The following is a 119327-nucleotide window of genomic DNA, read 5'->3' as shown; positions in this document are numbered from 1 at the left end:
AGGTGAAGGAATGAAATTCTAGAAGTGCCTTCCATGGGGAGCAGTGGGGGCAAAAATCCGAACTGGCTTCAAGACTGAGCTTGATAAGTTTATGGAGGGCATGGGATGGGATGATGGGACTGCCTGCAATGGCATGTGGCCCGTTGGTGACTGCCTGTAGCAAAAATCCCCAATGGCCAGAGACAGGACACCAGATGAGGAGGGTTCTGAATTACTACTGAGAATTCTCTCAGGTGTCTGCCTGGTGGGTTTTGCCCACATGCTCTGGGTCTAATTGAGGGGTCTCAAAGTCCCAGCCCGTGGGCCATCTGCTGCCCAAGAACCTCCCCGCTGTGGCCTGCAGAGGAGAGATGCAGGCAGCCATGCTGCCAGCTGCAGGTGCCGCCCCCCGCAGCTCCCATTGGCTGGGGGAGAGGGACAGCGATACCATCACTAGTTGCTAGGCAGAGTCAGCCATGGAGGCAGTGTCACTTGTTTATATTCATTGTGGGGAAAAAAGTCAAAATACTCAACACAACTATCTGATGCACACCTTGCTGCAATCCTGAAGGTTTCAACTGCTCAGTCACTGAGGCCAAACATCAACAAACTGACAGAACTGAAGCATTGCCAGATGTTTGGCAAACACTAAAAACTCTCTAGTAGATGAAGAATTGTATAAAGTTGTATGACCGTTATTTCTAATAAATTCAAAATAAAAATACAATATAAATGTTTTCTTTTCTGAACACTATCTTCAGTAACATTATTGGCCCGCTGGGAGGATTTGAGGACTGGGACTGGCCCTAAGATAAATTGAGTTTGAAACCCCTGGTCTAACTGATTGCCTTGATTAGGGTCTGGAAGGAATTTTCCCCTGGGTCAGATTGGCAGAGACCCTGGGGGTTTTTCACCTTCTTCTGCAGCATGGGGCATGGATCTTGCTGGTTTAAACTAGTGTAAATAGTGGATTCTCTGTAACCTGAACTCTTTAAATCAAGATTTGAGGACTTCAGTAGCTCAGCCAGAGATTAGGGCTCTATTTCAGGAGTGGGTGGGTGAAGTTCTGTGGCCCTTTCTGACCTTAAAGTCTGTGAGTAATGTGTGGCTTTTAGAGCACTTGAATAGTTGCGCTTTAAACAGAAAGTGACACTCAACGTTAAGTAAAGCAGAACAGCAACTCTGCATAACTAGCCATAGAAAAGTATTTCAGTCTCACCTACTGGACCATGCTGCACTTCCCAGAAAGGGCCTGCTGGGAAAAGGCCCTCATCCATGTCTAGAAAGGGGCGTACATCCATAGCGTAGCACAAAGCCAGCTTGCTCTCTTCCTTGCTGATTGTAACTAGAGTAGTTCTCTGTTCTTGTCCTACCATCTTTCCTTCACTCTTATTCCCACCAGTTTAGCCAATTTTTCATCTGGTCTTGAATTCCATTTCTTGGGAGGTCCCCGCTGTGCTCCAGCTACAGCGGCAGAAGACTGTTGTGGGAAACAGGGACGATACTGACCCAGGGCCAGTGGACACCAAGAGTAACCAAATACAGCAAGAGCCTGATACAGTTCAGCAGGAAGGAATGATTTTTGAAGCAGCCAGGTTGTGGTCAACCCCTATGTAACAGCAGGTGTCTCCATCTCGCTCTGTAGCAGGATTCAGAGATTCTAAGGTCAGAAGGGACCCACTGTGATCATCTAGTCTGACCTCCAGTACAACACAGGCCACAGAACAGCCCCAACGTAACTCCTCGAGCAGAGCTTTGAGAAAACCATCCAGCCTTGATTTAAAAATGGTCAGTGGTAAATTGTTCCAATGGTAATTACTCACTCTTAAATTACACCTTATTTCCAATCTCTGTCTAGCTTGAATTTCCAGCCATTGGCTTGTTATGCCTTTCTCTGCCAGATTGAAGAACTCATTATATAGTTGTTTCCCCTGTAGATACCTATAGACTGTAATCAAGGCAACCATCAACCTTCCCTTGGTTAGTCTCAAAGAACTTACTCTATTTAGCTTATCACCGTAAGGCAGGTTTTCTAATCCTTTAATCATCTCCAGTTTATCAGTCTTCTTGAATTGTAGACACCAGAACGGTGTACAAAATTCCAGCAGCAGTCACACCAGTGCCAAATACAGAGGTAAAATAACTTCTCTCCTTCTACTTAACGTTCCTATTTATACATCTGAGGATCGCATCAGCTCTTTGTTCACAGGAGCTCATGTTCAGCTGATTATCCATCCCCAAATCAGAGTCACTACTTCTCAGGAGAGAATCCCCCATCCTGGAGCCATATTAAAATGCATATTGTTTGCTTGCACTCAGCTTACCAAGCAATCCAGATCACGCTGTGTAAGTGACCTGTCCTCTTTGTTATTTACTGCTTCCTGCCCCTGTTTGTGTGTCATCTGCAAACTTTCAGTGATGATTTTATGTTTTCTTCAATAAAAGTATGACATAGCATGGGGCCAAAACCTGATCACTGCAGGAACCCACTCGAAACACACCTATTTGATTGTAATTGATCATTTACAATTCCATTTTGAGACCTATCAGCCATCTTTTAACTATTGAATGTATGCCATATTGATTTTATATCTTTTTTTTAAATCAAAATGTCATGTGATATCAAATCAAATACAACACATTGTGAGTGTATTACAACACTATTACCTGCAAAGGCATCTAGCCCAGGGGTTCTCTCAACAAATGTTTTGGTGGCTTCAGAGTGCAGCCACCAACTCTTGCTGGTGGCCGCTCTGACAATTTTTCCTAAAATAATTAACTTTAGGAAAAACCAACATATGCACGTAGACATGTCCAACTTAACTAAAACATCAACTCAATGATCACAACCCCAAGTGTACATACAAAACACCCAAGACAGTGAGCATCCCTTACCTGGCTTTACTGCAGTCTAGGTGTCTTATTTCTATTTTAGATAAGTTCTTCAGGGTAAGGACCTTGGCTCAGATCCTCAGGGGTATTTAAGCATCTAACTCCCATTGATTTCAGAGAGTTAAGTGCCTTTGAGGAGATGAGCCAGCTCTCACTGAAATCAATGGGAGTTAGATGCTTTTAAATACCTTTGAAGTTCTAGGCCCTTCTCTCATTTTGTCTCTCTACAGTACCACACATGCTTCTGGTTTTCTATCCTGCAACAACATTCATTGTCTGCCAAACAACAAGGTAGGCTGCTGATGCTGTTGAGCAGTCGGTTTGCAGGCACTGAGCAGCATAAGACACTTTGGGAAGAGACAACAAATAAGTAACATAGATGCCAGCATTGCCCTGCACAGGATGCATGTGTGAAGCCATTTTTTTTCCTGGTACCACTGCATGTAACTCATCACTTTATAAAGGTGCTATATGAAACCAAATTTGTATTTCATACCTAGGAACTGTGAACACTTTTTAATGAGCTTGTGGGATAATCAGTTTTTCCACTTTTGTCCTTTTGACCACAAGAATCACCATTTTTTTATTTTTATTTTGAAAGCAAGTTGGGAAACAGTTTACAAAACTGATCAAGAAAAAAAAATTATGAAAATATTTAACTAGATTCATCTTTGGTTACTTCTTATTGCAGTTCCAATAAAACATACACCATTTCCATAGTTCAAAAAACATCAAAGTCAGAAGATCAATCAACATAAAAACAAGATTTGCTTTCTTTACATATTCATAAATATCCACAATATTAGAAAAAACTTGTTTTGCAAAGATTTTTTTCTGGCAGTGTTAACTTACTATTGTACACAGGCTACAAACTTCTTCCTAAGCCTTTAATTACAAGTTTAGCTATTTACAGACTGCAAAATATTAAGACATAAAACTCCTTCATAAATATGAAAATAGATCATCTTGCAAAGATCTTTAAACTTATTTAATCAAATATCCACCTGCCCCAAAAGGTTATTTGTTTTTGCATAGAAATGTAGTGACATGCAGTATAACAATAGCATTAAGTGCAAACAGGAATTATTCAAGTGTCTTTAGTTGTACTGGCAAGAAACGTTCTGTACATGAACACCTTTCAACAAAGTAGAATAAACCTATTATAGCCCTTTGCCCTGCATCTGCTTCTTTTCAGGGGCAGCAATTTACCACATGTGCTCTCTTACTTGTATGTCACCGATCAGCAACAACAAAATAGCTTATAACAGACATTTAAATGAATCCAACATAGAAAGAACTGAAGTGAATTTAAGTTAGATTTCTTCAGATGTAGCAGTGTCTAGAAATAATTTAAAAAGCTAGAATTGCGTCCATTAGAAAGTCAAAAACATGATAAAATTCAATCGGAACAAAGCTTTTAATCGCATTACTGTAAAACGAGTGGTTTGCCTGAACTCATTTTTAGCAGTTTGTATTAATGGTCATCAATAGCTGGGAGAAGCTGCCTCACCGTATGGGCTACTAACTATATTGTGTAGGACGACAGCATCTGTGAAGCGCCCAAGCTCCATCTAACCAATCTAGTCTAGCCTGGCTCTGCGTGGCCAGATGGACAATTTATGGTTAGTGTTAACCACATCAGACCGCAGAAAGACTTGGTTTTCTGAGACTTACCAATTGAAAAAACAGACTTACATACATGTGCCACTCCCACCACATAGCATGACGTCTTTCCCAAGTACCAGGTTAACAGTCCATCACCATTCCTTGGCATTTCCATCTCTGACCCATCTCCAACTCGGCACCACGGGCTGGAAATGACAGGGCCGTGCCCTACACAACGCAGCTGCCTTTGTTTAAACAGTGGAATACTCTCCCCCTCCCCCAAACTAAAATTATTTTAGCCATTGTGTTCATAAAACGGCTGGGGAATACAGATTTTAAAACAATTCACCCAGGGGAGGAGAGGAGAGGTCAGTCGGACGAGCCATGGATGTGTCCCATGCCTGTCACCTCAAGAGCCTCACAGTCAAGTTTAACAGAAGAGGTGAAAGCAGAGCTTCCAGTGCAACAGGCCTCCCCAGTGAGATGCTGCTGCAGCATCATCATTGGTTTAAGACCTATGAACAAACAAGGAGGCGCAGTTCTTTACTCAGTCTTTGCAGTGGGACTGAAGGCAGAAGTAGGATGCGGGTTAGTTTCCCTGCAGCCCAGTGATGCTTCCAGATAGAAACACTTCTTGTTATTGCTCATTTGCCGGACGTCACAATCCTAACCCTGCCTTGTGACAAAACAGCAGCTGGTGAGGATGGTTTCCTTTGCGAAAGGCTACAATTGTAAAACAAGCATCAGCTGGATGATTGTTACTTTGATTAGCTTGATAGTTTCTCAGCCTTGAACAGAAACTGCATGTATGTGGGTAGCACCTGCCAGCCAAGAAGCTCCACACTCTGTAGCCTCCCAACTGCCCAGAGAGGATACACAAGACAGAAAAACTACCAAAGATGAAAAACAGGATTGCTCTAGAAATCAGCACCTTTGTGACGGAGCGGGAGTGCAGGAGCAAAGAAGGGTTAGAAGACCTTATTAGGGATACACATTTTTTCTTTCAAGCTACCAAGACCTGTCCCATTGGCAAGGCCTATGCTAAGGAATTCAAGGAGGCCCAGGGATTCCTATTTAATTCTTCACAGTCAATGGCAAGGGGCAATGCTGCTGGCCACTTTCACGTGAGCACTTGAGAGAGGAAATTTTAAGTAATCCATGGGCCAGAAGACAATAATTTACCACCCCACAAACCCAGGCTTTGTCTCTCGTTCTCAAACAACCTTCCTAGCTGGTCTCTAAAAACCCCTTCTTCCTCATCCTCTATTTCCGTGGGGTGAGACAAGCAGAGGAATAACCTCATTTCCATCAGGGGACACTGCTGCTTTACATTTCCTCTCCCACCATCAGTGCCAAGTCCTCCCAAGGCTTCAGCATTGAAACAGGAGTCTCCAAGTGAGTACTTGGGGAGAAATTCACTCCAGTACCGGGGGCCATTAAGTGGTACAGAGGGGCTGTTGTGAATGTCAGTCTTACAGATAAGCTGATATGCGGCCCGGTGAGAGCCAGGAATGATAATGCAGACAAAACCCCACACATTCTAATCTGGGGACGTGCAGTTGCAAGGACCATATAGGAAGCTGTGCAAATATAACCATAGGACAAGCTTTCTGTGTATTTCTACCATAGGGCTAGCACCTGACTCTGACACACACAAATGTGCCCAAAGTGGCTGGCTTTAAACACACTATTGTTTCTTTCAAATTTACATTCTGGTGGAAAAATAAAACTGCACTCAGATGGTTGCTGAAGGCAGAGGCAAATGGAGATAAATGCGCCTGTTACTCTCTTTTTACCAAAGCAATATATAACATGGAATTTATGGGGAAAAATTGATTTTCTTCAGTGTCCCTAACAAGCTGAAAGCCTTTGTGAGTCTGTCCTAATCCCCTTCTCAGTGAAAGGTTTCTTTAGATTTGCATGCACGTAGCTGAAAGCTTTGCTGTCAACTTCCATTGCACTGTAGGTTTTTATTCTTTGACAAATGTATTAAGCAAGCTGCTTGGTGTAAATAGGGACAGATTGTTATTGCAGTGGAAACGCCATCACATTAGGAGGAGGAGGTCTCACAGGACTGGAAAAGGGTAACAGGCCCCTTGTCTCTGGGTCACTGATTCAAGCTTGGCCAAGGTCAGTAGTGAGTGACGAGTTGTTCCCAGAATGCTGTTTGGTGGGTGTATGTGGAAAGAGTTAATGGTGTCAATTCACTTCCTCATGGACAAGTGTCCACAACAGAAAGCTTTTATTTGCAGTTTCACAAGAGGCCAGTGAGTGAATGTGCCTGAGCTACCCCTCTTTCAACCCAACAGTAATCTCCCTCTGTGGCAGGTTAGATACCCAGACGGCTGCGTGTATGGGGGAAATCCTAAAGTGTTGTGTCCTGTGCTGTATCTGTAGGGATGCACACGTGTCTGCAGTCTCCAAGGCTGTCGAGCCAGCCTGTTTCACTGGGAAACTGAATCCCAGGGAACAAGAAGCATGCAAGAGAATGGTTTCCTCCTGTTACTCAGCAGGTACTTGGCGTGCTGCTAAGTTTTCAGAACTGCTACCAGCAGAAGATGTGTGTTTTCCTTGCTTTTGAAATCAGTTTGTTCCAGAGTGTGGTGTGAGCCTACAGATCCTGTTAGAGCTCTGAGATCTGAAGGCATTTGTATCTGCCTGGCACTGTCCGAGAGAGAGCCTTTCTTCCAGTATCAGACAAGGCTCCCAACTGAATTCACATGCACCAGCTAGACAGAGCGCTAAAGTGAAAGATGCAGGGCTGGGGTTCAAATCACTGACACACTACCAAGCTCCTGCTGCATACAGCCCTGCAATGATTATGGGACCCCAGGTGGGCATCCTGCCCGATGCTGGTTGCAGTAGTTGCCTCTTGTAGTGAGCTAAGGGATGATGTACACGTTTAAAAATAAAATAAAAAAATACTGTCTCTTCAGATGCGCTTTGCAGTCCCTGTTTGATGGCCGGTTTCTATGATCCACTGAAATATCCAAGACTTAGCACTACAGGAAAAAGTTAAAAACTAAGTGAATGGGGACCGTGTGTTCCCACAAGAATGTATCTGGGTTTTAAGCCCTCTCCTTAAATGTCACATTTTGACTGTGTGCTGCCAGATGCTGACATATTAGGAGGTGCCAGTGAAAGTGGGGCAGAGCTGTCCATATCCAGCACTTCAAATGACAATGTGTCTCTGCCAAGCTCCACAGAGGGGTTAACACTGAATGGAGGCTTGGAAGCCTCTGGCAGTAAATTCTTCCGGATCTCATCTTCCACCTCCATGTCTTCAGAGGAGGCACAGCTCGCAAACAATCTCAAGGAGCTGCCTTCCTCAGAGTTGACTGAATTCTGGGCTGAGCGCCCCTTGTATCTTAGGGACTCTGGCTGAGCCTGCACTAGCAGCTGGTTATATCCTGGATCCTCTCTTGTGTTCTTAACAGGACAGAATCCATTTTCCTCCTGGGACTCTGGCCCATCAGAGTAGTCCATGTCCTCCTCTTGCTCTGGCACCAAAGGAGAGTCCTGCCTGTGAGATCTGACCTGAAAGGGAGGGATTTCTGATACTCCATACTTACTGCTGCTCAGGAGTTTTTGCCGCATCTCAGCCCCTAGCTGGGTCGAGTCGCACCTACTGACGGTTGAAGACAGACCCCCAAAAGGGACATAATCTTTATGCAGAAGTTCAGGAGAGACTGGGAGAGATCTGCACCGCCTCCCAGGGGGGGAAGAGAATTCCTGCCAGTCCGTGCTATAAACCTGCCTTGACAAGAGCTGGCTAGCCTTCAGGCAGTCCTCTGCCTCTGGGGAGTGCAAGTCAAACACAAGGGAGATCACAGACTTGCTTGGCATGTCAAAAAATTTGATCTTTCCCCCCTTCAGATCTTCCCTGGCATTGAAGGGGTTGACTTTCCGTGCTGCCCCCTTGCTTGGTGTGTAGTAGGGGTCCTGTACATTGATCTTCCGGGAAGGCTTGCGGGAGAAGATATCCGACTGACTGCGTGACAGCAGGATATTGCGGCGTGGGCGGGGTGACTTGGGCGGGATCTTGTCATCCAGTGAACTCAATCGCTTTATTCCTAGTCCTTTTTCAATCAGCCCTGAATAGGAGAAGAGAAACACCTTTAGCTTTGTGGCCAGACATGCTGCTGGCCTGGCTCACTCCATCTGGGTCACAACCTTACAAGGAAGGGGGAGATTCCTTACTTATAAATGATGCTGTCTTACAAGGAGCATCCTCCACAAGCACACACTCTTGGGTTACCTGTGAGTTCCTGTATGGCAGGGGTTCTCAAACTGGGGGTCGGGACCCCTCAGGGGGTCACAAGGTTATTACACGGGGGGTCGCAAGCTGTCAACCTCCACCCCAAACCCCGCTGTGCCTCCAGCATTTATAAAGCTGTTAAATATATAAAAAAGTATTTTTAATTTATAAGGGGGGTTGGACTCAGAGGCTTGCGGTGTGAAAGGGGTCACCAGTAAAAAAAGTTTGAGAGCCACTGCTATATGGGATCCCTGCGTGCAAGGAAGGTTGGGAAGTTTTGTTCCCCTCATTCCCAAGTGTAGGCGCATGCTCTTAATGCGAAACGATATGCATCTAGCATCCTAAAATGAAGCCATATCCTTTTACGGCTTTTTTTTAATTTAAAACCGACAACTGAAATGATGATTTAAAAGTATTGCCTCCCTGTGCTACTAACCTCTTAAATGATTCAAACTGAAGTAATTCTGAAGTTTGAATTTGCTTTTCACCATTGGTGCAGTTTTACTTTCTTCATTTCACTCAGACTGGTCAGTTTACCTATTATTTATGGTCAAATCTGTCCACACTAGGGCAGTGCTAGTTTTGGTTTTACAATACAGCAGGGAAGTGAAAACCCAAAGGAGATGGTCATTTTACAAACTTTGATGTGCATGAAAATTTGTTCATCTGTTTTAAAATTTTTATACAAACCCTACTTTTTGAGTGGCCCTTCAAATCCCATGTCAGTAAATTCACAGGCCAATGAACAGGTCTTTTGAAGGGGACAGTTAGTAGCTGTTCTCTTTTTCTAGCCTCTTTTGGGTCCCATGTACTAGCAGAACTAACTCAAGTGCAGGATCTGTTGCGATAACTTACCATTAAAAAAGCTAGAGCACAAAATACTAACACAAAAACGCTGTGAGTGAGGTTTTCACAAAAGCTTAAGACACCTCCGTGTTGTGAAAGGTGAAGGCAAAAAAAAAAAAAAAATCAATACTTCCCTCTGGAAGTGGAGAGATTAAATTCCATATGAGCCTTCACACAGTACATTATCCAGTGCAGAAACTAGGGAGACAGTAGTTTGACTTTGTCACAAGAGGTTATAAACACTGTTTAAATCCATGTAATAAAAGCTGCATCATTAGAACAGGGTGGAAAAAGATGTTCATAATTATTCAGGAGGAATTTTTTTAAAAGGCTCTCCTGAGAGTTAGCACCTAACTATTACTGATTTTCAATTGGAGTTGGGAGCCTCTCTGTGCTTGGTGCCTCTGGAAATCCCCCTAAGCTACCACAGGGCAATGCTGACTGATTAGGTGGGAAGTCGAAGATTTTCTTCTCAGGATTTTTGTTTGTGGGACAGATGCATAGAGATACCTACTTTTCCTTCAGACCCTGTTACAGTTTAGCCTGTGCTCTGAAGGACATCACTGGTCCAGAGTGGAAGAGGTCAGTTAAAGAATACTGTGCAAGATCTCCCTATCACTATGGGAACCTGAGAGCTGCTGGGGAAGGAGGGAGGAAGAAAAAGAGAACTTTTTGATTTTTAAAAGAGGACTGTTGGATTTCAACCCCAAAAGCCAACTCTATAAAAGCTCACTATCCTGCAACAATAGCTCCTTTCCCTCTGCACACTAGGTGGCACTGAGGCGCTGCACAGGAAGGGACTCCAGGCCACCAAACATTCCCCACTGGGTTTCGGTTTTAGTCTTTTCTCCAGAGCTCACAGCATTTCTGGACAAGAGATAAAAATCTTGTATCGACTGTGCCCTTTATCCTGAAGGATTCCAAAGCACTGCACAAATGCTACATGCACATACACCAGAGACCTGTATTTATACCAGGGTGTGGTGGAGATAAACACTGACAAGACATGAAAAATTGCATTTATCATGCACCACTGTCTACCTCCAAATCCAATTCTGCCATCCCAAACCCCTCAGCAACTTGTGAGGCCCTGGAACCCCCTCATTGCTTTACAAGGGGAGGCAACACTTATTTATAGCTCTGGCTACTTGCAAGATTTGAGAGCTTAAAACTGCAATAGTAGGAGTTACAGCTTTTTGACTGGTTATAGAGGTCTCTAAAAAATGTCCTTTCCCTCAGAGGGCTGTGTACAGTATGACCCGTGGTACTAAGGCATCCGGCTTTACAGAAGGAAGGAAATGTACAAGAACAGCCAATAACTTTGGTCTGAAGTCGTTCTCTATAAAACAGGGCCTGAAGGAATGTGTGGTACGGTGGCAGGAGAGAGAGAGGTCATTGTGATTAAGAGTGTCTGTCAGGGTAGCATCTTCCTCTCCACGGGCCATGTCCGCACTTCGTTGTCAGTAATACCTCAGCGACAGACAGACACTGTTGGTCTAGGTAGACTATCCGTCCGTCTCAGAGTGGGAGCGCCTGTATTCCCTTTATGATCAGATACTGAAGCAAGCACACTGCTCAAGATGGAGCTCGTTAAAGGAACTGGGAGAAAATAAAAAAAGTCTTAAATCTTACTTCTGTTTTTACATTTTTCGCAGGAAGTGGGTAGAAGGAACTGTCCCTTGTGATATGAAGCACTTTATCTTCACTACAGTCATCTCTAACAGCCATTGCAGAAATGCACCCCCCTCACTCACACCTTTGGAAATCGAGATAGGTTTTCTCTCTGGGCCATCCAGATTCAGCAACTTCCTCTCTCTTTCAGACTCCTCATTTCTCAGGCGGTTTAAAATCTCCTCCAGTGTTTTGACGATGTCGGCAAATGAAGGACGTAATTTTGGGTCCATCTGTGAATGTATGCAAAAGCCAAATAAATCAAGTAGTCTCCTCCAAGCCATTCTATCTACAGAGCTGTGTGGATGAAGGGACAATTTTCAAGAATTTAGTACATTCAGATTTGGAGGGGGCTGTTTTAGGAAGTGGAACATAATTTCATGCTCAGTGTAAACTTCGTGACTGTAAGTGGGGGAAAAACAGCAAGTACATATCACAGCCCATGTCCATTAGTAAATCTAAACCTAGCTGTATGGAAGACTTCACAATTAACTGTTAAGCCTCAGGCTTCTTATGTAGTGGACGTGGTCTGGAGCCTAAACAAACTCCTTAAGGGGGAGTGCAATGTTCCTATTTGTATTGGGGAGTTCATAGTGCCAGGATCTCATTTCTGGATCCCAGTAACTTCTGACGGCTTACATATACATCCAGTTTCAAAGGATGCCGGGATCAGTGCAAATTATACTCAGAGCTGTTTGTTCCTGTGTAAGCATGTCACTATTTTAAAAATTTTTAAATTTTTCCTTGAACTACTAGTGGCTGTTATGAAAAGCTGCCCAGACAGTCTAGCTGATTAGACAAGAATCTAACACCTTTAAATATTATTGCTTTCCACTTTGCCCTTGTTCGTTTCCACATAGTGCCCAGCGTGTTGGTCCTGGAACTCTACTACAGAATTCCTGCAGCAGACAAGAAGCCAGACTGTATATAGGTAGATAAAGCCAATACACTGTGAAAAGCATCTTACAGGACCACCACTGAGCCAGAGAACATCTGTTGCCTAGTAGAAATATTTCTCTAGGTAAAGGTTAAAACTAACTTTATGGGAAACCATGGTGACCCTTTCAAGGGGCTACTCAAGACAGGGGTTGCCTACTAGATACTGGGCCTTAGCACAGGTTGTGTGTTAAGTTGCTCTATGTAAAAAGGTTTAATTCTGTAGATAAAAATTAACTTAAATGCAAAGCTAGAAACACAAGGAAGACCATCAGCTATAGGCAAACAGAGAAGAAATTCTTGACTCCAAAATCAGAGTCCTTGCAGTACAGATAGCCTCAGACCAATCCCACCCGCAACACAATGCTCAGGAGGCAGCAATGCTTTGTAAAAGGCTTTCAAAGGCTTCCCTGAAACTGCCCTGCAGTTCCTAGGAGATGGAACTGACTGAGGAAAACTAAAATCACTGGCCAGGGATGCAACATTATGGCAGAGAATTCAGACATACAACAATAAAGAATACATGACCAAATCCTCAGCCCCATTCTGGTTGCTTTAAATGGCACAAAAGGGCAGCTGGGTATTTCTGACACTGGAGACTATCTGGGTGGCGTAAAGCCAGTACAGCCAGCTCTAATCTCTCCCCATGCCACAGAGAGTGGGAAGGGGTGGCGCCAGAGCACACTGCTTTGGCAATCCTTATCCATGTAATGGACCCCAGGGACCACGGCAAGAAATTAGAACAGCTCTTAGTCCATGATCTGTGGAGGGGCAGAGGCAGCAGAAAGGTAGCTTAGAGACACCTTTGCCTCTTCCCTCCTCAGCTACTCCAAATCTGCTCTGGTGCAGCTGAGGATTCAGTCCTTAAGACCATAGATCCCACAGCCCACCTTATACCCATGGGACTTTTTGAATGAACATACATGGTTTCATTTGTAAGTTTGCATGCAGTGTGACTTATAGCTGCAGTGGGGACTTCAATTTTGGATTTCCTGGCTTGGCCATGTTTAAATTCAACCATAATGGTGAATTACAGAAGTTTTTTTATGCACTGAACTTGTATTTCTGTTTTTACTGCTCTCCCTAGGCAGCCTTAAATGTTGTCACTTGCTGCAGGAAACACCGTGTCTCTGCATATTTATGGTGCAGCTAATTATGCTGAGCCACACAGTTTCCATTACTGTTTGCTGACTTGTCAAATAATAAGAACATGACATATGATTGCTTCCACCCTCAGCGCAGACCTTGAGGTATACTAGCAAGACTGCTTACTAGCAAAGCACAAAGAGTGTGTAAAGATTCAAGGAAACCTTATCTGGGTTCCTTTTCGCCATGTATATTTGTTGAATGAATTACAACATGTCCTACAGTGAAAGGAATTTTGTTAATAGTTAAATTTATTTCCTGGTGCTGCTTTTGGGCCCACAGTCACACTCACAGAAGGACCATTTAATTGGGAAGCGCATTTGGTGCTAGCTGATAAGTAACAATTCTCCTTCTGTAAATAAACTGAATTCTTACATGAGAATATAAAAGTCATTTCCCCTCTCAGAGAAAAGCATCTAGTGCTGGGAAGCCCCATGGTCTAACTGACTAAGCCTGGCCCTAGGAGCTGGGAACTCTCACATTTTAACCCTAGCTCCAATAAAGCAATTTAGCACTCACTATATAGAATACTTCAAATGTTCAAAGCACTTTATAAACATTAATCGATCCTCACAACACCCCCGCGTTCTCTTCACTGAATTAATGGAGAAATCAAGGCAGAGCAGTGCCGTGACTTCCCCACAGTCATAGGGAAAAGTCACTAGCAGCATCAAGAACAGAACCTGGGTGTTCCTGACTCCCTTCCCCCAATTCCTCTAGACCAGCAGGGCCGGCTCCAGGGTTTTTGCTGCCCCAAGTGGCAAGAAAAAAAGCCATGATCGGCGGCAGCTCCACCGCGCTGCTTTCTTCGTCATCGGCAATTCGGCAGCAGGTCCTTCCCTCCGAGAGAGGCTGAGGGACCTGCCGCTGAATTGCTGCTGAAGAGCCCGACGTGCCGCCCCTTCCCCGTGGCCGCCCCAAGCACCTGCTTGCTGAGCTGGTGCCTGGAGCCGGCTCTGTAGACCAGGCTGCTTTTGGCTCTGCCACTAACTTGCTCTTTGTCCTAAAATAGCTTGCTAAAGGCCAACATTTCCAGAAGCGGCCTCTGAGTTTGGGTGTGCAGCTTGACGCTGTTGGATCTGATTATCAAAGCAGCAGGGGGCCCACATCCAACTGAATTTATTGGGAGCACCCACATTTCCAACTCAGGTACCTCAAACTCATGCCTAAAAGAAACTGTAAGCTGGCTACCCAATAAGAGAGAGCCACAAGGAGAGGTTACTTACCTTGTACAGTAACTAGAGTTCGAGATGTGTCCCCCTAGGGGTGCTCCATGTCAAAATGTATGCATGCTTGGGCACAGTTGATCAGAGATATTCATCAGCAACGTCTGTGGGTCCGCGCCTGAGCCCTAGACACCCTTGTATGCCGGTACAGGGGTATGTACGGAAGGGCCAGACCTGCTGCCACTCTAGTTCCTTCTAAACCATGAAAATCCAGCGAAAGACTCCAAGGCAGAGGGTGGGTAGTGCAGCACCCATAGGGATGCACATCTCATAGCACTCCAGTTCCTGTACAAGGTAAGAAACCTCTACTTCTTCTCCTTTGAGTAGTGTCCCTATGGATGCTCCGCATCAGGAGATTCCTGAGCAGTACACCTCAGTTACAAAGGAGGGTGCCAAGGAGATGGATTCAGTAGGGACCGTAGAACAGTGTCCCCGAAAGCTGCGTCAGCTCTGGAAGAAGGCAGAAGAGCGTAGTGGTGGGGAAACATGTGTACCAAATACCAGGTGGCTGCCCTGCAGATGTCTGAGACATATTTTTCAGTAGGGCTACAGATGTAGATTGAGTCCTGGTGGAACAAGTATGAGGGTGGGGACACAACCCTCCCTCCCCCCACCCGGCTTCATAACTAAGATGCATCCTGCAACCCATTTGGACAGTCTTTGGGTGGAAATCATCTGTCCTTTCATTCCTTCTGGGACTGAGATGGAAGCCTAGGTGAACCTCTAAAGGGCCTAGTCCCATCTAGGTAAAAGGCAAGAGCTCTGTTTTCGTCCAGAGTATGGAGGCACACTTCTTAAAAATGCCAGTATGTGAATCTCCTGATTAACGTGGAATTCTGAAGAACTTTTAGGTAGGAAGTGAAGGTGTGGACGAAGTGTCACCTTACCACAAGAGAACACTAGCAGGTCAGCCATTAAGGCTCCAAGCTCCCCTCTCTCCTGGCTGAGATGATGGCTGCGAAGAACAAGATTTTAAGGGACAAGGGGTAGGGAAAGGGATGAAAAGTTGTGATGGCAGCTAGATGAACCTTAATGGAGCTTAGCAATAAGCCTTGGTTTTTAAATTCAGCAGGTAATCCAGAATGTGTGTCAGGACTCGAGCAGAGATATAGAGTGCTGGCTGCACCAAGTCTGGAAGTGTTTCCACTTCTGGAGGTAAGTTTGTCTTGTCAAGTGTTTTCTATCATTAAGCAACACTGTTTGTGGCTCTGGGGAGCAGACTTGTTCTATAGCACAGAGTCATCTAGTAGCCATGCCTTGAGGTGAAGCGCTGAGAGGCGGGGGTGAGTCCCGACTCCTGGACAAGGAGATTCGCTGTCAGGGGAAGGTGGAAAAGGGATTACAGACAGACATATGAGAATCAGCTCTGGGAACTACACCATCCTCTTAGCACTGTCATGGTGGAGACAGGTTACTCATTTTTCTGGTTTCATTTGTTTAGGACTTGAGCAGGAAAGGCATCAGGGGATAAGCATATAGCAATGTGCCAGGTCAAGGGATGACTAGAGCATCTCTAGTCAAGTTGTGGAAACACACTCTCCTTGTTGCATTGGATGGCATCACAAAAAGAGATTCTCTCTGAATGACCCTAGGTAAGACATCTCTCAGAATACTTTGTTGTTCAGCTCCCACTCATGGTCAATAAGGAAACCCGCCATTGTGTTCTGTGCTCCTGATAGATAAACTGCTGAGATCCATATATGGTGCGATAAGCACCAGTTCCATAGTTTTAGCAATTCAGTGAATAAAAGACCGGAACATTGCTCCTCATTGTCAATTGATATAATACATTGCTGCTCTATTGTCCAGCAATATTCTGATCAGGTGGCCCCAGATGTGGGGTGGGAGTGCTGGCACGTGTAACGAACAGCTCTGAACTCTAATATGTCGATATGAAGGATCTCCACCTGAGGCGATGTAATGCACACTCCCAATGAGGAGTCCATTTGCTCTGAGCTGTGATGTTTTGGGAGTGTGCACCCCAGTCTATCAGGGAGGAGTCTGTAGTGATGATCCTTGTGGGCAGAGGCTGAAAAATTGGAACTCCCACAAACACCTTTTTGGGGCCTTTCCACCAATTTAGGGAATCAAGGACCCTCTGACGTACGGGCACCCGCTTGGCTAGACTGTGCTTGTTGAGGGCACTGATGCTTCTCAGCCAGGCTTGAAGACACAGAGCGTAGTCTTACTAAGGGTATCCCAAACATACAGGCTGCTACGTGGCCCAGGCCTTGCAGGCTAGCCCTTGCTGTAGTTTGCAGGCTGTATGGTATCATTGAAACAAGGTTGGACATTGTGACAAATCTGTCTTTGGGCAAGTATGTTCTGGTAGTGGTGGAAAAGCAGAGTCTATTTGATGACTGGGTGTAAGGGTAGACTTTTCTGCATCGAGAAGAAAGCCCAGTAAGTGGAACAGAAATAGGGCCATAATGGCTGTTGTCTGTACCTTGAGAAATGAGAAACCTTTCAGGAGCCAGTCATCCAGATAGGGAAAGATTATTATTCCTATGTGGAGAAGATGGGCTGTGGCAGCCAAGAATAAAGATCCTTGGGGCAGTGCAAAGGCCAAAGAGTAGGATATTATACTGGTAGTGGTCCCTGCCAACCATGAAAAGTCACATGCATCTGGGCGAGGAGTGCATGACAATAAGTACGCTGAAGAGCAAGGGAAACAAACCAATCTCCTAGGTCCAGGGAGGGAATTATCACTGCTGGGGTGGTAACATTCTGAATCACTGAAAACGAACAAAGGTGTTCAAAGTCCTGGGGGCCCAGAGTTGGTTTCCACCCTCCATTTTACCTTGGAACCAGGAAGTACCAAGAATAGAACTCTTTTCTGACAAAGCCTAGTGCAACAGGTTTGATTGCCCTTAGCATTAGGAGGGATTGTACCTCCTGCCTCAAGAGACCCTCATGAAAAGAGTCCCTGAAGAGGGATGGGGGATGAGGAGGGAGGACAGAAAGAAGGTGAACTGGATGAAGTAACCTGTAGAACTCATCTCCAGGATCCATCTGTCTAAGGTGATGAGCTCCCAAAAAGGTAGAAAATGGGTAAGGGTGAAGGGGGGATAGGTGCAGCATAGGATCTGCAGTGGGAGAGTTTGTGACCCTTGACCAGTGATCAAAGCAGTTGTTTTCAGGGTTTTGCTGACTGTGAGGTTGCTGCAAAAGACAGCCCTTTCTTAGTGAAACTGGGCTTCTTCCGGGGGGTTCAGCTGGTTCTATGGGCTGGTATTGGATTTGGTGAGACCGTTGAGCTGTCTGCAATCCATGGTATTTTCTGCTTGTCACAGGGGCTCAGGTGCCCAAAAAACTCTCAGTATTGCCTGGGAGTCTTCAAGAGAACAAAGGGACCAATCTGTGATGTCACTAAATAACCTGAGGCCCTCGAAGAGAAGGTCCTCAATGGTGTTTTGTACCTCCTGGGGAGGCTAGACGACTGCAGCCAAAAAGCTCGGCATTTGATTAGTGCCATAGCTACAGAACATGCAGCTGTGTCAGCAACATTGAGTGAGGCCTGGAGAGATGCCTTGACAACAAGGGAGCTGAGCATGGAGTGAGAAAAAAAAATACTCCACACTTCTGGGTGGAACGTAGTACTTTTTGTCAGTCCATTTACACACAGGAGATAAAGAAGCTGGAGTTTGCCAAACCGTATGGACTGACACCACCAGAGCATCGTTGATGGGAAGGCGTTTTGCCCTGAGGATATATGAAGGCTGTCCATTAGGAAATGTTGGGGTTCCCGCATCTCCTCCAACAGAATTTGTAAGGCCTTGAAGTCATCAGCACAGGCTAGTTGGGCAGGAATGACAGCTCATCTGGAGAGGAGGAGAATTTGTAGGAAGGTCGTGTTTCTTCTTCCTCAACTGGCTTTTGCTCCTCTTTAAGACCCTCCGGTGGAGCAGGACCCAAGAGCGTTGGTGGTTGTTCCTGGTGTGTCCTCTTGCAAGATGGAACCCTATAGAAACAGTCACCACAAGGGGCCCAGGGGTTCCAATAAATCCATTGTAGTGGGACTTAAGGGAAGGTTGCAGGATCTTAACGCTGTCATTCTTATCATTGCTGGGAGTTTCCTGCCGCAGGGTTTACCTCAACGGAGGGAGGCTAGAAATGGAGGAACCTTGAAAAGACCCCTCTGAATCAGATGAGGTGTCATCCCCCATATCTATCAGAAGGGCAAGTGGTGCCAGTACTGGTGGTCGAGTTGGTACTGGGGCCCAGAGAGGGTCCTGTAACTGCATCGGTACTGGAGGTCAGTAGTTGGTTGGCTAATGAGATGGTACCGGAGAATTTTGTGCGATACCCCATGGTCTCCGAGTGCTCCATCAAAGGAGTTTTAGTCTGCCCTCTCCCTATTTCTTAGGTCTGCTTTAAAACCTGAGCGGGACTTGAGTCTGTCCCAGGAAGCAGAGGCAGCTTGAATGTCTGTCGCTGAGGGGGAAAGACCTATGGCAGGTCTGGCAGGGTTTGAAGCTTGGGGTCTTTGTGTAACCCGTACTCAAGGCCACAGATCAAGGCCCAGGGGGGAAAAAAAAAAAAACAGGCCCAGATCAGGCAAGTGAAATGGGGAAAGGGAACACCCCCCTGTCATAAAAGCACAAACTGTGTTAAATAACTAGAAACAAAGAAAATACCAAAGGTTAACAGAGAGTGGTAGCAATCTGCATAGCTAGATAAGGACACTGCAATGCTGTCTCAAGCTGCAGGTGGTTGAGAAGGAAATGGAGTGGCAGCAGGTCCAGCCCCTTCCTATACACCTTCAGACCGGATCACAAGGGTCTCTAGGGTGCAGGCATGGACCTGCAGACATTGCTGACAAAATCTCCAATTAAGAGTGCGTGGGCGTGCACGTCCTGACACGGAACACTCAGAGGGACATTACAGAAGTAATGAACAGTCACTTTTGAAAATTTGGCCCTTCCTCTCTGTGCTTTAGTTCTGCTAGGTGTAAAAGCAGGAGAGTGGAACCTAAACATCAGTCAATGTCTCTTCAGTGCTTTCAAAATGTAAAGTGCTACCTCACAGCTAAGTATCGTTACAGTTTTACGCCAATGGCTGGCTGAAAGCTTCCTGTCTAATGCTCCACTCCACCCAGTCCTCCTAAATTCATTCATTTAGAGAATTGCTCTCATCGGGATTTTGTCATCTACTCTTTTCCCACAAGAGGCTACAAAGAAATATTAGGAGATTTCAGTGGTTCTTCACTGCTTCTTTCCTGCCTTCTTTATAGAAAGACATTAGAGAATTAATTTCTAATAAATCAGCGTGTCTATGCACTATGGTGGCTGAATTCTAAGGGGTTCGTTATGTAATGCTAGTAAAACAACTGGTTTTGACCACAGCACACATGGGCAGTCTGCTAGAGGTTGCTCCGCATGCCAGTCCCACTGGCTCAGGAAGCTGAATGAGCACTAGATTTTTTTTTTTTTTAAACAAACTTTAGTTCTGGATTTTGGAGGGCACTGGTTTTGGCTCTTCCCCTTTGAGCAGAGTACTCACATTACAGCAGTTGAAGGTCATCTGGAGGAAGTCAGGTGGACAATCTCCCACCATGTGCTGAAAGGCATCATAATCTAATCCAAAATTCTGCACAAACAGAAAGAACAAAGAATGTCCTGATGTACATTTCCCCTCTATTTCTCCAACCATCTTCATTTCACGGGTTACTACATACAGTTATCAGGAATAACCATTAACACCACCTCTGCAAGCTGCCACAGGAAAATGAGCATTTGTGAGAAAACTTCATGCACTGCAATGGGCAGACTGAATTTCCCATGGGGATTATCTGCTAGAATAGGCTTTCAGGAGAATGATTTGACTTCAAAGCCATCATTCTTCCTGAACTGGGTCATAATTCATTACCTTCTAGTTCCAGATTTCTGCACAATTCCAATGTGTATCTATTGTTTTAGTTTACAGCTATTCAAAGCAGGACAGAATTATGAAGGGACCCAGGTGTGACAGACTATGCACGTATGATCACCACTTTTACAAGACTGATAAATTTTGTACAAAGTATGCCTTGTGAGGTATCATTTGAAAACTCAACCTACTGAATAGTATTATTCTGATAAAATTAGTGTAGCAGCATTGTATGTAAAGTTATGAGATTTTATGGTATATCATTGCTGTGATATGTTCCAAAGATAGAAAAACAGCTCAAACCAGTTCCTCAGAGACAAAAGCCTAGTCAGCACCTCAGCCAGATGTCAGCATAATCAAAATAGACTATTACCTGGGAAAATGGCCACACTTTGGCAGGAAGAAGGGTATGAATGAGTTTTATTTGGGACTGGTTGAATGGTTTCAATCAATATTAAAATGAGACTTAACAGATCCCTCAAAATCCAATGAAAACTCGAGGGATCCAGAAGATTGCCCTTTGACGGTGATCTGAACACATGCTGCTGACTGATCAGTGTCTGTTACTGTCAGGAAAAATAAGACAGGAAGAAAGGGGGAGAGGGAGAATGAAAGTTGTGGGCAGAGGATGGAGACAGAGAGGAAATAAACAGAAAGGTAAGAAAGGATAGAGAAGGAGTAAAACAGCAGCAGCAAGGGCAATAAAGATAATAGGACATGGAAACCAGATATTAGAACGAAAAGGGAGGAAAGTGAACAGTAAAACATAACAGGCCATGAAACAAAGTGCAGAAAAAAGAAGAACTGGAAGCCTCTAGAAACAGGGAAAGTCTGGAGGGGGGACACCATGCAGGTAGAATGAATGAGACAGAAACAACTGCCAAAACCTGAACGCTGATCAGGGAAGGGAATTCACCATGTTTAAAATGTTTTGAATCATGTCTATAAATTTAAAAAGTTAAGGTTATTGGCTTGATCCAGTTCCAGTGAGACAATATATAAAATTAAAACCACTATTTTTCAGATTTGGTCCTACCTTTGAGAGCTTTGCAGTACATTTTATTATTCAAGGTGATTTTATGGCACATGCTGCTTTGCCACTGATCACATCAGTGGAGAGAACAGTGCACAGTTCGTAGACTAATACAAAGGAGATTTTCACATGCAATGTTGTTCATGTGTTCTGGGAGATCTATCTTGTATTATTACAATGTTTGCCCATCATTAGTTCAAACTGTGTAAATGAATTGCATAGTTAGTCTGTGATATACCCGGAAACTTTAGATTTTCATCACAGCCAACTGATGAAATGGTCAACTTTGCAAAATTTTGCACTGGGACTAGTTGCAAAATCATCAGGTCCCTCAAGGTGTCCCCTTCTGAAGGGAGACAGAAGAAAGGAAAACACTTGCTTCACAACATCTTAAATCCTGAGCGGTTGTAAATTTTTTGAACTGGAGAAGGGGGAGGGAATTTCACATCAGCCCAAAGACGACAACCAAAAACTACTCAACAGATGGGGCCTGACCTAAACCAACTGAAGTCAATGGGAGCATTTGCACTGACTTCAAAGGATTCTGGATCAGGTTCATGGTGCTTTAATACAGTATAAACTAAAATAGGGCTGGGTCAAAATGTGTACTATGGCCACTTACTTGTTTAATAAAGAGGAGTGGCCCACGGAGAATGCTGGTCCCAGCATGCAGCATTCCATATTGATCCATAATGGAGCGCTGCTTGCTGAAACTAGCAGACTCTTTAAGCTGCCCCTCTGTATTAAACAGGAAGGTGGCTGCAATCTGTTCCATGTTATGCCAGTTAGGTGCAGCTCTTGGGCTTCTGGCAAGTTTCCAATGCAATCTTCCATTGGAGGAAGGTTGAGTAACCCTGTGCTAAAAATGTGGTCTCAGTGTTATTCTCTGCAAGAAGCTCTGCCAAAGGACAGATGCTTTGTCAGAGGCCCCCTCAACGGTAACAGCCATTCATCATGCTTTTGGCAGCCGTGCTGCAATTATTAATGACCAAACATCACTCATGAACACTCCCCACCTCCCACAGCCCTTATACATGCTCACCACTTACCTCTGTGCGAGGGAGATAGTCAGGATCTGCCTGTGTCCTGGCTATAATCTCACAGAGAATTATACCGTAGGAGAACACATCCGCCTGAGAGGGGAAAAAATAACCACATAGCTTAATTATGAACACTCAGCCTTCTTATCTGCCACTAGGTTTCTCCTGACCACAGAGTGATTTTCAAAGGCTATCCAGAGCAGCCATCCACCCCCAGAGCCCCACGACGATTAACTGACAGTAACATTTCCTGCATTTTCATTTAGTGGAAACATGCTCACAGTGCAGTTAGAGTAAAATTCCTGCACTGGAGTGTTACATTTTACTTCAGACACTGCTGCGCTGGCAGTGTAAAGACAAATGAAATCCTGCTCCCCTTTCCCGATGCAGTGTTCAGTCACAAGACAGACTCATTTATCACTTGCTCTTGGGAGTCAGAGTTTCACAGATTCTTGCCATCTGGCATTTGCCCAAGTTATTAAACCTGAGCAAACATTAAAGCCAGGTCCACAGAGCAGTAGCAGGGCGTCCCCCTCAGGGATCAAGGCATACTTATGTGACACTTAGCCCTGCCCTGGTCTACAATACAAATGTATGTCGGTATAACTACATCGCTCAGGGGTGTGGAAATCCACATCGCTGAGTGACATAACTATGCCGACCTAACCCCCGGCTTCTGCTCTCGACATAGGTACTGCCTCTCAGGGAGGTGGAGTACCTCTGCTGATGGAGCAGGTCTCCTGTTTGAGTAGGGAGCGTCTTCACTAAATGCTCCGGTGGTGCAGCTGCATTGGTGGGAAAACTAACTTACAATTGCTTCTCCTTTAGACCTTTATGCCCCAAGGAAATCGAGTAAAGTGGCATTCTTAGGCTACATCGACACTACCGCTTGTCAGCAAAACTCACGTCACTCTGGGGTGTGAATATTCCACACCCCTCAGTGATGTAAGTTACAACGACATAAGCGCACGTGTGCACAAGTGCTATGTTGGTGGAAGAACTTCTCCCGCCAACAGAGCTTCGACCGCTCACTGAGGTGGTTTTTTTATGACAACGGGAGAGCTCTTTCCTGTTGGCATAGGGCATCTTCACCAGACGCGCTGCAGTGGTGCAGCTGCCGTGCGGTATGTGTAGACATGACCTAAATTAGAAATGGAGCACCAAAACACGAGTTAAATAGCTAGAACTTTGATGTGCTAATGTCTGTGCAGCTGCTTCAGTTCTGCAAACTAAGGGTGGAGGACACAAGACACACTGGTGTTGAATGCTGGCAGAGTGTGGGACTTTACCACAGAGAGTGGCACTCACGGGAGGGAAATCAGCTAACAGCTAGCAAGAGTCTCTGGGATGCCAAGTGGATAAAGCTACATTAAGCAGAGCTTGACTGAAAATATTGTTTTCTAGGTCCCAGTCACCTCTTCTCCACTGCTCTCCTTTCACAGAGCCATTTCCCAATGCCTCAAAAGAAGGGAACTTAAAAGCGTTTTCCCTAGCAGTTTTATCTGGGCATGTCAAATGTAGAAATTCTACCCTAAAATGTGGATCTTTTTTTTTTCAATTAAAAAATAATTGCAAAAGTCCACAAGGACCACTTAATTCTATCTAGGTTTCTACTGAGCTATAGTCAGAATTGGTACCCTCGCTTCAAGTGTAGAAAACATTCTTTCTTCAGAATCTTTTATGACAAACTCTGCTAAGGAAAGTGCAGTAAGTCACAGTGGCAGGACAACTTTCAAGCTCATGATATTCTCAAACCTCCAAGGCTGCACCGAAAAGAAACAGCCAATATCCACGCTCCATTTAAACATACCCACCTTTTCATTATAAGGCTCATCTCTGAGAACTTCAGGTGCCATCCAGAAGGGTGAGCCTACCACTGGAAGCTTCTCACTTTCCACATTCAAGAACGGTGAGGGAGGCAGAGAGAGAGAGAGAACTAGTCAGCAAATACAAGGTTAAAACATTTCATGAGCATCTTTCAGCATAGAAAAGACAGTGTGAGTAGTTTCCATATAATTCATTTTAGATTCTACTCTTTTGTACATGGAAAGGATCTGAGAGTCCAGGGATGGTACACCTCTACCCCGATATAATGCTGTCCTCGGGAGCCAAAAAATCACACTGTGTTATAGGTGAAACCGCATTATATCGAACTTGCTTTGATCCACCAGAGTGCGCAGCCCCGCCCAACCCCGAGCGCTGCTTTACCACGTTCTATCCGAATTCGTGTTATAACGGGTCATGTTATATTGAGGTAGAGGTGTAGATGAAGGAGCAGGCTGTTGCAATTTGCTGAAACAACTTTTATTTATTTCATTTTCTGTAAGCCTCCTCCATAGCTCTAGACTCCATAGCTATAAGTCTGTGGACACCCTCAGCATCCAAGCTGTTAGCAGAGTAGGTCCCTTGACCTATGCTGGCTCAAAGAGATCTTTATTTTCAAGTACATTTTCAAGGAGGGAAAGACTTTTTCCTTGTGTTGTTATGTGATTGGAGAGCTCTCTGTGAGCAGTTCTGAAAGGTATTCCACCCGGGAAGTCTTATCCCTGACAATGTGATGACAGGCTGTCGAGATTCAGAAAGATTCTGCTCACCAGTCAGAAAGAAGTCAGTCTGGTCTGAGGCCCACACAAATAGAAACAAAAACCTTGAAAGGTGACTTGCAAATTTTATTTAAAATTTTCAGAAATTCACTAAGTAGGGTTATCTGGTGAATCTCCCACTGAGCCAAACCTAACAGAAGCAGTCAATACAGAGATGATTTTAATTTGTATTAATCTGATCTACAATATCTCCATACATTTGGAAACTGCAGTCTTGTTCACGAACACATACAGCGGCAGTGCAAGCTTGCTGCAACGTTGATTTTCAAGGACCACCTCTAAAAACTGAGCCTCTGAGGTTAGTGGTACCTACATTCTGTGACACGGTCCCTTGAGTCCTAGAGCATATCGGTCAGCATACTGGACATTACATGGCTGCACTTTTCAAATTTGAAAACTGAAGTTTGAATTAAAAATGAATAATGCAGTCAGTACAGTAGCTCGTGTTATTTATTTTGATACTAAGTTGCATTTATTTTAGGCTATTCCTACATTCTTGGTTTCCAGTGTATCTCAAAAATGTGTGCTGAAAATGCATCACTGCACTACCAACTTTGTAAGAGAAAGGAAAGCTGGAAGTGTTGGTGACTTGGTAATAGACTGCTCAGGCTTTTGGCACCTGAAGGAATTGGAGGTAGTGAGGGATTGAGAAATAAATACAGGATGTTCCTGCTGAATTTATCAATAGTAGAAAAAGTTAACAGTGTTGACATTTAAACTGTTTCAGAGTCAGCATCCTATTGAGATGAATGGGGAGCTTCACAACTCCCTGAGCTATCATTTTAGATTGTTTGCAGTCTCAGTAAAACAATACTGTATTGTTCATGTTCCTGATGTTTTCCTTACAGTCATATAGGCTAGATGCTATTTTAATTAGAGCTTAGATTCTGAGGCATAATTTTTTGACAAATTCCATGACCCCAGAATCCCGAATACACAGGACTATATACAGATGGGGCAAATAGCTTAATCAAATCCCTGGCCTCTGTACTGGATGGGTAAAAAAAAAAACCAGCCAGGTGCCAATTGTGATGGTGTTTTGTGAGATTCAGTCACTTGTTCATTCCTCAAATGGACGGAGATCATCATCTCATTCCACAATAGGCCAAACCAGCCATCAGACAGCAATACCTCTTAGTTCCAACCCTGAATTTCAACTATTAGACCAGAGGTGAAAAAGGCCTATACTTTAATGTTTTTGAACACTGGCTGTGAATCCAAGAAGCAGCTAATTAAAAACATCTGGAATCACTGAAGCGAGGATTCAGTATAAATCACCCAGATTCAGAATAATAGAAAGTTCGTAACAAAACAAAACAAAAATCTAACTTGCTTTGGAGACCTATTGAAATGCCTGGTCGAGCTCTCGGATAATTGGAGCATTGAAAGAAAAAGTGCCACTATCAAAGTCTATAGTTCACAGTGATAATTAAGAGCTTAGAGTGGTTGCCCATCTCCATTTAGCTTGTAGCTCCAGACTGAAATCAGAGGCAAACCTCAGGCAATCAGCTCCATAGATCAGCACACTCTTACTTTTCATCTTGATTAGTACTGAAGAATCCACATACCTGCAATCAGGGATTTTCTCAGCTAAACCAAAGTCTCCCACCACTGCCGAGTAACCGTTCTCATCATGCTTTATTAAACAGTTCTGAATTTAAAGAGAAAGGAGGAAAGTTTAAAATATTGTCTAGGTTTGAAATTCCATACTGTTTTCAAATTTGGAGCAAGATTTTCAAAGCTTGTTTTAAAGATAGTCATTTATGAGAGACTTTTGTCTGTGCCCAACAACACACAAACATCGAAGTCAGGCACGTGCCCGTCAAAGATTCAGTTGATGCAACCAGTCTTATATTTTGTTCATAATCCACTCAAATTTGCTGAGGCAACAGACAACTCGAGGCAGTAAGTATCTAGGATTCAGCAAGAGCTAAAATGATTTCGTCCCTGTATTGGTAAAACCTGAAATAAACACTGCTCAACAAGACTGAGATTCTCTATGGGGTATGCCAGGCAGGACTAGAACACAGTACACCCATTAGTAGGATTTACAGTACACGAGGAAAAGCATGACCTTTAAATATTTTCCATACTGTAATTTTGCTACATTAACCATTTACAAAGCTGTATTTTAAAGGTACTTGTTGATTTACACTAACAGTTTCGGGTAGAAAACAAGCTACAGGAAACTGAATGTGCTGCTAAGTCTCAAATCAAGTCAAATACATAGTCCCACTGCACATTTAAAGGATGTAGTTGGTAGGAAATAGCTAATCAGAGACTTAGCATCTTTTCCTTTCTAAGGCCCCCATTCAGCAAAACATTTAAGCATGTGTTTAGCTGACTCAGGACCCGTAGCATTGGAGCACAGGCAGTGTTTTGGGGGCGAAAATGAATGAAAGGATCCGTGCAAGGTATCTTCCTCCTCACTGAAAGAGCTGGCAGCTGGTTTCTGGTTTTCCTGGGTTTCTTTGACCTCATTTTGCCCCACTCCCTGCAGAAGAATTCATTCCACTTCTGCATTCCTTGCTCCGTGCCACCCACAGAAAGATACACTGGGCACTGACAGTTAGCAATGCCTCTGCAGACTTCCCCAGGGTGGCACCCTGCATCAGGAAACTCCGTTTGCTAGCTTTATAGTGCTTGGATGCACAAAAACTCCTCACCAATCCCCACCGTGTTAGCTTGTCTGAGTGAAGCAACTGCTAAGGATAGTGATGCTCTTGTCTGAAAGATCAAGTCCAGGTCACCATTGATTACATCCAGAGCTGACATTAGTCCAGTCCATAAACTAAATACATTTTTCCTCCTTCTGATTAAAAGGTTAAGTATGCTGCTCTCATGAACATGGTGCCTTAGATTCCTAGTTCCAAAGTCCTATTTGTTTAATGTGACTAAACTATAATAAATAAAGTTCACTTTGGGATTCATACATTTTTACAAGGGTAAGTGAACCACACTGACCCGAAGTGCACGTCAGTGTCTCAGTTATGGCCTTTGTTATCTCCTATCAAAGAACACATTCATTCAGCTTGCCAATGTTTAAGGATTTGTTCATTGTAAAATGCATTTAAATCCTAGAGGGATAAACATCTCAACTCTTACTGTAAAGGTTCAAACTGAGGTGGCATTTCATTGTATTCTGTACAGAAATAAGCATGTGCCGACACTAGAAAGTTCATCAGTACAATTTTCTCCCATGGTAGATGCAGTGAAATGTAATGTTTTAATTTCATTAAATATTCAAAGATCAAATTTCAAAAAGAATGTCAGGTTTAAAAAAATCATATTCTATAAATTCCAACAAGTCTTCTAACTCCTTCAATTATTCATATTAATGGAATTTTTAAACTCTAGTTTTTACTTTTTGCCATTAATACTATTTTTTTTCCTTTTTGTATTTCACTCAGTTTTGTCAGTGAGAATGGATTCATTTGTTTCACCTTCTGGCTTTCATGTACTAGCACAATGCTCCAAAGTTTGGTTAACAAACACTGCAGGGGAACATATAATCCAAATAAAAAACTGTTTTTATTGGAATTAAAAATATATGGAAACATTTCTACTGGGTTTAGGTTTTGCAAAACCTTATTTTTACAAAAAGCAACAGTGGGCCTGTGCCAACATGACAGAGTGATCTTGTAACTCCTCAATGCCCTGGTCACAACCTGTCCCTATGCCAGCAATATGTACCAATTCTCAGTCTAAAGAAATTACTTAATGAAGATGTATGGCATTTTTATCCACCGCAACTCCCAAGTGCAACATTAAACTATTGCCAATAATGCACATGTGTAATACATAATCTGATACATGTAACACAGCATAGCTCCCAACTGATGTTTGCTTAAACTCCACCAGAGAGGTCCTTTGGGGCCATCTGCCTGTCCCAAGTCAGGGTAAAGGAGGAGGGTTCTCCACCCTGTAAAAATCAGCTTGCTACAGAAACGCCAACAATAGAGTTAACAGAGACTTTTAGCCTAGAAAAGAAGGGTCTTCAACTCAAGATGCATGACGCTGATCACCCTTCTTGCAGCCAGGAGGATTACCATCGGCACATGGAGGTTGCAGCAGAGATGAGGAGCAACAACCTGACCCTACTAGGCATTACCTTCAGGTTGATAGCAAAAAAATGGGCTATACCTGGAACCAGCTAGAGCGAATGGCCCAGGATAGAAGACTATGGAGATCTGTGGTTGGCGACCCATACCCCAGTTGGGGTGACGGGCATGAATGAATGAATGATGTTTGCTTACAGCTGTAAACTCAATGATATGTAGGAGAATCTGCAAAACTTGCAAACTGGGTTCTCTGAGGCAAAGGGTGGCTTGAGAGTGGGCCTTTTAAGAAGGCCACACTATGCCACACTAGCAGCACCTCTGAGCTCTAGGTTTGATAGTTTTGCCAGTGAGCTCTCACATAATCCCAGAAGACAGTGGGAACAGCCTGAGGCCTCAGATTTTACATACAAAGCATTTATCATCAACTGTGCTGCCACATTGTGCTGCTCAGGGTTAAGTCCAGGAAGACATCTGAACGCCTACGTTTCCTTGCTTTTGTTGATGGAAGTCTGAGACCTTGTCTAGCTGGGAAAGCTGCCCTGGTAGAACCTGAGGCGTGAATTTAAACAGAGAGAAGGTATAACTACACTGCACAAAGGTGTGTTCTTAACTTGGGATAAAATACCAGTGAAGGCGAGGCAACTCAACTTAACTTGGGTTAGCAGTCCAAGTTCAAGAATATAGGACTGCCAGGGTTGTACTCAAACTGCTTACCCAAGTTAAAAGCTGAGTTGCTGTGTCTTCAACTGGTATTTTAACCCAAGTTTTCTCAACTCGGGTTAGTCCACACTTTTTTTTTTGCAGTGTAGACATACTATAGTTAAACCCATAGGGACACACTTATTTCTGTACAAAAGTGGCTTTTTTGGTTTTGCTTAAATCAATTGGGAACAGGTGAAATATGACACTCAGCCCAAAATAAGGGTGTCCCTTCAGAGGTTTACATTAGTTTAATTGAAGTGATTAATTAAATCTGTGCAAGTTTGCATGTAAGCAAGCCTTGAGTCTTCAGACCCCACCTGTGATGAAAACCTGGACCCACTGAAGTCAATGGGAGTTTTGCTATTGATTTCAATGGGACCAGGATTTCACCCCTAGAGTTTCCTGGATTCATACCAAACAATAGAACAATTTTCTGAAAAAACAGCATTCCACACTGATGTGCTTCACTCTGTGATATGATACTTGGGTCCAGACCTCCAATAAGGTTTTAGGAATATTCTCAGCACCACTGAATTCATCTTCATCCTCCAAGCTTCACTGGAACTGGTATGCTGCAGTGTCAGTCCACAGCATGTGCAAGATAGTTAATGGACCTTTGATGCAATTATTGAAAAGTCTCCTGCCGGTCCCATAATAAAAAATAAGGATGATAGGAGCTGCATTCAGAATGCATATCACTATGCATGCACACTCAACTTCCAAATTAATGTAAAATAAACATAAAATATAGGTATCAAAAGGGAAAAGTCTGTATTATGGGCTAACAAGTGGAAAAGTGGCTAAATTAAAATAGAGAAACTATTTAGTAAAGAGAGTGCAACACACAGAGTACAGTTATTCCAACACCTGACCAAGCTGATATTGCTCAGGTTCCGGGGAAGGCAAAGAAAAGCAATTACATCAGTGAGAAGAAGTTTTAGGCCAAGTTCCACTAATAATATACAGAGTTCAAACCCCTGTCTGATAGAAAGGCTGACAGCAGGAATGGCCGATGAAATAAAATGCTAGGCTGCTTTACAATATGGCCTTTGAGAAAGCTCTTCCAACCTACCACTAGACTATTTGTGTAAGACGCAGTGCAATAAAACATGAATTCTCTATGCTTTCTTGTGAGACACCTCCATAAAGAGACTCATTGTTTCTTTTGGAGGTTTACACAACCCAACACCACCATATTTGACTTTTTTTTTTTAATGGAGAGACTTCAGTCCTTGCTGAGACAGTCACTTCAATAAAAGAAAGGAACTCTGTACAACAGCCCTAAAGGGTTAACATAGCTGTTTATGCAGAGACAGATGTGAGAGAACATAAAGGCCCCTTTGTATGTTATGGGAGCTTAATATCTGCTTTGCACAGCATAATCCTACTAGGGCAAATGCAACACTCTATTTTCCATAAACACGGATGAAAATAAATAGACTCTCAAACTTCAGAGTTAAAAATAAGTTGTTCAGACCAAGCATCTCCACCATTTTATCTTTCACTATGATATAGAGCGAGGCTATGACATACAGAAAAAATTCGGGAATGTTACTCATTCACAATCCTATGACGACTGCTACTTAGTTAAAATACTTAAAAGTCAACTGGGATGTGTCAGCTGGTTTTAAAGAGCCATCCTATCAGGATCAAAAGCAACGCTGACAATGAAGTGTAAACAGCAGCAACTTCATAGTCCCAGTAGGCAACGTTTACAATTACAGCATGTTTTCCAAAGGGCAATTTCATTTAAGCCAAAAATTACGTTTTGCATTTAAATAAGAGTGTACCAAAGCTGCATTAGAATTACTCACATTGAACGACAACTTTGTGCATGTGAACATTGCCCTGCAGTGTTGGGATCCAAATACCAGCATTGTGCTAGTACAAGAAAGCCAAACAGTAATGAGGACAAAAAAATGACTATAAAACAAAATTTGAAACTGAACTGACTAGTTTCTTTTTAAAAAAGGAACAAGCAATACAGGGTGAAGAGTATGATTCCTCCACCCCCACCAGCTTATTATAGATGAGGCTGGTAGTGCTACCTGTTAAGATTGCCTGACACTTCCCATTCTAAGACCCTGTTTTCAGTTGTTTGTAACTCTGTCAAAACAACAGTTTGGGCTGAAATTTTCCACACCAGGTATCTGCTTCAGGCTGATTTTTTTTTGGAAAATTTCAGATAAAACTGTTCAGCTGTTTCCAAGAAAGAGACATGGGAAAAATATGTTGTTTTGCCTGTGTTAAATACTGGTAACTTTTTTGCTGTGAAACTCTAGCATCCCCATGCTTTGGAGCAGGGAGCTGAACCTTGGCAGGCAGTGACCTGTGTGTCAGGGATGTGTCTTTTGCTTTCCCCCAGGATAATCCAACCAAATCTGACAAAGTTGTAAGTCTTTGAAAAACTGCAGTTTGCACAAGAGGAAACGGGACAAATGCCCACTTTTGTCAAAGAAGTGGAGTAAGGAGGAACATGCGGTGGGGGAGCAGCGATGCCAGCCCCATGTGGGGGCTCGGGAGGGGGCAGGCAGGGCTTGAGCGAGCAGTGACACCAGCCCCAGCCTCACATGCGGGGCAGGCAGGGCTTGGGTGAGCAGCTCAGGCTAGCCCCACACATGGGGCTGGGGGAGCGGCTTGGGCCTTCACATTCCTGAAGAAAGAGGAGCAGTTAAAAAAAAACAGCATTAAAATGGTGGTTCCACTCACCCCATACCTACACAATTCAAGCCATGCCACAGTGTTTCCATTCTAAGGCTAAACCAAGTCAAATCTTTCCTGAATTTGCAGTAAGTGTCCTGGCATCGATCCAAAGCCACTTGAATACCACAGGATGTTAGCCATGTATTCAAAAGCACTAGCCAAAAGGCACTTGGCCTACATAGTTGATGTGCATCTGCTGCAGTTAGTTATTCTGACTTTGTTTAAAACCTGACAATGGGAACAGCTTCCTCCTCCAAAGCAAAATTCACTCTTACAGCATAGTGTACATTGAAAAAGAATAATTTTCACAGCATTTCGTTTCAATTTGAAATATGTTTCACTAACACAATAATACAACATGAAATACAAAAGTCACTGTCTTGAAATTCACAAAGATCTGTCCATTTGAGAGCAGGGATTTTGTACATTTCTCCTCCGAAGAACAGAGAAGACAAGGACCCTATCTAGGTATTTGTGTGACCACCACCCCCTTCACCACATAATTGGAGGAAACACAGACAGTACTGCTTAGCTACTCACAACACAGCTGTTGGCTCAAGCTTTTAGCCTGCCAGCCTCCATTGTAACCTATTAATTAACTCTACCTTTTGTGCTTTAAAAACAAAACCTACTGGTTTTGTGGATCAATTCTGATGTTTTCTCGTAGCCCTTTCTATACCCCATAATCACAGACTGTTTTACTGCTGCACTACTAGCAGGCTCTCCTTCCAGTGGAGGATTTTCTAAATGAGGATCAGGATGTGCCATCAAGCCTGAACAGGTGTGCTGCGGGATTTTTTGAAAAAACTACATGTGAGAACAAAACCCCTTCCCTTTATTTTAATTAGTGTTGGAGCCAGATCACATTCTGTACTTTTGCTCTCCAGGATAAGGCCCCTTTCAAATATTATGCATGCATCATATTCCATTCCCCAAAGTGACATTAAGAGAAAATTTTAGTCTGCGGAGCGGGGGAGTGGGAGGGGAAACAAAGTCTCCCCACCCATCCTATGAGCAACAAGTCGGCTCCTCTGCCCCTCCCCACTTTTATAGGCTGGGGGTGGGGAAAAGAGCCCCTGGAGCTGCCCCTCCCCAGCCTGGAAGGGGAGCAGGGACCCTGCTGCAGCCGCCCAGTGTTGGGAGGAGGGAAGAACCCCAGGAGAAGCAAATGTGAGGCAGAGGGGACTGAACTGAGGGCAGGGGCAGAACTGATGGGGACCGGACTGGTGGAGGGTGAGGACAGAACTGATGGGGGCCGGGGAGCAGAACTGATTTGGAAACTTGGGGCACAAGACTGATTTGTAGGTTGGGGGGCACAATTTATTGCTGGGCAGGGGACAGGCTGATGTGGGGGTGAGAACTCCTGCAGCAGGGGCCAAAAATCTCATAGCCAATACATTTGGGAGCATGCAGCATTAACATACTCTTGCTCTGGGGAGGGATGGGGCAGTTCACCAATCGTTAGACAAAAAACCCCAATATAATCTCTTTGTAAATAACCACGTTTGGGGCAGCCAATCTCCTGATTTGTTGGGGTCTGACATTCATATTTTGATCTCTTGAGGTAGGCAATACTCTGTGTGGGACTTAATGATATTGCATTTAAAAACAGAGGAGAAAGTTACACACACTTTGGGAAGACTATTTTAGGAATGAGAAGAAATGATTAATTATTAACTGCTTGTCATCCCAAAATATTATTCTCAAGCACATGTCACTGTCTCCGCTGAGCATGGTTTTGTCCAGTTCTTAAATTTAGCTTTAATGTTAGTTTCCACTGTTGAAAATGTTAATTCTGGCACAAAAGACACATCACAATATAATGTTAGCCACCATGGTTGTTTTGATTTTAACCCTGCTTTGGCTCATGAACATTCATGAGTTTATTTGGAGAAAATGTGGTGGTGTGCCTCAAAATAATTAAAGGTGTCGAGATGTGACATGGCAGAAAACAGGCTGGGAACCACTGATTTAGACCATTTAACAAGAGACAGCATTGAGGTGCTGATAGGACAGATACCAAGGACAACAGTTATGCAAAGCTTTAAAACAATAAGAGCATTCACAGCGGTCTTGAAAAATGGATTTTCATTTGACTACGCCTGCAGGGTTTTGATTCTGAATGTCAGCACATGTTCTCTTTACATACATTGGTTGGTTGATTGATAGAAAGAAGGAATAAAAGGAGTTCCTAGGCTGCATTGTCTTCCCCAAAAAATTTTCAGAGGAGGGGGACTAAAACTCTATGAACTGGGAAGATGGAAAATTATTAATACAATACTCTTATGGAGTACCTATGGTTAATCAATATTGTACATAATTTTATTACATGTTCTACAGTAACTGAAATCTTTGGGCAAGTTACATCAAACAATCCAATCTTCTGACTCTTCAGCAACTAAATATCTTTTGAGAAGTCAATAATCAGACTTTGATACTTTTGCATCTGAAAGGATCTTTAATACTTTACAAAACTACTTAGAAGAATCATTTCACCCACCAATGAGGTGTTTCTAGGATTAACACATCTGTTTAACACCACACTGCAACACAACATAACAGTTTAGGTCAGGCAGTGGAGAACATTGTTCGTGGAATTGAAATTGCAGGGGGAAGTTAGTGAGACAGAATTATCCAAGTACAAAATTGACTAGGATACTACTGCTAACCTCTACTCTACAGAAAGACTGTACTCACCTGCATTTAAGAATGTATTGTGATAGGATTTTACACACACACACACACACACACACTTACTTTCCCCAAGTGTCAAAAAAACCTCAATTTATAACAAAATATTCCCAAGGAGAAAAATCATCAACTTTGAGTTACGATTGAAAGAATATGTCACTTCAACCAAAACACCTTAGGGGAACACTACAGTATATCTATCGTTCTCTCAGGAACAGTTACAGACACACAAACAGCCTTCATTCTGCCCCTGTAGAACACTCAGGAAGAAAACTGACTTTAAAGATCCGCCCCACAGGTTAATCTTTGCAGGCACTATTGAAACCAGTACCTTGCCTACACCTGTGTCATGAATGTCACTGATACATCTCAGTATTTCTAGTTGTTCTCATGGTGGCATTTTGGGAACAGGCTCCATATTGAACAGCTAGGGTCACTCATTCATTACATATTTTTAAAAAAATGCACAAAAATGAAAGTGGAACCTTAACTTTAGTGTTCATCTCAGACAGGAGTTTTTTGTTGAAGTGATATGTCTAAAAAAGATCTAGCTTCAAGTTTTGTTTTGTTTTTTACCAAGGAATTTATTTTATTTTTTAAATCAGAGAGTTGTTCAGTGACAGGCGTTCCAACAGACCTGCAAGCTATACCATATAGACCAGTGGCTCTCAAACTTTTGTGCTGGTGACCCCTTTCACACAGCAAGCCTCTGAGTGTGACTCCCCCTTATGAATTAAAAACTCTTTTTAATATATTTAACACAATTATAAATGCTGGAGGCAAAGCGGGGTTTGAAGTGGAGGTTGACAGCTCGTGACCCCCAATGTAATAACCTTGTGGCCCCCTGAGGGGTCCCGACCCCAGTCTGAGAACCCCTGATATAGACACTATTCCTTCCCAGGGCCTGCGGACTCCACATGTGACTTCCTCCCTCTATTTCCACAAAGTTAAGCCCTCCTTCCCCATAGGACTATCTCCCTTTTAGCTCATTCCAGACCACGTGATGTTTTAGGTAGACTGGTCAGCTCTTGCTGAAGTTAGGTGGAGAGAAGGGGAAATTTGAAAATGAGACGTAAAGAAGATAGCCAAGGTTAAAGCTATGGAGAGACCAATACTATTCTACTTTTCCCACTGGATACCACCTGCGAAATACAAGAAGAAATAAAAAGCAACAGAGATTTTAAAATGGGTTTCAAGTAATCTCCTCAATTTAGGGGGACCATATGTCCCATTTTGGCCAGGACAGTCCCTTTTTTAAGCCCCGTCCCCCTCAAAAGGGGGCATTTGTCCCATTTGCTCTTGCTGAATTGATCAGTTGGCAAGAGAAAACAGGACAAATGCTCACTTTTGTCAAAAATGTGGGGTGTGGTACAAAGGGGGTGAGTGGAGATGCCAGCCTGGGCCTGGCAGGGGAGAGGGGAAGGCAGCGCTCCAGCATGTGGGACCCCCGCAGGGTTCCAGCAACCAGGGAACAGTCTCAGGGAGAGAGGGGGCCCCTCGGGCAAGCAGCTGGGGGTGTGCTGTTTTCTCTTTGGGAAATATGGTCCCTCTACCTCAACTCCTTATATGACTTTAATCCAACTTAGATTTTTATGCTTAAATGCCCAGGGTTTTAAATAAATTACTGAATGTAATTATGAATTAAAAACTCAGCTCTGCAGCCACCTTCTCAGAAACCCTAATCCAAACTCATTTACAAGCAATGTCCCTTCTAAGGTTTCTGGACAAACTGTTCTCAACATCATTTGTTCTGTAAAATAATTTTAATCCTTTAAACTGTTTTAACTTTCTCTCACAATCCCTTAAATGACATTTTATGTAACAGAGCTTCATTGTTGGAAGGGGGTGAAGGACCAGGCAACTGGGTATATTAGCCAGCAAAGTGGTGCTTTTAGAGTACAATATATCCCTTAAATAGTTCCATTTGTTATATACTTGTTACCTTTGATGTAAGATCCCGGTGGAAAATGCCTTTATAGTGAAGATAACTGAGTCCCAGAGCAATGTCATATGCCAATTTCACCCTCACCATCCAGGGCAGATGCTGGTTACCGTCTAACAGCTGTTCCAGATTACCACAGTTGATGTACTGAAAAAAACAAAACAAGATGTGCCATTAAAAAAAAAAAATTAACAGCTGACCTAGATGTTAACAGTTCAGTTTAGAGTTTTAGAGTGTTTTTTGTTGTTGTTTTGAAGAGAACACATCTACCTGTCCTTGGAGCCAAAATACTGACTCAGAATAGCACATGGCAGTTGAAATTCTACTGTTAGGCCAGGATGGGAGCCCCCACAGAAACAGTGCATGCTACCCAGTGGCTGGGTAAGACTATTCTGCAGCGTGGTATCTTTCAAAATAGGTGACTCCAAAATCTAGATGGAATTATTGGGTACATTTCAAGATTAGCTGAATCTGGAGATCTATTCAGAAACAATGTCAATTAATTTCACTGCACTCGCTGCCCTGAGAGCCAGGAAGTCCACCTGCACCTGGCATGAGTACACACACACAATATTCTCTCCCTAGTATTTGCTTTCTTCTTTTAATATGCTCTGACCAAAGGTTCATGTTTTAGTGCCAATGCATTATCATGTATTGACCTTGCAATTAATTAGTTTTTACTATTATGCAACAATCAGGATGACGCGTGAGCACAGAGGTTATTTTCTAGCTTTCCAATCTAGTTAAAAGATCTGAAAAGAATTAAAGAAAAAAAAGAAAGTTCTTTGGCTTCGTGCCCAACAATTTGGGCCAGATTTTGGGAGCCCACACTGATTTCCCATCTTCTCATGCCAGGACGGTCAGTCTCATGAAAGCGGACCAGTTCGTCATTTATGGGACTGGTCTAGGACACACAGATATTTGCCAGTTTAGGTCATCTCATCACCGGGGGAAGGTTATATTATTAACCTCATATTATAATGTCCAATGCTGCCAACAGAGAATGAGTGCTAATGTACACAGGAAAGGAACAAAAAGGGACTTAAAAGTTGTGGGTAGAGACAGAAATATATAGGCAAAGGAGAACGTTTTGCAGGAACGTTGGTCTTTTCCAGACCAAACAGGCAAAGAGTACCTGTGCTTTAATATCTGGACATCATCAAAAAGAAAAGATAAAGTGTTGAGTGTCACTAAAATTGTATTTAAAAATTCATCATCTGGCTGCTAATCTGTATACACCAGTTTGGTGGAAGAATGCATCCTATATTGCTGGAAGTATAACAACTGAAATTCTCAGCAACTTGGCCCTGGTGTTAATCAGGACTTAAAAACCTGTCCAAGTAGTTTACTGGCATGTTCAGTTTGCAGAGCAAAATGTCTGTCCCATTTCAAGCTCAAATCAGACAGGTCTTAACATGCTGATAAAAAACAAATCAGAAGGGAAACATGCTTGGTCCAGTGGCGAGAGGAGCAAACTGAGTCAGGGCTGCTGGGTTCTATTCACAGCCCAGATGTTACTTTTCTGTGTAACCTTGGAACATTGGAATTGCCAGACTGGATCAGACCCACAGTCCATCTAGCCCAGCATCCTATCTCCAGCACTGGCCAGCACCAGATGCTTGAAAGGAAGGTTTAAGTACCCTTCAGGAAGCAGACATGAGGTAATTTCCTCCCCCTCCCCCCACATCATCCTGATCTCTGAGTTAAAGATTGACTTAAGACTTGAAGCATGAGATTTTATATCCTTTCCACAAAATCATCATTAATTATAGCAACTCTGGATATTCTTTATGTCCATATAAATATCCAGTCCCTTTTTGAATCTTGTTACGTTCCTGGCTTCAACTTTTTCCTGTGGCAGGGAGTTCCACAGTTCAATTATATGTGAGAAAGTATTTTCTTTTATCCATGTTGAGTTCCCCCCCTTGGTAACATTATTGAATGTCCTCTTGTTCTGAGACAGGGAGAAAAGGAGTTCCCAATCTACCTTCTCTAGGCCACACGTTTTAACATGTTCTTTCTTATTAATCTCCTTTCTAAGGTCAGGAATCCAATTTTTCACTCTTTTCATAGGACAGTTTTTCCAGGCCCTTGATCATTCTCACTCTTCTCTGAATCCCGTCTAGTTCTGCAATTTTAGTTTGGATATTCCAGATAAGGCCAAATCACTGATTTATGTGAAGACATTACGATATTCTCTTTATTATTCACCATCCCATTCCTTATGCATCCTAATATCTTATTAGCCTTTTTTTCCCTCTTTTTTTTACCACAGCAGCACATTGAGCAGAGGTCTCCATTGAGTTGTCTACAGTGTCACCCAGGTCCCTTTTTGGAGTTGCTATAGTTGATTTACAACCTAGTAAGGTGTATGAGTAGTTTAAATTTTCCCCTTTCAATGTGCATTATTTCGCATTTATTGGTAGTGAATTGTTTGCCATCCTGTTACTCATTCTCTCAAGATCCTCACAGTTCTCTCTGGTTCTGAGAAACCTAAATAACTGTCATCTGCAAATTTTGCTATCTCACTAATCACCCCCCTTTTTAGATCACTAAAATATATTAAACACTGAACTTAAGAGTTCATGGTGCCTTGTGGCCCTAGCAGTTAACCTTTTGCCAAGATGAAAACTGACCATTTAATCCTACTCTGCTGTGTGTCCTAGCGAGTTTTCAAGACAATCATTCAGCCTCTGTGCCTCAGCTTCCCTACATGCAAACTGAAGTAATGCTCCTTACCTACCTCACAAGGGGGTTGTGAGGCTGAGTTCACCAGTGTCTTTGAGGCACTTTGAGATCCTGGGGTGGAAGGTGCTAAAGTTTAATTATCCTGATTGTCTAATTCAGTGGCTCTCAACCTTTCTGGACTACAGTACCCCTTTCAGGAGTCTGATCTATCTTGTGTACACCGCCCCCCCTAGTTTCACCTCACTTAAAAACGACCTGTTTACAAAATCAGACACAAACATACAGAAGTGTCACAGCACACTGTTACTGAAAAGTTGCTGCCTTCCTCATTTTTTACTATATAATTATAAAATAAAACAATTAGAATATAAATATTGTACTTACATTTCAGTGTATCGTATATAGAGCAGTATAAACAAGTCATTGTCTGTATTACGTTTTAGTTTGTACTGACTTCACTAGTGCTTTTTATGTCGCCTGTGGTAAAACTAGGCAAATCTCTAGATGGGTTGATATACCCCGGGAAGACCTCTGTGTACCCCCAGGGGTACATGTACTCCTGGTTGAGAACCACTGGTCTACTGTGTAAATTGACACTGATCAAATAGAACACAGCCTATCTCACCCTCCTGACTGGACAAAAGTATCTTGATCATACCCCTAACCTATCTGGGGAAAGTGGTGAGATGAGGACTAGGAGGGGCCAAAATTAATTAGTGGGAGGAAGACAGAGCTGCTGTCCTCTTGGTTAGGGCTGACCAGGTTGGGAATGCAGCAGGGCCAGCTTGATGGCCTAGTTTCCAAAGCTCTCCAAAAATGCTAGAGGTGATGTGAAGAAGTGTGAGGGGGGCATGACTGTGCACACTCACCCACCCCAAGATTTCTGCCTTCCATTTAGCACAAAGGTTTTCCAACTGTGGAGTGCACCCATTGCCTTCTGCCAGGAGCAGGCCAATCAGAAGCTGCTGGGAGCCACAGGGCCTGCTTGGGCCCTGGGCTCTCCGCGCAGTGGAAGCCATAGCGCTGGCTGGCTGCCCAGCAGCCCTCCCTGCCCTGTTCCCTGAGCTGGGCTGCCTCTGCATGGCTGGTGCCCCGCAGGCGGCACAGCTCCGAGCTGCGCTGCAGACACACTTTTGTCTCTTCACTAGCCAGCGACTCCCCCTGCATATGGAGCACGGTTGCCATGAGTAGCTCCCTGAGGCGCTTGTGCGTCACTGCCCTGGTGTTCTTGGCTCTGCTATTGCTCCTCAGCCCAGAGGCGATGCATGGGGGGTCACATGCCCCCCCCACCTTTAAATTATGCCCCCCACCATCAAGAGTTACCTGTCATTTCTGAACAATACTGTTTAGCCTTTAGTGTTTATCTGCTGGTCTGTTGTATACACAAAGAATTACAAATATTACACCCGATTTGCTAGTGCAACCAAAGAAAAGGAAGCTTTGTCCCCGAGACTTGCTGTTTACCCTGCTACAACCACAAGCAAGCTCTGTGTGATAAGAATATGCTGAAAGTCCTTCTTACTTGATGAACACTGGACTTTCCGACACAAAATGAGAGTGGCTGCAGCACAGCAGTTGTCTCAAAGCAACACTGCAGGGTAACAACAGCAGCAGGTAATGTATGGGTATGTCTACGCTGCAATTAGACACCAGTGCCAGCTGACTCAGGCTGCAGGGTTGTTTAATTGCTTAGGCTTCCAGCTTGGGATGCAGCCCAAGCCCTGGGATGCTCCCTCCTCACAGGGTCCTAGAGCCCGGGCTCCAACCAGAGCCCAGATGTCTATACTACAATTAAACAGCCTTGCAGCCTGAGCCCAGGTCAGCTGGCATGGGCCAGCCGCAGGAGTCTAATTGCTGCGTAGATATATCCTATGTGTGTACATGCAAGTGGGGGATAGATCACGTCAGGATGTAAGAGAGAGTGAAAGGAAAGAATGTTGTGGGGAAAAGTTTCATAAAGAGACCTCACAGCAAAACTGAGAAACATCTAGACCTTTTCATGACAGATATACAAATACTGTATCATTAACCTGCGCAACAGATACTGATCACGATTAGATTACAAAACTAACAGTAACAAGAGAGCAGGTTCTGTTAAATTCATTTGCTAGATATCCAAAGAAGTTATTTAGTTTCATATGTTTTCCCTTCATTATGACTCAACGCAACAAGATTAGCATTGGCATGAAACAGACCCTAGTATTGTAGTTAAGGTAAAAATATCCTGTTCCTACACATTTATCCACAGTGAAATCTAGCCATGGTCTTGTTGCCAAAGTGACAGCTAAGCATGCTGGTTCCACAGAACCAAGTTTCTATTACACCTCTTTTTAGTGTTCTCCCCTGACCCCAGGCCCAGGAGAGTGGCCGCCTTGAGAGATCAGTTGCGCAGGAGCATGATCAAGCCTATGTGCGCTGTGGCTCAAACACAGATTCCTGGTCAGGCTTGCGATAGCCTAGCTTCATGTTACATGACAGAGCAAGCAAAATAATCCTTTACTGCACTGCAGCAAGGGACAACGTGAGCGCAATTTAAGTAGTTTTGCTTCTGTGGGCATGACCTGCGAGTCCGGGACATCATCCCTACAGGTTATCTATAGCTGTACTGTCAAGCCCAAGCATTCAAAAGTCACGAGTCAGGCCCTAAAATACCATGAGATTTTGAAAAATAATAAGTGCTGGCAAATAAACAGAACCTTTCTGGTTGTTAGCCTTTCGGATTCATGCTTTCAAGGTTTTTCCCTTTGAACAACAAATTAAAAAAAATGTAATTGAGAACAGAGAGCCTTGGCAACCACAAGACTCCTGCTGGGACTTTAATAAAGACACCAATATCGCTAGATTTGGATAAAATCATATACAGTTGGCAACACTTTACAGAACAGCCCGAGTGTCTGATTCAGACTCAACCAGAATGCACACAGGAAAGCAAAAATGAACACACCATATAATCCCACTAAAATATACTTGAAGTGCAGGTCTAGCAGCTATGACAGCAGCACAGTCAGTTTCAACACTGTCCTCTGCTGCACCGGTCATCCCCTCTGTAGTGTCACAACTGTGGGCCAAGACTGAATTCAGGATCTCTGTCAACAGAACAATTCAGTTGAGTCACCTTCAGCCAGGCCACCCCAGACACTCTTATCTGTTACACTACTCACCTATGCTATGACCTTACGTTACACCTCAGGGCAGGTCTACACTATGGCAGGGACTGACACTTTGAGATCCATGCACCGGCTGTCGATTTAGCAGGTCTAGTAAAGACTCACCAAATCAACTGCAGATCAGTCTCCAGTCCACCCCTGTGCTCCTCCCTCGACGAGAAGATTAAGGTAAGTCGACGGGAGATTTTCTCCCATCGAACCCCCCGCGGTGTACACCCCAGGGTAACTCAACCTAAGATACGTTGACTCCAGCTATATTATTCATGTAGCTGAAGTTGCGTACCATAGGTCAACTTACTGTGGTAGTGTAGACATAGCCTCAGTTAAATTAGACACAAGGTAAGAGAAGTAATACCTTTTACTGGACCAACTGGTGGAAGGGACAAACATTGAGCTATACAGAGCTCTTCCTTAGGTATGGGGAAGTTAACCAAAGAGTCTGAGCCAAATACACAGTGGGACTGATTGTTAAACATAAGAGGTAAAGAACATAAAAGAGCGGCCATACCGGGTCAGACCAAAGGTCCATCCAGCCCAGTATCCTGTCTACCGACAGTGGCCAATGCCAGGTGCCCCAGAGGGAGTGAACCTAACAGGTAATGATCAAGTGATCTCTCTCCTGCCATCCATCTCCACCCTCTGACAAACAGAGGCTAGGGACACCATTCCTTACTCATCCTGGCTAATAGCCATTAATGGACTTAACGTCCATGAATTTATCTAGTTCTCTTTTAAACCCTGTTATAGTCAAAGCCTTCACAACCTCCTCAGGCAAGGGGTTCACACTCACTGAGCAGCAGGGTGTGTTACAAATTATTGTAATGAGCCATAAAACCAGTGTCTCTGAGAACTCCACATTTTTAGTTTCCAGCAGAGTTATGAATTTAAATTCTCAGGCTTGTCTTTTGAAGGTATTATGCAGGTTTCATTTGAAGATGATAACAGAGGTCAGATATGGAGTGACTGCCTTGTGAAAAGTGTTTGAATTTATACAGAAAAATAAGATACATTCAGGAGCATAATGATTGTCTGGTTTCACCCATATAGTTGTTGCTCAGGCATTTGATGCACAGAAGTTGGTCCAATTAAGAGGTATTGCCTCACCTACCTTTGTCTCTCTCAGATCCTGGGAACAGCATGGCAACACAACACTGCCAACAAACCCTATTTATATAACACCTTAAATACAAAAGTATTGGGTGAGGATTATAGTGGAAACAGAGCAGCAAGTCAAGCAATCATACAAACACAGTATTTCCCATTTGGTAGCAAAAATGTCAATGCAGTACAGCACTAGTCTTAAGAAGGTGGGGAAAAGGACAGTATGTTTTGAAAGGTCATTTAAAATGATGAACTGGAGGAGAAGTGAAGAATGGGAAGCGCTGGAGAACTGGAACTATGAAAAAAAACATTTAGCAATAGCAGATGCAGAATGAATAGCAGCAAAAAATTGAATGGAGGGACTGGGAAGGGAGGAGAGGCACCAGATTGAGCGATAGAGTTGATCTTACAGTGTAGCACAGAGAAGGTAAACTAAGAAGGGGATGTTAAAGATAATGCCTGACTGCATGAGATGGAACAGCATGGAGAGGCTGAAGCATGGGCTTGGGCAAGCAAGCAGAATAATACCACAGAACTACAGGCATTAAACTACAAGTGCATAGCCCAGGATTTTGGCAGCCTCAAGGGTAAGAAGCTTGCAGACCCACATCATTCCTAATGCTAGAGGTAAGTACAAATTAATCCTTGTGTTCAATAATAAAAGGTAAGATCAGCTCTTTTTACACACTGGACGTTATGCACATCAAAAAAAAGTTTTAAAATAGCCCATTTTAAAGGAAAATGAAGCACAATGTTCACTTTCCATATTTTAACCGGACATCCATCAAATTCATCAGCCTCTGTGATTGACTAGACTCAAGACCAGGGGTCTCAAAGTCCCAGCTCACGGGCCATCTGCAGCCCGAGAACCTCCCCACTGCAGCCCACGGAGGAGACCCCCATGCAGCCGGCTCTGTCTGCTGCAGGTGCCGCGCCCCGCAGCTCCCATTGGCTGGGGGAGAGGGACAGCAATACCATCACTAGTCGCTGGGCAGAGTCAGCCATGGAGGCAGCGTCGTTTATATTCATTGTGGAAAAATGTAAGTCAAAATACCGATCACAACTATGTGATGCACACCTTGCTGCAATCCTAAAGGTTTCAACTGCTCAGTCACTGAGGCCAAACATCAACAAACTGACAGAACTGAAGTGTTGCCAGGTGTCTGGCAAACACTAACAACTCTCTAGTAGGCGAAGAATTGTATAAAGTCGTATAAGTTTTATAATTTCTAAGAAATTCGAAATAAAAAAATACAATAAAAACATTTTCTTTTTTGAACACCATCTTCAGTGACATTATTGGCCTGCTGGGAGGATTTGAGGACTGGCATTGGCCCTAGGGTAAATTGCCCTGCTCGGGGCTCTTGTCTGCAAGACAACTAGGCTATTCTAGCCAGCCAACCTACCCTTCTGCCCCAGCAGGCATAATTAGCTCCACGGACTGGGCACCTACCAGTTTTTATAACTGCTTTATCAGCTCAAATATGCAGGCTTGGAATACCAAAACACCATTTTAGCATAAGCTCAGATATCAGCTAATACAAACTGCCATGTTGTAGCTCAGATTACAGGGTTGGTTTTACTGTTTTTAAAATTAATCGAAAAAGTTCTGCATTACTATTTAAGAAATGTACAATTTAAAACTAAAATGTATATGCAAGCCGTCTAGTCCAAGCTGCTCAAGGCAGTGATCTTATCTCTTACATGTCAGAAATGCCTACCACACTGCTGGCACCACACAAATAGTAAATAATCAAGGATGAAAAGCAGACATTGGATGTTTGAATTTGGGATGTGCCAGGACACTGGGGGACAAGGAGGGACCCACATAACCCACTGCTGAGGGTGTGTGTTACACAAGTGCATTGCAGGGCATCAGATGTGATGAAGTTACCTATGTGGAAGACATGAAAAGAACTGTAACAGAGCGCATCATAGCAATGGGGTGGAGCAGGCAAGTACCTCTCAAGTATGAAGCTAAAGAGACCCTGCACAGGGGATCACAGAGGGGCCCAATCATGGGATTTAAAAAAAAAAAAAGTTAATTATCGAGCCCACAGTCCTAGTATGCTGTAGGAAGTTGCAGCTATTTATAGTAGTTGGCCAAACTTTCTGGTGTGATCAGACAGGCAATGTGACCTAATGGTTGAGCACAGGACCAAAATCCAGGACATCCAGCGGTGTATCTGTAGCACTGCCAGCAATTCACATGGGGCCTTGGTCCGGTCACAAATTGTGTCTTTTGCCCATCTCTAAAAGAGAGAGTTGTGTGGGCACACGCGTGGAGGGTATTTACTTTACAAAGGGGTCACACAAATCAGTTTGCACTGCTCTGTGAAGTGCTGTATAATGGCAACATTAGTCAGCACCCAGATATAAAAAGTGGGTGGGAAGGTGGGGACTGGAAAGGAAAAAGAAGTGTCTTCCTACACCTTGCTCAATAGCTCCAATATCCTCTCTAGTCAAGATTTTCCCAATTCCATCCTTTCCCCTTTTTCCATGATGGTCCAGCTAACTAAAATCTGTTTATTCATTTACTGGTCCGATAGCTAGAAACAAATTTACTATAGACTAGGTTTCAGCTGCTGGTGTATGGTAATAACAATGTACATTTTTGAAGAAAGGCTTGAGGAAGCTCACTACATATTCATATCCATGCTTAAAATATTCCAGGAAATGAGTTTATTTTGCTGGAGCCGGAAAACACTCCCAGTATATTTATGCAACCGACCTTGATAACCATTTTTCCTGTCATTATAGTAATAGAAAAAACAGAAATAAAAAACAGTCTGACCAACAAAAGCAAACTTTATAATCTGCATGCACCACTCATCTGCATCAAGTAACAACCCAGATTTAGGCACAATGAAAATAAGAACGTTAGATATTGCAAACTAATACTGGAATGGAGTGATTGCATATGCATGGAGGAGACAAAGTACCTTATTGCTGTCACAGGCAACAGCAAGAGCAACTCTACATTGAGACTTCAATCAGTTCAGCAGAAGCAGAGCCCGACGTCCTACACCCAGAGTGTACTAACTCCCACCAGGCAGTATCAATTCTTGAGCAGTGCTTGTGCCCTGCACTGTACAAATAGAGGAAGATTTAATTTCTGCCCCAGAATCGTATTGGTAATTTCTACCAGGGTGGCTAAAAGTTGGACTTTTAAAAATTTTTGTTACTTAAAAGTAACCTAGGAGACTGTCTCATTTCCAAGAGACTTAAGCAAGTAGGAACTTAAAAGCCACTTTTCTTAGGCATAATTGACAATTTTCCAAGGTTGACCTGAAATAATCAGTTTAATTCATTGACTTCAGTTAATCCCTCTTTTTAATGCATCATTTAGTTGTAAAGGTGAAACATGTTTTGATAGAAGTTTGTGTATCCAAAACATTTAAGGGTGCTTTGTTTAATTTTATATGCTGATGTGTTTAATTAAATTGCAGTTACCATCCTTATGCAGCTTGACACAAATCATGAGCAAAAGGTGAATTATGTAGTAAATGAGTAATGATCATCACCATCTTATACTACAATGTACAGTTAATAAGAATCTGAAAATATTAAGCTATATAATTGCTTAAATAAATGCATGTAGTTTTAGCATACCCTCCTAGGTAGCAAAAAGAGATACCACAAAGAGGTAGTGTAAAGGATATATTTAGTTGTAAATCAATGTTTTAATAGTTATGTCAATCATTGAGAATGCATGTTTCTCTAGAAAATAGTTGGAGTACAAATGGAAAAGCTGATTATATATCACTGATTTAAACTGAGACTTTCCATTTGGTGATTTAAATCACCCTTTAAATTGCTAATTTAAAATTGATTTAAATCATTCCACCCTGATTACTACACAGTATAATATATATCCATCATATGCACACACATGTGCACACGTTCACACTACCACCATCACCACACTGAAATGTATCTATACACCTGAGCACTTCCACGCAAGAGAAGCACTAGGAGTAAGGACCTCTTGGATTCTACTCCTGTATCTGCCACTCACTTGCATGAGATCATGAGGCAAGTTACTTAACCTGTCTCTCAGTTTACCCATCTGCAACATGAGTGTGATAAAGGATCTGTCTACACTGTAAAAGCTACCACATGTTAAAATGCAACAATGCCTTTTGCAATTTAAACAGTTTAGTCCAGCCTATGTAGGCCAGGACCAAGATAGGTTAACCATGCTGGGCCATAATCCAAATCCAGTAGCGTCTCATAGCACTAATACTTTTTGCAGTTTTGTTTAGACATACCCCAATAGTCACCTACCTATATAGAGTGTTGGGAGACAACTGATGTTGTGAAGTACATGGAGGTTCTGGATTAAGATGGATATACACAAGTACAAATATTAAAGGCCTCGTCTATTTTGTACTGATTTAAGGGGTTAGATAAGTAAAAGAAAATTTAGAAAGTGTAAATGACTTGACAACAGTGTTTGTAGTTAAGAGTATATCTACGGTGCAAGAAAAAATGGCAAAATTGCTGAAGAATATCAGAAAGAACAGGAAATGCCAAAAGATGCAGGAGATGGCACTAATATTAGATATATGCAAGGACAGTAGTACCCAGTCAGGATGAACTACCAATACACACCAGGCAACGGAGGAAAAATCTGATCCTGAAAATTTAGCATACAGATTTATTTCCCCCTCTCTTTCAATGGTCAAAAAGCGTATTGCTTCTCAGACCTATTAAACTAAATAATTTTTAAAGATGCTAAGTAGCTACAATGCCAGGGTTTTTTTTATTATTATTATTATTATTTTGTCTTTTGAGATGAATGAGACTGACTGGCCTGGTAAGCTAAGAACTGGATTTAGTTTCAAAAGGCTGAATACAAAAATATCTTGTACCGGGCGGGGGGAGAGAATATACAATGGAATCTGCTTCTTATCTTAATTTCTTTCACTGCTGAAACATGACAGGAAAGTGATATCAAACACTGGCAGCCAGAAATGAGTTTCAATGGGTCACCTGGAGAGAAAAGTCAGGAAGGAGGGAGAGTTTACCATGAGCGGCACATTTGGCAGGCCTGGTGCAGAACACATCAGTTTATTTTAATACATAACTGTCTCAAAAAAGGTCCTTCATGCAAAATTACAGAGAAACTGAGGAAACAAGTTACCAACAAACTCCCATAGAGCAGTAAGTCCACTAAGTAAATCCAATACATTCAGGCCAAGATTTTCAAAAATAGGAGTCTAACTTTAGCTCCCAAATTCATATTTAGTTACCTAAATAAGAGGCCAAATTTTCAACAGTGCTAAGCTCCCCACCAGCTCCCACTGAAGTAAGTGGATACTCAACACTTTTGAAAAATCTGGCCACTTATTTAGGTGCCTAAACATGGACTTGGGAGCCTAAAGTTAGACTCCTATTTTTGAAAACCTCGGCTTCGGTCTTCAAGTCAGTGTTATTTTAGTGTGTCCAATTATAATGCTTTCATTCCATGCTGTTTTCGATTTAAAGCAGTTTTTCTTCTTTACTATAATCTACTTCCTTCTCCTCACTCCCAGCCAGGTCTTGCAAGTTTGTCAGAACCTTGCTGATTCCTTGTTTCTTCCACTCCAGCATTATACTCAACAGCCAGCTTGATGGTTTGAATCCTTTTGGTGCAAGGAGATTGGATACAACTCTTCTCAGTCCATTTATGCCACCTAAACAGTTGGTCACTACTGACTGACAGTGGGAATTCCTCTTTCCCCACTAGCTTTCTGAATTGACAGTGCTCCCATTCCCTATGGGGCTCAGCGAGCAGATGGCAACTAGAAGTCAAATTGGAGTCCCTTGTAGGCCATCCGGAGCATTCCACCTCTAGGAGAATGGGACAATGCAAAGTTTGTGTTTTGGGGTTTGTTACATTTGCAGGCTATTAGTTCATAGTGTCCTGCATTCTGAGGAAGAATGAATTAGTGATGTAGTCATGTCAAGTGACAGGAGGAGAAACTTGAGAGAGAAAATACAGATGGAACTTACAACTTTCTTCCCCAAAACACAGCTTTGGAGCTTTACTCCAAAGAAACCTCAAACCATTTGTATTTAAGAGAGCCATGCTTTGGGCCCAATCCTGCAAAACACTATTACATGTGTTTAATTTTAAGCATCCGCATCCATATAAGTTAATATGACTACATACAAGCATAAATAGGACCAGGCCTTAAGCTGTCAAAACAGATATACACACAATGAACCAATGGCTTCACAAGAATAGTTTCAATTAATTCTGAAATGTGCATTGTAATCAATTTTTTTTAAATCAGCATAACTACAAGGAAACTCTCCCACGTATGTGGTATGTGAAAAACATCACTGAGAATCTGATTTATGTTAACAAATAGAAGGGAACTCAGAATTCTGACTGAGCCCTGGTCTATTTTACAAACCTACATTGGTATAACTATGTCGCTCAGAGGTGCGGCACCCTGAGCGACACATTTATATTGACTAAACACCCATTGTAGGCAGTGCTATGTCAACATAGCTACTGCCTCTCGGGGAGGGGGAGTACCCGTGCCAACGGGAGAACTCCCACCAGTGTCAGTAGCATTTTCACTAACACTACAGCGACACAGCTGCACCACTACAGCACTGCTAAGCATAGACAAGCCCTAAAACTCCCTTCTATCCTCAAAATCATGGTACTGTAAGCAGGCACACCAGCTCTCCTATAACCACATCAGGGGAGCTTTGAGCAACAAGTGATTCTGCATACCATGGGTCCAATCCAGTGTGGCCAACTCATGCAATACTTGGTGTTTTTCTTAACGTCCCAGCTCCTCAAGGCCTGTAATTGAGATTAACTTTCATTTTAAGGAAAAATTATGTTTAAGTCTCTCAGTTGTGGAAAAAGCTGGAAAAATGTGATACAAGTGTAAAGGGCTCAAACCCAGAAGTCAAATAAAACAACCTGCTTTTTTAAAAATCATGATTTTTTTTTTTAAACAACAACCTCATGCTTTTTGTGTGTGTCTGGGGGGGGGTCTGACTCGTCATGCTTAAACACTTGGTGATAGTAATGCGGCAGAGACTTAGTCAAAACTCCCAGACACCTTTGTCTATTTTTCTTCTGTGAGAACTGCAGGGGCAGGGATTACGCGCATGCTACATCAGGGTGCAAGGGGATGAACTGACGACAGAGTTTCAGCCAGAACTCTGAATTTCCTGCCTTTTGTTAGTTAAAGCCTGGACACTTCACATACCAAAAACATCCATTTAAAACCACATGAAGTGCATCAAGCTGTGTTTGGGGACTGAAGTCTTTCCCCCCAACCCTTCTTTTAAATAGTTCACAAAATATTTGGTTCCCAAGGAAAATAATATAAACAAAGTCTAGAATAAATACTTTGTCTTAACTTCAGTGAAACAACACTTCCCTGGATTAGACACGCTGGGGTTGTTCTGCGTTGCAAAATGAGTCACAGATTGAAAGGTACACCATTCGGTTTTAAAATGTCACGTTTTACAAGTAAGTGTCCTTACCTGTGCGCTACCAATAGCCCTCCTTGGCGGGTGGGACAATGCACTCTAGCTACCTGCGGGGGAGCTCCTATAAACACCAGAGAACTGCTCTTGTCCTGGTGTGTCCCCCACCCCAGATCCTCTCAGTGGTGGAGCCCAGCCACGTTCTTCCCCCATCCTTGGCAGGGTGGGACAACACATTCCAGCTACGTGAGGGGCAGCTCCCATAAACTTGACCTTAGCAAGTTTATTTATTTATTTTATAACCTTGTCCATCTGCCTCTGACCCATAGCTCACCACATTCCTCTTTTGCGCTGTAGCATCTGTCCACCTCCTTCCTCTCGCTGACTATTTACTCCACTTCCCCATCCTAGTCATCCTCATCCTGCTAAATCTCCCACTGGCTCTACCTGCATCTGTCCTCTCTCCATCCCAATCTCCCACTGCCTATCACGCTGACCAATATTTTCTCTCTGTTTCTTTGTACTCTCCTTTAGGTCTGTCTATATCCATTTTCCTCTTGTTTTATACTTAGATTGAAAGCTCCTTCAGGCAGAGCTTTTTGTCCAGGTTGTACAGTGCCCAGCACAATGGGGTCCTGGGTCTATGACTAGGGCTCCTAGGTGGTAGAATATTTAATAATCAATAATTTAACTGAGTAGATATATGACAATTAGATTTGAAAACATGTTTAGTTTTAATGTTTGCATTTCTCAGTGAACATAGATTAGTCACCTTCACTTTTGTAAATTTCACTCAAGTTCTCATGTACTAGTACGATGCTCCAATACTGATCTAAAAAATAGGGGAATACATATTTTTAATTACCATATTTTTAGTAAGAACCTCCACTTCCCCCTTGCCCTCCCTAAAAAAATCCAGCATGGCTTAGGTCCCTGAATAGCTACACTAACTTCACTTGGGGCCACTCAAACACTGCACAGTTAATGGTGAGAGGAAATGAGGTAGAACGGTACTGTCCATCCCTCTGAAGAAAAAACGTGGCAAGTCAACCAAAGTGTTTGCCAGCCTTTTTTCTTTTTTGTAACAAACTTCCCCAAACACTGTCTCATGCTAGTACCTCCTGTGAGATAAATAATGACGTGATGGTAACTCACCTCCTGGCTATTTACAAGTGCTATTAAGGGGAACAAGATGGATAGGAGGGAAGCATTAAATGTGATAGATCTTGTGTCCAGTTCCAAGCACCACAAATTTAAGAAAGATGTGTACAAATTAGAAAGTCCAGAGGAGAGCAACAAAAACCTGACCTGTGAGGAAAGGTTAAAAAAACTGGGCATAGTCGTCTTGAGTAAAGATGACTGAGGGGGAACTGCTAACAGTCTTCAACTATGCTAAATGCTCTTATAAAAGAAGAAGGTTGTCAATTGTTCTCCAGATTCTATCCACTGAAAGTAGGACAAGAGGTAACAGGTTAATCGGTTGAAAGGGAGATTTAGGTTCAATATTAGGAAAAACTTTAACTATAAAGATAGTTAAATACTGGAATAGGTTACATCAAGGGAGGTTGTGGAATTCCAGTCACTGGAGGTTTTTAAGAATAGGCTAGACAAATACCTGTCAGGGATAGTCTAGGCATACTTGGCCCTGCCTCAGCAGGGGCAGGGGATGGACCAATATGACCTCTTGAGATCCCTTCTAGCTCTACATTTCTATGATTCTATAAGAAAGTATTAGAACAGAAGGATTTCCCCCAGAATTCTGGTGGTACTTCCCCATGGGACTTAGACGAAGCACCAAAGCCACTTTTTGTAAGAGAGGGAAGGAGGGTGGGTAGGGGGTAAAGAGTCATATTGGATGGGTAGCCATTGGTGACGATCTCTATAGGACCCATGGTAGACTACACCTGGTGGACAGGGTGGAGAGGCTTCTGAAAGTCATGCTGTGTCGACAGTTCTAATGTGGCTCCCGACAGTCCCCTCATCATTGACTTGCTGCGAGAGCAAGGTGCATTAGTGAGGAGAAAAAGACAGCTGGTGAGTCCTGCTATACCTACGGTTTTTCTCTTGGTATGAAAATCAGGGAGCCTGTGTCAGGGTGGGAGCAGGAGTACTAGAACCCTTTTTGAGGAACTCAGTACCTCTTCTCTACCCTCTTTACGGTTCGTGGTATTGTGGTCGGCTTCGACACAAGGCCCCAGCAGTCCGTCATTTACTGGGAGCCCGATCCTGCCCAGGCCAAACATTGTCAATATGTATAACAGCCTAGGAGATTTTTCTTGTATGACAGACTTCTCTCCCCAATTCTCATAAGTAGCGTGGAGTCATCTGGCACCAGTACCAATGCCAAGGGGACTTCTTCATCAGGTAACGAGGATGAAAGGTATTTAGGTGGTGAAACAGGATGATGTTGCTGCTCTGACATTAGGTCTGGCTCTTCTTGGTATCCTTCCCTGTCAGTGGCAGTGGTCTGATGAGGGATGGCACTGGGGAGTGCAATCTTTTCCTTTTTCTAAAGTGCAGTATATATCCATTCCTACAAGTGTGTGAGGGGGACTCCAGGATATAGAAAGTGCATCACTCTATCCCAGGTCAAAAAGTCATGCACTGCAATTCAAAAGACACTGATCTCACACACATGAACACTTACAGTGGGACCCACACTGACACATACTCGAAAGGGAATTTTCAGATATGCTTTGATTTGAAAATCAAGTTATTTCATTTCATTTTTGCATGAAAAAATTAAATGAAAAGAAACTTCAGATTGATTGGCTCAAGAAAAATCTCAAGAGTCACATCTACCTTTTTAAAGGTGTCAAAAAAAGCTATGGGTTATTAAAGACTTTTCTTTGTGAGCCAAAACTTAATCAGATTAATCTTAAATATGACAAAAGTTATATAAAGCAAGGAGGAAGAGTCATTGGAGGACGAAGAGGAGGAGGAGGAGGACGACAGTGCACAGGCGGCAAGTGGGGAAATCCGTTTTCCCCCCTAGCTAGGAACTATGAACGCTGGATCCAATAGCCTCCCCACACTCCCAAGGCGGGCTCCCGGACCATGACCCTGGAGAGGGTATTTCTGGTGAGTGAGAGCCTGATCGGAGCGACGCGGTGGGGGGAGGGGGGGAAAACCCAGCTGCACTGAGCTGTTCACGTTTAAAGGGCTCATCCCTGCTCAGAGCCTCATTGGTGCCATGTGGGGGGCAGGGGAGGATGTTGTGTGAAGCGATCATCCCAGAGAGCCCGCAGGCCGGCCCTCCTTTTATATGGCATACCCACCAGGCATTGCTTGCTATGGGAAAGGGGGCCCAGCAGTTTGAAAGCATTTAAATGAACGCGGAAGAAGCAGAACCCCATGTGCCCCTAGGGCTTACCATGGCTGCCCTGCAAGCTGAATTCTGTTGCCCGGTCACGTGTGATGGCTTACTCACACCAAAGTGGCAGGCACTTCAGTATAAGAGGAAAAATGCTAACTTGTACAGAAAGAACATGTGCTGTGTACTATGAATTGCCTGTTTCACTGAGAAGGAGTGTCCCCTTTGTTCTCTGAAATGTATCTTTTAAAATACTACCCTCCCTTTTTCTCCTCCCGCAGGTGCAAATGTTTCAATGCGGCCCCAATCTACTCCGTCCCAGAGCCTGGTCCAGATTAGAAGGCAGAAAAAACGAACTCGGGACGACATGTTCACCGAGCTCATGCAGTCCTCCCGCACTGATAGGGCCCAGCTGAATGCGTGGAGGCAAACAATTGCGGAGTCCCATAAAGCATTACAGGAACACGAAGAGAGGAGGAACGTGCGCGATGAGAGCAGGCAGGACACTATGGTCAAGCTCATGGGGAAGCAAACTGACATGCTCTGCTGTATGGTGGATCTAATGCGGGAAAGGCAGCAAGACCACAGACTGCTGCTGCAGCCCCTGTATAACCGCCCTCCCTCCTCCCCAAGTTCCATAGCCTCCTCACCCAGACGCCTAAGAACATGAGTGGGGAGGCTATGGGGACCCACACACTCAACCCCAGAGGATCGCCCAAGCAGCAGAAAGCTGGCATATGCAAACTTTTGATTTGGTTTCTGGACTTGTCCTTTTCTCCTCCTCCACCCCCGTAACCCAATAACCCTCCCTCCCCCGGTCTACCTTCGGATTTCTCTCAATGTGTTGTGAAACAAATAATAAAGAACGGTTTTTAAACAATTTTAACTTTATTTCCTTTCATATATATATATACATATATACATATATACACATATATATATACATATATACATATATATATATATATAGGGGGCGGGTAACTTCAAGAGAAACAAACACAACTGTCACACCGTACCCTGCCCAGTCATGAAACTGGCTTTCAAAGCTTCTTTGATGAGCAGCGCATCCTGCTGTGCTCTTCTAATCGCCCTGTTGTCTGGCTGTGCAAAATTGGCCGCCAGGCGAGTTGCCTCAACCTCCCACCCCGCCATAAACATTTCCCCCTTACTCTCACAGATATTGTGGAGCACACAACAAGCAGCAATTACAATTGGAATATTGGGTGTGCTGAGATCTAACAGAGTCAGTAAACTGAGCCAGCGCACTTTCAAACGACCAAAAGCACATTCTACCACCATTCTGCACTTGCTCGGCCTATAGTTAAACTGCTCCTTACTACTGTCCAGGGTGCCTGTGTACGGCTTCATGAGCCATGGCATTAAGGGGTAGGCTGGGTCCCCGAGGATAACTATAGGCATGTCAACATCCCCAACAGTAATTTTCTGGTCTGGGAAGTAAGTCCCTTCCTGCAGCTGTTCAAAGAGACCAGAGTTCCTGAAGATGCGAGCGTCATGCATCTTTCCCAGCCATCCCACATTGATGTCGGTGAAACGTCCCTCGTGATCCACCAGTGCTTGCAGCACCATGAAAAATTACTCCTTGTGGTTTACATACTGGCTGCCCCCGTGTGCCGGGGCCAAGATAGGGATATGCGTTCCGTCTATTGCCCTGCCGCAGTCAGGGAATCCCAGTGCATTAAAGCCATTCACAATGGTCTGCACATTTCCCAAAGTCACTACCCTTGATAGCAGCTGGTCAATGATTGCGTTGGCTACTTGCAGCACAGCAGTCCCTACAGTAGATTTGCCCACTCCAAACTGATTCCTGACTGACCGGTAGCTGTCGGGCGCTGAAAGCTTCCACAGTGCTATGGCCACTCATTTCTCAACTGTGAGGGCTGCTCTCATTTTGGTGTCTTTGTGCTTCAGGGCAGGGGACAGCAAGTCACAAAGTTCCATGAAAGTGGCCCTACGCATACAAAAGTTTCGCAGCCATTGGGAATCATCCCAAGACCCGCAACACTATATGGTCCCACCAGTCTGCTTGTTTCCCAGGCCCAGAATCAGCGTTCCATGGCATGAACCTGGCCCAACGCCACCATGATCTCCCAGTCGCCACATGCCGTGCTTCTAGGAACGTCTGTGTCCATGTCTTCATCAGTACAATACAGGTCACGATGGCCAAAAAACGGCGGGGAATCATTGCTGTCTGTAGCTTCCACGGGAGCCCAGGAATGACAACATGGAAAAAGCAGCAGAAGCTGTGCGGCTCAGTTCACGATGGCCAAAAAACAGACGGGAATCGTTGCCGTCTGTAGCTTCCACGGGAGCCCAGGAACGACACCCGGTTTTGCAGGTACTGCACATACTGCTGGATAATGCGCGAGGTATTTACAATAGTCAAAACTGCAGCGGAGATCTGAGCGGGCTCCATGCTTGCCGCACTATGGGGCCTGCATGGGTAATCCTGGAAAAAGGGCACGAACCATAAGAGAGCTGTTCGGTTCAAGATGGCCGATAAAAGGCGGTAAATGGTTGTCTTCTGCAGCTTTCACGGAGGCGGTAAGCTCGCTAGAGCTACAAGAGCGGGAGAGCAGAGTTTGCGGTGGAAGCAGAGTGGCTCAGTTCATGATGGCCGAAAAACAGCGGGAAATTGTTGCCTTCTGTAGCTTCCACAGGAGCCCAGGATCAAAAACATGGAAAAAATAGCTAGCGATGCAAGAGAGCAGAGTTTGCGGCGGAAGCTGTGCTGATCAGTTCACGGTAGCCGAAAAAAGGCGGGAAATAGTTAGATAAAAGAGTAGATAGAAAGACGAGAGGACATGCGAGGTGGATTCATAGTATCAGGAGACAGAAGGTGCACCATACTGCACCATCTGCTGGCAGTATGGCATCTGCCGTAGCTTTCACGGAAGGAGGAGCGAGTGACGATACACACCCAGAAACACCCACGAGAATGTTTTTGCCCCATCATGCACTGGGAGCTTAATCTAGAATTCCAATGGGTGGCGGGGACTGCGGGAACTGTGGGATAGCTTCCCACAGTGCACCGCTCTGACATTCGATGCTAGCCTCGGTACTGTGGATGCACTCCGCCAAATTCACATGCTTTAGTGGGGACACACAACACCGTATGTATACAATCGCTTCCGAAAATTCGAATAGAATAAGTTTGAATTAATTTTGTACTGTAGACGTACCCTTAGTCAGGAAGTGGCGAACACAGACAGCAGATGTAAATACATTCTGTATGTTTTTACAGCAACCTTGTACAACCATTCACACGGGACAGATTTAGCAAGTACTTGGCCACAGAGGCACCATGACTTGTAGGTTCATTTCCCCTTTACTACTCCTGCAGTAAAATTAAATAACTTCAGGTTTATAAATAAAACAAGACTAGACTAAAGAACTAAAGATGTCCTAACATCTACGTCAGTTTATCGTAACAAAAAAATTGCTCTTTTTAAAAAAATTACTGCAATAATCATAATACTGAATTTCTCTGAGGGAAAGTGCTATTAGAAGTGCAAGGCCCTTTGCAAAACAATGAAAACTCTTCCAGCACCACTGGAAGAGGCATTAATCCTATTTTACAGCAGGGAAGACAGAGATTAAATGACTCAACTAATCTCTTGAACATTAGAAATGTGTGTTACCCTCAGAACATGCAAGCGAGCATATTTCTTGCCCTTCTCACCCACACCCTTTTTGAGTTGTCATCTCATTTGTTCGTTTCTTCATTTAAGGCCAGATTGCGACAGGCCCCATACGTGAATGGAGGGGAAGTCCTAGTGCAGCTTGCACAAGAGTGTCTCAACTGCAGTCTCCGGATTCCATCCTAATGCTGTTATGAGATACATTAACTATTTTGCTTCATGCAAAATCATTAATCTCACCATAGGGCCAAAGCCTGGGGTCTAGCCAAACCGCCCACCCAATCTTTGAGCCATTATGTGCAAGCGTGACCCCCCTGCACTGAGTTAGAGCCGCCTGAGAGCTTCTCTTTCTTACGCAAGCTGCTAATGACCCCAAGGAACAAAACGGCAGTGGACGATTGACACAACATAAGAGTAATCTTGCCACAACCCTCTTTTCTCCAGCCCTATGCTCGAAGCAGAATGAAGAAGTGGCAGAATAGGAGCAGCTACTCCCGCTTTGTGCCACCAGAAGATCCCCAATGCACAGGCATGATCCCCCTGGAACTAGATACACTTGCTCTATGGCTGGAATCCACCTGAGGTGCAGTACAAGGTGGCTATACTGGACTAGAGAATATTTGGGAAATAACTATCTGTCTCAGATCACACCTAGCACCCTGGTGTCAGAGTGCACAGGCTTTTCAGTTTCACTCTGGAGAGGCCTAGTTTTCTTATAGATACTGGTCTATGCCACACACACACACACACACACACACACACACACACACACACACACAGCTACTGTACCAAATGCAGGGATTACCTGTTTTCCTTTATGTGAAAAACAGAAATAAAAACACAAGCAGAAACTGCAACTCTAACAGGAAACCTAGAAAGAACTGAATCAAAGAAAAAAATAGGGTATGCAAATAAAAATGTACACTATTAATCCAAAATTCACACTGTGCATTGGCTTGTAGATCATAGGGATTATTTTAATCCCAAATTTAATCAACAGAATTTTACACATACTTAAGAGTTCTTACAGAACTTGTACAGCAGTTCTGCTGAGGCATCACAGAACTGGGTGGAATTTAAAAAAAAAAAAGGGAGATAAATTGCCCTCTGGCAGCAGCATTGTATGCTATTCCTAGCCTTTTTAAAGGAAATTTCTGTCTTTTAGAACAATGTAATCCAAAATTCACTCCCTTAAACTAAAACAAGAATGTTCAGGATTAACAGGTAAATTCTCATAGTTTAGTCAGCAAAAAGTTCCAAGAGAAAGTTTCCATAGCCAATCTTCCCTTTCCTCCTGGTGAGCAGAGCTTGGATTAGTTAAATTCCCAACAACTGCAAAAAATCCATGACGCCCTGAGGTAGACATCCTGCCACTCTGGTCAAATCTCCAAAACCAGCACACAGTTTATAAAGCTATATGTATGCATACACAATAAAAATGTTGATTTAAAAATTCAGCTCATAAGAACAAATAAGGCAGGGCACCAAAACCGGTGGGGAAAACATACAAGAAAATGGAAGAACATTTCCCTGTGAACCAGTGCTCAGACACCGTACTGAGGAATACATGGTATAAAGACCTAGATAGAAAACAAGGTACCAACTCCCCCAACCCAGTATATTCAAACTAAAGATTCCAAGTCATTTGGCTAATTAAAAGTACAAGACAGTAAGGTACACAAACTGAGTCTTAGTTCTAGTTTGCAAGCTTTGTATCAGTACAGGCTAGCTGTAGGCAAGCATAGCCAGGAGGAAAAGAATCAATGCCATGTATAAAAGTAACAAAAACTCATCCTTTACTTGTGGAGAATGACTGCCAAACACCAGATTCCTGTTTCTCAAAGGGCTTAGGCAGTTACTAAAACTAGCTGCATGAAATATGTGCTAAAATATCTCAAGAGATTTCACTACTAAGCACTTGGATCACTGGAAAAAGACTTGCACAAGCCAAAGAGAAAATTCATGCCAAAGGAGGAATGTGTAACTGCAGTAACATGGTAGCTTTTTGATGTGATTATTTTATGAGTCAGGGTTCTGTTCAAAAATGTGTCAGAATAGCACAATACTTCACCAGGGAAGGGGAAAAAAGGACCAAGCTTTAAAAGGGTAACGTTTAGATGTTTAATCTTACTATAGGGCCTTATTATAGGGGCAAGGGAAGGGCCCTCTCCTTTCCCCTCTGTCATTTTGGTTTTGCTGGAGATGGAGATTTTAGTGCGTGCCTGACAAGTACCATATTTCTAATAGGGTAAATTTGCGTGTCTCTACTTCCATTTTAATCTCCCTTTTCTTGTCCCCACCCTTTGCCACCTCCTAGCTGTCTCTCTTTTATTATTGCAATACTCTGGGCTAACCTCACTGAAGTAGGGAACTACTGCTATTCTCTTCTGTTGCAGAAACACCACTGTCACCCTTTTGAAGAATTAATACTAACCTGAATGAGCAGCTCCTTCAGTACTGCAGAGGAAATACTTCCACAACACAAACCTCGACTGTTTGGTGAATAGTTGGCTATACGGGCATGGAGCAAAGAGTGCTAGAGATCCAGAGATGCTAAGTTGCCTCCAGAACTGAGCAAGAATAATGGCCCTTGTGCAGTCTACTTCTTTTCTATAAACTGAGTAACGAACAGGGGAATCTGTTTGTATGATCTATGAATTGTGTGAGATTATGAACTCTGTATGGATCTTTGCCAAGCAGCCAACTTCATTTTGAACGTGCAACCCTTTACCTTCTCTACTGTCTGTTTGCCTCCACATTGGGCTGAAATAGTAAAAGCAGAACAGGAGAGAGAGTAATTGACGTGAAATGCTCTACCACTGAAATGAAATTGCTCTAGAGAATAAGATCGCTCCTACCCAGGAGAACTGGGTTTGTCTGAGAAGAGGTTGCCTTGGCAACAAAGTCGCCTGGCAGGGGTCTCTGGTCACCTGGGAAAGCTGGAAAGGGAGTCACATGACAGAGAAGACTGGAATGGAAGAACAGATCTATAAGGGATCTTTGGCCCCTTTCAGCAGCTCAAGCTGATAGGCGCTGATGCAGCCTTGAGGCAGGCAGGGGAAACTCTTCTTGCTTGCCTGAGCCCAGATGGTCCCCAAGGACTCCCAAGGGAAGAGTGTCCTCAACGGGGACATTACAGTTAGGATGCATACTGTTTTCTAAATTATCAGTACTGTCTTGTGCTTTATATGACTAAATATAAAACAGCAATGGTATTAGAATCTGTGCAAAGTGTCTCTGTGTGAGTTATATGCTTCACAATTGCCACGTGCCTCCTGAAGAGAGTTAAACAGCAAACCAGAAAGTACTCACCTTGGGGTGGAGTTCTGGGAGAGGGTACGTTTAAAGTGATGGGGGAGTCTGAAAGGTCACCATTGAGCCTGGGGGACAGTCTGCTGGTCAGCAAGTTCCAGTTCTCAGGAGGGGGTGCCAGACAAAGGACTCTCTGCTGCTTAGACAAAGGATCTGTGTCCTGAGAGTGTGCCTAAGAACCTCAAGATTGGGGCAGTGGCCAGGTACTGATCAGGCCCCACGGGCTTAAAACACTCAAGAACGCAGTGGATGGGTCCTTTCACTGCAGTGATGTGTGACCAGCAGAGGAAGCCTGAGACAGTGGTACAGATCCAGTCAATCTGGACATTCAAATAGGTAGGCCAAACTCCCTGATCACTGGGAAAACTAAGGATGTTGATGTGCTCTGGAATCCCTCGCATAGAATGGCCCTAGAACTAGTGCAGACCCACAGAGGGCTTCATACCTGTCGGTTTTTCTTGGAATCCTTGTGTATTAGGAAAATAATAAATTTTGAGAGTCTCAAAGACCCCCGAGATACATAATGATCACTAAGAATTGCATTACCTGTCATGACTCTGCTGTAGCCTGTGGATTTGGCATTTAGGAGAATCAAGTGGTGCCTAGCTGTCTCCCCAAACCAGAGCCAAAACCCCATTAGGTTTTCCAAGGCGAAGTGGAAGCATGCCTGAGGAGGATAATCAATTGCAGGTTCATCTTTATTCATGGAAGCAGAAGAGAGCATGGAAGCCTTGGCTATTAGATATTTAATTTGTAAGCTAACAACAATTCTGGGAACTAGGAGCTTTTTACATTCTCTCCTCCTGGCTCCAGCAGTAAATTATAAGTACTATAAATAAAACTACCCCGCCACCCCGAGACCTCAAATCCCACTGATTACATTTAAAATTTGCCTAGAGTGGAGATGGGGAGGGGAAATGATTCCCAGTCAATGCAAACAGACACACTGGGGACAAAAAAAATTCCCTACCAAAGCAACAGAAACTTCCATTAGCACTAACTGGAATTATGAGCACAAAATATAAAATAAGGATCCACAGAGCAAGGGGTGGGGGGAATTTTGAACTGCTACATAACAGCATTCTTCTCTCAAGACAATGACAGAAGATTATGATGGATGGGAGTAAAAGTAAGTGTCTTGTTCAATAAGCTATTCAAATATAATGTGACAGAACAATACAATAAGAATCCCCTTGTCTGAGATGAAAATTAATGTGTCTGGAAGTATTTGCATTGTAAACTGTTTCTCCTGAAGCTTAGTACACAGTTGTAAAAAACACCTCCTTAAGTTGAAACTGTATGCAGGTTCAGTTAACCCCTTTAGGTTTTCTTTTTAAAAAGAAATGTCTATAGCAGCACTTAATATATTTTCCTTGTAATGCTTTTTGGCACACCTATACGCGTTAACACCCCATCTTCCCATACTACAGGCTGCCAGCACATATTGCAGCAGAGAGCAGTGCTGCAGCACTTGGACAACTCAGGAAGCATTTCACACTTCAACACTCTTCCAGGAACCTGAGAGTGCAACATCTGTAAAGCATACTACACAAAATGAATGGTGTGAAGAACTGCTGAGCAGAGGTAGAATCTACACTCAGCCAGGAAACCACTGAAGGGACATCAACTGCACTAGAGGGCTTATTTCTCTACTTTTCCTGTTCAGCATCTCCCACAGTTTTTCTCTCAGGACTGTAAGCAGATACACACACACAGCATCTTACAGCCATGGTTGCCTCAATGGATCTGGGACTCTTGAAACACCTAACCCATAGGGCCCAATACTGATGCTAACAGTAGAGGCTTCCAGGTAATTTCCCCCAGACAGTGGAGGATGGAATTACAAGGACTGGCTGAATGAGTGTAGCAACACCACAATGTCCGCAATGGGGAGAAATTTTTGTACACTGGACTAGTGGTAACAAGCCCAGTGTTGCTACCATCCGGCAAATCAACACTTGTAAAATGCCTGGGGAGGACAGTCATGTGTTGTTTGTGTGGCACTGTGCAGACGCTGCAAGCTCAAGATGTCCCAACCAATAGTTTATCGCAATATTTTTTCATCTGACGTACAGAAGGCTGCCGGGGCTTCGGTTTCCCATCAGCACTGCTGCACTGCGAATATATAAAACTCAGAGTGTGTAAAATGGTTTCATATATCTTCAGCATGAAAAGCATTTTATAAAAATCTTACGGTCCCTTACTCAGAGCCTCATCAGAGGAATCATTGCAAGGGACTTGGAGAAAAAGTTGCACAAGGACGGTGAACACTGAATGAGTGGCTGCTATCTACTGAATGAAGCAAATCCAGATGTCCCCCTTTGCACTCTACAGCCCTGTTGTATTAAAGCATCAGTTCCACTTTCCAAATGTTTTTAATGGTGTGCTTGCAAGAGTACATACTGTACTACTGCTCAAAAGAGATGCCACAGCTTCCAGTCTGAATAGCACATTCAACACATTTAGTATTGATTATGCTGTGGAATTATAACATATCCCGAGTCCCAGTCCAGTCCAATTAATTCCACTTTTATATTTTGGAAACCCCATGCATTAGCAGACAGTTCTTTCCATTCTTGGCCAGACAGTTTTCAAACAAAACTCATTTCTGAGGGGGACAATTAAAAACGAGTACAAATGCTGCCAAAAGGAAAAGAAACAAAACAAAACCAAGCACCAGAATATCAACACTTTCCACAAGCAGACAACTTATGTTCTGCAGATCTCAGCATGCTCAGATTCTTGTATGATCAGACATGTGGAAAAAGTTTTGTTAAATGTAACACTCTACTTGCCACCTGCCAGCAGTAAAGTGCTAGATACCGGTAACACAGATCCTGCAATAGCCAGATCATGACCTCTACAATTCTCAGAGCTACTCTAACTGATTTTATGGCTACTGTCCTCCCACTTGATGGTATTTGCATGCCTCAAGAAAATTAATGTACACTACACTACATTTGCTAGAAGGCCTCAGCTTTCTTCAGATTACAATTTGTCACAGGAACAAATACATACAAAAATAAATTAGACATGATTAAATTATTTGTTCAGAAGTTAATTTTAAATCTCCAGAATCACAGAACTGGAAGGGATCTCAAGAGGCTATCTAGTCCAGTCCCCTGCACTTGTGGCAGAACTAAGTATTATCTAGACCATCCCTGAGAGGTATTTGTCTAACCTGCTCTTAAAAATCTCCATTGATGGAGACTCCACAACCTTCCTAGGAAATTTATTCCAGTGTTTAACCACCCTGAGAGTTAGGATGTTTTTCCTGATGTCCAACCTAAATCTCCCTTGCTGCAATTTAAGCCCATTGCTTCTTGTGATATCCCCAGAAGTTAAGAAAAACAAATTTTCTTCTTCCTCCTTGTAACAACCTTTTACATACTTGAAAAGGTACGTCCCCGCTTAGCCTTCTCTTTTCCAGACTCTTTTCCAAACTGTTATCCTTCTGAAAACATAACAATTGCTCCCAACCACAGCAAACAGATTTCATGTCAACAAATTTTAATTTATTTTTAAGCAGCTTTCATAGTCTGGAAATAGATGCAATTAATTTAGAAAAAATCTTCAGTGCTATTGGAGTCCGAAGGCCACCATCTATCCAAAGAACAGGTCCAGCAGAGGTTGCAGTAGGGTTGCCATCCATCCAGTTTTCACTCAGACAGTCCAGGTTTCAGTCTGTGTGTCCAAGTGCCATTTGACAAGTCCTGATGTCCAGTTTTTTAATCTGTGGGGGAAGAGGTGGAGCAGCGGTGGAGCCTCGGGAGTCCTGTTACCAGCCATCAGAAAAGTGGCGACTCTAGGCTGCAGTAATGGAAGATTCCGCTTGCACTGCCTCAACCATGCCCTAGAAAGCAGTGGCCTCTTAAGATAACATAGTTCAACCTCTGTGTCCAGTTCAGTCCTGGACAGCTCTCCTGGGAGTGCCAATAAGGACAGAGATTAGAATCAGCCAAGCTGGTGGATTTTGTTAAATGGGACATGTTAACCAGAAAATGGAATGACACCAATTTATTTCACATAAACTAGTGAACAGCCACCAGCTGGTAGTTTAGTTTTGGTCACTACAGTCACCCTGGGCTGTATTGGAACTGGTGGCACTAGAGGTAAAGAATATGTATCCTACTACCAATTCCCTTAGCCGTTCACTTCTGCCCCTGTTCCCCAAGCCCCAGAAACTCCTTTAAGCTATGCGACCAGTATTGTTCACAATATTCCAGAAGGGGGAATGACAGTATAACTGGCAAAACTTTGACGCAGAATTCATATACTTATATTACTCAGAACTTATATAGCACTTTACATTTTCAGAGCACTGTATAAGTATGAACTAATAAACCACAAAACAGCTACTGTATTAAATGAATGCCTGCATATGTTCACTGCTTCCATGACCAAATGCCCAAATGTAGCAATTTTATTGTTTAGGCCAGGGGTCGGCAACCTTTCAGAAGTGCTGTGCCAAGTCTTCAGTTATTCACTCTAATTTAAGGTTTCGTGTGCCAGTAATACATTTTAATGTTTTTAGAAGGTCTCTTTCTATAAGTCTATAATATGTAACTAAACTATTGTTGTATGTAAAGTAAATAAGGTTTTTAAAATGTTTAAGAAGCTTCATTTAAAATTAAATTAAAATGTAGAGCCCCCCAGACCGGTGGCCAGGACCTGGGCAATGCGAGTGCCACTGAAAACCAGCTTGCGTGCTGCCTTCAGCACCCGTGCCATAGATTGCCTACCCCTGATTTAGCCTAGTAGTTAAATTTACCTTAGTTCTCACTTGGGCACAAGCAAACTATAATTAAAGTTACATACAATATTTCATCATAGCTCCCCTATTCTGTCTGGTCATAACTCTAAAACATTCTACTTGGGTCTGAAACATCTAATTTTTTGCCTCAACCCAAAAGTAAAATATTGTGAAAGCCTGAGGATTTTCTCTTCTATTATTTTGAATTACTGGTAACCAACAACAGAAGAAAAAAAGGTTGTCTATTTCGCTTGCCAAAGAATTCAGAAACTGCTGAAGAAAGCAAACACCTCTAACCTTAGCTACTTCTCCATAGGAAGTGTCTCTTGGTTTTTGTTTGCTTGTTTGTTTTTTGAAGAGGTGTTTAAACCGATAAGCATCTGGGAGGAAAATGTCATTTCTGAGCATGCTCAGTAGTATCTGTTAAGATTTTAGTAGCGCATAATGAAATCTGATCACTTTTAGGACATGTTTAGGGGCAGGAACGGGGCATTCTCCCTGCTTAGCCTGACCAAAGACCCCAAAAGAAACGAGCACTAATGCTTGCGTAATAGACATGAAGGAGTTTTACTTAAGTGCACAGAGAAAAAATTCTTAAAACAACTTTGTTGGGTACTGGAGACTATCACAGAGATTGAGAAAACTGTCCATCTCACAGTTTGAAGGTCTTCTCATAAATCTGCTGCATCCTGCAATTTTCCGAAAAGTCTAAGTTTTCATTTTAAAAACATCTTTTCCATTGTGAAAAAAACAGCTGTTAAAATCTGCTAATGTGCTTCAGCCAAACAGCAGCAAAGGTGTGAACTTATCCTGTCCCTCCTTTACCGCATTCACCTCCAATGAATTCTGAACTTCAAAGGCAATGTGTATATGCATTCAAGAATCATAGGACAGAAAGGGATCTTGAGAAGTCATCTAGTCCAGTCCTCTGCACTCATGGCAGGACAAAGTATTATAAGATATTCCTCCCCATTTTAATCATTAATGGAATCATATGCATGTTAACCTCTTGAAATGTTTTTTGTGCTCTAATAACTGGCTGCATTCTATTTAAAAATTCACAAATGGTTATGGTGGGCAAATTCCTTTTGGTAAAAAATAATTAAAGGTGATCTCACTCATACCTTTTTTAAAAGCAACATACATTTTTGAGCAATACAAAGTTACAAAAAAAGTTGCATTGACAATATTGTGGCTTTTTACATGTTTTCATATTAGGCAGTTTTAAATAACTTATGTCCTGTAAAAAATCTTCTAAAAGCACTAAAGTTCATGCAAGATTGCTAAGCAAAAAACTTTTGTTCTATTATTCATATTACAAAAAACAAAAACAAAAAACCCACTATCGGGAGTTTATCAAGACACTCAATAAAATGTCATAATGAAACAAAATATCCTCTGTGAAAATTCTGTCACTAGGGGAAAAACAAGTGCATTTCTTGTATACATCACATGCACAGCGCAACAAAATCAGTGTGTGAAAGGAGCAAAACTGAATTATGATTGCTATGTCTCTCCCACCATATGAAATGCGGTGCCAGTTTCTTTTTTAAAATACAGTATCATGTAAAGAAAAAAATGCAACATCTGATGTAGAAACATCCTCCAAACATGGCTTCATGTCCAAGTTTATTACAGTACCTAGTTTAGTAGAAGATACTTTATCATACAAGTTGGTCAACTCCCAACTCTCCCAGGGTGGGTGTTCTGTGCTTCAACTTATTTAAGAAGCCGAGGCCCTAGAACAGGGGTGGCCACCTGTGGCTCCGGAGCCACATGCGGCTCTTCAGAAATTAATATGCGGCTCCTTGTACAGGCACCGACTCCGGGGCTGGAGCTACAGGTGCCAACTTTCCAATGTGCCAGGGGGTGCTCACTGCTCTCCAATGAGAACACAGATACGTTGATGTACAGAGCCCTCACCTCCAATCACCATACAGCGTGGGTTCAGTTGCTCAGCAACTGTCCAGTCTAACTGAGCTCAGAACTGAGTCAGGGTTTTGTTTTGGTTGTATGTCACCCTATCACTATATCTGTACGTAACAGCAAAATATGGACAGATGGTGAAAGACAGGTAATGTTAAGAAGAGCACAAAAAAGTATCAGTGAAGAGAAGGGCAAGGATACGAGGGCAGCTGGTAGATCTAGAAGAGGGTATGCAGTAAGAAAAGTTTGGGAACCTTTGGTCTAGCCTACCTCTGCTGGATGGATGGTGGCCACACCACAGAGCCCCGGAAGGGACAAAGAAAACATTTTGAAAAGGAAGAAATTTGGGATTTGGATGCCCCTCCCACAAACGCATGAGAAATAAAGCATAAATAAGAAGGCTGAATTGTAATATGATGGTACATAAAGAAAATCATACACATACATGTTTTCAGATAAAGGCATCTTAAAGATACATCCAAATGAGATTTGGATGGGAACATAACGGCCATACTGGGTCAAACCAAAGGTCCATCTAGCCCAGTATCCTGTCTTCCAACAGTGACCAATGCCAGGTGCCCCAGAGGGAATGAACAGAGCAGGGAATCATCAAGTGATCCATTCCCTGTCGCCCATTCCCAGCTTCTGGCAAACAGAGGCTAGGGACACCAACCATCTCTGCCCATCCTGACTAATAGTCATTGATGGACTATGATCTTATCTAGTTATTTTTTGAACCCTGTTATAGTCTTGGCCTAGATACTCTTTTGGATACTCTGTAAATGGCTATTTTACATACCTAAATGTTGATTTTTCATTTTATTAAGGGTCTGTGTTTGAAAGTTGGGTGTTAGGAGTTTATTACGGAAAAACAATTAAGAAGCCTGATTCTGTAACATTTACAGTAAGTGATCCTATCAAAGCCAGTGGGACTACTTGCATGACTAACTGCTACTCAACAAAATGTAGAATCTGGCCCCAGGGAAGTACACACAAACAGCTGAGTACTGAACATAAACAGTCTTACCTCAGTCAGTGCATGCAGTTGTCCTTGATGTACGCAAACACCCATAAACCTACAAAACATGGAACAAAGGTTTTTTAAAAAATACATAAATAAAAACAACAGAAGTGAAGAGAAGAGGTGGTTCAATGTTCAAGCATTAGAAACAAGCAAGAATCAGTTCAGTGAAAACTGCACATCTCAGATCGGAACATTTAAAATCCTAGCTTAACAGAAGGGTGAGGGGCTATGATACAATATTTTGAATGCCCAGTTCAATAGAGCTCAGGAGACAAAACTCAAACTCAAGTGGAAAATTACTCACTAAGGGGTAAATTGTCATTTTCTCCAAGCCTTGAGGAAAGGCCAACATATAGCCACGTCACCAGGGGAAAGGGGTCAGTCACAATTAACTACCTTGCTTCCCACTTGTTCGAGAGGGACAGCCAAGCTGCGTAATCAGCTACAAGCCAATACAAATAGCAAATTACTTGGCTGTTATTGAAAGGTATGGGGAGAAGAGAAGCACTTTATGCTCCCACATTCTCCTGCACGGTCACATAGGGCAAGTAAACATTTTACCCTGAATGACTGTCATCATATGATTTCAAAACACTCAGACTGTAATCAACTATTTAGACTGTAAGCTCTTTGGGGCAGGGACCATCTCTCTGTGGTGTGTTTGTATAGTACCTACCACAATGAGTCCTGTGTCCATGACTGGAGCTCCTAGTATTGGTACTACAGAAGCACCTATCGTCTTTAGTTTTTAAGCACAATGAAGAGAACAGCATGCTAAACATTCAGCCCTAGGTTACAGGAGTGCAATCAGAATCTCATTTCCACACCTCGCATCCCTCCCGCAGGTTAAGCTCCTTGTGTTCACCACAAAAGGGCAATTTGTGTAGCAGATGTCACCGTGGGTGTGGCAAAATGTGAATGAAGACTAGTAAAGCAGAATGTAATAAATTCAAAGTCTCCTATTAGAAAGTTCATTAAAGCCTGACTTTTTACATACTATATAGACTCCAGAAGTGTACAGTTGATCCCATATCACTGCAATATGAGGTGTTTGCTTCATAATACAACCATTTTCAGTTGTATCATTTACAATTTGTTCACTTAGGGGGCAAAAACATGTTGACTATTAAGTTGTGTTAATGGCTGACTGAGGAACTCTTCCACACACTCTCAACCCCACCCGACCCCTCCACCCCAAAAAAAGGGTGTGAACGGAAATGTATTATTTCAGTAAATGTGACCATTCTGGATGTGACAGAGGAACCTTGTGAAGGTCGTTTTGTAGAAATAATGACCTTTTATAGTTTAAAACACTTCTGTATTTAAAAACAAAATGATGCAAAGGACATGTAGTACTAGTTAAGCTAAGCTGCTTTTGAAGAAATGAATGATCCTTACTGTTCTCTTGTCTAACAGCTGACTGGTAAATTACAGGCAATCCAAGAAAAACAATATAGATAAGGGCCTTTGCATAAGCTGAGCTGTGAAAATCTGTTTTCTGTAAGTAGGAGAAAAAAAATGGAACTTGCATCATAAAGTCTGGTTTTCCACCGCTCTTGCCCCATATAATATCTGTCTTTACCATGGGGAAAAAAGTGAAAATGTAAATACTCTCTGGTTCATATAATGCAAAACTATGGTGAGTTCAAAAATAGAGACTTTTGGATATCCAGTCTATACGGCTCCTGCCTCTTCTCTCCTATGGGCAATTACTTACAAGGAAATCTGTAAATAGGTCATTCATATTTAAAAACCTTTAAAAGGTCAGAAATACATCATCCATTCGAGAAGTGACTGACATTATGCAGGCAAACTCTGAAATACACTTGATTAAACTAAGGCTACTGAGCTACACCACACAGAATTACAGCTTCATTCACAAAACAACCAAGTCTGATATGCAATTCTGGTCTTCCAGGACATTTAGATCCCAGACTCCAGCGGGTACTCCTGCACAAGTTCTGAGAGCTTGAAAATGTATTTTGTCCTTTGTGAAACAAAGAAGACTGATGATATATTGCTGTTAATAAAGTTTATTATTGCAACATTTTTGCTCATTAAAAAAGGTTGCACCTTGTGGCAAATACATACACTAACATTTCAATCAACCCAGATATCTAAAACAGGTTATAAAGAATCTATACCTCCTTTTCTTTCAAGACAAGAATCAAATGGTGTGTCGTAGGAACATAAGTCTCATGGCTTATTCAATATACCTGACCAAAGCAGCTGGACTCAGATTATCCATTTTAGCTACTTGTATAATGTGGAAGATAACAGAGTACATCTAGGCAGTAGGAATTCTATAGTAAAATTTGTAAAACAGTTTCCAACAGAAGCTCACACACTAACTCACTCAGACACACAAAATCCAGATAACTCTACTTTGCTCCTCAAAAAATTAATTTTTTTTCTAAATGTGGAACTTCCATCTAAGAATCTTCAAAACATTTCACAAAAAAGAATGAATTAACCCCACACATCCATGACAGATGATGGTCTTTTGGAAAAGAATGGGTTTTTAAAATGTATTTAAATAAAGTCTGATGTTAATCCAACGAGATGTTTGTAAAACAAGGTTGTTCTTTGTCAAAGGGAATGGTGAAGGCCACAGAAGAAAAATATTTGGCCAAAAAGCAGGTAGAATTCAGAAGTTTCAATGGTGTTAGCCTGTTCTGATGGAATTTGTAAATTTTGTCAGCTAAACTGCTTGGGTCACAGGAGATCTCAATATCAAACCAGCAAATTATTTGATTCCAATTTTCTTATTTAATATACCTTTCCACATCCATTATAGTACAAAATACAGTCTGTATCAGAAGAAAAGTAACCTACAGCAGGTTTTCACAAAGGTCTTTTTGTTTTTTAAATACTAAAACCATTAGTAAAATTGAAACAGCCATTTAGTGGGTGTTCACACCCCCACATCTAGGTTGAAGAGGAATAGAAAGCAATAAATTTGAAGCATTAAGATACTGATGTGACAACTTGTGGTTTTATTAAAAATAAGAAAAGTTTGAGACCAAAAAATAGCTAATTTTATCTGTTCATTAGGAAGGTATAAAAGCTAAGATAAGATAAGGCCAATAAGATTTGACAGTGTCTCTGCCATGTTCTGCAGCCTACTACTGTGATCACTCAGATACTGCAGGAACAGGCAGCAGTTCAAAACCCTAAGGCAGCAGTTCAAATCCTAGAAACAAGAACAAAATTAACAACAATGAGAAATACTGGTTTTCTGTCTGGGAAATAAAGATGTTTCTACCCCTTAAATAGAACTGAAACAAGGCTCAGTAGCTATGAGCTCATACAAACAGGCTAGATTATAAATACATTTCTAAAACCCCACACTATTAGAAACTGCCATGCAAGCAAAAAGAAACCAAGACAGTGTTGTTAATATATTTACAAGCAACATAAATTGTATCATTTAATCATTACCAAAGAATCTAACTTTTTTTTAAATCTGGAAAACAGATTTAAAGGACATAGCTCCACCAATCCAAATTCCTGGATAACTTGCTCCTGTGTGTGCTGTATCAGGCAACAGTGAGCCTCAAAGCTAACCCAAGTACTGCTGAAAAATAATTGTGCTGAAGGTAGTGTAGGCAGCTGCTATTTAGAAGCTACAACTACTTAGTTAGATTTAGAAATTCTTTGCCCCAAGTGAGATTCCATTTCTCTGGATAGGAAGTAGACCTGCTTACTGATCCATTAAGGATTATTCCTCTTGGTGAGATGCACGGTCTTCAGTGCCAAGAAAGTGAGGGCTTATATAAATATGCTTGTACCATGGCACTGAATATTTTTGAAGGGCAGGGTATGGACGTAACTCTACATACTCTGTATTCAAACCCTACATACATTACTTCAACGATATTTGTACAAACCTCGTGAGGTATCGTCTGAAAACTAAAATACCACATTGGTCATTAAAATCATTGTGGAATATAACAATGCCATATGTGAAGTTATTTTTGTCCTCTGATCTGATGTTTTAAAGTCTTTATTTGAGCAAAGTGGAAACAGGCCTGCCCAGGTCTTGAATACAAATGAAGTAGGGTGACCAGGGACAATGGAATTGCAATTTATACATACAGTAAACAGAACCAAAGGTCACACGGTGGCTGGGGAGTCAGCATGTCTGGATCATAAAGAATTGGGTATTTATTTGTCTAGCCAATCTGGTAACCATCAGAGACAATGGAGGCACATTTACATAAAAAGGTAAAGAAGGCCATCAAGCTAACCAGGGGAAGAAATTATCATCAGTGGTAGATGCAGACTGCACCCACCAGGAAGCCTTTCCGCTTCTGGAAGCAGGGTCAATGAACTTTGAGAGAGATGCTTTTCAAAGGTTTAAAGGACTATAAAGAGAGGGGCGGTGTTATCTTTCACCTAAGTTGACAAGATGACAGCACTTCCTACTTCTGTGGAAGATCCTGACTCAGAGACAGTCAGCCATGCTGAACCAAGAGTAATTGGTGAAACAATCTTAAACAAAGACTGCCTTGCTAGATTGAATACACACATCTAAAAGTCTAAAATTTACTTTTATTTGCTTGTGATCATTTCTAGTTTTACTTCTTTTACTTGGTATCACCAAGCCTATGTCCCGTTAACAAACATGTTCATTTTAATCTAAACCAACCCAGTGCTGTGTTTAAATTGAAGTAATTGTTAACTCCAATTATTGTGGCAAGCTGCTAGGTGCTGTCTCTTTAAAGCAGCAAACTAACTTCATTATTTCTCTGAGTGGTCCAGGAGAGGACTGGACACTTCAAGGCAGGCAGTTTGGGGGGGAAGTTCAGGACTGAGGCTATGTTGAGGTCACTTGCCTAGTAGTAAGCAAGACTGGCAGAGAACAGTGTAACAAGCAGGCTGCTGGAGTCAGAATTACTGAACCAGGGCTGCTTACAACACAGACACTCAGACCTGGTCTACACTGGGGGTGGGTGGGTGGGAAATCGACCTAAGATACACAGCTTCAGCTACGAGAATAACATAGCTGAAGTCAACGCATCTTAGTTTGACTTACCTCACATCCTCATGGCGGGGGGTCAATTGCCGCAGCTCCCCTGTCGACTATGCTTCTGCCTCTCAACCTGGAGTTCAGCAGTTGACAGGAGAGCGATCGGGGATCGATTTATCGTGTCTACACTACACGTGATAAATCGATCCCTGATAGATAGATCGCTACCCACCGATCCGGTGGGTAGTGTAGACGTACCCTCAGTGCATGTCTGTATGCTGGTTGGGAGTGTCCAGACAAGGGAGCTACAGCAGCAGAGCATTTTAAGGCACCCAAGGTAACAGGGCAGGAGTTGACAACCTTTAACTGGTCTGGATTGCACCCCAAAATGTGACAACAGACACAGGGAAGGACTTCACTAAATCTGCACTAAAACCTTCCATAGTTAATTGTACTAGATGTAACGCTAAATAAAAATGCATTTTAAAAGCTTTTTACTGTTGACACTGTAATACATATCACATTTTAGCCCTTTTTCAACTTCATACATTTTTATTTATATTTATATATGTTATACCAGTATGTGCAAACCATTTCTAAAAGAATTATTTTGATAATCCAGGTTATAGGGGAAAACAAACCTGTTAAATCATTTTCTGACTCCCATCTGTTAATCACAAATCATGGTTCGGCATAAACATATTGAGGGTGCTAAAAAAACACTGCCAGCAGTCAGCTTATTGTAACATACTCAAATCACAAGTTATTCCACTGACGAGAGGGCTTGATGGGGACCAACTGCAGCAAAAGGAAACAGACTGGCATTATATTTCAAGGATGCTGAATTTGTATGTGCGAGCAGATGAAAAGAATTCTCCTTCAAGACAGCTCAAACTACACACATACACAGACTTTATTTTAGTTTTATTACATTTGCAGACGGTGGGGTTTTAATCAATGAGTCAATCTGCCTGCATGTTCGCTGCCAAACAGCAATATTTTAAAGTGCTCCCATGAGGACATTTAAGACATGAGCTAAGACTTTCTGTGTCTAGAACATTTTTATATATAAAAGGTCCCTAAAGTACTTATTAAATAAAGAAGCATTTTTCATGCAAACAGTAGTGATATTAAAGACTGAAATTCAATCACATACTGAAAGTGCACTAATCTAAAAGACAGCACAGGAGAGGAAGGACTTGGGTTAACAGACTGCTCCATTAGTGAGCACTGTAGAACACAGAGGAGGACAAAAGAGCATTGATCTCCCAAGGATCAGAGTCCTGTAGATTGCTCCTGGATATGATGCATGTCAATATCAGCAACCAAGATCTCTCTCCTACATTCCTCTTTAAGGCTTACATTGTTCAATAGATGGCTTCAAGTTAAGTTATGGCCCAGAAAATGATTATGCTAAAATGGCACCTTCTTACTCAACAGATCTATTCCCAGTGTGCGTTCAGAGTCATGCCTGCTGACTTAATGACAGAACTAAGTTTATACTGCTTTTTATTTCTGTTAGCTCCACCGTGCCAATATAGCCACAAGAGAAGGTACCAAAATATATTTAAAAATATCCTTTAGAGAGATGGACAAAGTGGCTCCATTTTTGTTTTATTTTTGTGTGCGCGCGCAGAGATAATCCATAGGGTAGTACTCCCAATTTTTAATTTTCCTCAAGGGTACATTTGTGTTGGAGACCCCAAGATTCTATTTTTATAGATTCTCACATTCAACATGTACATGAGGTCGCCGGGGGTGGCAGCAAGGCAGCTTGGGATGCATTATCTCTAACAGGTGGAGACCCAGATTTAACTTTCCACTTCAGCTGACTCAGCTGTGGTAGCTCACTGGCTGAGGGCAGAGTTTGGGCAGCGGAATCTTTTAATATTGGTGATGATATGAAAGACAAAGAACACAGCTAGACTACTTATTCCACGCCCAGAGCCAGGGGCAACAAATGATTCTAAAATCTTGGACATGGATAGAGATTAATACATATTCACTAAGCCCTGGGAAACAGAAACTAGAGCATCTTGACATTCTTGTGCCTAAATACTGTTTTGGAATAAGAAAGAGGCAAATCTACAGGCATAGCAAAGGATGATGATGGGCTTCACCTTAGCTGCACACCAACTAGACACTTGGCAATAAAAGAAAAAAAAATAAATACTCCCCATAAAACCATGAGTTGAAGAAATCCATCAAGTGCTGAGATGCACTTGGGTCTACAAAGCTGTAAGTGGCTGTGGGTTAGGAGAAAGAAACTAGCCAGGAATTTCCAGCAATAAGGATGGGGCAATACAGCCAGCAGACAAGCAAAAGCAGAATTTCAAACAAATGAAATTAATTAATATTAGTGATGACAGTAATTTTATCAGTATAAAAAACAAGTAACTTTATATTAGAATATTTAAGCTAAGTGTGGGTTAACAGGAATGCTTGTGAAAAGAAGCCACCTAATTTAAGTGTCAAAGGGTAGAACAATAAACATCAATGAGATAAAGGGGTTCCTGGCTACTAACTACATCAGGAAGACAGGTTAATGTGGAGAGGAAAGAGAGATAATTTTGCAAACCATTTCCTAGGAGAAAGATCCTCCCAACCACACAAAAACCCCCACACAGCATGGCTCTCAAAAGGTTTCAGTCCGCAGAACACAAGGAAGAGTGCCAACTGGTGACGTAGAGATCGTAGTTTGAAAACCACTGCCATAAAACAATTGCTTTTTACAGCACATCAGAAATTATAAGAGATAGAGTTACTTATATTTACCTATTATGTAAGACCCAAGTTCACCTCAGAGTCAAGTGAAGAAGATGCATTAGTTAAACATTGACCACAGAACAATTAGGTTTGATATCATGAGAGAGAAACCTTCCCTAGCAATAACAAAGGAAGAGAATTTTAGGGGGCAGATTTAAAAAAAAGTGATGAAGAAAAGAGTGTTAAAAGCTAGCTGAAGCACAGAATAGTCTTTAAATCCCTGGAACTGAAAAGTTACATATTCAAAGGACTTAAAATTTACTAGGAAAGAATGGCTCTCTTTAAAACCAAATATGAGACTCCCAGAAATCCCTTCAACATAACCATACTATTGTAGAACATTCTCCTAATGACAGGATCTACATCTGATTGATAGTGCTTCAGGCTACTGTTAAATGAGACTTACATGTGTGTTTTTTCCCCTCACCACTATATATTACAAAAGCAAATGCATGTCAGATATGAATACATACATGGAAAAAAAAGTTTTACTAAACAGGATTAACAGCCTGTCGGCTCTTATAACAATGAATTAGAGGCACAAATAGTGTATAGACCTCTGTACAAAAATATATAAATGAAAAGGAGTAAAGTAAAATACACATGTTAAACAGAGTAGCACTTCATGTTATTAGTTGAGGGGACAACTTTTTAAAAAGGTGGAAATCCTGCCACAATCATCCTAAGGAGACTGGAAAATACACTGTGCCAGGTAGGGCTCAATTCTGAAATACAATTGAAGAGGACAAACACAAAGTATCAATTACCTAAAATAGAAAGAAAAAACAATCAGCATGAAGTAAGTGCGAGAGAGATGAAGAACTGGCAAAGAGAAATACAATTTTTATATTGGTATTTACTGTAGACAATGAAGAAATTCCTATTTCAAGGGCACTTTCCTATAGGGAAGATAAAATCAGTAATTTTAATAGACAATGATTTTTTTTCCCTAAGGAGGAAGCCTCAAATCACGCAATTTGAAAAACATAAGTGAATTCTACTCTGAAAAAGTGCACACACACAAGAAAACAGGTGAGCTGAATAAGAAGAGGTCATTTTTACATAATCAGAGTTGTATGTCCTTCCCTAAAGTGAGTGGCAGGGAATAAAGATCTATTACTGTCAGCCGTGCAGAACCACTGGGAGAGCAAACTGGATTATCTTCTGGTTCATGTATAATTAACAGAATTATTGTTCCATTTCAGAGCCATCTGTGCAACACCACTGTCTTCAAACTATTCATAAATTCATAGAGTTTAAGGCCAGAAGGCAACATCGGATCATCTAGTCAGACCTCCTATGTCACAGGCCATTTCATCCAGTTACCCCTGTATTAGACCCAATAACTTGTGCTCTCACTGACACCTGTGCAACCCCACCAAAAACAAAAGGGCTACTTAGACGTAACTGAACACAGCATTTGGCCAACAGATTCTCTATTACTGGCGGTGACAAAGCACAGGCCAGAAAAGAAACAGGCTGACTTTCAGAGCAAGTTTGTAGGACTGGCAAATAGAACATTCATCTTTTTTGAAAACCAGATACGGAAAGCACTGAGATACACCGATTGTAAAACAAAGTCACTTCCAAATTGTATTCCAGTGCAACTATCAGCTGCCCAGGAAGACCACACATCACACATCTGAGTATTCAGAATGAAATGAACTGAGGAATATTCTTTATAAAAGTTATTGTTCCTGAAGAACTGAAAGCTGCCCACATGATGCCCCTAAAAAATATAAAGAAAAGAAAAGAAAACACCAACAGAAATGCTGGGAATTAGACCTTGGTAAACAGAAAATGAACTGAGAGTTTGATTAAGGGTAGATTAGTACAACACTTGGATAAGTATAATCTGATAAAGTCAAACCACCATGGTTACTGTAAGAAAAAATTGTGCCTCTCCAAACTGTTATTTGGAAAAAAAAAATCGATTGAACTGGTGGGGTACTTCATGGGGATTTTCAAACACTTCTGGTAAGTGTTCCTCATAAGTGACTGTTCAGGGAAACAAACGAGGTAAAGGGGTAAAGTATATTGCCTTGCATTAATAACTGGTTAAGAATTGTTCCAAAGAACAGAAAAGTTAACAGTGGGTATACTCCTGGGGTTGATTCTGGGACCTGAGTTATTTAAGAATATGGAGGAGGAAGAGGAAACTGTCATTTCAATTTAATAAGTATTAGAGCTTTAAACATTCTGGGGGTATTTTGCAGAGTAACGGTTCAATTAGTTAACCTTGTGTACACGTAAGGTAATGCACATTGGCAAAATAAAAGTCTACACTTCTTACAGACACTGACGGGCTTTGAGCTTGATGGACTCCCCAAGGAAAAACTTCAGTCATCATCATAGCTCAGTCAGGATGTCTGCCAGGATGTTATGATGCTTATCATCTGTACAGTGTACCCATGTTACTTGGGTACACAGTACAGATGATAATCACCATAACATTAGATTCTAACAATGTTATGGCCTCAGCTGAAGCAGTGCCTGTTGCTTGTCACCTAACCCTCAGGAAAGTGTGGCTGAGACTGAAAAGGAACAAAGTGTGTCAACAATAATAGCTGCTTTGAAGTATTTAGAAATGACATGACAAGCTATTGCAACATGTGGGTGATTTACTCTTGAAAAGAGAAGTATTAATCAGAGCAGACTAATTTAACTCTAGTTTCTATTCTTCAATCCTTCTTATCCTGTCTCACAATACAAAAACAAGGGAACACTCAAAATTAGAGGGCAGCAAATTTAGCACAAAGCAAAAGGAATACAACTTTGCACTAGGCATAGTTAACCTGTGAAATCACCCCCATAGGTAGTTATCAGTTAAAATACTGAAGCTTGATTATTATGTGACCCTTTCACAATAGTTTTAACTATGCATGTTAAGACAGTAAGTAGAAATCAAATCTCTTCCTTCATATCAGTTGATTGATTGTAGGGACAATTACTTTATGAAGACTTTCATGTTCGTCTGAGGAAACAGTTACTGCTTATTATTGGATGCAAAATGTCAAATTAGGTAATATGCTCTAGTATGAAAAATCCTATTTTAAAATTAGAGGCTCTCTATCTTGTGGATCCATAAAGTTCTAGATATACACAAAACCCTTTAAAAAAATGGTTCGTAGGAACCCTCCCTCGCCCTCTTCCTACCCAATAGGAAAAAAAAAAAACCAAAACAAAAAAAACAGTACCTTAAGATGTTTGGATGAGAGAGCCTGTTCATGAGCTGGATCTCTTTCAGCATATTTGCTCGGTTACTGCTCAGTATGTTCATCTTCAAAGCCATCACCTGGTCTGAAGTTTTGTGTCTCACCTACAGAATAAAAGCAAAATGAGCGGATGACATTTTAATGGCAGAAAATGTAAGGTCAATGAGCCATTAACAGAGCAGCACATGACAAGCAGCAGGACATATGCCCTTCGTGTCTGAAACAAGTTAACAACAACTATGCCATCTCTAGCCTTTAACATGGCTTTCCATTACCAGAGTGCCTGAGTACCTCCCAAGTATTTAAAAACCACCATTTCTCCCTCTTCTGTCACTACTTGTAGGAGAAAAAGCTTGGTAAATTTGCTCATACTTGTATGAGCAAGCGTAAAGAAACTGAAGAAAAAGTACACTGAAGAAATGGGTTTTTTTATTTAGTTCCAAATGTAGTTATTTCCATGGTCATTCAGTCTCTTGAGGGAGGGAGTTCCACACTCAAAATCCCCTGAAAGCTGTCTCCAATGCACAATAGCCCCACTCCTCCTTCTCCACCAGGGATGACAGCTTCACTATTCCTGTGGAAGGCTGCTGTCATGAGAAATCATGGTGGTTGATACAGGGGTGATCTGGAAGGTAGCTAGAGCCAACCCTACAGAGGTCTTTGGGTATCAGGACAGACAGAGAGGAACTCTTCATCTATATCGCAAAGCAGTTCCATTTTGTTACATGAGTTCTCTCCACACATACACCCCGCACGAGATTTTGGCTCCATTCCCACTTCTAATTACTAAAATTTTTTAAAAGGGTTACGCTTTTACTTTTTTTGCGCAAGAAAACACACAAAAAAACCCTTAACCAAACTTAGAAATGGGAGTAGAAAAGCATGATCAGCCATGTATTCCTGCCTGACCCCCCAAAAAGGCTATTACCAAGCAATAAACAAATTCTCCTTTACATTATAAAATTCCACAGCCATTCCTCTTACGCTGCTAATGGCACATTGTCAAGGTAAAAATCTTGAATTGTAACAAGTGTTTACCTATGTCACTACTCAACAGATATTAAGAGAAAACGTTAACAATCCAATTCATTTGTCATCATTTACGCTTTCTACTTTTCACCTCTTCCTCAGGTTGGGCAACAAAAATCAGTTTCACTTTCAGCTACTTAATGTTGCAGCAAATGTTTAGTTTTCAACAACTGCAGGGGAATGTTTGCCTAAGTATTGTTTGCATTGGAATTAAAATCAATTGTCTAAGTATTTCTGTTGGTCTTAGGCTTTATTATAACTGGGTTTTATAAAATTAATTTTGAGGCAAATTTAAGCTGACATAGCCCCTTCAGATACATTCTGCTCAATTCCACTACCTCTTTTGGAGGACCGTTCAGTTTATCCACCACTTATATAAAATAAGATTTTAGGAAGTTATATTATTATATGTATTAATTCACTTTCCACAATTTAAACCTGAAGTTCTGCTGTGCCTAATAACCAAACAGGTCAGGGATGGTGTCCCTAGCCTCTGTTTGCCAGAAGCTGGGAATGGGCTACGGGATGGATCACTTGATGATTACCTGTTCTGTTCATTCCCTCTGGGGCATCTGGCACTGGCCGCTGTTGGAAGACAGGAAACTGGGCTAGATGGACCCTTGGTCTGACACAGTATGGCCATTCTTATGTTCACCAATTTTAGGTTTTATAATAAACCTTAGCTAGTTTAAATACTTTTATAAGGTCATCTACTCTCAAGACCAATAACCCCCGTTTTGTTACTTTCCTTACAGTTGGTCCCTCCGTGCCCTTAATTTTAATGCCCTAAAGAGTACTCTCTCTTGTTTAGCTATAATTTTTCTTTGAGTAATGTGAACAAAACTGGACACTGTACTCAAAAAGTAGTCTTTATAAATAGTTAGCACAAAACCCTGAGTCTTCAATAACACCGTCCACTCATCATAATACATCCTATTTAGTCTTCTTTACTGTCACTACACACTTGTAAAAAAACTCTTTCCTCTACAGCATTAACTAGTTCAGTACCATTTAAACTACAACCTGGTTTGGACAGGATTTCTATCCAAGTGCATAACTTTAGACTTAGGCACATTAAATTTCATAATCCATCCACCTCGAAGTCTGATCACCACATCTATCGAATATACCCTGTAAAACAGCTACATCCCTCTGAGTCTTTGTCTTCCCTTGTGGAATCCTCTAAGTTTAGTGATTTCATTTGTTGAAGCTTGAAGAGGGGGGTGTTTTGGTGTGAGTTTTTTCTTGTTTTTTTAAAAGGAGAATGCTAATTAAAATACAGAGCCCTGCAGAATCCTTTCCTACAACCTTGCACAAAAGAATATACACTTGTATTTTCAACTCTCTGCTTTCTAGCCACTAAATAATTCCTTACCTCTTTAAATATGGGTTAGGCAATTGCTTACTAAGTTTATATGTGGAACTGTAAAAGTTTTCTGGAAAAAAAACAAACATTAAATCTATTGCTTCCACTCTACCTAAGCCAGTGGTGGGCAACCTGAGGCCCACGGGTCGCACGCTACCCATTAGGGTAATCTGCTGGCGGGCCGCGAAACAGTTTGTTTACAATGACCACCCGCAGCTTCCAGTGGCCGTGGTTCGCCCACCACTGCTCTAGTACCACAACAGACTTGTTATTAGGAACTAAACCAAAAGCCAAGTCCAACAACTTGAAGGTTACTTCATATAGCTGGTTCTGCAAAGCAATCAGTTTACAATTACTGTGATATATTCTACACCTAAGGTCAAATAAGTTTTACCCAATATTTCTTTGGGAAACCAAATTAAATTTTACAACTAATGAAAAAGCAATACAATTTCTATTACTTTGTAAATTCATTCATTATATGCTTTAAAAAACCCTTCATTTTTCTGTCAGTGTTATGTTTGTCTCCACAGTGCAGTGTAAATTTAGAACCACAGCCCACAATACAGTAGGTATGGGTTTGGGGTTGTTTTTTTTTATTTTTTACAATCCATTTATTGATACAGAACTGTGCATATTTCCCCTTCATTAGCTTGTTCTTGGTCAAATGAAGAAAACCAAAAAGGGACTACAGTCTTATTTTGAGAGAAAGCACACGGTTCAGAGGCAGGGGCAGCTCTAGCCATTTCGCCGCCCCAAGCATGGCGGCACGCCGCGGGGGGCGCTCTGTCGGTCGCCGGTCCTGCGGCTCCGGTGGACCTCCCACAGGCGTGCCTGCGGATGCTCCACCGAAGCCACAGGACCAGCGGACCCTCCACAGGCACACCTGTGGGAGGTCCACTAGAGCCGCCTCCCACCCTCCCGGCGACCGGCAGAGCGCCCCCTGCGGCTTGCTGCCCCAAGCACACGCTTGGCGTGCTGGGGCCCGGAGCCGCCCCTGATCAGAGGGCTATTGTTCCAGACTTTGGCATTAGATATAAGCAGGCACCGCTGGGGGGTGGGGGGGGTGTTATTTGGCTGCATTAGGTATAAAATTTTCTACATAAAACTGCCCTGAAAGGCCTATGAGCAAACTCAAATTCAGACTTAATAGTGGCAATTGGGAGGGGTGTGGGAATAGAAAAGAAACCCAGGGAGTTAGTTTAATTTTTCATTATGCTATAAAAAAAGTCATGACAAAGCCAGGATAAGGAAAGCAACGAAGTATGTTGAGACAGCATAGGGCTGAGAGTCAATTTCCAAATTCTAACATCAGCTCTGTCGCTAACTCATCAAGTAGCTCTGGGCAAGTCACTTCACCTCTATACTTCAGAGTCTCCCCATCTATAAAACGAGGATGATTAAATTTACCTACCTGCCTGGGGTGTTGAGAACTTTAAATCTGTGGAGCACTCTGAAGATGCCCATGTACTACTCTCTATAAGGCACTCTATGAGGTGCAACAGGACTCTTTGTCGCTTTTTACAGATCAAGACTAACACAGCTACCCCTCTGATACTTGACACCATGTACTAGTCAGTATCATCTCACCACCCAAGTTAAAGCATCTGCTAAATATTCCCTTGATTGCGCTAGTTCTATGATGTATAACCAAAATGTTTATAATATTATTACAGTATTTACATAAGCAACAGAAATTTTCTAAGATTAAGAAAAGTTAAAACAGCTCAATTTGTGCACCAATACTTTGATAAGAGAACACAGAAGTTATCCCTTCTCTCATAGGTCGCAGCACAAGATTTGGCCTCAAATGCACACCATCATCTCTCTCCATTTCATTAAAAACTTGTTAGTCATGAGGTATCCCAAAAATAGTTTATTTGTTGATCTTTTCAGAATCTGTATGGTGAATTTAAAGAGGAAACATTTCTATCAAAAAAAGTTTTGCTTTGAAAGCATTTTCCCTGCATTCCTTTTTAATCATTGAAAACATGTGTATGTTTTTGAAGAAGCTTCTCCTTCCTCTTTGAGCTTGCAGTGAAGTCATGATCCTGTATTTAAGATACCAGTCTGTTGCTACAGAAATGACTTATATCACAAATACAGATTTAGGATTTCACCAGAGCCTCAGATAAGAGAATATTGGGTACGAGGGAATGGCAATTTCATTATAAAAATCATGTAACTGATAGCAGAATTAATGTATCTAAATTTGCATCTTCCTGAAGGCCTTTCTATAGTGCCACAATGACATTTTAATTTGAAAAAGTTACAAATAAATAATTTCCTAATACAATGTTATGTTAAGTATTTTTATGATACAGCCTCCAAGAAGCAAGTTTTCTTGGTGGAGCACCACAATTTAGCCACACAACTCCCAATGTTATAAACATCTGGAGTTACAGTACGTCCCATGCAACATCTTGGGACAGTATCTTCCAGTGCACCATACTGCACACTGGGAATGGAGGGGAAAAAGTGTATTATTACCACCACACTGACACGGTCAGTCTATATGAGCTCTGATCAATGTCCCTGTAACATTCATCTTTTCGACACACATGCGTGCCCACCGACACAATCGGCTGTCTCGAAATGATCAAACATACCAAGAACAGTTTCTATCAGAACCATCTGTCCTTTCACCAACCTTTACCATATCTTCAAACATCCACCCACCCCCAAGAGTCCAACAAATAGGAGGCCTAATCAAGCAATTCAGAAAAGAGAGAAAGAACTACTCATCTGCTGATGACAGAAAGCTAGACCTGACAGAAGATGGCTAGAGTTTTAAATAGAAGCAATTTGGAATTCCCTCCTCACCTTCCAACCTCTTCACATCCACTATCAAGGTCAAAGTATATCCTAAGCATTTGGGATGGAAAATGAGAGCGTTTCAATTTACTACAGTACATCCATAGTAGTTTCTTTGAACTTTTCCTTTCTATACTTGATATATTTGTCAATGGCACAAACATGCTCCATCACTATAGCACACAGATAGGCACTAGCCACAAACCATTAAAATCCATCATCTGAGAGGCATCCTATTTCCCTGTTGTATTGTCACTACAAGAAAAACTACAAATTCCCACATAGAAGGTTCATCATAGTGATCCTCCCGTGCTATGTACTCTCTTCCATAAGGTCACTCACATTAATATTGGAAGTATGCCAGCGTGGTCCTCTTATATGAGCAACAGGAACCGTGCACCTTTCCTTTAGTACCCTGTTTGAGAAAGGGCTTACACAAACATGGATGTTTTGCCAGCTGGCAAAAAAATCAGAAAATCCCAGTGCAGCCAGCTCACCATATCTCCATCCAGAACAGAAAGCTCACAGATCATTTTAATTGTGCTTGAAAAGTTGTGAGGTCTAAGACAAGAGAGACATATTTTCATGGCAGTGTAGTCTTGCCATCTGCTTTTCTACTGGAAAACCACACAATGATAATGACTCACATTGACATAGCCCTTTCATCCAGAAGGAAAGCAAAGGCCTGACACACTTCACAAATGACCAACAAAAAAATAATCACTGCAATCAACAAGAAGTGCAGTCACTAGCTAGCTTATTCTGTCCTGCCTGTTAGCCTAAGGGGCACATCTTCACTGACAACGTTAAAGCACTACAATGGCAATGCTTTAACGTGCCTTGTGTAGTTGCAGCATAGCTCTAAAAAAAACCACCTCCATGAGGGGAATAGCTCCCAGCACTGGTGCACTGTCTACACACTGGCACTTTACAGCGCTGAAATTTGCAGCGCTCAGGGGGGTGTTTTTTCACAAGTTGCAGTGCTGTAAAGTGCCAGTGTAGACAAGGCCGTAGTATCTGAACACCTTTATCATCTTGTAAGTAAGTACCCTATTTAACTGCAATACACCAACAATTTAGCATAGGAAGTTTTAAAAACTCAAAACAAGCAATTAGAGAAGTTTCCATGTGGCTAATAACGTAAAAACAATTTCTCACTGAACTTAAAAAAAAAAAAAAAAAAAAAAAGACTGAAATGGCTGTTCTGCTCCCTTCTTGATGCTGAGGAAGGTCTTTTCAGCCAGGAAGAAGCTGACTGACTAAACAGGGGAAAGAAATTAAAAAAATAATGCTTTTTTGCTAATTTCTTTCAGTCACAGTAATGTTAAGTCTTACTTGTAACAGCGGCACGTACAAGTTTTCTAGACAGAAATGTGATATTCAAGTTGATATTTTAAAGTTTTTTCAAGACTACCACAAATCAGAGAATTTACTAGACCAGATTAAGTTGTTGGATTCTCTCTAGTTTCTGCTGTGTCGTGGCTGCTTAAGAGAAACATTAGAGCAATGTCCAAACTGTCCCTAGCCTCTGTTTGCCAGAAGCTGGGAATGGGCGACGGGATGGGTCACTTGATGATTAACTGTTCTGTTCGTTCCCTCTGGGGCACCTGGCATTGGCCGCTGTCAGAAGACAGGATACTGGGCTACATAGGCCTGCTGAAACCTGATGTCAGTGGGACCCTGGCCCTGGGATGCTCTTAGGGTCACACACACACCATTACACTTGGCCTATACTTTCTCCTACGCCTTAGCAGCTCAATTCTGGAGCACTGCTCCTTCCTACCTCTCAGAAGTATATACATATGTACATAGTGCAAGAAAACATCCCTCCCAAACAAAATAGGCACCTAGAGTGCCCATCACTGAGTGGCACTGAAGTGTCATGTCAGGGGCAGGTCCTTAATCCCAGAGATTTTGCTTCTGCCATTTTGATAGAGCCTCAGTATCAGGGGAGAGAGGGACTGGGGTTCCTAGCCTAAAAAACAGAACCTGACTAAAATAAGAAATTTGGTGGGTGGGTGTCTTGAGCAACAAGACCAGTCAACCAGCACAGCATGCAAAGCAGCAGGACGGCACAGCAAGGATTCTGCCATGGGCAGCAAGAAGGAGCTGAGGGAAGGTCAGACTCACTCAGCACCACATGCTCTTGGGCGAGGAGGTGCAAGGACATCTAGGCCATAGGCACAGCCCTAATGGACACTGCTGGCCAAAAGAATCCAATCTCACATGTATGAGCCTCATATGTGGAATCCATGTAGACAATAACTTGAAGAACCACCCATGTTCCTATTCATTTGCAATCTATAAGCAACAGGACTGTAAGGATCCTACTGCAATTCTTCAGCTGCTGAAGCAGTTGACTCATGAATGTCACTGTGAAGGAGAAATATGCCTTGAATGGGAGGTCTCCACTGAACATCCAGATGCTACAGAAAATAGTCCTGGCAGTTTACAGTAGTAGATGGAATTCTTCCCTCAAGCTCGATAATGAATCATTGTCCCAGGATGATGTTAAGGGAATCACAATTTTATTCAATGAGATGTAAAACTGAAGTTATCACTACCTGCTGTCATTAGAGAGCCCATATACATATTTTATATTTAGTATTTGTTTTGCCACTCAGTATCCTGGCCAAATTCCTCTGAATTCCCTCTACAGTTTCATCTGGATACAGTAATATATTTCACTGCCTGCCCTAAGTGTTTGCATAGTGTTGCTGCATACTGTTAACAGTGGCTGCATTTCAGTGATGGGTCAAGGGATCCCTCTATATCCTTCACCTATCTCAAAGAGGTTATGGAACTATCTGACTGTTGAAAGGCATTAAAAGAAATGCAAAACCATTATCAGTTCAAGGGGCATCCAGATCAAGCAGGCAGACTGGTTTCTTTCCTCAAATATCACTTCATGTCAACATGCAAAAGCCCTTTGGTTATTTTGTAGTACTCGTTCTACACATCTCCCTTAACGCCTACATTTTTAAAAATTCTAGTTAGTAGTTACATCCTAACCCTTCCACTACTTCTGTGAGTGAGGGACAATGCACAATAAAAGATACTCTGTGAGGTACTGGGTGTGCGTAGGTCTTGATGGGCAAAAGGGTATGTTTTTTCCATCGTGATATTTCCATCGGGTTAGCCTAAGGCAACTGAAAAGCCTGAATTTTAACAGGGTTTTTCACGTATGGTAAGCTAACTCAACTGAGCTAATATGATGGCAAACGTACCCTATTTTTCCCCTTAAAACAAAGCCAAGGAGGATAATTCAGTATAGCTAGTGAAACAGATGAGCAAAGCTACAATTAAAATTACACAGAAAACAGCAAAGGGGTAAAATGCAGATTCTGCTTTCAGCCAGAACCAGATCACTTTGTGCCGCTCCCCCAACTTAATCTGAAATAGTCCAATCACCTTCTGGCCATGTTGTGAAGCTCCCCTTTTTTTCCCACAAGCATCTGAAAATGGGAGGGCAGTGGATTGGAAATTGTAAGGGAGGAGAATTGTTGGAGGGAGAGGAGATTAAGTTGCATGGTGTGGTGGTGGTGGTGATGGTTATTATACTGAACTCTACTGCTGCAATCAACTTATTCATAGACTTTAAGGCCCAAAAGGATCATTAGATCATCCACTGACCTCTTGTATATCACAGACCATTCAATTTCACCCAGTTACCCCTATACTGAGCCCAATAAAACTTGTGTTTGACTGATGTACATCTTCCAGAAAAGCATCCAGTGTTGATTTGAAGACACCATCACTTCCCTTTGTAGTTTGTTCCAATGGCTAATCAACCTCTTAAAAATTTGTGACTCACTTCCAATTTGAATTTGTTTGACTTCAGCTTCTAGTCATTGGTTCCTGCGCTCCTTTTCCCTGCTAGACTGAGGAGTCTGTTGGTACTCACTATTTTCTCAATGAGAAGGTACTTATGCACTATGAATCATGTCACCTCAATCTTTTTTGATAAACTAAACAGATTGAGCTTTATGTCCTCATTGTAAGGCTTTTTTTCTTCAGCCCTCAATTCATTTTTGTGGCTGTTTTCTGCTCCCTCTCCAATTTTTCAACATCATTTTTAAAAATGTACACAGTATTCCAGTACTTACATACATCACAAATAATATGCTATGTCAAGGGTATTAAGAGCATGTGAACAGGTGCCCTCTTAACATTTATATAAATCTATATAAAATAAATAAAGTCCTTTACACACCAAACAGATTTATGCAGGACCCACAAATATCAAGGGTATTGTGCATTCTCATCTCTACATTTTAAGCTGTGTTTGAAGACTGCCTACTCCATCAGTTACACTAATTCAGGCTAACTCAAAGGACATTCCTCAATGCAACAGACAAATTCATCTTCCGAGTACAGGCCTAGTGATAGTGCTGCTCAGAAGTACGTGTCAGAAAATGATAGAGAGAACCTTTAGATTAAGTAGTGACAAGCAGAAAATGCAGATGTGGGTTTGAGGTTTCCTGTGTGATTTAGCTGACTTAGCTGATATCATCTGACTTCTACTGCAGTTCTGCCTTTATATTATTTTTACCCACTATTAGAAGTGCTTCCTTGCAGGTTATTAGTTTGCTTGAAAAGAAACCTAGAAAAGTTACACCTGTATCTCTGCATGAAGCAAAAAAGAATCTGTTCTGTTGTAGATCTGCATGACTAGTCCTTCAAACATTTTGACAGAATCGCCAAGTCTTCCACAAATAGGACAAAGCATGCACAGGTCACCAAACAGAGAAAATATGCAGGGTCCCTTTACATATAGATATACCAGAACGCAACACATCAGGGTACTTCATACAGCATCTCAGAAATGCCTCCTTAGCATTTGTATGTGACTACATTAATTGCCTGCAGATTTAGAGTTTCTGCAAAGTTAGGTGCACACATATGAAGCAGTAGAATATAATGTACAAATGTGACTCTGCTCAGTAATGGCAAACGAGGAAAGAAAAAATGTTTGAGATATTAGTGTAGGCAAGGGTTTTTCACTGTTTGCCTCTTATTTTACTGTCTTATTTCTAAGCGTAATCAAATAATTTCTGAGGTTTTTGTTGGGGGAGGGGACTTTAACAAACCTTTACTGCATTGATGTAGAAGACTGCTCATTTGCGCCACTAGTTCCATTCATGATTATTAGAGTCAGCTCCCTAAGTGAGTGGCTGAAATCAATACTTCTTTTCTACAAGAAAATCGTCCCTCAATATCTGAGTTCCACTGCCTCACCTGTGTTTGACAGTTACAGTAGCAGGTAAGAACGAAGTGTAAGGAGAGAGAAACAAATAAGAGTTTAGGACGATATAAATGATGGAAATTGGTTAGGAAGCCACTCTCTGCCCAATGGCTCTCCTTACAAGGTTTTATTTTATTTTGGAAGGGCGATACAAAGCAAGGGAAGATATATCTGCTGCATTTACAATGACCATGGTAGGTGGAAAAGAGCATATTTTATCATTAAGTCTGTACAAACAAAAATATAGCAAAAGCAAAACTGAAAAGAGCGATTATATCTAGTGGCCAATACAAAGACTAGTTCTTAGGAGAAACTAAATGCAGTGGTGTCTAATGTACTAAAAAACACTGTCTGCTTAGTATGCTGCAAGTCCAGAAAGCCAAAAATATTAACTTGCATAAGTAGCATGAAACAAGCTGTGGTTACAAGTAGTTAGCATCAGTAAACCTCATATCCCAACAGCTAATATGCTCAAAACCAGTATTTTTCCTGCTTTCATCTATAAAGTGAAAATTATACACCAATACTCTTCCTACTTAATGATTGTGGATATTATCACCCCCTTCAAGAATGCAACCATGGCTTCAAATGTGGAGACAAAAGGGGAGGGGAGGGACGCGTGGTAGAGGTTATTAAAACACATACAGCCGTACAACTCAGTATTATACTCTGGGTCAAATTCATCCTATAATCCCATTTAATCAGTTACAATTGCACTAGTTATGGATTTGTCTCATTACACTTTAGCTTTTGCAATAACATGTTTGTTTTCAAATGCCACAGCAATCCTAACATTTAAGATTTTATTTTTCACATTTTATTTAAACATTAAATATATTATAAAAAGCACAAAATGATACATTTACTCTGAACTCCCAGAATCACCTCCTTTTTAGTGGGGTTTTTTTTTTAAAGCCTTTAAATTAATTCAGTGCACCTTAAAGGTGCTGGCTTGACCACCTGGAGACTGAAGACCTATTTATGCAGAGAACCGGTGCCACACAGACATTAAAGCTTTATCACCCAGACAATGATGAGAGTGCAGTTCAGTGTCCATGTCAATTCCATCTTTGGCCTTTCTGACGAGACTGTCAACAACGTGCAGACTTATATTTGTATTTAAAACATGAAGGTTCAAATGGTTTATTGTTTATTTACCTGCTAACACACAAGGTTAATTAAGGATTCCAGGTTTGAAGGGTGCTTCCTGAAATGTCCCATGTCAGTGGTTTCCAAACTCTTCCCCAGTTGGGCTCCTCTTTGAATATATCACATTACTGCTTTTGGAAGGGGACATCTGTTGGGGACATCAACTGGCCTTTTGCACAGTTGATCTGAACATCTCAGGAAAAGAGAAGCTTGGGCTGAAGGCAGACACATGTAGCTAGCCCTGGAAGCAGCTCAAACTGGGTCCCACTGCAGTCTTATACATAGCATGGCCCTTCAAAATCAGGGTTAGGCTAAGTTAGCAGGGCATCAGAGGAGAGGGAAAGAGGGGTTAGGATGGACAGAAGTTTCCAATGAGTTCTATGAAAAAGACGACACCATGACTGTCAACCCAGCACCTTAAATGAGCATTAAATTCAGTTAATGGTTTGAGGCTTTTAATAGATGAGTGTTGAAAGGTTTTTATTAAAAAAAAAAGTATGTTTTAAAAACAGATGTACTTTATAGCAAGATGCGAGACTCCTGACAGGTAAGTAATATTTTGTACTTATGCTATGCATTTATAACAAAGAAAGATGATGTAAATACAGACACCAGAAGCATGAACATCTATTAAACCCAGAACCTCCAGCACCAAAAATACAGGAATCTACCACCTGATCTAAAGCTAATTCTCACTTCTGTTAAGATTCTGGGTCACAGTGTCTGGTATGGCTTACAGTTAAGAGTGCCAATCTCAGGTCAGACTCTCAAGAAAACAAGGCAGAAACCCCAAACTGATGGTATAGCCCATAATTAGATTTCACCAAGCCCGTAACAAATGTGCACTCCTGGACTACTATGTTAGTCCTACCTTGGAGCCACGGACTGTCCCCTTAAGCTCTCCAGCCCCTCTTTACCATCCAGACAAAATGAACTCTATGATGAAATGTTACTAAAACCAAAATCCACCACACATTAGGTTCTTCCAACCCCAAAGGGTCAGCCACTCACTGCAGGTAAATGGATGCTTCAGATCTCTCACCAAAAACAATGCTGACATCCAATTTCTTTAGTAAAATAAACTAAAGATTTATTAGCTAAGAAAAGAAATGAGATGTATTGAGAGGTTAAAGCAGGTAAAATATATAAACAGCTGGGTTAGAGTTTGTAAGTTCAATTGATAACAGATGTAATGTCTGCCAGTACCCATAAGTCTCTGAGGGTTACCCTGTCAAAAAAAGCTATTAGATTTTTGGGTAACACTTGTGGATGGGAGGGAAGCTGTAGATGTGGTGTATCTTGACTTTAGTAAGGCTTTTGATACTGTCTCGCATGACCTTCTCACAAACAAACCAGGAAAATACAACCTAGATGGAGCTACTATAAGGTGGGTACATAACTGGTTAGAAAACTGTTCCTAGAGAGTAGGTATTAGTGGTTCACAGGCAAGCTGGAAGGGCATATACAGTGCAGTGCTGCAGGGATCGGTTGTAGGTCCAGTTCTGTTCAGGAGTGGTGGAAGCCCCCTAAAAGTGGGGGGTGCACAGGTTCCCTAACTGGGCCCCACCCCTGTGCTACCCCCCCAAACCCCACCCCCGCACTGTTCAATATCTTCATCAATAATTCAGATAATGGCATAGACAGGACAATTATACAGTTTGCAGACAATACCATGCTGGGAGGAGTTGCAAGTACTTTGGAGGAGAGGATTAAATTTCAAAATGATCTGGATAAACTGGAGAAATGGTCTGAAGTAAATAGGATGAAATTCAAGAAGGACAAATACAAAGTACTCCATTTAGGAAGCAACAATCAGTTGCACACATACAAAATGGGAACTGACTGCCTAGGAAGAAGCACTGCAGCAAGGGATCTGGGGGTCATACTGGATCACAAGCTAAATATGAATCAACAGTGTAATACTGTTGCCAAAAACAAAAACAAAAAAAAACACATCATTCTGAGATATATTAGCAGGAGTGTTGTAAGCAAGACACAAGTAGTAATTCTTCCGCTCTACTCTGCGTTGATTAGGCCTCAACTGGAGTATTATGTTCAGTTCTGGGCGCCACATTTCAGGGAAGATTGGGACAAATTGGAGAAAGTCCAGAGAGGAGCAACAAAAATGATTAAAGGTCTAGAAAACATGAGCTATGAGGGAACATTGAAAAAACTGGGTTTGTTTAGTCTGGAAAAGAGATTAATGAGAGGGGACATTATAATAGTTTTCAAATACATAAAAGGTTGTTACAAGGAGGAGGGAGGTACATTGTTCTCATTAACCTCTCGGGATAGTACAAGAGGCAATGGGCTTAAATTGCAGCAAGGGAAGTTTAGGTTGGACATTAGGAAAAACTTCCTGTCAGGGTGGTTAAGCACTGGAATAAATTGCCTAGAGAGGTTGTGGAATCTCTGTCATTGGAAGAGCAACAAAGAATCCTGTGGCACCTTATAGACTAACAGACGTTTTGCAGCATGAGCTTTCGTGGTGTGTGAATCTTTTTCTTGGGAGGAAGAAGAAGAAGTGGGTGAGTATTCACACATGCTCCATGCTCTAAGTTCTCTAACAGGCAGCTGTGCTAGATCAGAGACTAGAGATCCAGACGCCTCTGTCACTGGAGATTTTTAAGAGCAGGTTAGCCAAACACCTGTCAGGCATGGTCTAAATAATCCTTAGTCCTGCCATGAGTCTAGGGGACTGGAGTAAATGACCTCTCAAGGTCCCTTCCAGTCCTACATTTCTATGAAAATGGCTTTGGGGACCTTTGTCTATTCGCTCAGAATTCCCCCATCAGAATTCATCAGTCCAGAGTTACAGGATCATGCCCAGGGTTTATTCTTATAGCTGTCTTCCCTGGAAAGCAGTCTGGTGCACGTTCCCACCACAGCATGGGTTTGTGGATTTCCCATTGCTGAATGTAAGGACCCATGCTTTGAAGTTAGCATGCTTCTCATTTATTGTTCTAAGGCTTCAATCCCAGTTAATGGTCAACCAATTGCATTTAGATACACCCACCCAAACTTTCCTTAGTTTACAGGAACAAAGATCAAAATCATCCCCAAGTGCAGCAAGTTTGAGCACTTTAAAGGCTACTGTGGACAGGCTCTGAGTGCTGGAAGCCATGCTCCCAGCACTCAGAGCTATTCCCCTTGTGGAGGTGGATTACCAGGAGCATTGGGAGAGCTCTCTCTCAGGGCTGGCCTCAGCACTTGCAGGTGACCCCCCACACACACACACACACACCCCACACACACTTTTCAAAGCACTTCTGCAGCAGCGCTTTGAAGTTTCTAGTGTAGACGTAGCCTTAGATTTTAAAAGGAACTGAATCAGCACAGTGAATTTTAGCTTCAGTCAGCATAGGATCAAAGGAAAGTGGCCCACAACACTTGAGTTAGTGTGTGCTAAAATGTTTAAATGTAGGAATGCTGGTACTGTCGTTTAAGTGCAATGGAAATAGGGAGGAGGGATAGCTCAGTGGTTTGAGCATTGGCCTGCTAAACCCAGGGTTGTGAGTTCAATCCTTGAGGGGGCCACTTAGGGATCTGGGGCAAAAAAATTGGTCCTGCTAGTGAAGACAGGGGGCTGGACTCAATGACCTTTCGAGGTCCCTTCCAGTTCTAGGAGATAGGTAATAATTGGAGATATACCAATTACCTTTAATCTTCCCTTCCCACACTCCACCCAAAATAAACTCTTAATAATTAGGTATGTCCCCCCCCACCATTATAACAGCACTGAAACTTGTGCTTTAATGGTTTGAGATCAGTGTCTTCCTCAGTCTTGAGAGATCATCACAGCCACATTTAGGCAAACCTCCAAAAATGTAATTTTTGCTAAAAATGCCATTACATTATTGAATAGTTTCATTCTATTTCCTTCCCCAGCTTTTCATTCATTCCCAGGAAAGTGATTATAAATGTTCAATCTCTTGACTGAGGCATAAAGCAAGCTGTCAAAAAGGAGGAGAAATTTAACTGCCAAGTATATGAATTGTACATTTCTATATAAAGAAATTCTATTTTTAAAAATTCCTTGGAATTTTAAGGTGTCTATCACACACACAAAAAAACAAAACAAAACACCACACACGCAGCTGAAGGACCAGGCCCTTACTTTGTACTCTAAATGCACAATGTAAGTCTGCTTTACACCATTAATTACCTCCCTCTCACTGCACTTACACAAGGCTTCAGGAAAAACTCTAATAGGTCTGAAGATTATCTTTTAAATTAATCTAGAAGGGTATCAAATGCCAGTATGACATGGAATATACTGAAACCTTCAGCAGATTGCTCAAGAGCAACATTTTAAGCTAAATAGATGGGATTCAACTGATAATTACATTCCTATCCTTTAAGTCTTTAATGCCAGTCAATCTGGTTTTAAGGAAAATAGGTCTTGTCAAAACAAACCTGATCACATTCTTTGAAGAGATTACAAGTTTGATTGATAAAAGTAACTGCATAGATGTAACGTAGACTTTTGTAAGGTGTTTAACTGACTTTAACTATTTCACTGAAGATCATTTTAGCAAGGAAACCCGGCTAGTGTGCTTATCCCACAATCCCAATCTACTACTCATTCCTTCCTGGCTTCCAAAACCCTCTATTGTCTCTTCATAGCTGCCAAAACTTCCAGAATCTCTAAAAGCAGCAAAGAATCCTGTGGCACCTTATAGACTAACAGACGTTTTGCAGCATGAGTTTTCGTGGGTGAATACCCACTTCTTCGGATGCAAGTGGGTATTCACCCACGAAAGCTCATGCTGCAAAACGTCTGTTAGTCTATAAGGTGCCACAGGATTCTTTGCTGCTTTTACAAAACCAGACTAACACGGCTACCACTCTGATACTTGACAGAATCTCTAGTAACAGGTTCCACAAGACAGTTCGTTATGCTGTCAATACAAAAATCTTCAGCACACTGGACACTGAAAATTCATGGGCAGAGTGAATTCAATAGAATCAATATTAAAATAAATGCCACAGGGAATTCTGGGCTGGCTGTATTATTCATATTTTGGTCAGAAAAAAAACTGTTTTTAAAATCCACCCAAGACGGATGAAGAATTTCCAGTCAGTCACAGAATTCAGGAGCCTTACCACAGAGTTTAGGTACAGCCTGCTGCAGAGTACATAAGGCCTTGTATAAAGCTAATAGCACAAAATGCTTTTCGCAGAAGGAGTTCTGAACAAAAGACAAATTAATCGTTCACTTCAGTCTTGCTGAATTATACAATGAACAGTGTGTGTTTCAGTGTGGTATTTAGTTTCAGTGTCTGACGCACATCTCCCCCACATTAAATTATAGCTCTATCAGTACCTGAAGGTCTTGCAGTACACTTGCCTCCTAGCTGGAAACTTAACGTTTTTGTTTTATTAATAAAAGATTTTTCATGCCTAGCCCAATTTGAGAACAATTCTTCATGTTCTGCACAGGCCTGTGGAGTCTAAGCCAGAAGCCAATTATTAGCCAACTACTTCTAACTATACCAGCTATTGCAGTATGACAGCTCAGAAGAATATTAAGCTCCAGTTTTATATTATATAATGTTAAGGATGCTAGAATTGCTACACTGCTGGCTAATAATATACCAGATTAATACTCCATGCTGTGTAAACCCTAAAACACATCCATTTGGATTTAAGTAACTTGTCACTGTTGAGTATCAGAGGGGTAGCCATGTTAGTTTGTATCCACAAAAACACAGAGGAGTCCGGTGGCACCTTAAAGACTAACATATTTATATGGGCATAAGCTTTCGTGGGTAAAAAACCCACTTCTTCAGATGCACTTGTCACTGTTACATTAAAAGCCCTTGAAGTTCCACTAGAAATTTTATCTGCAATTATTATAGGAAGTGTGTAAAACAAGAATTGAATAGTGCATTTTAAGAGTTGCCTTGGCACACAACCATCAATAGAAAACTAAAACAACATGTGTTGTACTTGCTGTTAGCTATGTTTCTCTCATGATTTTGCATTAATAGGTGTTATACATAAAGGTACTTTATTTTAAACTAGTATTTATTACAACCTCCAATTTAACAGCAAGCAATTGCATTCATTGTGAAGGATTGTACTTGGAAATTAGTTTTTTCAGCTAAATACAGAAATTAGACAAATAAAATGAACTGATCATGTTGCAACCTGTTAGCCTTTCAAAGTATCCTTGGTTGTGTTACAGGTACAAAGCCTGCTTAAAACAAACAAAAGGAAGTATTTTTTTCACACAACGCACAGTCAACCTGTGGAACTCCTTGCCAGAGGACGTTGTGAAGGTCAAGACTATAACAGGGTTCAAAAAAGAACTAGATAAATTCATGGAGGATAGGTCCATCAATGGCTATTAGCCAGGATGGGCAGGGATGGTGACCCTAGCCTCTGTTTGCCAGAAACTGGGAATGGGCGACAGGGAATGGACCACTTGATGATTACCTGTTCTGTTCATTCCCTCTGGGGCAGCTGGCATTGGCCACTATCGGAAGACAGGATACTGGGTTAGATGAACCTTTGGTCTGACCCAGTATGGCCGTTCTTAATCCAATATTTAATGTGTACTTCAGAATGGTGTCACCAAAGCTCTCATTTCATATAATTTCATTAAGCTAGAAAGTTGGATTTTCTACCCACTCACAAAGCTGCCTCAGAAAAGAAGTCTAAAATTATCTTGGATTTTTCTTCACCTTGATTTTCCATTTTAGAGACTGCAGACCAAGATGAACTTGTAATCCTTTGAACCATGAAATTGTCTCTATACTGGACATACATCAAGAAACTTAATATGAAATCAGAGCATCAGTGAACTTGGGTTAATCACGTAGGTAGCCCTACTGACATTATAGCAGAGCACAAACTTACCACCCAAATGAGCACTAAAACTGCATCACAGGATATCATCTTAAAACATTTCTAATCCCTTTTGCCCCACAGTAACTGAAACAAAGTCTTGTCCTACAGATTGGGGGGGATGTGAACCAGACTCCACCATCTGCCATCATTTCTGGAGGAACAGACTCAAGATATTACATTTTAAATCCACAACATCACAATAGGTCAAATGCATGCCTAGTGTAACATGCTCATTCAAGAGACAGGCTCTGCAGTGGAGTTACAAGTTAAATACCTTTGACAAAGGACTAGAGAATGTCAAGTACATTGATTGTTCAAAACCAAGCTCAGTAGGAGCCATTATTTGCCTACACTAAACTGTATATAGAAGCAAAGATCTTCCCTGTGGCCTGTCATGATAAGATCATCTCATCTAGAAAACTAAAGCAGCAGATCAACTAGCACATATGCTGGTAATATATCTTTCCTCTGCCCACACCTTGCTCCTAACTGCTCCCACTGAATCCCTCACCAACTTTTGTTTCCTGACATTCTTCCATGCTGCCTCTTCTGCCTGGAACATTTGCCTTCTCCCCGTCATGAAACTTTTCCCATTTAATCCATCAGTATTAGGTGGTAGATTAAGAATGAGCAATTTAATCTAAAAAGCCTGTTTGCACAGCACGTACAGGGCCTGCTGAGGTTACAGTAGCTCCTAGAAATGAAAACAGCATCATCCTGTGTGCCATTATAACAAATTCACTTTCTCTGTTTACTGATAGGCTATTCCATGCAGTGCTGTGGCTTAGCACCAAAAGCAGATAGCTGCTTATGGAGTGTTGAATGTTTCTGTGAAAAGAAGTGTAAACAAAATTTAAAAATAATAATTTATGTAATGTAACCTTTATTTTGATTGGTAATTTAAGCACTTAGCCACAGAATTAGGAGCTTTTACAATTTTAAAATACACAGTACAAAAGACTATCAGAAGTGTTATGTCACTAGTGTAATATCTTGAAATGCTATATCTCATGTCACAGAGATGTAAATACAATTTGGAGTATGACTTTATTCAAAACCATAAAATCAGGGAAGGAAGCCAATAATCTCTGCAACACCTTGAAGTCAATGCATTTATCAATTCCTCTATAGCAGTGTTTCCCAAACTTGGGACATCGCTTGTTCAGGGAAAGCCCCTGGCGACTGGGCCAGTTTGTTTACCTGCCGCACCCGCAGGTCTGGCCAATCGCGGCTCCCACTGGCCGTGGTTCGCTGCTCCAGGCCAATGGGAGCTGCGGGAAGCGGCGGCCAATAAGTCCCTCGGCCCACGCCGCTTCCCGCAGCCCCCATTGGCCTGGAGCAGCAAACTGTGGCCAGTGGGAGCCGCGATAGGCCGAACCTGTGGACGTGGCAGGTAAAAAAAACCGACCTGGCCTGCCAGGGGCTTTCCCTAAACAAGCGGTGTCCCAAGTTTGGGAAACACTGCTCTATAGCAAAGTTAAGAGCTTTAAAAATATTTTGCTTGGCCTAATACCTAGCAAAAATCAAAATGGCTATAAACCTTACTAGAAGAGCCAGAACTGCAGAACACTGCTGACACAATAAACTTGAGATTGCACAATCTCATCTTGGCTTTACCGTTTACAGCGTTTACTGACTTTCCAAACACTGAGAAGAAACAGGTGACTGCCACAACCCCAGATCGGCTCAAAAAATAAGAGATTAATTTTTATTGAAAAACTAAATCAGAAAAAGAAAGCAGGGAATGAAGAGAAGAAACGGAAACAGAAAAAAGAGGAGGAGGGTACAGAGGCATTGTGCAATTAACTACAGCATATTTCAGATTCCACAATTACGTGTCAACATCACAACACATCTACTTCTCCTGTTAGGAAGCAAAGAAGATCAGCAACCTGTACTAAAGAAACAAGTGCAGTTCTGCTGGCCCAATTACAAAGCCAAATGGAAAACATCCAGACCACAGTTTCCCCAGCATATAAAAGATACATATTTAATGTGTGCATGCACTTAATAAAACAGATAAGAAACAAAAAGCCAATCCAAATATTTTCCACTGTTTCCCCCATCCTCCTCTGCAACTTTCCTAAAATAAATGACACACCATATTGTAAGTGGTTGGGGAAAATGTTTCTGCTACTTGCCAAGATCCCCACCACTCACTCACCCTAGGCAAAGCACATACAAGAACTCCAGATGACTAGCAGACCAGGAGAGGCCCTCATTCAGAAACTCAAAAACAGCCTCTGTACAAAATGCTGCATCATCGATTTGAAAGAGGAGAATCACTAAGGTTAGCCACCCACCTTGAACACCTCAGAGAAGAAACCAGAGCCTATTTTCTCACAGGTGAAGTCATCAAGACGTGTAAGTCTGGAAAAGGCACTTATCAGGGCTCTGTACGAAGAGGTCCAAACTCTCCCCACCTGGGACACAGTCCCGTCACCTCCGCCACCCCCATCAAAGTCTTCAATGCGCTCCAAGCGTGGTGGAAATCCTGCTATTGAATTCCGTTTACTTCGATCCATTTTGGAAAATAAATGGCTCCTTTTGAAAAAGGAAGGATTTCTCACATCTTAGGTGCTTGAGTAGTTTTTCTTCTGCTTTGTTGGGATGCTAAAAAACAAAAAGAAAATTACATACATTTAATTAGCTACTACTATTAGGGACATATCCAAAAAGAGTTCAACTCTTCATTCACACCTCTTTAGCCTGACAAATTTAACTATCATTAGGAAAAATAATCAGAATTCTAGTAAGCGTACAAAAGGGAACAACACACAGATGGACTGGACCACCTTAAATGGCCTTTTCTATCTTTAGATTCCAGAAATACCTTTTATTTCTGACTATAAGATTAAAGAGATACATACTTGAAGTATTGGGCCCCAAACACGGTAAGAAAAATCGTTCTATTCCTACAGAAGGTTTTTTTAATTAGTCAAATAAAATACATTCTCTATTTCACTAAGATTTTTTAATACTACAGTAACTCCTCGCTTAACTTTGTAGTTATGTTCCTGAAAAATGCGATTTTAAGTTAAACGATGTTAAGCCAATCCAATTTCCCCATAAAAATTAATGTAAAGGAGGGGGTTAGGTTCCAGGGAAATACACAGCAATGATGACTGGAAGAGGGTGGGATATTTCCCGGGGAATGCCTTACTGCTAAATGATGAACTAGCACTCAGCTGAGCCCTCAAGGGTTAACACGTTGTTAATGTAGCCTCACACTCTACAAGGTAGCACAAATGGAGGGAGGGGAAACAGCATAGCAGACAGACACACACCCTGTGTGTGTGGGAAAGAGAGAGAGAGAAAGATGTGCATTGCCCCTTTAAATATGCTGACTGCACTCTAAGCACATTGCCTTTTTAAGTAGATCAGGAAGTTGAGACAGCAGCAGCTACCAGCAAGCTCCTTCTGTCCTAAGCCCTGTTGTGTCTCCTCCCCTACCCTCCCACTCTATGGAGATAGGGTAAGCAGGGTGCAGGAGCAGAGGGACACCCTGACATTAGCTCCCCCTTTTCCCCCCACACACAGCAAGCAGGAGGCTCCTGGGAGCAGCTCCAAGGCAGAGGACAGGAGCAGCACATGGCAGCGCAGGGAGGGACAGCTGAACTGCCGGCAATTGATAGCCTTCTGGGTGGCTGCCACACAGGGAACTTAGGGGAGTGGGGAGCTGTTCTCTAATTGATCACAACATAACGACGAAACAATGTTAACCGGGACGACTTTAAGTGAGGAGTTACTGTACTAGTTTTAGGGACCCGGCGAGAAAAATAATGTTTTATACGTCACCGTACTAGAGTGACAGTTAATGAACACTTCCCATAACTCTGCTGCCATCACAAGAAAACCACTTTGCACTAAGACTTGACTCAGGATCCCTGGTCCAAAAAGCAGCACAACATCAAAATCAGATAAAGGACGATCTTCATTAGGTGTCAGTAGCAGCAGCACCTACATCCTTTATTCAGGTTTCCATACACTACAACTTCAGAGCCAACTCCCTTAACCTGTAAAAAGAATGAGGAGTACTTGTGGCACCTTAGAGACTAACAAATTTATTTGGGCATAAGCTTTCATGGGCTAAAACCCACTTCATCAGATGCATGGAGTAGAAAATACAGTAGGAAGATATATATACACACACACACAGAAAAAATGAAAAGATGGGGCTTGCCTTACCAACTCTAACGAGACAAATCAATTAAAGTGGGCTATTAGCAGAAGGAGGAAAAATCACTTTTGTAGTGGTAATCAGGGTGGCCCATTTCAAACAGTTGACAAGAAGGTGTGAGTAACAGTACTGATTACCACTCTGATTACCACTACAAAAGGCAACCTCCATCTTTTCATGTTCTATATATACACATACATATATCTTCCTACTGTATTTTCCACTCCATGCATCTGATGAAGTGAGTTTTAGCCCACTAAAGCTTATGCCCAAGTAAATTTGTTAGTCTCTAAGGTGCCACAAGTACTCCTCGTTCTTTTTGCTGATACAGTCTAACACGGCTACCACTCTGAATCCCTCAACCTGTGTAATATCACAGGCAATGTCTGCACTACCGCGGTAAGTCAACCTACGCTACGCAACTCCAGCTCCGTGAATAACATAGCTGGAGTTGACATACCTTAGGTCGAGTTACCACAGGGTCTACGCCGCAGGGGGTTGACGGGAGAAAAAAATCTCCCATCGACTTACCTTACTCTTCTCATCGGGGGTAGAGTACAGGGGTTGACTGGAGAGTGATCTGCTGTCAGTTTGGCAGGTTTTTACTAGACCTGCTAAATCGACTGCCGGTGGATCGATCTCAAAGCTTCAATCCCTGCCCACAGTTCCATTGAAGTCAACAGAACAATGACAGCTGAAGATTTAGTCCCAAGTCTATAACATCAATGATGTTACCACTCAAGGTAAAGTTCCAGAGTGGTTTGGGGGGGGTTCTTTTTTCTTTATTTAAAGCTACATTAATTTCCGTTCAATTCAAAATACAGAACATAAACTATGTTTGCCAAGAAGAAAAGTTAAAAACACCAGTAAGGGGATGCGGTTTTTTGTTTTTGTTTTTTTGTTTTTAAGAGGACAATGAAGTAATCAGGATGACTCTGGAGCCTATCAAACCAAACTTGCACTGGCAAACTTGACAGGTGACCTACTTTTTTGTTTAAACCTTTAGGCTCACTAGGCTGTTCATCTTTTCATATTTAACTGCTCATTTACAGCAATTCAATGTGTCCTTGGAGAATCTCAGTTCATCACAGAGTGAATATATTTGTAAGGGTAAAGAAAAGGAAAAAAGGGGGGAGCCTGAAGCAGAAAAAACAGTGATATATATTGAAAAGTGGACAAGTGAAGTCACTAATGAGACAAGGAACAGATGAGGCAGTTATCACAGAATCATAGAATATCAGGGTTGGAAGGGACCTCAAGAGGTCAGCTAGTACAACTCCCTGCTCAAAGCAGGACCAATCCCCAACTAAATCATATGCTTCTATTTACACAGATGTAGGAACCCTAAACCTGAAACAGTTATAAATGCCAATTTAAAAATAGTCTATTGAGTTTTAAAGGGCATTTAAAAAAACGGAGACTCACCAGCTGTCCCTTGGACACACAGCAATATTGTTTATAAGCATGTTTTGTATGCAATGCATGTCTTATTTCATAGGAGATGTTACTTCAGTGCCAAAATGCCAAGAACACAGATGGTAACCCTTTTTCTGTTCAATAGTGAACTTTACTTTGCAATGCCGAATAACATTCAGATTATACTCTCAAGAAAAAGGAAAGCAGCAGTTACAGAACAAAAAAATATGTTGCATCGTTAAAGTATCCTACCACTTATTTGATTAAATCCTTGAAAATCAAGGAGAAAGTATTAATAACATTGGCTAGGGATTGCTTGATCTCCACAATGCAGGATATGGTGTTGTTCCTATAAAACTCTATGAACACTTTCCTAAGCTGAATTTACCGTGGAATTCCCATAACATATGCAAGCTGACCACACTTGGGCTCTTTGAATATTATGCTGTGGTGGCCCACTGATATGCAGGAGATCAAGGTTCAATTTCTAACCTCATATTCTTGCTCTGAGAGCTATTACGGTCTGGAAGTGCTACAGAAGCAGCAGCACAAGCATGACACCTGGCATCACTGCAACTGATAAGAGAACAGCACCAATGCCTCTGACAAGAATCCCCTGCTGAGCCATAAGGCTGATGCCCTGACAATTTTGAGGTAGGTTAAAAATTAATAATAATAATTCTTAGTGCTTCAACTGAGATCTGAACTAACATTTTGTTGATTTAGAGAAGCACTAGGAAAGGAGCCAGGGCTTTGGAGCTGTGCTCCGGCTCAGCTCCAGGAAAAAACCTGCAGCTCCACTGCTCCGGAGCTGCTCCGGGCTCCAGTTCCAGGCTCCGTTCCAAAGTCCTGAAAGTAGATGAAGAGGAAGGTGCTCAAGAATAGTGAACAAGGTGCAAAGAGGAAACGCAGCAGCAACTCATTTATATTTCCTGTTTAGACAGAGCCCATCTTTGGAGAAGGACTACATAAAATAGCACTAGTGGAAGACACAAAGTTGGGGTATGACTTATTTATGCTGAAGTAGCACCCATAATGTGCTAGGTGCTTTCTCAACAGAGGATTGTCACAGTTCCTACTCCAAAGGGCTTACAATCAAAGCCCTGCTCCTGCACTGGATTTCACATGAAGTAAGCCCCTGAATTTGCACAAGTTATGTCTACACTGCAATTAGACACCTGCGTCTTGCCCATTCCAGTCAACATGGGCTCACAGGGCTTGAGCTAAGGGGCAATTGTGGTGTAGACGTTGAGCCCAAGCTCTTGGGCCCTCGCATGGTCCTAGAGCCTGAGCTACCTCCCAAGCCCAAATGCCTATATCAATTAAATAGTCCCTTAGCCCAAGTCAACTCGCATGGGCATCTAATTGCAGTGTAGACATACCCACAGAGCTCCTCAGACTTCAGGTCAGGCACCACTTGGGCACAGGGGTCCAGGCACTGGCGTTCTTCGCATGCTTGGGGACACAGTTTGTTAAGTTCTTAGGTGAAACTGTTGTGTGTGTGTGTGTGTGTATATACACACACACACACAAGATACAAGAGACTATTGATGTCCCCTATGCTCGCAATCACCAAGCACAACAGATGTGATGTTAGATCAAGCAGGAGAGAAATAGGAAAAACCTCATAAGCAACTGGGTACCATTAAAAAAACCATTACCAACTGGAGGTAAAAGGGAAAAAAAAATCAATCTCTCAATATGCTTTCCATATTAGTTTGTTCTTTCAAAAAAAGAACTACACATGCACCATCCTTTATTATTGAAATCACATGGTGAACTTTGAGAAGGTCTGTATAAGTCCCACACTGAACAATTAAAACCCGAAAGGTTTTACCATCTGGATTCTCAAGTAACCCATTCCTTCATCTAGGCTACCTAAAGCTAGTCTAATTTCCAGAAAGTTACTCCGTGTAAAAAATCTCCATGGAAATTACTAGGGTAGGAATTGTATTAGTCTCATTTTCTCACTAGGTTTGTACATGCAGCATTAGAAAGAGGAAAATTTCAAGAAAGAAGCATTCCAAACAGGCCTAGTGTCATTTTGGCCAATTACACTAATGATCACATTCTCAATTAAATCATCCAGGATTTAATTAACTGCCAAGAAAGTCTGAGGTACCTTTAAAAAGAACAGAAGTACTTGTGGCACTTTAATTAACCATACCAAGTAGTAAATTAAAGTGCACTGAACAGAATCCAAAACAATCCCGTTGCAAAACCAGAGCATTTTTAATATTTAAGTTCAGCCTGAAAACTGTTAAACTGTGCTCAATAGCCTATTAAAAACACTGAACATGCTAGAAATGTTTTCTGCTTAACTGCTGGCTTTCACACTCCTGTCTTTGACATTCTTATACATTTGGTGAGGGTAGAAATACCCAACCACAAGTCAATGTCTTTTAGGTACGGAAATATCTACAATATCTGTCTTCCAGAATGATTCCTTGCCTTACCCAACCATCTATCTCTTTGCTAACAAAGACACTGTCCAGGTATCTTACATAATTTAAAAAAAACAATTTATCAGTTCAAAGTCTTTTGGAAGCCTGAACTGAATTTTTTTTTTTTAAATAACTAAAATGTTTTTCCTCCACTGCAGGAATTCACCAGTTTATTGCTGTAGGATTGCTTACAAAAGATTGTAGAATTTGTTTGTATTTTATTTCACTTGAGGTTTGAGTTTACAGATATAAGCTTTTGTTTCAAAAACACTGACAGACAGAAAAGCCCATTATGTCACATCAAATTATCTCCCAGCGCACTGCAAGGCAGCTCAAAAGACTATATAACCCAGTGCTTTGTATTTTATTTCTTTTCAAAGAGATATAAAAATAGGTCAAGTTTCAGGCCTCCCACCTGGACAGTGTCCCTTTAATGCCTCAAGACACAAAACAAAGTCTCTCCCAAATAAACGGGTTCAAGCCTGTTTTTACGAGATTCAGGCAAGTTTAAGCATATGCACATTTACACACACAATTCAATCTTAAAAAGGCACAGTTTATACTAGAAAATTGCCTGCTCTCTGTAATTACACAGCAGCAACCATTAACTACATGTCTATATATTACACATACAGAGGAAGTGTCTACTAGGCATCTAGCCTGGAAAGTACAAGATCTGGTAGGTTTCAGAGTAGCAGCCGTGTTAGTCTGTATCCGCAAAAAGAACAGGAGTACTTGTGGCACCTTAAAGACTAACAAATTTATTTTAGCATGAGCTTTCGTGAGCTACAGCTCACTTCTTCGGATGCATAGAATGGAACACACAGACAGGATATATTTATACATACAGAGAACATGAAAAGGTGGAAGTATGCATAACAACAGGAAAAGTCTAATCAATTGAGATGAGCTATCATCAGCAGGAGGGGAAAAAAAACTTTTTGAAGTGATAATTAAGATGGCCCATAGAAGGTGTGAGGAGAACTTAACATAGGGAAATAGATTCAATAGATCTGGTAGGTGCATGTTATTAATTTGAAAAGGTTTTCCAAAGAATGAGATGCCCAAGCTTTGACACAAGATATCTGTCAAATATTAATCATTCAAGCGTGTTCCTGATCCAACTTCAATCCACAGTGCTATCAGAACATACAGGAAACAGGTAGTCAGGGGTCACTTAGCAATGCTATCTATAAGGGGAAAAAAGCCATCTCCATACAAGGGGTCAAAATTCACACACGTCAGCTAAGTCAAAATAAGTGCATTTTGAGGAGCTTGGTTCCCTAAATCGATGAGAAGCCGAAGGCGATAAAGCATAAGAGACCAAAAGAGCTCAGAATCTGGAACTCCAGAATTCTATTCCCAATGACTCCCTGTATAACAGTCATTCTCTATGCCTGATTTTCTCATTATGTAAAATGGAGATAATATTGGCCATCTCACCAGGGGTGGGAGGAAATCAGTCAAAGTTTGTACAGCACTAAGGCCTTACCCAACTCCCACTGAAGTCAATGGGAATCTGTAATGGGAAATAGAACTTTTCTACACTAGGAAATTACATGGGTTAGTTGACATAACTTAAAATACATAATGTAGACAAGAGCTGTCACATTTAACCCAACAGCACTTGTCTACACTGAATGTTATACATCACGTTAGTTAATGCATTCTAATACAATATAATTTCCTAGGTCAGACAGTCCAAGGACATTTCGTCTCTAGTCACCTCAGCTGTCTACATAGATGACAAGGGGATGTACAGTCATTCCCATCCACTTCTTGTTTTGCAACAGAGTCCTTCGCTATGGGAACACAGGCACAACTACCTTTGCAAAGGTTTAGCAGTGACTTCTTCCCTATGCACCACCACATGTAGCTCCAACATTGGTCCACAATATTAGGACACATCTATTAGTAAAGCATAATTAATTGTATATCAAACGTGGAAATACGGTAGATTTAACATCAAGAACTCAGAACGTGCTCCAGTGTCAATGATTTTCCATAGGCTGCCCCTGACTGCACAGCTACAGAAGCTTGTATAGTGAGTTGATTCAGCATGAAACTAGAAGCTAGGAGCTCAAGAGTGCTAATCCTTCATAGAATCATAGAATCTCAGGGTTGGAAGGGACCTCAGGAGGTCATCTAGTCCAACCCCCATGCATGGCCACCGACTTGATATGCCATTTCAACAAGTAACTTAACAGCTCTCTTTTTCCCCACCCCCAAAATCAGTAAAATGATGATAATATCTACCTTACTCCTTCACATGGCGCTGTGAGAATTAGTTCTATTTTCAAAACACTGTAAAACCATTGAAGTGCAAATATACACACTATTTAGCTCTAAAGGACATCAGACATTCGGCCCTGATAAACTCAGGATATTGAGCTACAAACAAATGCTAAATCCTGGATTTTTAATGTTATATTCATATTATATTTCTCTGATCTTTGTTGTTCCTGAAAGAGCCACTTTCTAACTCTAGCCAGTGCTATCTTAATGTATGCTTTCCACAAAAAGACCCCAAGTTCCTCAGAAGTGACCTGCATTACCGCTGCTCCACTGGTCCAGAGACTGTCAGTTGGCTAAACTGTGTGGTAGTTGTGATGCCAATACACCACCAAAAGAGGCTGAGCTGAAAGAAACATCTCACCTAATTTGTGAATCCAGCCAAGTCTGAATTCAGTAAAAGGGACTGACTGGTCATTAACCCCCTACACAGAACCGGGGATTCAAGCCCAAATACAATGGTCACAAACATTTTTAAGCATCTAACACTCATTCAGGAAATGTAAATTCAATAATAAGTCTGAAATACTAACTTTTATGTCCTTAGTGTTCCTGCCAATAACTTCTAGGGTCCATTCAGGGGCGGCTCTACAAAGTAGGCTGCCCCAAGCAGCGCGGAGCGCTGCGCCCGCCCCCCCCCGCCGGCAGGTCCCTCTTCCCGGCATCCTAGCTCCGCCGCATGCCCCTGCGGGTCGTCCACGAGCGGGGGGGCGACCTGCGCGCCGCCGCCTGGCGGCTCTCAGCTCACGCGGGAGATGGGAGGGACCCGCCGCGCCCGCAGCGGCGGGGCAGGTCTCCTCCCTCCGCGGCGGCTGACCTGCCTGCCGCATGCCAGCGGCAGCTCAACCATGCCTCCCCCCCTCCCCCCAGCCGCCGCGCCAGCCGCGCTGGTGCCTAGGGTGCCCCCTGGGTCCATTTAATTTAAAGGTAACTATATTAAGGGACCTGAACCATCTGCTAGTCTCCTAACCTAGTTGTAACAGTTCCACTTTGTAGCACACACAAGACCCTATGCTAAGCAGGCTAAAGACAGGTACATGATTTGCTTTAGCTTGGTTACAACACATGGTTGCTGTATTTAAATAATCCATTTCAGGCAAGGTACATCTCTCTTTTCAGAGACAGGAAACGTGAGTTGTCTAGAAGGCATAATGACCCCAGTTTGTCCATCCCAACACAGAGCAGTATGGACAGTGCAGAGGCCAGAGCAGTACTGAGAGGAAGTGGCTTTTGCTTCCTGGATTCTGGAGTTGCTGGGGCTTGCTTAGGCACAACACAGGTTAGGGTAACTCTAAATAATGCCCTGAAGGCCAAGACACCTAATATTCAAGGCCTAGGAATGCACTGGTCATATCCCTTCCCACCCCTTCACTGGGGGCTATCCCCCTCCGCATTTGGAGTATTCTCACGAAATAGGAAGCAGCATTCAGGTACTTTGCAGCCCCTTTGCCAATGCAAACAGGCCATAAGGCAATGAAGAATCCAGCCCAACAAAGGCAGGAACAAAAGATAAAGAAGTGCTGGGAAAGATAAAATGAAGAGATAAGAGATGTATGTATCCTTGAGTGTAAAAAGGGAAGAGAAACAGGTGGTCTGTTAGGTTATTCCCATTCATGAGGGATAGTCATTTTAACTTTTATTTTTCAATTTACAGAGCATAAACAGAAGATTAAAATCTCTCCTAACATTTCAGCCACACAGAAAATAAGAACCTGGCTGAAACAACAGATGATTTTACTTCATGTCACATAATGCAGACTTGGCTTTTATATGTCATTTATAAACACTCAGAGCTAAAATATATAAAGCATGCCTTGAAAAGCACTGGCAGTTTAGTTATTTACCTTGTGACTACAGAGATCACAGAAGTTCTGCATATCAACTATTTACAACAACTATAACAATAACAATATATAACATTGTTTATTTAGCATGATAGGTGTGCAATAAAAAAAGTAATCCGACATAACACAAGGAGGCTAAAAGAGCAGGAGTACTTGTGGCACCTTAGAGACTAACAAATTTATTTGAGCATAAGCTTTCGTTTCACTCTGAAACAAGGAGGCTAGACAACAGATGGGGGTATAGTGGGAGGTGTACAAGTGACTGATCATGAGATATACTTATTGCTACATATGCATTTTGTTAGTTCCTTTTTTATAATATATTAAAATTTGAAGAGAGAGAGAGAAGGTCAGAACAGAGGTCAGCTTACATAATTTACATTTTCAAAGTGCTACACAAATATTGACTGTGTTTCCCACCCAGAAGAGAGTCATTTTTGCATTCATTTGCAAAACTGTGGCCTGTAATAATACTCTTTCATTATGCAAAAGTCTGGGTTACAGGAATAATACAAAAAAGGAACCAAATAAGCTAATAGATCATAACTGTTGTTCTTTTCTGATTGTATGCTTGACGGAAGAGCCCGTCTAGCTTTGTGACCTATCACAAATATTCGCGAAATCACTTGCATAAACAGCCACAATTATAAACATACATGTTTCAATGCAGTGGATCTTGTAATAGTTAAACCTTTTCATTATTATTATTAAAGGATAATGTTTTAAGTTACAGGCACTGTACACTTTCAATTTTGGATAATTTCATTTTTGCCATGTGCTTCTCTATATTATACACTGAAGCAAGAAATACCCATCCTCATCTCCCCCCCGCGCCATATCCTTCGGAGTAGAAACAGGTGATGTACTGGCACAAGAATGGCTTAGTCCAGTGAATTTAAAAAGACAGTATACACTTTCCATCAAGTGTTGGACAATGCCACAAAGATCTGCAGTACAAGCTAATCATGTTTTATATGCAGCTGTTTACATTAAGCCAGAACAAAACAGTGCAGATGGAATTATACAGCAGATGTCTGTGGACAGGCGGTAAGGGCCAGACAGCAGTCACACACCTTCTATTGACCTAGCAGATTATACAACAATACACACATTTTCAAGCCAAAAAGACTTGGTAAAAATGTTTATGGAACATCCATTGGCATGTCAGACCTTCCCATAAAACACTTTTCTAAAGTTATAAATTCCAATCCATCATTCCATGTGCAGATTATAAATGTACTGATCTGCAGATTGAGTGAGATGCTATAATTCTGATCTCAGATTATGAAAAATTATTACTACTTCTGAGGATATGTAAAGCTCATTTTTAAAGAACAGTTTATATATTAACCTAAATAATGGTTAAAAGTTTCAACCTCTTACCATACAAAAAATACAAATAAAAGTCTCTCAGAGACCTCACAATAAGATACAAAAACAATTCCATCAAATAATAACTGCAGTTGTTTCAACTCACAATACTCAGTATTCAGTTGAGCACTTCCACAGTAACTGGAATGGCATATACTAAGAAGTATCATTTAAATTTAAAAAGCATCTTTCATCTGAAAATCATAAAAAATATAAACATACACCTGCATGGCCAAGTCTGTCATTAACACAAGTTTGGTGACAACGGTGGTGTGCCACAGAAAGGAATACTAACAGTGAAACCCACACCAAGCACTGCCTTCCTGGCATTGAAGTGATAACTTCCAAGTATCGACATGCCGTGATAACAAGTACGGCTCCAATGAACTCTCCCCCACCAGAGTGACTGGATTTGTGTTTGTACCTTAGATGGCTGCTTAAGGAGCTTCCACTGTAATGCTATGGATTTTAATAGCACCTTTCATCCAAATAGCTCAACGCAAACAGACCCACGTGCACCTGAGTAACCAAGCCCAGTATTATGGTTTTAGGCAGCAGACTGCAAAATAACCTGTGGGGCAGCGAGACAAGGTGCTGCCCCGGACCCACTGCTCCCCACCTGACCCTGTGACAAGCTGGTCCCCCTCCAACCTCCTGCTCCCCCAAACACCCTGACAAGCTGCTCTTTCCCCGCCCCCATGACAAGCAGCTCTTCCCCCGACCCCCTTCTCCCGCCCGCCAAGCAGCTCTTCCCCGACCCCTTCTCCCGCCCGCCAAGCAGCTCTTCCCCCGAGCCCCTTCTCCCCCCCGACTAGCAGCTCGTCCCCCGACCACCTTCTCCCGCCCGACAAGCAGCTCTTCCCCCGACCCCCTTCTCCCCCCCGACAAGCAGCTCTTCCCCCGACCCCCTTCTCCCCCCCCGACAAGCAGCTCTTCCCGACCCCTTCTCCCCACCCCCGCCAAGCTGCTCTTCCCCTGACCCCCGGACCCCTGACAAGCTGCTCTTCCCCGACCGCCCCCGACAAGCTGCTCTTTCCCCGATCCCCCCCTCGACAAGCTGCTCCCTCCAGCTCCAAGAACCCCCCCCCCCGTGCCCCCCCGCAGCAGCACTGACGGGCACCAGCGGCAGCTCCCCGCCCGCGCTCGCGCCCTCACCTGCAGCGAGGCCCGAGCGGCAGCAGGGCCCGCGCGCCGCGAGGTCTCTCATAGCCGCGTCCCGCTCCGGCACCCCCGGCCCCTCAGCGCCCAGGGGAGGGTCTGTCGCCCCCGCCGCAAGCGAGGGGGGGCCATGTGGGGCGAGCCCCCCACCAGCCGGGCCCAAGGGGAGGGGCCGCTTCGCCCCCGCCTCGCGCCTAGACCCCCGCCTCTACCCCGCCAGCGCCTCGCTCCGGCCCAGCCCCCCTCGCCTCAACGCCACCGCGGGCCCGCCTGCGCCTGAGCCAGCCAGGCCCCAACACAGGGGGCGGCCCCGAACGATGAACGGCCCAACCACTGCCTCCAATCGGCACCGCTGGATGCTTGATGGACAGGCCCAGCTCGACCAATCAAAGAGTTCCCCCTGATGGTTGGCCAAAATTATTTGATTGACAGCCATCTCGGCCGTCCAGAATGAAATGCAACAAAGCTCCGGCAACAGCCGGACCCGCTAGGAAGTAAGGGAAGGGACTGAGTGGGAGGGAATGGAGGGGGCGTTGCTAGGGGCGCCTCAAACCGATTGGCCAGCAGTTGAAGGCGGGGTGTAAATAAAAGATTGTCCAATAAGAGTGAGTATGACGGTGATTGACACGTATAAGACCCAATTATAAATCATTTATGAGGCGCGAGCGTGAAGCTGTCAACAGGGCTAGTGCATCAATGGCGTGGGAGGGGTGATGGGCGAGAGCCTGGTCTGGAGCCGAGGTGCGAACAGGACCCAGCATGCACTGCGCCGCCCCGTTCTAAGGGCACAGGGGCAGCCAGGCTGTGTGCGGGGGGGGCACAGGGTCTGTGCGGGGGCAGCACAGAAGGAGGCAGGGTCTGACCTGTGGGGGAAGAACGGGGGCGACAGGGTCTGTGGTGGGGACACAGAGGGAGGCAGGATCTGTGGGGAGGTGCACAGTGGGACACAGGGGAAGAACGGGGGCGACAGGGTCTGTGTGGGGGCGGCACAGAGGGAGGCAGGGTCTGACCTGTGGGGGAGCACAGAGGGAGACAGGGTCTGTGTGGGGGCGGCACAGAGGGAGACAGGGTCTGTGTGGGGGCGGCACAGAGGGAGGCAGGGTCTGACCTGTAGGGGGGCACAGGAGGCGACAGGGTCTGGGGGGGGGCACAGAGGGAGACAGGGCCTGACCGGCGGGGGGCTGATGCACTCTGCCTCAGACAACCGGGAAGCCTTCTGCTTGGATTACCAGTGTAACCAACCATGGCCAAGCACCCAGAGTTGTCTGCAGGGCTCAGTCCTGTGACCATCAGCAGCAAACGCACAAGCCTGAGTAGCACCTGTGCTAAATGAGTGTTAGCAACCAGTGAGTTGTTATAATCCCAGGGGGGACACACTACATTATACATGGTTATTACATATTCCTCCCCAGACAACATGGCCCCAAGTGGTAAAGGTTCCTACTAGTTTACATCCCCACTGGGGCATCTTGTGGTAAATCACCCCTGGTTACTTTGTTACAGATACCACAGTGATCAATGTGGATGGAACTCTGATCATTCAGCTCCCAAAAACTCTCTCTACTAGTTCAATTCAAGAGTTCCCTGAGCCATGAGCAGGTAGCAGGCTGTTATCCTTGTTGCAGACAACTACTAAAGGCACAAGCGGATGCATTTAAGCCAGAAGTATTGTGATGCCTTGCTGGTACCTGCTATCTTTATGGGCCACATCTCTGATCAGATTGAGACAGAGCTCTGCATGCCAGGACCTGTTGTCTCCATAGGGCCGTACCTCTACTTTAAATATCAGAATACCTGTAGCCTCATCCATTTTACACAAGTTAGTTGATCTTCTGGAAAATTGTCAACGTGGTTCCATTATGTGAGCAAAATGTAGATGCTCCTATCTGAGGATATTTACTCCTACCATGTATCCTGACCCGAGTATAAAGTTACGGTGACACCTAGTGCTCAAACAAATAAACAAATGTGGTGACAGAAATTACATAGAAAATAGAGGGGAAAGATGTATTAGGTCACATACCAGCCATCCTCTGAGGGGGATGTCAAGATTTCAGCATTTTGGGAGGAGTCAGACACATAAAGTAAGGGAAGAAATTTTTCCTGATAGCAAATACCAACCTGGAAGTGGACATTTTGTGCACAGAGGGAAACATGCACAGAGGAATACAGAAACAACAAGGAGTCCAGTGGCACCTTAAAGACTAACAGATTTATTTGGGCATAAGCTTTTGTGGGTAAAAAACCCACTTCTTCAGATACATGGAGTGAAAGTTACAGATGCAGGCATTGTATAATGACACATGAAGAGAAGGGAGTACAGAGTCTGTACTAGCTTGCACTGTAAAAATCTGTTCAGGTTGTGGGGACATGATGCTGTGAAGAGTAGCTCTCTCCCAGTCTTGCCTCCATTGCCTTCACTGGAGTTATACCAGGGACAAATTTGGCCCTCTGTGCCTCAGTTTCCCCATCTGTTAAATGGGAATTATGAGAACCTCACAATGGGTTGTAAGTTTTAATTCATTAATGTCCATAAAGTGATCTGACATTCTCAGATGGAAAGGCAAAATATTATAAACATACACACTCATCTAAACCAAAGGAAAAGCTGACTGCAAAAATCTCTTCATCTCTTCATTCTTTTTTGAATGACTTCTGCAGGGCTAGTCTCTCAATAAATGTCACTTAATTACAGTTTAATGGAGACTTACCTATCCTGGGATTCAGTTCATTGCTTTTGATGCATAAACAACATAAAATTTCAGCCTGAACAGTTCAAGTTTGGCAAAGTTATGAGCAACTTAAAAAGCATCTCAGAAAAGGAAGTGTCAGACAACCTTAACTATCGCAATGCTACCAGTTCTGTCTACAATATATGATATTTTCTCTGTGTATTGTCATTGATTCTACAGTCTACTCTTTCTAATTTAGTCTAAACAAAGTTTGATTCACATTCATAATGGAAGTATCAGTAGCAACTCCATTGTTCAAGTTGTGTTGAGATTTACACTTAAAGCATGATTAGAGTCTGTTTCATGTTTTAGTAACTAAATTTATTCTCCAAATTTTGCACAAATTTTCAATTGACTTTTCTATGTCAATTTAATGGAAAAATCTTTACTAACTTTTGCAGAGGAGACATTTTTAAAGTACTCTCTTTTTTTTTAATTTTATCTTATTTTCCCCCATTTTTCTTTTGAGTTCCTCTAGCTAAAAAAACAAAACAAAACAGTCACCACTTGGTAAGGCAACTCCCATCTTTTCATGTACTGTGTATATATCTACCTGCTACTATATTTTCCACTCCATGCATCTGATGAAGTGGGTTCTATCCCATGAAAGCTTATGCCCAAATAAATGTGTTAGTCTCTAAGGTGCCACAAGGACTCCTTGTTGTTTTTACCACAGACTCAAAACTTCACACCTTTCCCACATACCCCGATGTGTACTCTGCTAATATCTCAGCCATAGAGCACTATCCAGTGTTTACAATTAAGTCAACATAGAGAAGTTAAACATAGAGAATTATTAAGTTATTCATCAGAACCTAATTCAGCTGTCCCAGTAAAGCAGACAGAACTACTCAGATCTGTCAGCTACTTCTGTTTTCTGATGCTCTGGGGATAGCTGCCTTTGTAGCAAAATTGCAAGCTTGACAGCATGAGTTCAAGAATGGCCCCTTTCACTCAAAAGAAATTCCCTTAAGTTACTCTTCGGGGCTTTAAATTCAAGTTCAGTTTATTCAAACAGTTCATTCTCAAGCAAAAGTTAAAAGATTGTGTAAACCAAACTCTTAAACATCTCCGTGTTTTCATGTCCATGCAGCAGATTGTGAATATTCAGCATGCTGGGAATCCTCTAGAATCAAGTGTCCATTGCTGCTTCATTCTCAGTGAAACTACCTGCAACACATTTTTTTTAATCTGGCTGTTCCCCAGAACTCTCTTATACCAGTTGGTATTTTAAAGCAGTTGTTTTAACTCTCTTATACCAGTTGGTATTTTAAAGCAGCTCCAAGGTGACACCTTGTGGTAGCCATTCCAACTATTTTGGATATAATGCCTATACTGAAGCAAAAACATTCTCTTTCGCCCACTCTGTCCTTCCAAAAATGTCATCCAGTTTCTGCATTTCAACATGATTTCAATCTGTGTCTCTAATATACCTACAGATGTCTTTGTTGGCAACTTTCATGTGCAGGAATTTATATGAACTGGGGGTGTGGAGTAACATTACCACCCTATGCCCGTGCAATCTAGTAATCACAAGCCTCATTTGCTCTGTAGAAACACTGTTCATATATCTCAGGGGTGGCCAACCTGAGCCTGAGAAGGAGACAGAATTTACCAATGTACATTGCCAAAGAGCCACAGTAATATGTCGGCAGCCCTGCATCAGCTGTTTCCTGCCCCAGTGCCTCCCGCCCACCGGCAGCCCCACTGATCAGTGCCTCCCCCTCCCTCCCTGCACCTCCCAATCAGCTGTTTTGTGGCGTGCAGGAGGCTCTGGACAGGGGGGAGGAGTGATGGCACGGCAGGCTCAGGGGAGGGGACGGGAAGGCATGGAGTGGGGGCAGGGCCTGTGGCAGAGCCAGGGGTTGAGCAGTGAGCACCCCCTGCCATACTGGAAAGTTGGCACCTGTAGCTCCAGCCCTGGACTCGGTGCCTATACAAGGACCTGCATATTAACGTCTGAAGAGCCGCATGTGGCTCCGGAGCCATAGGTTGGCCACCCCTGATCTATCCATTTTTAATATGCCCATCACTTGTGACATTATGCTCATAATTACGTGAGGATATGATCCACATTTGTAAGAGGACTTAAAAAGGGGATATTGTTATGAGCCCTAGTACTGCTGACAGATAACGGAAACTCTTCTTTACCTTAAGTGCTAGAGGCCTGGAGCAGAAGAGTGTGAGTTTAGCTGATGACCACACGTGTACATACATCAACAGCGACAGCCTGGTCTGAAACCAAAGTTACATGCTGACTATTTGCAGCTTCCATGGCAAACAGGACTGAGCGACACTTGCAAAACTCTGGTACTAAAGCCTGCAGAAGGTGAATGGCTTATAGAGCTTTCCATTGTTTCCTGGAAGGAGGAAAACTAAAGTTGGATGGAAAGAGATCAAAGAGAAAGGTCTGCAGAGATCACAGTGCTGCTTTATTTGTAATGATCTTTTGCTTGCATTCAGGAAGAGCAGGCAAGAGTTACACATCCTGAACACACCACTACAGGAAACTCTGTTCTCTATGGGTGCTCCCCCTTCTCCCCCTCCTGCTGCTCTTGTGCTGATTGTCCTGCTTAAAGATCAAATACTCCAGAAAACAGTTCTGTGGCTTGTGGTTTACATCTTTCTTCTTTCAGTATGACTGGCTTCCCCAGAGAGATCACTTTATCTGTCTGAGTGTCACAGGCCTTGCAAAGAGCCGGCAATGGTTAATGCACCCAGTGGCACTAACAACAGACATCAAAGGAACTCTGGTAATAGGAGACAGGAGAGGAACTCCCTGCCTCAGAGCATCTGAAATGCACCTGGGACAGTGGGATGAAAGAAGGACATTTCTTCTTTACAAAATAATCAAATCTCTGACTACCCATAAATTCCAGATGGCTGTTAAC

The 119327-nt window shown here is 42.4% G+C and overlaps 1 protein-coding gene across 2 annotated transcripts; it reads right to left on the bottom strand.

Moving 5' to 3' along the window:
• Nucleotides 1-4650: 4650 nt before the first annotated feature.
• Nucleotides 4651-113926, bottom strand: TESK2 (testis associated actin remodelling kinase 2). Of its 2 annotated transcripts, none has more exons than XM_039485107.1 (11): nucleotides 113702-113926; nucleotides 101303-101612; nucleotides 80524-80645; nucleotides 69592-69640; nucleotides 37203-37349; nucleotides 26672-26754; nucleotides 24315-24390; nucleotides 22510-22593; nucleotides 20062-20148; nucleotides 11337-11484; nucleotides 4651-8570 (listed from the first exon to the last, which is right to left on the bottom strand). In XM_039485107.1, exons 2-11 carry the CDS (start codon nucleotides 101522-101524, stop codon nucleotides 7558-7560), a joined length of 2031 nt encoding a protein of 676 aa, XP_039341041.1. In that variant the 5' UTR covers nucleotides 101525-101612; nucleotides 113702-113926; the 3' UTR covers nucleotides 4651-7557. The 2 variants fall into 2 exon arrangements, with proteins under 2 accessions (XP_039341041.1, XP_039341042.1); XM_039485108.1 differs by lacking the exon at nucleotides 113702-113926 and adding an exon at nucleotides 112971-113048.
• Nucleotides 113927-119327: the final 5401 nt, after the last annotated feature.

The sequence above is a fragment of the Mauremys reevesii genome, linkage group 8 (assembly GCF_016161935.1).
Source record: "Mauremys reevesii isolate NIE-2019 linkage group 8, ASM1616193v1, whole genome shotgun sequence".
Lineage (NCBI taxonomy): Eukaryota > Metazoa > Chordata > Testudines > Geoemydidae > Mauremys > Mauremys reevesii.
The sequence above is the reverse complement of the archived record's forward strand: the minus strand, read 5'-3'. Positions and strand labels throughout refer to the sequence as shown.

Coding starts and splice junctions, on each gene's coding strand:
- TESK2 (XM_039485107.1), bottom strand. CDS start 101,524: ATGGATCGAAGTAAACGGAATTCAATAGCAGGATTTCCACCACGCTTG. Junction 69,641..80,523: donor TCTCATCCAAACATCTTAAG/GTACTGTTTTTT, acceptor CATGTTTTGTAG/GTTTATGGGTGTTTGCGTAC. Junction 26,755..37,202: donor ACCGGGATCTTACATCAAAG/GTAACAAGTATA, acceptor CTTTAAATTCAG/AACTGTTTAATAAAGCATGA.